This window comes from Anolis carolinensis, chromosome 4 (genome assembly GCF_035594765.1).
Source record: "Anolis carolinensis isolate JA03-04 chromosome 4, rAnoCar3.1.pri, whole genome shotgun sequence".
In the NCBI taxonomy this organism is placed as follows: domain Eukaryota; kingdom Metazoa; phylum Chordata; class Lepidosauria; order Squamata; family Dactyloidae; genus Anolis; species Anolis carolinensis.
The window spans coordinates 229,689,102-229,833,280 of NC_085844.1; the positions used below are offsets into that span (position 1 = coordinate 229,689,102).

Here is a 144,179-nt window from a genome sequence, read left to right on the forward strand (position 1 = left end):
ATGGTGGCTGAAGGCTTCCATATCAGATTTGAATACTCAGTTAACCTCGGACAGTTCCTTTAAAGTTGAACTACAACCCAAAGCAGATTCAGTTGCTGCTACTAACTTAGAAGTCATCACGTACCACTGTGGGATCTACTGGTAGGTTTTGCAATGATTTGCAGAATCTATGGATACAGAGGGGAAACTATTTTAAAGAACACGGAAAAATCCAGGAGTGAAAGGAATTGCAAAACTTGATTTGTGTACTGATTAAAATACAAATTCATAGACTGAGCATGTGTTCAGAGTCATCCTGTTCCTTACCAATTAGCATATATCTGTTCACCTGAGCCACTGTTTTGCACCCAATTTTAGCTGATTCGTCTCAGCAGGTCAAGCCCAAGGCATCTTGCTTTTTGAGGCAGGGCAGCAAATGAGTGGTTCCAAGACAAGTTGCATAATACTACTCAAATTACTTTGGCGAATGAGACAGAACATTCCAAAAGTACCTTTCCTGTCAGTAAAAATGTATTAAGTTTGGAAAAGGTAGACAGCCAAAGGTAGACTTCCTTATTCCCACATGGTCACAACATGAGGGATTCTGGATAAAGAGGTCCATCAATGCAAATTTACAATACAAAGTTGAGTATCCCTTACCTAGATATGTGAAATATTTTTTTAAAAAACATCCAAAATTTTGGGTGCCAATACATTTAATTATGGTATATACATATCATGATACTCCAAATCTGATTGCGAAGGCAGCTGCTCCATTGTGCCTAATGATAGTAGAAGCTTTTGGCTTCAGTGTTCAAAACAAAACTGTACATGGATCCCAAATGCCTGAGGTCTGTTCTCTCTTTCTTGAGTGCTTTCTTTCTTTTTTTTCTTTTTTGTGTTTCAGCTTCCTATGAGAAATCTAGTGATGTTACTTGAGGCATCCAGCTTTCTCTCCATGCTCTTGCTGTTGCAATGTTGAGGCGTCCTACTGGGAGGGTTTAAAACATCCTAACAAAAAGACAGGAGCCTCCTTCAGGACACCATCATGCTTAGTCTGGGAAATCAGACACATAGCAATGTAGGGCTCTATATTGGGATCATAACCAATGCTTGATGGCTTCTACCCTCCCACAGCTCTCAGGAATGCGACAGAGAGGAAAAACCCATCCAGCTAAGGTACAATATGCTGTTTCCATTCTGTCCGAAGAATGGCAGTTTTCTTCCCCCATAGTGTGATATCGATTTGTAGCTAATCCAGTAAAGACAGTCTCAACTTAACTGATCTCTCAAGGAAGATTAATTTAGCCAGCACTTCCTTCCAAGGAATAAATTACGACTTTCACAATGACTGTCACTTTCTTGTACAGCCATAACTATATGCAGCACACTTTATAAATAACATAAAAACACCTCCACACAGCTTACAATGTATATGTGAATAGAAGTTCATAGAGATCAGGAAGAAAAGATAGAGGTAAAGGAAATGGGAGAAAGGGGGAAAATAAGGTCACAACCAGCTATATGTATGGAAGCTTTGTTTCAGTTCAAATTTGAAGCAAGGGAATTTCAATGAAACTAGGGGCAACACCCTCAGGATATAAAGTGACAACAGAATAGACTGCCTCAAAAAGGAGAAGACCTTCCTTTGTCCCAAGGGACAGCAACAGCAGTGTTAACTCTTTGCCCCTTTCTAACACTTAGCTCATTTCTGTTCTTTGTCTTCTTTGCTGAGACAGGCAGCTTTGGCAATTACAATAATGCAACTGAATCTGCTTACTCTTTCAGTATCGATAACCAATTTGATTTAAGTGAAGATAGTAAATCTGCTCAACCCTTTTAAATGATCAAAAGATATTAAGCTTCGCTTATGACCCAGGGTCTACAATAATAGTTAGGAAATATGATTATTCAGATTATTCCATAGCCCCCTCCCCAACTGCCTGCTTTGGTAGGCACAGTCTCAGGCCCAATCTACACTGTCGCTTTAATGCAGTTTGAAGTGAGGTAGCTTCCAACTGTGGTGGCCAGGGAACAAACTCCGGCAAAAGCAAACAGAAGAAAAACTTTCATGTTAAACAGTGCTCAGTGGTTTGTGTAACCACTATTCGAGCCTCAAACTGGTTCCAGGATTTCCTATGTAATTATCTGCACATTGAAACAACTTTCTTCAATACTGGTTTGAAACCGCATTAAATGATCATTGTAGATGGAGCTCCAGCTAATCCTCTGTTCTTCTTTTTCTGCTTTTAAAAGGGTCTAGTTTCTCTTTTCTCCTCCCACATGTCTCTCACTTACTTCAGTTCCTGTAAACAGACTTAAAGTGTTAAAGTACTTTGCATTCAGTTAAAACAGCAGTGGGGAAAGGAGCAGAAGACAGTCAGTCGACTTGGGCAAATTTAAACTGCTGCTGCCTCTCTTGGCTTGTGTGTTCTTCCTTGCAAATAACTGTTGCCATCTTGACCACAGGCTGGTGTAGTTTGGCCAAAGCTGTGAAATGCTGGTGGTTGTGTTATTAACTATGCTGAGGAGAACTAATGAAAGTTGTTGGAGTGCCACACACTACCTCTCATTTGTATATTTTTGGCATACTGTATTACTCAAATTCTGGTGTGTGTTTTTATTTTAAAAATCTTTTAATAGGGTTCGTGGCATTCACATGTTCCAAGTAAACCTTTATCTTTGTAGCTGTGGTTGTTGAATTCCATGATGTCTACAGAAAAGGAATAAAAGATAGGGGGTCAGAATCAGACCTCACACTTTGGAAAATCTATCCTGGAATCATGGCTTGAACTAAACACACTTGCCTGCCTAGGATCTGGGTGGTTGTTTACTTTGGCAAATCAGCTAGGTTTTTCCAATTTGCCAGAGAGCTGAGAGCTAACATTCCTGCCTAATGAAGCCCTCTAGTTCAATTAATTCTAATTCAAACCCTTGGTTTACAGTGCTATATAGCTTCAGCTTTCCTACAAGAGTAAAATCTTAAAGTATATTGCAGATTTTCTCCATCAAACTGCCACAACTTGGCAACATCATGCAGGAAATCATCAATAAGTCAAAACATTCCACTAAAGGTTCATGTGAAGTCTGAACCCAAAAAAGGACTCACCTACCATTCAACATATTTATATATGATTCAAATTATGGAATGTTTTTTTTCCTTCAAAAAGGTTTAAACCAGTGTTATTTGGTTTCTGCATGGTGTTCCAGTCTGTGGTCTATCTGCTGCATTTGAGGATGGTGTGGAACCTGCCATTTCCACACCATTTTCAAGGGCATTCCCTTGTAGAGTACATTGCCTACATAAATCTTAACCAAAGCTAAAGGTTGCAGCACCTAAAAACCCCAAGGGCTTTTCTATGTTGGCTTAATAACCTGTATTCACTCTGTAATTTCTGGTGCTTATATATCACTTGGTTTAGCCCCACATTTAGCAAATTTGAGGGATGCTCCAGAGTTTGCCTGAAAGTCCAAAACAACCTATCATATTTGGTACAGTATAGACAGCAATACTAGATCTAATTCTGACCAATCAGGTGTCCACATAGGCCAGTGCTCCTGGACTGGACTCATGCCACTGCTGTTTCCATTGCCAGACAAGTGCAGAGCTTCCTGCTAGCTCCTGCCTGTCATGGGTGCCCTGTGCTGCCATCAACATAGAAGCCTTCAACAGCCAAGAGCTCTCATGAAGCTCCGTGGGCATCTGGCATCTGACATCTGGCATCTGGCAGTGGCAGAAGTAGATGGTCAGGTAGGCTATACCAGCTGGACTCTGCATGCCACTTCTGGAAGTTGGGACTCGCATGTGTGTCCCACCCCAGATTAAGTGGTCCATGTATGAGGGCTAAATCAGGAGTGGCTAACTTGTTTCAGGTGGTGGTCCTGCCGCTCTTGACTTTTCCATTAGCCAGATAGCAACAATGGGCCATACCATCCAATATCCTTGGCTTCTTGGAGCTTTGCTCCTCTCCCTACTTTCCCTCTACATCGAAAAGGCAGACATCATGGACATTGCCAACTCAGTCCCAATGTTGACCAACTCTCAAGATGTTGGCTAAGTGTGCTTCATTCCTCCCTTGCTTTCCCTGGCTAGAAAGTGAAGAGTGAAGCCATATCTCTAGCCACAGAGATAATAATGATAATCGTTGTCATCATCGTCGTCATCATCATCATCATCATCATCATCATCATCATCATCATCATCACCATCTTTATTTTGTAGACCGCCCTATATCCCCAAGGGAACTCAGGGCAATTTCCAACACATATGGCAAACACAACTCTAGAAGACATAATCACATCATATAAATTAACACAAATTAAAAATGCTTAAAACAACTGGACCCTTATTAACAGGTAGGATAGATTTCAACAACTAACAAGTCGGGATCTATTCCAGTAGGCAGGGTTTAATGTATCTAAACAATGATATATGTCAGGATGTATTAGTCTTCCTCCTCTCCATATGCCAGAGTGCATAAGTATGTTTTTAGCAACTTTTTAAAGGCGAGAAGAGAGGGGTCAGTTTTTAATTCTTTTGGGAGGGAGTTCCAGAGACGGGGAGCGATCACGGAGAAGGCCCCCTCTCTCGTTCCCACCAGCCATGCTTGAGATAGGGGTAGGACCGAGAGCAGGGCCCCCTCCGCAGATCGCCCATTTCCTGCTCTATTTCCCTCCCATCTTCTTTATGTGGTCGAAAGTTTCTAAGGAGGAGAACTGAGAAACCTTTGAGAGGCAGGTTGGAGACCCTGAATGCTTTTATCTGGTCTGGGGCTTGTGAGATCCCTACTCATCCCGGTGGTCTCTTGGCATTTTCGACAGCAGCAGCATCAACAAGTCCAGGTCTTCTCCTCCCAAACTAAGTGGGAATGAAGAAAAGGGTCTGTGGATCAGTCTTGGAGAACACTTATGGCCATATTCAAATCTGACACTGCCATGCGTACATGGATGAATGGTTTTGTTTTAGTAGGATTACTAATGAATAGATTTACATATGTTCCAACTATCCTGATTTAGCAGGAACAGTATTTGTTCCCTTTTGTCCCATTTTCTGAATTACTATTAAAATGTCCCAGTTTCCCCCTTTGTCTGAAACTTACTTCAATTGCTGCAAACTTATTCAAAGTGCAAAAGCAGTTTGCAGTCCATTAACTCAGAAGGAGGGCTGGAATTTTGTTCTTCCCAGGAAGCTCAGGCAAAAGCATACTGTTGCATCCTCTCCTATTTTGTATGTTTTCTCTCATTGATAACATTTGTCATTCTGACTATACTATGATGTCTGGATTTTTATCTATCAAATGTTGGAAGGTATGGGTTTAGTGAAAAAATATGGCTAGTATAGGGAATATTTATTTATTTATTTATTTATTTATTTATTTCCATAATTTCTATCCCGTCCTTTTCACCTGAAGGGACTCAGGGCGGCTTACAAAACTGGCGGAATTCGATGCCAATACACAACAATACAAAAGAATAAAACATAAGCAGTTAAAAATAATTAAATAAATTAGCAATATACAATATACAGATTTAAAACAATACAAAATACTTTAGCCATTCATCCACAAAATCTTGTACATAAACCTTAATCCAGACCGAGTCGAAGCCAACAAAACCTATTCTTTGAATGCTTGCTCGCACAGCCAGGTCTTCAATTTCTTTCTAAAACTCAAAAGGGATGGAGCCTGCTGGATGTCACTAGGGAGGGAGTTTCATGGCCAAGGAGACGCCACTGAGAAGGCCCTCTCTCTCGTTCCCATCAGCCGCACTTGTGAGGCAGGTGGGATCGAGAGCAGGGCCTCCCCAGATGATCTTAAGGTTCTCATAGGCTCATAGGAGGAGATACATTTGGACAGGTAAGTTGGACCAGAACCATTTAGGGCTTTGTAGGCCAAGACCAGTACTTTGAATTGGGCTCGGTAGCATATTGGCAGCCCGTGGAGCTGACGCAACAGAGGAGTGGTATGCTCCTTGTACCCTGCTGTGGTTATAAGCCTGGCTGCTGCTCGTTGTACTAATTGAAGCTTCTGGGCCGTCTTCAAAGGCAGCCCCATGTAGAGCGTGTTGCAGTAATCCAGGCGGGATGTAACCAGGGCGTGGACCACCGTGGCCAAGTCAGACTTCCCAAGGTACAGGCGTAGCTGGCGCAGAAGTCTTAGTTGTGCAAATGCTCCCCTGGCCACCGCCGAGACCTGTAGCTCCAGGCTCAACGAGGAGTCCAGGAGAACCCCCAGACTGCGAACCTGTGTCTTCAGGGGGAGTGCGACCCCGTCCAACACAGGCTGTAACCCTATACCCTGTTCGGCCCTACGACTGACCAGGAGGACCTCTGTCTTATCTGGATTTAATTTCAATTTGTTCACCCTCATCCAGTCTGACACAGCGGCCAGACACCAGTTCAGGACCTGAACAGCCTCCTTAGTAACAGGTTTTACTTAATAACAGTAAAATATGCTATGGCCATGTGCAAATAAGGAATTCAATTTCTTTATGGAGTAATGCTTAATTTTGCCTGGCATTGGTCATAACTGAAAGGGCAACATTCAGTTGGAAAAAAGGATCTTCTCATATGTGTTAATCAAGTTTGCATTAGCTATGTTGGAACAAGACAAAGATATATGGGAGAAAGTGTAGTAAAAACATCACCTGCTGTGGAAAGGTAATTCCATGCTGAGGGTCTTTATTTGGATAAATAAAATGAAGTTTCTGTTGGTCTGTTTGTCACCACATAAAACAAAAACACATGGATGGGTTTTCATCAAATGTGAAGGGTATGTTTGCAATGTTTTGATTTAAAATATGCACTACGTGGCATTCCCTTTCTGGAGGACTCCAGTTATTATTGTTATATCAATTCAAAGTAGTACAATATTTGAAAGATTCTGACACGCTGTGTTTTTTAAAAATATATATCTTTCTTGGAACTTTTTTGAACAATAAACATTAAGTTATAGAAATAACTTAATATAAGTTATAAAACTACATTAATCCAATTACGTTTCTATCTGTCTGGGTGCATCTACACTGTAGAATTAATGCAGTTTGACACTGTTTAACTGTCATGACTCAGTACACATCTACACTGACCACTTAAATCAGTTTCAAACCAATATTGAAGAAAATAGTTTCACTGTGCAGATGATTACATAGGAAATCCTGGAAACAGTTTAAGGTGTGGATGGTGATTACTGTTCTGCTCTTAAGTCACCTGTTGACATATGCTGACCTTGTGATTTTCATTGGGTTTTCCTGGGCACTTCCTTCCTCTGAAATACAGCCTACATACATACAACTTAGGATGGCTATTGTGACTGAGTCTCTCCATAAATAGCAAAGGCTGCATGCAATGTACTTTGTGAATACTTGCTCAAGAAAAAGCATCACTGAACATATAGAAAGGGTTTCTAAGTCCACATAGTGCTTGCAAGAATCTTCATATTTAAGGATGCCTGAATGACAATGAATGGGAGAACCCAAATGTGCCCATATTCTGATTTTCTGCACCCCAGTGTAAATTTCATTGAATTTTCTTTTGATACTATTATAGGTGCTACAGCTTTTGATTTTAAAGCAGTTAAAAGTCGAAGTATGGTTAAGCTAGAAGATCTTATAGGCACCTTTCTATTCCCTTATTAGGGTCTTACGTGTTTTATCATTGTCTGATGCATTGATCATGTTTTTTTTTTAATTTGCTAAATTCTGTAATACTTATTTATTATTTTGCCATTGTTTTCATCGTAGTCGGATTGTTTCTTCCTTCATTTGGTGGCTATTGTTATTTTAATGTAATGTTTTCAGAGTTTTCATTGTTTTGTAAAAACAAATTAGTGACAGCCTACATGCCAGTACTGAGCCCCCACTTCTCAAAATGGTTTGGGGGGGGGGCCTTCTCAAGGGCAACAGAGCCAATGTACCATCTGAAAAACATTTAAGCACCCAAAGAAATAGGCACTCATCATCCAAAGCAGTTGAAAGTGAATGGACATTAATGGCGGTTAATGAGTCTCCTGAGCAATGCTGGCTAGCGCAACTTGTCAAAAATAAATCAGACAGCATCTTAATGCTATTAAATGAAACACTGGCATTGTGTAGCTTGAAATTTCGTATGTAATTATTATCATTGTCACACAGCACAAAGAGGGTATTGTATAGCTCAAAAAGCACCAGAAAAGGAAGATTTAAAAAATTCAGGAGCAGAGAAAAATAGGATGGAATCCTTTATCACCTTTTATTTGTGGCAGCTTTACTTAGCTAAATTGCAGAAACATTGAGAAACTATTAGTAAATTGCAAAGATGAATCTCAGGATATCAGCAAGAATGCCCGGGTCCTTTGGGACTCTTCCACAATGATTATATTGCTGATTCTGCTAAGTACTATATATACTTCTGTATAAGTAAACCTCATATATAATTTGAGGCCTGGTTTGGGGGCTAAAATTATGGTGATGTGTAGGCTATATTGTAGAGCAGTGGTTCTCAATCTACAACTTCCAGAAATCCCAGCCAGTTTGCCAGCCGTTAGGATTTCTGGGAGTTGAAGACCAAAACATCTGGGGACCCACAGGTTGAGAACCACTGTTGTAGAGGAAGGAACTGGCAAAACCATCTCAGACTATTCCTTGTCTAAGAAAACCCTATGGAATTCATGAGGCCAGCATAAGTAGACAGGCCACTTGAAGGCACATCCACACAGCTGCATACAACAGCAGCTGTCTGCAAATATAATTTACTTTACAAAGACATGTCTTCCATACAGATTTTTTTAAAAAGCTGCTAAAGACAGCATGGAAGAAAGGTGTAAATTTATACATAGTTATGAAGAAAAGTTTTGAAGTTTTTCATTCCTTTCTCTTAAGGTTAGATTGTAAATGATTTCCAAGTGATTCACAGCATACAAAAGGAAATACTTCTTCACAAAGTGCATAGCTGGACTATGGAATTCATCGCCAGAAGGCATGGTTCTGGTCACTGGCTTATGTAGCCTTAAAATGGAATTAGGCAAATTCATGGAGGACAAGCCACAATGACTGTATGCTACTTCCAGGTTCAGAGGCAGTATGCCTCTAAGGTAGCTCCCAGTTACTTGACAGTAATCCTTATTAAACTCAGTGGGACTTATTTCTGAACAGACCCACATGAATGGGATTACATTATGAATTACCATTTGCCGGGGGAATAACAGCGAGAGAGGACTCCTGCCCTCCATGTCCTGTTTGTGGCCTTCCCAGCTACATCTGGTTGGCCACTGTGGGAAACAGGATCCTGGATTAGATGGGCCTTTGGTCTGATCCAGCAGGGCTCTGCTTCTCGTCTTAAGTCCCCATCGGACTGAGCTGGGAATGTGACCTCTTGCTCCTGATATCCCACACAAATCTCCACCGCAATTTACTTGGAACTGCCAGCGTCTGTTCCAAGGCCAGTTGTCCTGTTTAACAACTCTATTTAGAGCAGCCACCTTTGCTTGGAGAGGAGGGAGAGGAAGATGAAAGGAGCCACCAATTTTCATAGACTAATTCATATATATATATATAGATGCAAAATAAATAGAAGCAGTTTCTGGGTTCTAGGGAGGTGTAGTCTTTTCCATGTGTTGTGTTGAGGCACCAAAGGGTTGAATCCAAGTCTAAATTATGGAGTGAGAAGAAATTTGCAACTCTATAGATATTGGATTGCAGCTCCCAGCATCTCTCCCCACCACAAATGATTTTGGCTACTGCTGCTAGGTATTGCACTCCAACATCTGGATGATTGCATGACTCTCGTTCTTTTCTAACTGATCCCTGATCAACAGTTACCAGATTTCTCTTTAGTGATGCCCTCTATTCAAATCTTGTCTCCCACCATTGGATGATATTCAATGTTACTATTCTCAGCAAATTATGTGTTTCAAAGATTTTCACACTGTACCATTATTGCATGAGGATCAGGGTTACCAGTATGCTCCATCCTCAAATTGAGCATTGTTTTTTCATATTTTGAGCATTATTCAATTTCTCTAATTTGCATTCTTACTATGCAAAATTAAGTGCATTAACTGTTGCAATTTTCTCCCTCTACATTTCCAGTGTTATATAATTTATTTACAGTTGCAGCTGATCTCACAGGAGTACTGTAGAGTAATATATATATAGTGCTGGATTCAGAAGTGGGAAACTCAGTTTTAAATCTCTGCTCAGTCATGGAATTTAACATATGATTATGGGCCACCACTTCATCTCCATAAACCTACTTTACAGGGTTGTTGGGAGGATTGACATGGAGAGTGGATGTGTTCATCCCTAGTTCAGTACACATAAAAAAGCAATGATACCGCCTGCAAAATTGATGGCCATAAAAACATTTTTTAAAATGTCTGCTAGTTTTATAGGAATTTAGCATTCCTAATCCAAAAATGACCTCAGATTGACTCCAGCACCTAGTTCCCCCCTCCCTTCCTTTGACACTTTTATTTTGTTATATGTGTCTGAGAAATATTTTTGGTGAATAAAAAATAAGAAAAAGGTAAAAAAAATTCACTGACATGAAAGACAAAAATTGTGCAAAAACACTAGAAGATGTTGCATGGGAACATCTGCATCTGCACTTAATGCAATCAGGTAAAAAGTAGAATTACAGTATATAACACAATTTTTGTTCCTGGGTTATAAACATCATTTCCTAATTGGAAAAAGTTTATTAAACTGCAACAATTTTGTTTTTGCAGGACATCCTGCAGCACATTTTGCTAGTTTTTTTTAATGAATATCTCATAGAGTCTCAACCAATTCAACACAGTTTGTAGCAGCCACAAAAATGAAGTTTTGGGAGATAAGAACTACTTTCAAAATAAGTATCGCACAATTAAACAGGAAATAACACTTTCAAATCAGGAACGGATTTTTTTTTTCAAATTTTGTTATATAGTGTTATTGAAAGAACTGGGTGTGGCATGGCATTTTTATTGTGGTTTTTTTTCAAAAATACATTAAAATAGTTACAATACTGAAAAAAAATTCACTGCATACTTGTGTAATACCAACGTTTTGTGATGCAGCGACACTTGCAGTGGAGTTCTCTTCAGACCTGTAGGCTATATTTCTGAGGAAGGAACTGGTAAAGCTACCTCTGAGTATTCCTTAGCTTAAAAAAATGTGAAGTTCATGGGGTCAACAAGTCAGCAAACATCTTGGAGGCACTGGACATACGCATGCTTCTGGCCAGAAGTTGGCTACAGAGCAGAAAAGAAGATGAGCTCTGGAGCCACAATAACTGGGAAGGAAGGAGGCCAACTAAGTAAATACACAGACCCCTTGGAGAGTTTGCAAGTTGCTATAACCAGTCAATGGAGCCTTGCAGGCTGTAGCAAGATGCTGCTTTTCTAGCTGAATCATAGAGTTGGAAGAGACCTTGTGGGCCATCCAGTTCAACCCCCTGCCAAGAAGCAAGAAATTGCATTCAAAGCACCCCCAACAGATGACCATCCAGCGGTTGCTTAAAGCCTCCAAAGGAGCCTCTACCACACTCTGGGGCAGAGAGTTCCACTGCTTAGCAGCTTTCACAGTTAGGAAGCTCTTCCTAATGTTCAGGTGGAATCTCCTTTCCTTTAGTTTGAAGCCATTGTTCCTCGTCCTTGTTTCCAGGGCAGCAGAAAATAAGTTTGTTCCCTCCTCCCTATGATTTCCCCTCAGATATTTGCACATGGCTATCATGTCTCTTCTCAGCCTTCTTTTCTGCAGGCTAAACATGTCCAGCTTTTTAAGCTCTTCTCATAGAGCTCGTTCTCCAGGGCCTAGATCATTTTAGTCACCCTCCTCTGGACACATTCCAGCTTGTCAACATCTCTAGCTGAGCTAGAGATTGGCACAGTGCTTTCCTCTTGCCTGCAGCTGAACTCCCCAAAACTGGAGCATTACACCTTTGTCTCTTGCCATGAAAATCAGAGAATTCTGGCAACCCCACTGCTGACATCTTGCCCCTATGAAAATTAATGGAGGTTTTATCACTCACTTTTGTTGTGGGATGATTTCATATGTAACCCGCATCCGTGCCACTGCCCAGTCCTCTTTCCTTTACATCACCACAAACCAAGCTTTATTAGAAGGCAGAGGTTTCTGCAGTGGACTCCAAGCCGCATGGTTTCAATCAGCCAGCCTCTCATTGTACCCTCTTGTTTGCTTTCCAATTTATTTTTAATGGTCCTGACACCCTCGTTTATAATAATAAATAGCAAGCCCTGGGACACAGTGAAACCGTTTCAAGTTTTTTTTTCAATAACTTCACAGAAAAAAAAAGAACAAATCTTTCTAAATCTGGGGAAACTTGATGAAGACTATCTCCTGCTCCAGAGAAATATGATTTCGTCGTTGCTGCTGTGAAAACATGGTTCAAGATAGCTAGCATTTCATTGCCTTGACTCTTTGCCAACTCCTTCAGACAAGACTCCCCTTTGTATGGTGCCCAATTCTGATTTCCATGTGGAGGGTCTTTTTGTCTTCCAGACTTAACCTGACTGAAGACAAACAAAAAGCAAAGTGGTAGGTGGAAGACATAATATTATTGGTCTAACTAAGTGAAACACTTAAAGGAGGCTGCATGGGGGAAATGAACAGGAAGTGTTACAGGACTAATCTCATATGGATTGCAAAATGTGGCTACTAGAAAGGAGTCGGAAAGAGTCATGCTTTATAGATGGAAACTCTCTCATAGGTTGTTGTTTAATCAATGCTTCTGATGTGGGATAATGGCAATTTCCTTCCCAATGGGCCAAGGGATAGTACCATATTTGTGCCTACTGGCAGCAATTCTTCTTTTTCTCTTCTCTTCTCTTCTCTTCTCTTCTCTTCTCTTCTCTCCTTCCGACTTTATTACACTAGCCTGTTGTCTTGCAGCAATTGCGTTGAGCAAATCGAAACATATTGGTATGGAAACAAGCACTTTCAAACCTCATCTTTAAATAGAGGTATGGTTCCACTTTGTTAATGAAAGTTCCCGTAATCAGTCTTCCTCGCAGCTTCGCCTGATACTATACAACTTCCTCCCTGTGTGCTGTTTATTTCTTTTCTTTTTTCTCTTTATGCTGCAGTTGCACAATTACAGTTTCAACACTTCTTACCAATGGAGTGTGCTGATATAATTCCTACCTGCCACAGTAGTGCAATAATGCAATCACACACCCCAAAATGGAAAGAAAGAAAAAGATCAGGGAACAGCATAAAAGCAACATTGTTTCAGTATACCATGATGTCCTCTTTGTTCAGACACTGAAAGTGGAGCAACTTCATCCTGCTTGGAGATAGAAAGGGAGAGAAGCATTCCTTCGCATACCACATGACTGCCAGCATATTGGAATTGCAGCAGAATGAAATGATTACATGATCAATGAAAAGATGTGATCCAATAATGATGGAAATGCAATGTAACTACAAGAGAGTCACTGTGTTGTGTGATAAGGAAAGATCAAACTCAGAACTAAGCTGGTGCAATCATGCTACAACCCTATTGTGTGATAAACTCTCGAGCACCTTGATCCAATGGTCCAGCAGACCATTTTTCCATGTCACATTCTCAGCCAACCACCCTCTCTTTCCAATAGAAAGCTGCCTTAGAGAACTGCAACAAGGAGCTGAGATATAAACCAAGTTAATCCCAATGTGCTGCAGTAGTTAAGAGTTTGACTAGTGATTAAATCTCTGCTTTCTTGGGCCAGTTACTATCTTTCATCCTAATTCAGTGATGAACTCAGTGGGGCAAAACGCTGAATCACTCAACAAGGGGTAACCAGGGTGGAGCCAGCTATGTCTAGATTATTGCTGAACCTCTCCATTTCCAAGATTCGAGTCCATCCTGTTCTGCATTCCAATAGTTGGTGGTGTTTTGGAGGTTAGATGGGCATTTGTCCATCAGCCTACATTATATTATATTATATTATTATATTATTCCTTATGGCCAGAGCCATAATGAATCATATAATACAATATCATTTGTATGCCATGTTTTAAATACTTTTTTATCAGTTTATCTGATGATACTTTATAAGATGGTGTCCATATGACAGGAGTGGGAATGAAACACATGGTACTTCAGATGGGGCTGGACTCTCCTGGCATTTTTCACCATTGGCTTTAACTGGCTAGCCCTGCCTGGAAGATGCAGTTCAACCACATTTGGAGGATAAACTGTGCTTAACAGCTAGAAAACACAAGGGATTCCAGATTGGAAGGTCTGAAATCTGTGGCCCTCATTCTTCAGCTTCCTTCTGAAGCTAGTGAATTTCCTCTGCTATTGTGCCTCAGCATCTGGAAATGCCTGTGGGTTTCCCAATTTCACTAGAAGACAACACTAAGCTTAATAACAGCCAAGTGTAAGAAATATCCTCTCCTCCCAAGGAGTGCACATTGACTTCATAAAAAATTATCTTTGATTCAAGCCAGACCTTTATTCCTTGAACATTTAATAGCATTTCACAGGGAAAAGACCTGAAATAATTTTCTGAGCAGTTTTGAAAAGCTTTCCTTCACTGCAGGAGGGCTGCTCCAAGATGTTACGGGTGAGGAATCAACTCAAGGGAGATGTGGGATTCTAGTGCAAATGCTTAGGGAACAACGGGGCAGCATGAAGCTGAAACATTCCTTTATGAAACTGCAATCAATTAATGTGAATATTAACTGCAGGAGCATCAGAAACCGAATCTTGGCAAATGCAGTTGAGCCACATGCTGGTCCTGGTATGAACAGGGCGCAAAATGTTCTATATGATAAAAGGAGTCTTCTCTGAAAATGAGAACAACTTGGCAGCTGGCAATGGGTGGGTGAGAATCCTTTATATTCTTTCATCAGCTGATCCTGATATTCAGTACTATAGAGCAAGGACATCTGACTCAAACTCACCGGAAGTCTCGTTTGATATTTCTGTTCACTCATTGCTGTGCCAAATGTGGATCTCATTTTGATATTTTATTAATAAAGCCAGTTAGTTTCTTCCCATCTATACTTCTTTACTCATCTGTATTATTAAAGTTTTCTCTGAACCCTCAATTTGCCTTGTTTTTCCCTGTACAATCCAGGTGGTCTTCAACCTAGACACTTGTAGCATTGCAATTACAGCAGCCACGGTGGCACAATGGGTGTGTCAGCTGGACTGCTGACCTGAAGGGTTGGGTTGCTGTCCTGAAGGTTGCTGGTTTGAATCCGTGAGATGGGGTGAGCTCCTGTCTGTCAGCTCTAGCTTGCGGGGACATGAGAGAAGCCTCCCAGCAGGATGGTAACACATCCAGGAGTCCTCTGGGCAATATCTCTGTAGACAGCCAATTCTCTCACACCAGAAGAGATTTGCAGTCTGTTTTCAAGTAGCTACTGACACGATTTTTAAAAATTCACTTTTATGGCCACAGCTGCATCCTCTGGAATACTGGGATTTGTAGTTTGGTGAAGCACACATAACCACATATACTATTTTTTTTACCAGCTTCTTGGTGTTACAGGAAGGAATAGCTGAAGTTGCCTTGATCAGATCCAATTGTTTGCCCTTCAGGCCAATGATGGACTACTAGAAGGGCGCAGCTACTGGGGAGAGGCACAATGAGAGCAGCCCCTTTTCTAAAGAAGAATTCTGTCCACCCAGATGAAATTTTCTCAAATGCAATATTTTGAAAATTTGGTTGAAATACAGTATAGGCATTTAAAGAAAGAAAGAGGCAAATTTACCAAGCAAATATGCAAACAACAAATATAAGAAGTTTACAAATATTTACAAAGTCTTGCTCCAGCAACAAGTAAGTCATGTGTGAGGAATGAAGGAACATTTTTCAACTGATGGTTGATTATAAGCCAAGTTTTTCAGCCCCCTTTAAAGCTGAAAATGCCCCCCTCAGCTTATACTCGAGTGAGGGTCCTGGCCAGCTTATATTTGGGTCGACTTATATCCTATTAAAGTCTTCTTATTATTATTATTATCTAAAATTACAGTTTTATGTAAATATTCAAAAATATTTAACCTACTGATGCCTAAATTAATGTAATTTTATTGGTATCAATTTTTATTCTTATTTTCAAAATTTACCAGTAGCTGCTGCATTTACCACCCTTGTCTTATACTCAAGTGTTTTCCCAGTTTTTTTGTGGTAACATTAGGTGCCTCGGCTTATATTCAGATCAGCTTATACTTGGGTATATACGGTAGTTGCTCATAGTTTGTCATACAAATGTATACTACAGATGGAGCTAAAGAGAACATATTCTCATGTCTAGAAAGTGAGATAGAAATCTTATTGAAAGTAACTGTTCCCAAATCATAACCTACTTGCGTCTAGTCAGAAAGTGGATCCAGTGCAGAAGGTAAACTCAATGACTGGAAAGGAAGGAGGAAGGGTACATCTATACTGTAGTATTAATACTGCAGGACATCACTTTAACTGCCATGGCTTAATGCTATGGGATCATGGAACTTGTAGTTTTAAAAGTATTTATCCTTCTCTGCAAAAGAGTGTTGGTGCCTTGCCAAACTATAGGTCCTAAGATTCCATGGTAATGAACCATGGCAGTTAAAGTGTTGTCAAACATTCATTCTATAGCACTCTAAGTAAAGACCCCCTAGAGAATAATTGAAAGTTGCAGCAAGAAATCAATTAATTCTTGCCAACTGTAGGAAGGAGCTGGTGGATTAACTGAACTGGAGATTTGCACATAGGCCTTTTTTTCTAGCCCAGGAATGAGCTCACTAAAACCAGAGAATTTTGACCTTCATCTCCTGCTTGCAAATGATCCACAAAAACTGGAGATTGTAGGCCAGATTCTAGAATTTCACAACCCTACTTATGTCAGCCCCATAAAGTGAAGATAGCCTTTACTATTCGGCTATCTTCACAAGACACCAGGTATTGAAAGCTGCAAGGTGGGAGACGGTTCACTGCATTCCCTTGGCCTCTTGTTAACACATACAAGAGAATCCATATTTTTATTCCGCAGTCATTCCAGTACAAGTGTACTAATCCACAGACCCACAAATAATATAGGGACTGCATTTACTTTTATTGCAGTGCCACAACCATTAAAAGAAAGAGGGGAAAATAAAAAGAAAAAAGATAGAAAGATAATATTTATAAGGGCAAAAGATGAACACAGCAGAGAGCAAAATAAGCTAATGAAAGTCTAGCACACAAATATGATCCTTCCTGTATACAAAAGATTTAAGCAAAGCCTTCATTTACTTGCTCTTCAATTCATAAAGCATGGCTCCACTTTATAATCCCACAACAGACAGGAAGGAATTCTATATTACTTCATTTCAAAAAGATCACTAAAACACATATTTTTTTTCCAAATAGTGGTAGAGGGGGTGTTTTTTTTGGGGGGGGGGGGGGGGGCTGTAAACAGAGATCATTGTTTCAGAGTTGGCATTTCAACCGCCTCAACTACAAACCTATTGGAAATGTGTCCTGAGAATGTGCTTTTCTCAACACCACCCCCCTTTGTGCTTTCTTCCCCAGTATTTATGGTTTAACAGGAAATGTTCGCCCGTGTAAAAATGTCACAGGGCTATCAAACTGATGGATTCAATCTGCAGATCAAGCATAGACTATGTAAACAATGTAGGGGAAAAATCCCATGGCAACATGCAAAATTATATCCTATCCTCAAGAAGGGAATAATAAAAACGGAGACCACTTAATAGCAAAACTAATTGAAGGGATGCCTACCTGAAGGGAGCAGATTTCATTAATTAAAATCACCTTTCAGTACTCCACCACACACAGGGAGGGAGCAAGAGCAGCAATATTCCAATGGAGACTTTATAAAAAAGAAAGAGAACCAAAGAGTCACATTTTTCTCTTTGTAGATTGGTTGAGGTGATCCTTAGCATTCATCTGTAGAAGAATAAGGTAAGAATTCATACATGAGGAGGGTGCATTAAGTAAAGTTGTCAATCCTATAAAATTTTTATTGTTTGACAAAAATTGGGTGAAGCTACTGCTATGTTCCTCCAAGTCAACTCTAATTTATAACATTATTATGGAGTTTTCTTGGCAAGATTGATTCAGAGCAGATTTGCCATTGCCTTCCTCTAAGCTGAGAGAGTGTGACTTTCCTAAAGGCATCCAGTGGGTTTCCATTGCTTAGCAAGCATTCGGACTCTGGTCTCCCAGAGTCCAGTCAAATATTTAAGCCAGTATATTATGAATCCATTTTTTAAGATAAATGCAACACAGCAGGATGGAGATAACTACATAGATGCACACTTGAATTTCAAATGTAGGTCCAGTGTAGACAAACGTGTTCAACGGGCTGGGGAACCTTTGGCTGTTCAGATATTCGCGCCTATAACTTCTACCAGCACAATCCAACATTAGCTGTGAGAAAGGATTGTGGGGGATGTAGTCCAAAGACATCTCTAGAACTCAAGAAGGGACAATATTTCATTAAAGTTGTTTTCTGTGTAACATCCCAAGTCAACTGAAATAATTTTAGATTCCACAGTGTAAAGGAAACACTCTGATTTTTCCAACATGTAGCGCTTCCAGCAAGATGACTGCTTGGGGATGATGGAGTCTGTAGTAATTTTTTTGAGGTGGTGGATTGAGGAAGGTGGAACTAACCGTGCTTTTCTACTATGGAATTTAAAGGGAAAATCTTCAAACTAGAAACACATTCCTGGTGCCTCAATCTGGCTTCCCCTCGACAATATTGTTTGGTGGCCTCCCAGCATCTGTATCCCGCTCCCCTTTTTGTAGGTTCAAAAGCTACAGGAAGCAAGAATTTTAAATTAAGATATGCTGGGAGAAAATTTTGGACACACTCTTAGGCTTTTGTCATGCCCACCAGTAGGATATGTCCGACTCTTCTAAAACATCTCTGAAATTTAATTTAGCCAATTTACCCACCCTTGAGCTCGAACTGCAGAGGGGATGGGGGCCATTTTGTCTACCACACCCCTTGAGGAACTACATTATTGCATTTTGGCACACCAAGACTACATAGTATCTGATTTGGCCAAGACCATCTCATTGCTATACAGTCCCTGTTGTTCAGCTGCTTTTCAGATCATAGAATCATAAAGTTGAAAGATACCACAAGGGTCATTTAGTTCAACTCCCTGTCATACAGGAACATGCAATCAAAGCACCCTGACAGATGGTCATCCAGCCAATGCTTAAAAATCTCCTGAGGAGACTCCACCACACTCCCAGGCAGCAGCATATTCCATGGTCGAACAGCTCTTACCATCAGGAGTTTCTAATGTTCAGGTGGAAATTTTTCTCTAAAATTTGAATCCATTGCTCCAGAGCAGCAGACAGCAAACTTTGCCCGTCCTCAATGTGACATCTTTTCAAATATTTAAACATAGCTATCATGTCCCCGCTGTCTTCTTTACTTCAGGCTAAACATACCCAGCTTCCTAAGATGCTTCTCATGGGGCTCGGCTTTCAAACTTTTGATAATTTTGGTCGCCCTTCTCTGGACACATCCCAGTTTTCCTCTCATTTCCCCCTTGGTCCTAGCATCTTTCACTTGCAGCAAATTGAGTTCAAAGTGCCAAAGTAGTTTGCACTCAAATAATTCAGCAAGGCAGAGGAAAGGAGCTGAATCTTGCCTGGGAAAAGTAAAATGATGCAGCCTCTCCCAGCTTGTCTGTTTTTCCTCATTAAGAATATTTGCCATCTTGGCCATACTGTGATGTTATTTATCCCAGTTTTCATCTATTGGAGGGTATGAAATTTATGTCCAGTTACTTCCAACCAATTATAAATGCATTTATGGAAATCCTAAACTCAATAGACTTCAGAATACATGTTTCAGAGTATCAGACTAGAGGGTAGAAAGCTTTCCGTACAGAGTTAGTGTACTGGTTCATCTCAGCATCACTTACGGGGTTTTAGGTAAGATCTTCTTTGATTCCTGCCTGGAGAAGCCAACTGTTTAACTGCGGACCTTCTGCCTCACAAAACACACACTTGATCACTGAGCTACAGTGCTTTCTTGCATTCACTGCAGAATTCATATACCAGAGTTATGGTCTGTTCTTTTCAACCCGAGCTAGCAATGGCAAAGATTAAGCTTAGGACAATGCAGAACACAGCTACATTTGCTCACTCAGAATTTTAGTAGGACTTACTTGCAAGTAAATCTATTTATTATTAAGGTAGACTCAAAAATAGTTGCACATATACAAACACAACACATAATTTGTGCTATGGAAAATTATAGTAAAAGAGGTGTCTATGTCTGTATTTGCCTCTGCAAAGTGGGTGGACAATTTTTAAAACTTAATTATGTTGTGATACTTTGGAAAAGAAATAAGATTATTCTCCAATGCTGGCTTTTTGTTGTTGCTTGCTTTGCATCACAAACAACACCAACACAAGTCTGTGGCTTTATAGCATGGAAATATGAAGAGACACATAAAATCTTATAAAGTATGTTTGTGTGAGGGCAAAGATGAAAAGGGGGAAAAAAGAAGTGGAGAAAGCCACAAATCTATTTTGATTATTGTGTAAAACTGGCTTCACTTATTTGAAAAGAGCCTGAGAGTTTCTCTTTTGAAGACCCTTAGCACAATTTTGCAGTGGTTTGTGGGGAAGTGGATGGCCCTGCGACTGGTTTGCTGGGAAGCATGACGACATCTTTCAAACGAAGAGAGAGCTCTAAGCCTTCTGGCCTGAATTATCTGCTAACACAAATAATCAAATTCCAGGGACCACACGGCTCTGGCGCCACTAAACCAAGGGGGAGGCTTGGCCCCGGCATTACATTAGCAGGTGGCAGCTCAAGCTTGAACCGCACAAGATATTCAAGTGCAGTACACACAATTTCTGGATGAGTCTCTAAGGAAGCCGACAACCCACACAGTATCGTGGGAAGTTTTTAATGGCTTGCTTAAGGCTAGGCCTCTGCAATGTTTATATTAATACTTGCTTGCTGGATAGCCACTCATTTGGGTCTCAGCTGGAAATCTGTCCAGCAGCTGAGAAACATCTGGTCATTAACCTTAGACAACATCTAATCTGGTAGCCCGGGACTGGAGTTCTCTCCGGAGGGAATGACGTTTGGCAAGTTTTCCAATGAAGATCTCTGTTCCACCACTGTTGGTTCTAAAGCACCAATTGCCACTGTAAACATTTGTGTTTATTGCTCTGGAATATGGAGGATGCATCCTGTTTCTGTAACTAGGAATTAACATTTAAAACATACAGAGAGAATACAGAGAGGGAAAGCGGGGGGGGGGGGGGTAGTGTAAGACAGAAAAGTAGTGTAATGGACTCTTGTTATGCTTGGACATGGAAGACTGAAATTCATATCCCTTCTGAGCCTTGAAGCTGATAGGGTGACCTTGAACTAAGTTTTATCTCTCTACTTTGTCTACTTCACAAGGTGGTTGCTGTGATAAGATTTGGCCTTAAGGAAAGAATCACAAAGGCTAGACCTTGCATTACCTTAAGGAAAGTTTAAAGTTTAAAAATACTTAATGTATTTGGTATCATCCTATTTATTATATTAACAAATGTTGCCTAGCATTGACTCCTTCACGCTCCAGCCTCTGACATGGCTAAAGATTCCGAGTTCTTCTGTCTTGCTCAGCCAGTTTGCAATAGCACTTCCTGCACTGTTTAAAAAACAAACTAGGTATTCCTCCTCTTGGTTACTGGGATACTAGAAAAATAAAACATACCAGCAACCGCTCAAAAAGGACTTCAAAAGCAAATGAAATGGCCTTCTGTGTATTAGATGACATCTTCATGCTCACATATTACAAATTAAAATGAGCCAAGATGTAACTTCTAGAGGCCTGAGGATGGAGCTGAAATTTAATGACATCTCAAGTGTAGTCCTTCCAACTGTAGGGGTTCCCAGATGTTGTTGGATTACAACTGCCACTATGTCTGACCAGTGCTACAGACTGGCTAGAGATGAGGAAAACTGTAATCCAACACTGTCTTGGGATCCAGGTTTGGGAAAGACCTTGCTCCCCTGCTCCCTTACCCTGAATATTGTTGATCTCGAATTACCTTCAGCCAAGAGCAACACAGCTTGTGGTTAGGGATAATGGGAATCAGAATCATAGAATTGGAAGGAGTTACAAGAACCATCTAGCCCAAACACAATTAAAGCACTCCTGATAAATGCTAATCCTATCTCTGCTCAAACCTACTCCACTATTGCACACCTCTAACAGTAAAGATATCCTCCTAATGTTTAGTTGGAATTTTTTTCTAAGTTGTATTCAGTAGCTGAGAAATATATTGTTTTGCCTACATTTTATACTGTGTTGACAGTAACTCTAGTTTTGTACAATCACTTATTCTGTCTGAACAAAAGTAAGGCTTTTAGTTTTTAAACAGATATGTCCTTCTGCCCACGCTACATAGCATGCTACTTTCGAAACTTAGAAGCTTACACTATAACATGAGATATCCCTTCTCAAAAAGGTTATTCCAAAGAATCTAAGGCTCAATTATCTGAATTTCAATCAAGGCTATATGAACTAAATAAAAACTTGGTTGAAATTCTGCAGGTGTTCAGCTCAGACCCCCAGTAGGAGACATCTGTTCTTCCTCAGGTGCCTGGAGGGTGACGAATGAACACATGCAGGCAATAGATGAAATAGCAGAATTGAGAAAACACAAACTACCAATTCCCAGAATCTCCTAGCTGTGTTAGGAACTGTAGCATAAACAGTCATTTTAGACTACAATTCCCAGAATTCCACAGAGCACACAGGTACTGGAATGTTCTGCAAACTGTATTTCCAAGCTGTTGAAAGTAGCAACAAAAAGAAAGGGAGAGAAGGGGCAGAAAGCAAAGAAGTGTTTTCAGGTTTGGGGTGTGTGCATGCCTACCAAAAGCCATGAGACACCTTAAAGAGCTTGACCATTCTAATCTAGATATGCTTAAAGCAATTCTCTGGCACCATAAGAACTGTCAGTTGATTCAAGTTATTTCTCACAGAAAGCTCAAGGTGCAAATGGTGCCCACTATCCACTTCTAGGAGCACAATGTTTAAACTGGTATTTTAGTTTGTGATGCTGAAAATCCCACAATAGCCCTTTGTTAAAATAAAAATTATTATTATATATTCCTTAACTAGCAAGTCATTGCTCTTTCATGACATCCTAAATGTGTCACTCCACTTTTCATAATGGCATGGACAGCTCTGTTTAATACCTATATTAGGAATCCCTGGTGGCGCAGTGGGTTAAACCGTTCAGCTAATGAAATTGCTGACCGAAAGGTCAGCGGTTCGAATCTGGGGGGCAGGATGAGCTCCTGCTGTTAGCCCCAGCTTTTGCCAACCTAGCAGTTTGTAAACATGCAAATGTAAGTAGATCAATAGGTACCACTCTAGCAAGAAGGTAACAGCACTCCATGCAGTCATGCTAGCCACATGACCTTGGAGGTGTCTACGAGCAACGCCAACTCTTCAGCTTAGAAATGGAGATGAGCACCAACCCCCAGAGTCAGACACGAGTAGACTTAAGGGGAAAACCTTTACCTTTACCTAAGGAACATTTATATTATAAATCAGTAGCTTTGTCCCTCCAGATGTTTTTGTACTCCCAACACCCAGAATCCCTCACTTGAACAATGCCTGCTAGGCATTGACCTACCCAATTGACTGTTTTTAACCAATTGGCTTGATATTAAGCAACTGATCTTACATGTTACTGAAATGTCCAAACCGATAGCAAATTGGATCTTGACATTTCAGCTAAATATCTTACATAAAAGCTTACACGGTGAAGAACTTCATACACATGTGCACAGACTAGTAAAAACTCAATCAACAGATACCTTTCATACCCTTTAAGCCAATTACATTCAATATTAGCTTTTTAACATGGTAAAAATGACTCTGATAATAATCAAATCAAGGCTTTAGACTTCAGAAATAAATATTTCCACTGATTATGTGTTTTGAAAACCTGCAAATGGGATAAGTTTACACAATAGAAGGAAACAGAAAGGACAGACTCCTTCATACCTGCACATGCAAATCACAGATACCGTATTTTCTGTATCAGCAGGAAACCAAAATATCTTTGGAGGTAATTTCCAAATCATATTCTAAATCTGTTATTCACTTTGTTTAAATGGCTGATTTCAGATCTCCCGTCTCTTTTCCTGCCATCCACATTGGAAGCAATGCATTAAATAAAAGCAATGGTATTGTTTGTTGCTTTACTTAAAGCAACAATAGACAAGGCAATTACATAGTACAAGAACAAGGAAAATACTCAGGGTTACCCACAGAGTATTGTTTATTTATTATTAAGGATATTTTGTTGGGAGGGCTATATATTATTTAGGGTATTTTAGTGATTAATTGGTACAAAATGAGACTGTTACTCATAAATAATAAACTATTCTTGAAAAACAGTGAACAAAGGGATAGGAATCTTGTAGCAATTTTATAAGCATTTTACAAACAAGTCCCAGCAGTCCATAGATGGTTCCTCCCCCTCAGTTTGGGGGCTATATTGCAAAAAATGTGTTGTTATCTGCAAAGAGCCTGTATTGATGCAACAGTGACAGCAAAGTACGATCTCTTCATTATCATCAGAACAAGTACAGTTGTATATAGGACATGCTGTATTTAGATTTAGAACAATTCTTTCTCTACTTCCTACTGCATTATTTATAGCTCTTTTCAAAACAACACACATTAAAATCTAGTAACTGAAGAGAAGAGGTACTTAGAGAACAAGTCATCAGCAGCTATTCAATGGTTGATCTGGGCTTTCAGAGTCTGTATCCAGTTAAACCAGTCAGATTAAGACCCTGAAGACTATTTAGAATCTTTTCATATATCCAAGTCTTAAGGAGGATGGGCAGTTCAAGTCTTTGAGAGGAAATGAACTCTCCCTGACAAAGAAAGTGGTGATAGGCTCATCACCCACAAGGGCTACACCATACACTGATCATTATAAATCCAGTGGACCAGCCCATGGTTACAATGTGAACAGGAATCTCTAAGCTTCTCTGGGAAAAAAACAGCCTCTAGGCCAAAGGAAATTAATATTAGCGAGGGATGAGGCTAAGGCTATCAAGATCTCTCCCTTATCTACCATCAAGTCAACTATCAGGTGGGGTGGGAGGATAAAGTGAAGATCTAGTTCTAATAGTTGATCAGCATGGGTTTCCGAGTCTCAGTTGTTTGTTTAGCAAAAACAACAGCAAAATGTCTGGTCCTCACACTCGTAATCATTCTCATGAAATGAGTGTTTCGAATAATCAGGATTTAGTTTGGCTTTATCTGGCTCAAAACAAAAAACCAGGTTCTGAATCATTTTATTTTAGTTTAAAAGAAACGCCTGGTGCAAAATACAAAGTAGATCCCATAAGAGTGTCTGTTCCCTTTTTGATGGTGCACAAACTATATGTGTGGGGTGCAGCATGTGAACAGTCATGATCCTATCACTATCACACTACATAAGGGATACAGAGCTTTCCTGACACCTGGTGAGGATGAGAAAAAAAATATTTCATTTAAAATGAGTGAAATGTGGGAAAGTTTAATCTGAGTTTGAGTTTTTCTCCCTGCAAATTACAGTGGTATTTCTTCTGTCAGTCGACTAGCACCATCTGCTGGTGAAATCATATCTCTTTATTTATCCCTATTGTGTCCTGCCCTCCTCCAGTTTTATAGTAGTCAGTCATGGGCCCAAACTTTGACTCATTTAATTTGTATTTTTGTTTCATGTAGTTCATTCGGAATGCACAAAATGGTACAGCTCCTTCTGGAACGGAAATATCAGTGAAATGGAAAAAAAGTGGAAATGGTAGCCGTTTGGCTGATTTTTGGCAAGCTGAGTGCCTCTTACTTGTAAGCCCTGGCAAGCTCTGGCAGGGCCTACAGCAAATTACGGGCCTGGCTGGCAGGCCCTGGCTTGGAGTGCCTACAGCTGTGCGCTGGACACTCACTTATCATTTCTGTGGTAGATGACAAAAACTGTCATAATAAAGCTTGCTTTTTCATTCCTGGCATAAAGAGAATTTTAGTATATGTTAACCATTTACTACACCCTGGAAAGTATTAAGCTTTGGATTGTATAAGATATGCACTCAGATGAAATTGCATACCTTCTCTTATTTCAGATAACGTTGCAGAAGTTTTAAAGTATTAGTTTACTGATTCTCTACCTTTCATAAACAAAAACAAAACAAACACAAAGCCACCACTTGGAATTGTTTTCCTAAAATGACTGTGAGATTAAGGTATGTCCAACAATGCATGCAGGAATGCTAGCTGACAGAATTAGTCTATGCCACCCCTGGTTAACTGCAATGCCAAGACAGATCATGCAAAATATGCTCTCATGTTCAAGCTACAGGTCTATGACTCCACTAAACCTGCAAAAAAAAAAAGAGTGTTTATGTTTCATCTTTGTCTATCAGTTCCCATTTAAAGTCCATATGAATGTAATGCAAAAGGGGATATTTAAGTGCCAATAGCATTTCTGTGGCGCAGGCTGATTAGCAGTCAGCTGCAACAAATCACTCTGACCAAGAAGTCATGAGTTCGAGGCCCACCCGTGCCTGCGTCTGTCTCCGTCTCTGTTCTATGTAATGGCATTGAATGTTTGCCTTATATGTGCAATGTGATCCGCCCTGAGTCCCCTTTGGGGTGAAAAGGACGGAATATAAATACTGTAAATAAATAAATAAATAAATAAATAAATAAATAAATAAAATCACAGAATTGGAAGGGATCCTGAGGGCCATCCAGTTCAACCTCCTGCCATGCAGGAACACACAATCATATCTCTCCCACAAGATGGCCATCCTGCTTCTTATGCTTTGTACAGCTGAACTGGAAAAAATGCAAGTACAGTACAACCTCATAACCACAAGGAATGTGTTTGAAGACAAACTTGAACATCTGAAATTGGATAAACGTGAACCTTATATTTTAGTTATACAGTACTTGGGCCAGAAGCACACAGGAGGACCTAGAGAGGCCCAAAAATACTTCTGTGAGAGTGGAGGAAAGGGTTTTTTGGATTATTAAATCTATGGATAATAGAGACATACTATAGTACAGGAACATCTCTCCAAAAAGCATGATAGCATCCCAGATGATTACAGAAGCACAGAACAACAGGCATTTTGATTCTTAGAACAAAACAGCAGAAAATCAACCACCACAGACAGTATTTCAGAATATTTGCATCAAGACAGGGGCACACATTACATAAACATGGCAGAACAAAGGTGTTTCAGGAAGGAAATTGCTTATACATTATTCATTCAAGCTTAGAAATGTATCTAGAACTTTAACTCACTGTCATCATATTTGTGATTTAAAAAAACCCCCATCATATGAAATTATCCCAGATTCCAATTTCACAATTTTGCTGGGCAAATTTACTCCCTAATTAAGATTTTTATTTTTTTAAAACAAAACCTATTACAAGATAAGCATTGAATAGCAACTGGCACCAATCAAAGGGGAAATTCCCTGGGGAATTATAGCTCTGCTGATATCCCTGGAACTGCACACTCTGTTGAGTTCTATCACAAAATTCAAGCATTATGTCAATTCAATGCCCACAGGGGAACCTCAATAGGAATTCACACTATAAATACAATTGGAGCACAGTAATATTAATGCACACTTTTTATTATATTAAAATCAGGCAATGGTCTGATACAATAAAAAGGCTGCTTATGGAATACTGTTATGTTAAATTTTTAATTACAGAGGATGTTAAATCCTTACAACTAATATTCTCCTCAAAAGAGTTAATGGAAACATCAATTGTTCATTGACTTGATAGCTTCTGCTTTTAAATGTGACATTTGTCTTGTCTTTCTTTTATTTTTTACACAAACACTGAATTTTATTCATAAAACTGAAAAGGAGGACACTAGATTGTTTGCATTTAAGCTTGCATCCAAGGTTCAGCAGTCAGTGGTCCAAAACAAGAAGTCCGAAAAGGAAGTGATTTGCCAGGAAGCCTTGCCGACCACAGTCCCTAAGCCATTAAGCATGGCCTTGCTGTCCCATTCTTTAGGAAAGAGTCCTCCTCTCTGCAAAGCATCGGAACAAAATCTCCTCCCTCGTCTCTGGTGGCGGGCTCTTATAGAGCCAGAAGTACACACACTGATAACATGGTGCTCAAGCTGAGGTAGCGACCTTCAGCTCAGAGAGCTGGAGTGTTTGTTTCAAATGTCTATATAGGGAGTCTTTCCACAATGTTTGGCCATCCTGAACAGGGCTTAAGCAATCCTGGTAAATTACTGCTCTTTTCACCACATCAAAGCCTATCTAATAACATCAGCCATGGCCAGCTTGGAGGTGTGGAAGCAATGCTTGCGAGCAAAGACAGACAGACACTCTGTTTTTTCAGCCAGTGAAGACTAAATTTATAGTCCCCCCTCTTCCCCCCCAACAAAAAAAGGTGACAAGCATGAAGCAAAAATAATAACAATAATAATAATAACAACAACAACATCAGGAAGTTTGCCAGCCACTTACCTTTTTTTTTTTTTTTTGGCCAGGAGAAAAGGAAAGGATCATAGGAGGGGCAATAAAGAAAGCAGCATCCCAACTATGACAAAGAGAAGACAGGAAAAATTGAAAGACCCCCCCCCCCCCCCAGATCTGTTGTCCCAAAGCCTGCATTACTGGGGAAAGGGTGCCACAGAAATCCAATCTATGCCTTAGCCAAAGATTATTAGAAGAAAGACGAGCCTGCCCCAAATTAATGTGTTCTTTAGAAAAAAAACAAAACAAAAACAAATAAACCCCAGACACATTCAGCATTTTACTAGAGCTTGCACAAAGGGAGGGATGACTGAGGATATCAACACATCCCATTAGTAGTCCATATAGCCCAGCCGAGGACTAGGAATTGAATCCTTTGGGCACAACACATTTGGGATGTTATCTTGAGAAAGCCCTACTGGAATGAATGGGAACTATGCAAGAGCACAACTACGCTTTCACACAGCTGAGTTCTTTTCACAGCAGCCTCTGCAAGAGAACCTCCTCATAGATGAGTGCCCTTTGCATCTACTCTAATAAATAGCCCTGAGCATAAACTCTATTGCAATTAGGAGGGGAGGAGAAAGGGGAGAAATATAAACCCAGGCCAAACACACAGCATTGTGATTGTGTGATGTATGCTTTTTTATGCATTTTCACAGTTGAGTTCAATGTGCCACACTGGTCTTGACAGTAATAAATTTAAATAAACTTTTCTTGATACCAGAAGTTCAACTATGTGGACAGTGGTTACACATGACAGCATTATTTGTTATAGCACAACTTATTTTCAAATGAAAAAAAAATTAGTATCATTTACAGTATCTCAAGATAGACTTTCCTTTGCATGGGAACTTCCTTTCCAGTACTTGGGAGGTCTACAAGATGCATCTAGAAAATTTACTACTGTGGAAAATGAAGAGAGCTTAAGTTGAATGTAGGGGCATGATTTTTCTGTTTGTTTTTCATTAATTACTGTAACATTGTCCTTCGGGTGGTTGAGGGAGTTTCATATTTTCTTTAGACATCATTAGACGCCGAAGCTCTTGCAGAACAACTTTGATACTATAAGAATTCTGCCATTTTGCTAGGACTGATATGGCTCTTGGATCCACCTGGAAATAAATGAAAAAACACAACTATCAAAAAGTTTATTCTGCACCTAATCCCATTCAGTACTGAAAAAGACCACAGCCAATAAAGACCCAGGCTAGTATCCAAAGTAATACCGTATTTCTTCAGTTGTAAGACCTCACTAATTGAAAGATGCATCCTAGTTTCAGTACCAACAACAATAACAAAAATATGTAAGATGCACATGCGATTCTAAGACCCAGTCCATTTTTAGATGTTTATTTGGGGGGTGAGTCTTAGAATTGAAGAAATATAGTAGTTAACTATACAAGAGGGCTTTTGAGATTTATTTCTTGAATCCCTAAATACCCTCAAATGCTACATATTCCACCAATTTTGCAATTGAGAGAATATTGAAACCAATTTGTGATTTAGCATGAAATGGGGCAGATGAAAACATGAGCTGGGGTTTTTTTAAAATTTTTTGCCTAAGGTTGAACGTTTTACTTAGCAGATAAATTAGTAAGATCACAGATCAATCACTAAGGTCAAATTTAAAATACTGTAAAGGGATTTTTGTTAAGCTTTTAAAGAAAGTTCTAATTATCAAAGGGGTCAAGAAAAACAGGAGATATGTTTTTTCTTTCTACTTCCTTTATGAAATTGTAAGGCCTAAATCTAATTATTAGTCCCACTGGATGAATATAAGCTTGGCAAACCAATATTTATGTAACTTCTCATGATACAAAAGAAATAGGGTTTAACTCTAATAGGGTATAACAATTGGATTAAGACCTACATTTTCACACTTCTCTCAATGTTTGTAGCAAGACACTTCTATTTAGTTTTTTGTATTATGCACAATTCCTTAAATTGGAACAGTTCAAAAGTGAATTATAAAAAGATGAGGAAAAAAACTTATCAAGAGATGGCTGCAAAACAATTATACTTTTGTGTTTACAATAAATGAGATATTGCAAAGACATATTTATACAGGTGCATTTAACTATTTACTGCTGAAAACTGACAATGTCTGCTGTGAAACAAATAGTGAAATACTTACCACTCCATTAGAACTATTTATTCCATTCATATTAATTTTTGTTACAAATCTTACAAATGGAGGTGCTTCTGGATATTTAGGCCCACATTCTATTTTAAGGCTGTATATTCTGTTTTCATAAATTGTCTGGAGGAAAAAAAATCAATTTTAGACAATCCATTTAAAGAAGAATGAAGAAAGGCTACAGTTAGAGGAGTTTCAGGCTACCAAAATTGTATTTTCTCTCCTTCCCATTTCCATGATAATAAATATAACTTTCCTTGGACTGATTTCATGCTACAAGTTAAAACAAGTCTGGCAATATAACTGGACATGTACATCTTCTTGTTTCTTAAATTATAAATCACTTTGACTCCTTTTCTGGCCTATAATTAATTTCAGCATACAAATCCCCATTTGCTTCTGAATAAACTTTGATCATTTTGTGATGACCAGCTGTCAAACCATGAGAGAGAAGTTGCAGAAAAGGTACTTGTAGGTGGATATATAAGTTGATATTCTACTAAATGATTGGATTCAGTATTTGCTGCACCAACTGAAGGTATTTTTCCTATGAACATCTGAATGTCTGTATTATCAATGCCCACTCTCTGAGCCTTAGTCTCTCCCAAAAATAAAATACTTCCCTGGACAATCTTCTTGCCATTTAAGTCCAGTTTTATGGAAATGGTAAGAATTACTGAACCTCACAAAAACAGAAGTGTTAGCAGTTGGCTCAGTTGACCCTTACATCCAAGCCTAAATGTGATGAATTAGACCATATTCAGTGTCTAAGAGCCCTTCCACACAGGCATATAACTCATATATATCAAGGCAGAAAATCCCATAATATCTGCTTGAACTGGGTTATCTGAGTCCACACTACCATATATTCCAGTTCATAGTAGAAAATGTGGGATGTTATTCAGCTGGGGCCTGAGACACCCACAGAAGAAGGCAAGATACAAAGAACATGCATTTGATGAATCCTGAGCATTTTAAAGGGGAAAAAGAGCTATAACAGATATGTGTAATGCCACTTATTGAGAAAAACTGCCAATTATAAAAATTTTAAGCACAATACACTAAAACACGGTATTTTATGAAATTGTTATCTAGGAATTCACTTAGTCAAGCGTTGTGATGCCCAGTGGTTGTTTTCTTGAAATGGTACAAGGAACAAGGAATAGTGCATGGATTTTCAAACAGCAGTTCTAGCAAAACCGCAATGAAGATGTGACACAAGTGATCAAGACACAAGTGACTTGATTTCCAGAAGATAGATGTGCTAGTCTGCGGGAGGAGGGGAAATCAGTTTGACAAGTTTTACTTGGCATAGACTTTTGTAAATTGCAGCCCACTTGCATCTGAAGAGTGGGATGCAATCATGGACCCTTATGCCAAATCCAATTTGTTAAACCTCAAAGTACCGTAAGAAGGTGACATCCCTTCTATACTGTCATATAATCCAGATTATCAAAGCAGATAATCTACATTATCTGCTTTGAACTGGATTCTATGAGTCTACACTGCCATAGAATCCAGTTCAACGCAGATAATCTGAATTTTATATAGCAGTGAAGAACGGACCTTGGTTTACTGGAATCAAGCTTTCACTAAAAAGATGGTCTGAATTCCTGAAGATTTTGGCAATATTCATATACAGCACCAAAGCATAATTTAATATTTTCATGAGAGGAAAGCAGTCCACTGCTTCCCGCTCCTCTCTCCTCTTCATCTGAAAATAGGAAAAGGAAGTTTTTAGTCAATTCTTGGTTTATTGTTACCTATGAACAAGAGACTATGGTTTAAAATAAACTGTAGCTGGTTAATCAAATCAGGGTTTGTTATTAGCTTGCATGTGAGCTTGTCTTTTAAAAATGTTGTTAGCTTGCCTTAAAAATATATTTTTTTAGTTTATACCTAAGAAGTAGTCATGAATTTTCTAAAGAAAAACTGACATCTATCTTATTCAATCTCCCAATTGCATAGAAGAGGAAAAGGGAGGGTACAGCATGTTAACATAAGGCTATGCTTCAACAATTTTCTGCTTGTTCATAGCAGTTTAACATATGCTCCCAGGATATCAAAGAAGTAACACAAATAGTTTTAATTATCCTGGATTAATCTGATATATTGTTTAATAGGCTTATAGTTTTTTTTGGTTTCTTTAACTATTTTAAATGGTTCAAGTTGATTTCACTACTCTGAAATCTTTAGATAGAGCAAAACAGAAATATTTACATTTAAATACATACATAAATAATGCACTATGTAGCAATGAAATAAAGTTCTCATAGTGCCCCACAAGTATTCCAACTGCCAAGCTGTCTTTGATATTATCAGTAACACCTAGACCAAAAAATGATCTACTATAAACTGATGCACTGTTTACCACAGTGAGAGTAAAAAAGAGACTGAACACATTCCATAACTGATTTATTCCCAAGATCAAAAAGAAGTCTTCCCCAGAGCATTCTTAATGGCTGATGTTTATACAGCCTCAGAGCAATTCAAGTTCTGATATAGGCTTTCTGTAATACAAAATCCAAATTCAGAGAAGGGAACCAGTTCAGTCTATATGAGTGAAAATCAAAGAGTGGGAAAAGAGGAGAGAAAACTGTCCATGTATCCTAGGTGTTTTTATTCACACTGTGCATGGGTCAAAGGAACACAAGTACAGGCTTTCTTAATACTCTGTATCTGTTTTTCATATAATACAGTACCAGACGTGAAATTACAAGCATGCAATCAGAATGGTAAATTTGTACACAAAAGATGCATCTTAAAGGATTTACAGGATAAGTGAATTTCCTTTAGACTTTATTTAAACCACTGCTTACTCTGGGAGGTCCAATAATCATTCCTGTCCATCTCGTCAGTGTCATATCTTCATCATCTTCAAGACCCCAACTAACTGTTCCATCTCCTACACCTTTCTGACCTTCTTCCAGTTCTTCCAACAGTCGAAAATTACGGGGAACCTTTACTCCTAAAGACAAAGCAGAATGAAGACAAAATAAGACTGGATATCTTGCAAGATATTTCCAATTAGTATGCCAAACATTTTGTTAATTAACAAAATCCTATTGAGGTCAATGAATTGAAAAGTACAAATTAAAAACAGAAATTGACACATGTAAGATGAAAGGAAAGATACAATATTGATGTACACAGCAGGACACATTTATTTCACCTGATAAAGAAATGTAAGATACCAATATTTTAAATAGACAACAATTTGAAACAAAGGTTAATGTGTACAGAAAATGTCACAAGATCTAGAAAAAACCTGAAAAAGAAACTATGGTGATATGGCCCAAGACTCATTCATGCAACTGGGTCTGTATAAATGAGAAAGAAAAAGTTGCACTCTAAGGATATTTTAAGTACTCATTATTTCTGTTTCTTTCCTATTTCATTAGTGAGCTGAAACAGCACATTTATCATTTTGTCTGGTTTTCTCTCCGTCCCCATGGATTCAAAGACTGATTGTGTATCTCAAACCATGTTTCCATCTTCTGGCTTTCAGGTGCACGAACCATTTGCATCCCTACTGTGTGAATTACTACGAGAGTAAAAACCTAGAATCCCAGAATTATTGAGCTCAACAATAGGTTCCACAGTGGTGGAAACAGATAAAACTGACTTCTTCCAAAAAGATAGAGAAGGGAAAGCAAGGCAACAATAATGATGAAAGTGCATATTCGAGAATGAGTTAAACAAACAGGGAAAAAATCCCAGTTTTCATCCAAATAATATAGCAATGCAGTCTTTTTGCACTGTTGTTGTAACACTGACTTTGGCCTATAGCAATCCTATGAGCAATTTTTATTTTGTGTCGATAAATAAATAAACTGATATTTATTGCAAGCCATTCTGAGCAATGACTAAGCATTATAAGAAACTAAAACTAAAACACAAATGCCACAATTTAAAGTCCAGTCTTGTATACACACAAGGGGGGGGGGAGGATTCTGCTGAAAAATCATCAGTTGAAGTCCCTTATGAAATTTTGACTGATAGAAGAGTAAGAGGAGGAAGAATGTATCCCTTTACTGCAAAAACAGAGTAGATCATCATATCTTTATATTGCCAATTCTAAAACAATAAATTGAACAATTTTCTAAGAATCAATTATTTTAGCACATACTTCCTGGTGTCTAATTATAATGGTGGGATGAAATTAATTGATTTTATTCTTAGCACAGGGCTCAAAAATAACACACACGTTATAGCAGAAAGAATGCATTCATGATATGAGACCACTAAAACAGAGTTTCTCAAACTCTGCTCCTCCAGATGTTATGGACCTCAGCTTCCACAATTCCAAACAGCTGGTAAACTGGATGGGATTTCTGGGAGCTAAAGTCCAAAACACCTGGAGGAGAAAAGTTTGAGAAACATTGAATTAAAATGATCAGGAAAGGTTCTTCCCCTCATTTCTAGGTGCAGGGTAATAAGAGTTATACATTTCTGGTGGTAGTAGTACAATTGCAGCAGCTGTGGAATATATATTAAAAGAACTCTTGGCAAAGTTGTCCTTTTAGAAGGTAAATGAGTTTTTCAGGCTAGAGTTTATTTCTTATTGATTATACAATATATGATAAAAATATCAATTTCATTGGTATGTGTTTACTGGGTGTTCTTAGTTAGCTAGTTGAGGCAATTTAAGAAAATGTTTAGAAAACAATACTGCCAGCAAGAGACACCCACAACTCCTAGCCCTACGGCAAGTATTTAGGACAGCTGTCCTAAGTCAAGGCTATAAAGCACTAGATACAATCCCATGTTTCCTGAATGTACCCAGTTGTTTCTATACATTTTCCACTGAAACAGTGATATCTACAGTTGTGTTATTCTTGATTTTAAAAGGAAAACATTAGTGGCAGCTTGCACTGACTTTTAGATTGAGAGCCAGTCATTTTAGGGCTCACACGTTGTTGCTGAACAACTCACCTTATTGTCACTGAATGGCAGAGAATCCTATTCAAACTGTGCAACCAGCACAACCCCCACCCCCCCAAAATGTAGTGAGAAATAAACTCTAGTCTGAAAAATTCGTTTGCCTTCTACAGCAAAAGGACAACTTTACCAAGTGTTCTTCTAGACCAGTGGCTCTTAACCTGGGATCCCCAGATGTTTTTGGCCTTCAACTCCCAGAAATCCTAACAGCTGGTAAACTGGCTGGGATTTCTGGGAATCGTAGGCCAAAAGCATCTGGGGACCCCAGGTTGAGAACCACTGTTCTAGACAGTGCAAGAGCATCAACTGTAGAGGCTTCCTGAGGACTCTTGGAAATTTCTGCAGGAAAAGAGCTGGATGTATCCCCGCCCACACACCTGCTCTACAACATCAGGGAAATGGTAACTTAGGATAGAGGCTGTCCTACTTACAAAAGGGAGCTTTGGAGGCTAGCACCTGGAGATCTAATTTCAAGATACAGCTATGTGATACACATACTTTTTCCAACAGGTATTGTTTTTCAAAACTGTTTGGTTAAATTTCTATTTACTAAATTAATGGATAGAGTTCTGATTTCAAAGAGTCTGCTTAAAGGAGGACTTATCAAACCATTATTTAAAAAAATGAGCAGATAGAATAACTGAGTGATAATGGGTTTAAAGACCGATGGCCTTTGATATAAGGCCATTATGGAAACAATTATTAAATAGATTAATGTTTCTGCTGAACTCTTTAGTAAACTCATAAAAATCTCAATGTCTTAATGGCAATTCTAAAAATAACAGAATTATCACTGAAGCCTTATGTACTTAGGCAAGGACAATGTGGGTCCATATTTGCAACATATATTCTCAAATATCATTATATAACATATCTTGAGGTTTTTTTCACACACTTTGACTAAAATAATGTCAGAAACATTCACCATCTAATGAAAAAGGAACATTGTTGCTATTGTTCCATTTATTTAAAAAGACTGCTTGGAAAATGAGTTTTTGGATTACAATTGGTCCCTGTCCATACTGGTTGTGGATTCACAAGTGATGTAGTAAAAAAAACAATTTCTAACAAAATAATAAAAGGGTGCAGGATGTGGTAGCCTGTAGCAGGTAAAATTGCCCAGTAGCCTCCGAAACAGCTAAGAAACATGTAAAACTCTCATCTGAGACTTCCTGGTTCAGAAACTTGGCACAAATCCAGCCAGAATTTCATTTCAAACTCCCTTTGAACGGGAAATTGGCTTAATGTAATTTATTACTGATTGTTTTAATTGCTCTTAGAATAATTTATGATGGTAGTCTGGTTATTTACTATGTTTAGTACTGCCTGCTTATTTATTTAATTATGCATTACATATCTTTCTCTGATACAAAGCCCAATATTAAATGTTGATGTTTTGTTCTACAATGCTTAAATGTTTGCTTAGCATTAGTTGTTTTGGGTATATTTTTAGCTTGGAGAAGCGACATGCAAGGTAGTTATTTTAAAAATCCCTCTTGCTCAAGCAGCTTAAAGATTTTTAGAGCCTACATATACACCTGAAAAACCAACATCTGGGAGTTACTGGGGCTTTAAAAAATTCATTCACTATTTGACAATTTCATTCATTATATGACCATTTTAATCCTATTTTATTTGCACATGGGTGGGGTGCACAATTGTAGGTGCTATGAAATAAAAAGAAGACATGCAAATCAAATTCTGTTCTGGCATAGGTTTGGAGTGGGTTGAATAAAGAGATTGGCTGGATGGAGGCAGACCCAACTATGAAAATAACAGGTTCTGGGGAACTATCCGGCTAAGATACAAGTTCAATGGTTAAAGCTAAACTCTAAATGCTAAACTGGAAATCCAAACGTAGTTTAAGAAAATGACAATCAGCAGTGCAACTCCTAAACTTTCAAATTCTTAAGAAATACAGCTTGTTTTTCTCTTCCTGCAACAGATCAGGTCTACAACAAATTTATTCATCTTAAGGAAGTAGGTTTCATAATAAACAGGCACCCAAAAAGTCTGGAGCGACTGGGATGGAGAAGACTTAGAGATGTAGAAAATATTGTTGTTTTGGCTATGATCAATTGATGGACTGGCAACCTGGGATTAATTCCAAAAATCCCTTCCAAATGATTAAATTCTTGGCAAAACAATTTGTTTTACTTTGAACAGTCTACTAGGAGAACATATGAGTAGGAACATGATTCTCTGCATACCCGGCTTGTGAACTTGTTATAGGGATCTAACTGGCCACTTTAGGAAGAGTAGTTCAACAATGCTTCTTGTTGAATCCGGTATAGATTTAAATTATGCTTTTAATCTACAAAATTAACTTTATGTCATATAATTCATTGCATATTCACAGGTATGATCTAATTCTCATCCTAAAGTATAAAAAAACCTTTCAAACACCTGAAATCAAAATAAAATTTAACAGAAGAAGGTGCCAATTTTATGATTTTGTACTAAAATCTGTTGTTTGTAAAGATGAAATGTTTTTAAGCAGGTTTCCATGGATACTGAACAGTTTTCTAAAAATAACATTCTAGTGAGCATGTTTTAACTGGGTTTTTAAAAAATAAACCCACTCTGATTGTAATTAACTCATAGGAATGGTTTTTATTTTTTTAAATGGGACAAACAAGTAACATAACCACTTTTCCTCATCAGGAAGTTTAGAAGATAACATAGGTGACTTTTACTGAACATATATTTTAACAATTTAACAAAAAAGAGATGAAAATTTAATATATAATCACCCTCGTCCCCTACTTGTTTTCCATCCCTTTTCCACTATTTCCCCCCTCCCTCTGCCATTCATCCCCTCCCTCCAGAAACAATCATACATTTCCTTCATCATTCATTCTGATTTTTGGATGATAAGGATAGTCTGGTTTAATTTCTTATATTTTCTGTTGCCCTTAGCCCTGGCTATCAGTTTTCCCCATTTGCCTTCACACTTTCCCCTGGGCTATCCATTGGTATCTTTATTTTTCCTATCCATGGTGTAATCTTGAAGCATATAGTCTGCTAAATATTCGTACCATTTTTGTATATCCAATTTTTTTTACATTTTTTACATCCCAGGGCAACTGTGGTTTGGGCTGCAGTTAACATATATTTGACTGTAATTCACTTTGACTGTAATTCACTCGTAGGAATAGTTGATGTATTTCTATATACTTTGCCTCAGTCATTGCTTAAAATGGGAGACTGTTGTCAAGCATTTAGAAATATACCATATTTACAGAAATCTAAGGTGCCTCTTTTTTGGCTAAATGGCCATGGCAAGAATGGGGTTTGTATTACATTTGCGTAATACGATAAAGCTAGGAGAAGACTTGAACTGCAGGCGGGTAGTTGCATGCACAGGAGGCAGTAGGAGCATACACCAGCCTCTCTGCCTACCCCAAGTTGTTGTTGTTGCTGCCTCCTATTCCACTTTCTGGGCATGTCCCTTCACCTCTGCTCAGCAGGGCCTGCTGCCTTGCCAGTGCCAGGGTCGCCCCCACCGGCTTCATGCCACCTCTGCCCTCCTGGGATGGTGTGACTAGGGAGGGGATGATGCCCATCAGGAGCCAGTAGAGTCTGTGTGTAAGGAGGAGCATCACCAGTAGCAAAAGAAGGCGACCCGGCTCTGGTGAGGTGGTGCAAAGGGGGCTGGCCCTGGGAGTGGGGCATCTTGGGTAAGGGATATCAGCAATTTACCACTGCCTCTCATGTGAGCCTGCCCTTTTTAACCCTTCTTTCTGTTCTTTCCACCTCTCTATCCCTTTTTCTTTTCTCATGTTCTTTCTGTCTCCCTTCCACCCTTCCCTCTCTTCCTTTTCTTTCTTCCCTTCCTCCCTTTTATTCTGTCACCCATCTCTTCCTTTTTCCTTCCTATCTTTCCTATCCTCTTTCAATTCCTCCTTCTCTCTTCCTTTTCTCTTTTCCCTTACTGCCTTCTTTCCTTCTCATCCTTGTTTGTCTTCCTCTTTTCTTCCTTTATTTTCATTCCTTCCATCTTCCTTTTCTTTCTTCCCATCTTTTACTTCCTCTCTCCCTCTCTCTTCCCTTCCCTTTCTTCCTCTTTTCATACCTTCTATCCTCCATCCATCTTCTCCTTTCTTCCTCTTCATTATCCTTTTCTTCTTTTCCTTCCATCTTCCCCCCTTCCAATTTTCTCCTGTCTTCCTTTCCTTTCCATCAAGGATTACCTGATTCTCTGATGTTACTTTCCGTTGCTGGAAGATTCTGTGATCTAAAACTTATTTTTAAAGAAGGAATTCTAACCACACAGCAATTGTCATGCACACCTTTTTGGAACAAATTACAAAGTGTGCATATTTGCCGCTGCACTTTACATTCACCAACAAATGCTTTTTTTAAGGTTTTGAAAATTGAGGTTTGCATTAGATTCAATGGTGCACTAGATTTGAGTAAATACGGGTACTAAGACTTTGACAATCCTTAAGAGTAAAGATACATTATTAAATACTAAGTCAGTATCATTCAAACCACAGTATTTGCAAAGCCTAAGATGGGAAGGTAAGGACAACTAGGGATTTTGACAATCTCTCCTTCATAGGGTTGCCACAAGTCAAAGTTGACAGCAAATAACAATAGCATAAGTCACAATGACTAGATTTGCATAATGTTGATAAATTGATCTCATAATCTACCAGGTCCTATCCCATGACACTATGACATAAAATGGAATATGATATAAAATAGAAAAAACAAAGGAAATGTCATAGGCAAATGAATTTTTTTGAAAATGTCTAAAGATTTTGTGACCTCCTCAAGATTTTTATTAAGTTGAATTTAAATATCTAGAGAATCATAGAGTTGGAAGAGACCTTACGGGCCATCCAGTCCAACCCCCTGCCAAGAAGCAGGAAGATGACATTCAAAGCACTCCCGACAGATGGCCATCCAGTCTCTGCTTAAAAGCCTCCAAAGAAGGAGCCTCAACCACACGCTGGGGCAGAGAGTTCCACTGCCAAACAACTTTCACAGTGAGGAAGTTCTTCTGAATGTTCAGATGAAATCTCCTTTCCTGTAGTTTGAAGCCATTGTTCCGCGTCCTAAGTCTCCAGGGCAGCAAAAAACAAGCATTTTCCCTCCTCCCTATGACCTCGCCTCACATATTTATGTATGGCCATCATGTCTTCTCTCAGCCTTGCCTTCTGCAGGCTAAACACGACCCGTTCTTTAAGCCGCTCTTCATAGGGCTTGTTCTCCAGACCCTTGATCATTTTAGTGGCCCTCCTCTGGACACCTTTCCGCTTGTCAACATTCCCCTTCAACTGCAGTGCCCAGAAGTGGGCATAGTATTCCAGGTGTGGTCTGACCAAGGCAGAATACAGGGGTAGCATGACTTCCTTGGATATAGACACTAGACTTCTATTGATGCAGGCCAAAATCCCATTGGCTTTTTAAACCGCCACATGACATTGTTGACTCATGTTTAACTTGTTGTCCATGAGGACTTCAAAATCTTTTTCACAGAAACTGCTAAGTGGCTGAGGGGGAAAAGGAAGGTGTCTGAGGCTGTTAGGAATTGTGGGAGTTGAAGTCCATAACACCTGGAGGGCCCAAGTTTGCCATGCCTGCTCCAAGCCTTAGAGGGAGCTTGGTTATGTTTATCTTGGGGAAACCAAGGCCCAGGACATAATAGCCATGTTTAAATATCTGAAAGGGTGTCACACTGAGGAAGAGGCAAGCTTGTTTTCTGTTGCTCTGAAGCAATGGATTCAAACTACAGGGATCTCTGAGAGGAAAGGGCTTGCTGCTTCCCCTTCGGGCCAGAGGCATGGCTACCAAAGGTGGATCAACAGAACTCAATATTTTCCCTTTCCTAATTTCATCATTAACAAACATGGGTCAAGGGACATAATAAAAGCTTACTATGTCCCACAACAAGTACCCCAGTCCAAATAAATAATAGAGAGAGATGAAATACACATGTATTTTATAAGAAGTTATTAGATGCATTTTGTTAAATGAATCAGTGCTCATACCTAGTGTTACAAGAACATGACTATGTATTCCTTTACCACTTTGCCGTGACAGGACATACATACTATAAATCTAAATTAAACAAACACCCACCCCCAACACACTGTTTTCTGGAGGAGAGCAAGCAGGTATGACTGAAACTGAATTATCTTGGCATTATTACAGTTCAATCCTAGGCACATTTACTTCAAATTCAGCAGGGCTTATTCCCAGGTAAGCACATACTAATGCTGCAATTTTATAATGTAATTATCTAGCAATAATCCCTTACAAAACTCATTAGGATTTATTCCTGATCATGCCAGGAACTACACTATTGAGGACCAAAGTCATGTTGACTCTTCAAAAACTATACGTTTCGGATTAGTTGACCAAAATTAACATGAACTAGCACTGCATCACAGTCATCTTGACATCATATCAACTGCATAAGAAAAATTTGATGTGTCTTGTAAACTGCACTTTATAAAATCATACCCAACATTATACATTTTCTCTACATGGAGAGGATCCAAAAGGAAATCTTGAAACACATGTCTATTCTTTAAATTTATTTTTGGAAAAAATGCTACATTACTTGTCCAACATCATCTGAGCATCAGTTTCCAGGAAAACCTTTCAAAGGCACAAGGATGGAAGCTACAATAGGTAATGAAACACACAGTTCACTAAAACTGAAAGTATGTCTTCACTAATTGTTTTTGCCATGACATGTTCTAGGAGATAGCTGGAAACAGCTAGAGCAGCCTGTACTTCAACCTGGGTGTTTCCCGGATGTCAGTTCTACTTGTGGGTTTTGCTACAGGAAACTCAGTACCCGCATTAAACAGGCACTCACATAACATTATTAACCATATTTGAGGGGGGGGGGGGCTGAAGTGGATGGGGCATTATAATGCATATTGCTCATTCAGGTTTGAGCAGGGCTTGGAGAGTCTGCTGTATGAAGTGATTTGAGCCCTTCTGATTGAAAGTGTAAGTACAGTAGAGTCTCACTTATCCAACGTTCTGGATTATCCAACGCATTTTTGTAGTCAATGTTTCCAATATATCGTGATATTTTGGTGCTAAATTCATAAATACAGTAATTACTACATAACATTACTGCGCATTAAACTACTTTTTCTGCCAAATTTGTTGTCTAACATGATGTTTTGGTGCTTCATTTGTAAAATCATAACCTAATTTGATGTTTAATAGGCTTTTCCTTAATGCCTCCTTATTATCCAACATATTCGCTTATCCAACATTCTGCCGGCCCGTTTATGTTGGATAAGTGAGACTCTACTGTACTACTGGAAAATACTGATTTCGTCAAATTGAAAATATGTAGCAATACTCGCCTGTGTAGTTGCTTCTAAACAAGAATACAGCAAATATGTGGTCTCCCAGATTCAGATAAATTGCAACTCCCAACAATCCTCTCCACCAAGTAGAGCTATGGGACTTGCAAATGAACACACATTTTCTACCACTGGTCTAGAATGTGATGCCTTATGATGATTCTGTTCCCCGACTAGGATTGAAGAAAGAGTCGGGGGGGGGGGGGGGGGGGGAGAAGAGAGAGCGCAAAGAGATGACAAAAGTGACTGTCTTTAACTTACAGGTACTTCTGCTCTTATTGGAGCTGCACTGGTTTGAATGAGGAAGATTCTCAGTTTTATTCCTGGCATTTCCAACAAGAAAGATCTGAAAAGAAAGACAGGGAATGCCACTCCTCTGTTTATAATCCTGGAGAGCTGTGGCCAGTTCCGACAGATCCAGGTGAGGACTACCCATGGTTGGATGGGGATTCTGTGATCTGCAATCCAAAAGGTAACTTTTCCTAGCTCTTTCTATATATAATCTGCCATTGCTGGTAGAAGGGCACTTATTTGCATGCTGATACCAAGAGGATTCAAAAATAGACTGCATCCCTATTAAACCTTTCACCGTAATGATCTTTTTACAGTTTAATATAGAAACAGTATAATATATGAAAAGTCATTTTTTCTATATTATACATTAAGAGAAGTCCATTGATGTATGTCTTCATTACCAAAACTGGAAAACATTTGTCATTACAGGTATATTTCAGTTAACAAAATCAATGTACTTCTTCGCATTACTCCTTTAACAGAAAATTTGGAATCAGAGGCGGGAATGACATGGAAAAGCATGAATAAGGTTACAACAAAAAAGAACAGTTCATCCAAATCAGTAATATGTTCACATGACATGCAATAACTGGTAATATCTGCACACATAGACAAAAACATTTAAAATGTTCCAGAAATCGCTTGAGACTTTCTTGTAAATGCCCCCAGGAATAATTTTTACTTTCACCAAACTCCACTCTTCTTACAATTTCCATTTTGATGGCCAAACTTATAAATCTTTGATTTTTAACATGCTGGGGGCAACTGTTGAGACAGACCTGTCCTATCTCCTTTCCCCGTTTTCCTATTCATCCATACTCAGTGGGGGATTCTTGTGGCAGCTGTTATTTATCTTGCCAGCTACAGGCAAGTCCATACAGCTACAACAGGATCAATTGGACTAGAATTCTTGTGCAGCTCTTTATTTCATTCTTAACTGCAGATGTGATGCTGCAAAATATTGGTTTCTGTAATCTTCCTTCACTGCTTTCGCAATGCCAATGCAAATGCTGCTAAAAATGTCTAACTAGACAGAGGAGAGCTGGTGAAGTGGTTTGATCATTGAATTACGACTCTGGAGACTAAGGAAGGAATTCCCACTCAGTTATGAAAACCAAGTAAATAACTTCAGACAAGTTATACTCTCTCAACTTCAAAGGAAAGCAAAGGAAACTTTTTTTCCCAACAAACTTTGTCAAGAAAACTCTGTGATAGATTCAGCTTAGGGTTAACATAGAACAGACTTGAAGACAAGGCACACAAGAACAAAGAAAGAGTACAAGGAGAAAAGGCAAGCTGGATGGATATAAAAGACTCTGTAAATAGGTGTTTCAGTGTTAGAAACTATGCTAACTGAGGTATACCTGTACTTTTAACATTGTCAATTCAATCTTACACTTGGCACTACAGCGCTATCTCATCATCTGCCAAAAATCATCTGAATACACAATGGCTGACACATTCTGGCTTACCACTCAGCTATCTTCTTACCCCATGGAAGCCACTTACTCTGATAGTAACTATGTTTTTCTGTAAATGGTTTCTACAGCATCTCGTAGTGAATGCTCAAAAAGCTATCGAGGAAAAAAGGAGCAAGTTGCCTTGTTCTTCTTCCAACTAACTTTAAACTGCTAAGTCAGCAGCTGCAAAGGATTAAGGGACTGTAGACTTGATAGGATGAAATGACAAGAGGAGCCCAATGTCAGCATTACATTTTATACAAACAGTCCGATCGTGGGATTTCCTGTAACAGCAGATAAATATTTGAGAGAATGTACCCATCATGACTACAGAGCAATGACACAAAACATGGTGTTAAATTGGTGTGTCAAACATATTACATCAGGAGTACAAGCTGATATGCCACAAATGTTGAAAGCCACCGTATAAATTGTGTGGAAGCAAAAGAAGACACCTCTGTAAAATTCAATCTTAAAGCAAGATTGAATAATTAGCTGATATTTTACAAAATATTAACGCCTCCTCCATCTTGAACAGATATCTACAAACAAAGCTGGTACAACAGACAGTGAAAGGCCTAGTTTCATTTCCTTTTCCAATTATTTTCTACAATTTAATTTAGGTTTAAAATGTACTGGTGATAATGTTTCAAATTTGAAAGTAAAATATGCTAGAGAGCACAATGAAGCAAACTCCACTTGAAGATTTTGGCATATATGCATGCATCATGACTTATAGAGAATATAACTTTGTAACTGAGAACAGGCATCTGTTCAATGGGTTTAGTAGGCATATTTTGCTCAGCAGAACTGTTTGCTGTAAAGAGGAAGTGATAAGAAACCATGTACTATACTCATTAGAGGATCAGCCTAGAAACATATCTGAAGCTCCCTTGAGGATATTTAGCAAGTCACTGTCTCTGCCTAAGTGTTGTTGTGAATACATAATTAGTTAATCCTCATTTATACCAACTCAAACTTTAGAGAAAAGGAATGAGATACATCATGAGAAATAAATTATCATCCGATCTTGCAAACCAACTATTAAAAGTTTTACACCACTTTTAAAGCTTAAAAAATCTCATGTCTATTTACACCAATACAAACACTCACACTCAAAGAATTTAACAGAAGCAGCTGTTTAAAAATGCATTCCAATACGTGTTTTAAAAAGGGAAAGTAGCTAATGGCTAAATCCAGAAGATATAAAGTGGAATTATAAACATAAAACAAAAGTAGACCTACCTCTCTCAGAATAGTATAACATACAGCATATACATCTTACATTCAACATATTAGGCACACTTAGGACATAGATATCGTAGTCCAGTTTTTGTGCTTGTACCTGATCTCACTATACCTGATATCACTGAGGATTCTGGGCCTGGGCCTGTTAGGCAGCCTGATGATGACACTGGGGATTCTGGGCCTACAGACCAAAAGGAGAATCTGGGAATTTTAAGACCTGAGAATGAGAGCTCTCTGTTCGAGGGAGGCTACATTCCAGAAAGGCTGTTCCTTAGAGATGCAAGGACAGAGACAGTGTTGAGCTCAGAGGAGGAAAATGCAAGTCCAGGTGGCCAGGCTAATGAGTGGCAGTTAGATAGGAGATTGAAGTTCCGTCAATATAGAGATTCTCATGAGAAAGTACGAAGATCCGCTTATTAGCCAAGAAACCTTAACTGTTTTGAAGACTAATGGCAAGGTTTTCTGTCTATAGTAGAGACACCAGTAGATCATTCTCTCAGTCCAGGCAACGTTGGTGTTACAGCATAGAACTTCAGCCAAGTCAATAACAATAACAATAATAATAATAATCTCTTATTATATTCCACCCTATCTCCCCGGAGGGACTCAGGACGAATTGAAAACATAAAAGGCAAACAACAACAACAACAACAATACACCCATAATAACAAAAATTGACAACCCAACATATAAAAACAAATTATGACTTAACTAAAATTAAATTAAAAATGCAACCTGTTATACTGGACATTAAAACATCGAACAGAAGTCTTCCTGGTTCGTTGGGGGGCAAATAGATTGATCATTGCTGAAGATGTCTATTGAGTTAGTGGGGCAAACGGGCATGGATACGGATGGTAACTATTAATCCAAGGAATAATGGTAATATTACCATCTGTTCCTCCTCCTCCTTGTAAGCCAGTGAGCAAAGGTATGTCTTCAGTTGTTTCTTGAAGGCGGGGAGGGAAGGGGCCATCTTTAATTCCTTAGGTGGGGGGCAGCCACAGAGAAGGCCCTTTCTCTCGTTCCCACTAGTCACACTTGGGATAGAGATGGGACCGAGAGCAGGACCTTCTCCGATGACCTCAGTACCCTAGTTGGTCTATAGTGGGAGAGTCAAGTCTTTCAAGGGATTTCTAGTTCCAGGTTTCCTTGTGTTCATATTTCATGTTTCAAAAGGACTGTTGCATGCTTTTGGATGTATCCTGCTTTTATATTCCTGGTTTCTGATGCATATATCATGTACTTTGAACTCCAAGGATTATTCTTGTATTTTCATACTATTTTGTTGAATTGCTTTATATATATACACACACATATATATTTAAATAAACTGCTTTGCTATTTTACATTAGACTGGACTGTGTGTTAAATATAGAGGTGTACCACCAAAACCAAGATAAACTGTGTGCTGTAGTTAATTTCTGGATGAAATATGTAAATGAAGAAAACATGAAAAATAATGCTTTCTATTTACTGAGTTAAAGAATTTTACTATAGTCAGCCCTCCACTTCATGGCACAGCACCCCTGAAAAGTGGGAAACTGGGAATAACTCCACAAAATCAGCACCCACCCTGGCTTCCTTCAAAAAGCTGCTTAAAACCTGGCTCTTCCGCTGCGCCTTTGGATAACCGAGCCCATAGCTATAGTAGTTGCACAGGCCATCTCTTTGACTTGAAACATTGCACTATATTCCTCTGCCCCAAAGCATCTTAGAATATAACATTGTATTTTAGTTCTATTGGTCCCTCCAGGCCATCCTCTCCTCCATCCCAGTGGTCTTTTTAATTTTTTCTTTTCAGATTCATATGTTATTTGAGTGATTATATTCCTTCTGTTTATGTGATTGTTTTAGTCAATTGTTATGTTTTGTTTTTGTTTTTAATTCTTATAGCGTTTTTTAGTGTTTTCAGTGTTTTATTGTACAATGTTTTATGCTGATTTTATATTGGAAACCGCCCTGAGTCCCTTTCGGGAGAGAGGGCGGTATACAAATAAACTTTTACTTACTTACTTACTTACTTAATGCACACACAAAAGTACCTGTACTAGTGGGGTGGTTGGGTGCACTCACTTGCTCAAGCAGACAGGCAATGGATGGGACAGTGTGGCGTGGGAGACATGGACAGACAATAGGTTATGTCCAGGACTCTAGGGCAGATGGAGAGAATGCTGCCGCTGTGGGAACAATTGCTTCCATCCCATCTGACTGTCCTTGCCCTACTCCCTATACTGTCACCATACCATGCCCCAGAGACCAGAAGACTACCCACCCTCCTTCTTCACACTCCCTGTACCCCAAATACCACTTGAGCTGTGAGTGCATGATGGAAAACATATGTGCATCCTCTCTCTTCACACTGCCCCCCATCCCCTTAGCCTTCTGAGCAAGTTAATGAGTGCATGAGGTGTAGACTTTCTCTCGTCACCCTCCCCATCACATTGCCTTCCCAACCACACAGTGAGGAAACACATATGCATACTCTGCCCCAGTCCCCATGCTTACCTACCCTAGTCCCTTTCATTGAGAGAGGGAGGGAACCGACATGTGGTCAGCCAGCCCACTAGTTTAATTTCTTCTCAGTAATCAAAGATCTCATCGTTGATTAAGCCTAATATAATCAAACACTGCTCAAGATGGCCACTAAGGTTACCAAAACCCCTATAAAAATAACAAATCAGCAAAGGTTAAACCTGAGGATGTAGAAGAGCATCTATAGCTCCATCAAAGTGAGTATAATCAAAACTTTCACTGAACTAGATAGAAGATGCTGAAAGAATCCATTCTCTCATATTCCACTAACGGGGGAAGAAGGTGTTTCTCGACCCTCATGAGAGTTGGAAGAGCCTCTATTTGCATGATTGGGCTTCACACACTATTCTTTTCCATCTTTATATTAGAAAGATATTGCTAACCTGTCATATACCACATCTCAATCATAAATTGTTACCTATACTATGAGACGCAACAATTGATTTTTTCCTTTAAAACAGGGTAACAATTATAAGACCTTCCAGATGTTCTTGCACTTTTAACTCCCAGCAGCACTAGTTAGTAATCAATCACTATATTTTGCAATCTCACAACACCTGGAAGAACACACAATTCCCACTCTCCCAAAGGTGCTATACCAGACTCCTATTCTACGGTGCTTCTTTTCCTCCACTCACACATTCCAGGTAATTGGAGGAACTACAATTTAGTGTATACATGCACAATATACTAAAAGTTCCAGTTTCAATATCTAAAATCTCCAGCAAACAGGACTGATAAAAGATACAGAATAGACCTTTGTCTTGGACTCTGGTAATTATAATCAAGTTAAAGTGGACAATATTGGGCAAATGGATAAATATTATAATCTGTCTTATGCTAATGCTTTTTTTAATAAAGGAGAGCTGTCTTGTATTGTGTCATGCACAAGATAACCATCCAGTTTGTTCAGAAATTAAGCAATAATATACACATTTATCTATAAATCTCAGTAGGGTTTACTTCTGACTAGACATTCATGGGATTACAGAGTTAATGTCACTTGTTAAAATATCCAGGCCTCAGGATAAGGATGCTGAGATGTCACTGACTTTTTATTTCTACTGAGATTCATCCCAACATTATATCCACAAAAATATTGATATAAACACTAATTGTTGACCCACACAAGACAAAGAAATCCATTTGCTTCCAGTATAGATACTGTTCACCTACCAAGAAGCATACCTGCTTCTTTGACCACCAACCCCTATCTATTGCAAGCCTTTCAACATATCAAGTTACCCTAGGTTTCTTTTCGGGAAGCATAGTTTACTAACAGAAACCCCATGAGATTATCAAGGTCCACAATACTGTAGAATCACAGATTTGGAAGGGGCCTAAAGGATCATCCAATGCTCAGTAGAAGATCTCTAGCTAAAGCATCCTCAGTATGTAGCTGTTCAATCTTATTGAAAACATCCAAAGAAAGTGACCCAAATGCCTCTCTAGGAAAATAGTTCCATTGCCAAATTTCATCAAGAAGTTTGTTCTAATATTCCATCAAAATCTACCTGCCTGAATGATTGAAATCATTAGACCTGGTCCTATTCCCTGGGGCAGTAGAGAACAGGTCTGCCCCCACCTGTGTGTGACAACCCTTGAGGTATTTAAAGACCTTCTGATCTTCTAGAAGCACATTCAGAGCAATAATATGTGATGAGGAATCCTACACAGGGTGTTTTAAGTTACAACACAATACAAAGTTTCTTTACACAACTGAAAGAAAACTTGACATGTTTATCAAAATAAGCAATGAAAGCCATGCACATTTCATGCTCCAGGGAGGGGGAGCATTTTTACTCAGTTTACCTTTTACTCAAGTTTACTTTAAGATTTCTACTCAGCCTATCACTAAATACAAGAGCAGCCAAACCAAATATTCTCATGAAGCACACAAGTTAAGACATAAAGGAAATAGCCCTCTCTTCTTGTTGTTATTGCGAAGCAACACCGCCTTTGATTCTGGAGGTAATATATAGCCATCATGGGTAGCAGGCATTAGCAAACATCCTCCACAAATTTGATTATGATGTCCTTTCAAGCCAACTAAATTAGCCAACAATATATCTTCAGGCAACACATTTCAAAAACTGATCATGCACTATGTACAAGTGAGAAGGGGGAGGGAGCTTTGGCCCTCTAGGTAGTTTGGATATCAGCTGTCTTAATTCCTTACCTCTGACCTGCTGCGTATGTGTTAATCAAGCTGAAGCGGAAAATAAATGAAAGATCAATTTCTTCTACTCAGTGTAAAGGATTTATTTTAACTTTTATTATATCTCATAGTCTTATACATAGAGAAATCCTTCTCCCTACTGAACCTTCTTCCTATCCACATCTGATAAAAATTAATGGGATCTGGATCATTATTACTCTCATTTCACAGGGGGTACAAGAGGGTAGTTTTCTAAAATCCATAGGCCTAGTCTGCAACATACCAGGAACCCCACTTCATGTCTCCCAGATAAAATTATCTAATACTAAACTATTCCACTTTTCCTAGGACTTCATCCATTCCTTTATGAACCAGGACTCTAGAAAACTTCTTATACTATACTAAAATTCCGGCCATTTACCATATTTACAATTTACATACACAATAGCATATAAAACATTCATTTTCAAGCTGTGATAATTTATTGTTTCCAATATGTTAGGGGAAAGTACTACATCTATACCAACTGGCTACAACTGTTTCTTCTTTCCTAGAAACATCCCAGGATATTGGTACTGGATGGCTTGTGGACCAAACCTAGACCCTTGACCACCAGTCTGATTAGAACTTATCTAAAATAGATCAATAAATATTACTAATCACAGCCTAGTGAGGATAGCTCAGTACTACTCCCATGTTTCTGAGGGCAGGTACAACTTGTTTAATGTCTGTTAATGACCCAGTATCAGGAAGCCAGAGGTGGATCAGAGATATCTTGGCTCAAAGCTTTGTCTCTCAGCAACTGCTGCACTATGCTATCCATCATCAGAGCAGCATTCTGGAGGAAGAACAGTAATTGGAAAGGAACCACACCTAATTTTCTCCTACTTAGATATGTGTGTGTGTGTGCGTGTGCCTTCAAGTTACCTGATGACTTATGGGCAACCCCATGATTTTCATAGGGTTTTTTTAGACAAGGAAAGTTAGACGTGATGTTGTCAGTTCCTTTTACTGAAATATAGCACCTGGTATTATTGGTGGCATCCCATCGAGATCCCATCGGGCTGACCCTGATCATATGAGATTAGAATCTAGAAACCATAGCAAGTACTTATTTAAAATCCTTCTAACTTCTCTTTTCCCTAACAAAAGACATTTAAGGCACCTTCCAATATAGAAACATTTTTTAAAACCTGAAAGAGATGTAACATGGAACTCAATGCAGCTCACAAAAAATAAAGCAGATACTATGATACAGAGTACCAAATATAAGGCATCGTTTAAGGGCATATATTCATTACTAAAGCTTAAGCAGGTAGAAGTTGTCAAGTGTCAGGAAGGAAAGATCACTCAGTTTGAGAAAGTCAGACTGTAACTATATTAACTAACAGGCTATTGCCTACCATTTAAGTTCAACCATCCTCAAGTAAATCCTGCTCACTCATTCACAAGATCAGCTCTGCAGGATATGTCTAAAGCTTCATTTAATCCAAGAATGGGAAATTTTATTTCTCTAAATGTTTTGGTCAATAAACCGATAGCCAAACTCTGGTCTTTAGGTTTTAGAAATTTAGCTCCCAGAAATCTTTGCCACACGGAAGACGAGTTTGGGAACTATTGGATAAACTAGAACTGTGCTAGAGTCTCCTTCTCTGGAAAGTTTTTAACAGAGGCTAGAGGGCTATTTGTTGGGAGAGAGCCCTTTAGGATTCTATGATTATCCCTTAACATTAGCTAGGCCTGGCTGGGGTGGGATAAAGATCTGGAGAATCAAACATTCCCCACCTTTGTATCCTGCTTTCCAAAGCAGCTTGCTAAGTAATTGCAGACAATTTAGAAATGGTCCCGAAAATCCAATAACCACCTCCACCACACAGTGTGCACCTACACTGCAGAATTAATAAAATTTGAGACCATTTTTTCTTCTCCCATAGTTCAATGCTATGGAATCTTGGGAGCTGTAGTTTACTGAGGCGCCTGCACACAAGGCTAAAGGTCCTGTAAAATGACAAATCCCATAATTCCACAGTATTGAGCCCAGGCAGTTAAAGTGGTGTCAAATTGCATTAATTTTACAGAGTAGATACCTCCCTCCCCCGGTTTCTTCACCACTGACTGCTTGGTTGCACCTACAGTGTTGAATTAATGTGGTTCACCATGGTTAACTGCGATAGCTTGATGCTTTTGTCAATAAGGGTAGGAAACTCCGGTTTGAGGGCCTGTGATATCTAGTTTGGTCATAGAATCCATTGAGTTCCACTGGTGAAAGCTATGCAATCAGTTAAACCTGATACAAAGTGGACTTAGGGTGTAAAATGAATGCAGCTTAACACCATTTAAACTGCCATAGCTTACTGTTATACGAACGGTATCTTTACACGATCTTTAGCTTTCTCGTTGAAAGTGCTGGTGCCTTACCAAGCTACAACTCCCAGGATACCCTAGCATGGCAGCTCAGTGGTGTCAAATTGCATTAATTCTGCAGTGTACGTGTACTCCTGGTCTTCAAAGACAAACCTGTTTTTAAACATGGAGGTTCCACTGAGCTGCCTACCAACTCCATATGCATGTTGTTGTTTTTATTTTTTTTACCCACCTCTTCTCATGTCTCGAGGTGGGTTACTAAACAATTAAAATACATAAACACAACAAAACACTACAAATACACACACTAAAACATACCTCCATAAAACCTACATACCAAAATGTATCTTTATGAAATAAATATTACAGCAGACAAAACAGAGATCAAACAAAGGACATGCATTAAAATTCATGCTTATGTTTAGAGACTGTCCAGGTAGGCCTGTCAGAAGAGACAGGTCTTCACTTGTCTCTTAAACTACAACAGCTGATTTTGCTGTCGGAGTTCTTCTGGCAGGTCCTCCCACAGCTTTGGGGCAACCGATGAAAAGTTCCTCTGGTTGCCAGTCGGGTTCTGGCTGGTTGGGAGCAGATGCCCCCCAGAAGACCAAAGTGTGCGGGGCAGATTGTATGGGAAAAGGCAATCCTTTTAGTAACCTGGACCCAAACCATGTAGGGCTTTAAAGGTCAAACCCATCACTTTGTTCTTTACATGGAAACTAATTGGCAGCCAGTGGAGTGACTTTGGGCTAGGCGTAATATGCTCACTGCTAGATGTTCCTGTAACCAATCTGGCTGCCATATTTTGAAGCAGTTGGGAGTTTTCAAATTTGGTACAAGGGTAGCCCAATGTAAAGTACATATATATTTCAAACTATTTTCCATCAGTGATACATATCCAGAAGGCATGATCAACATGTTTGTAGACAACACCAAATTGAGAGGAATAGCTAATACTCCAGAAGACAAAAGCAGAATTCAAAACCATCTTAACAAATTAGAGAGATGGGCCAAAACTAACAAAATGAAGTTTAACAGGGACAAATGCAAAATACTGCAGTTAGGCAGAAAAAAATGAAATGTAAAGATACAGAATGGGGGACACCTGGCTCGACAGCAGTATGCGTGAAAAAAGAACTTGAGAGTCCTCGTGGACAAGTTAAACATGGGCCAACAATGTGATGCAGCAGCTAAAAAAGCCAATGGGATTTTTGGTCTGCATAAATAGGAGTATAGTGCCTAGATCCACGGAAGACAAGCTACCCCTTTATTTTGCATTAGTCGGACCACACCTGGAGTACTGTATCCAATTCTGGGCACCACAATTTAAGGGAGATGTTGACAAACTGGAATGTGTCCAAAAGAGAGGAATGTGTCCAAATGATCAAGAGTCTGGAGAACAAGTCCTATGAGGAATGGCTTAAAGAGCTGGGCAGAAGAGAAAGTTGAGAGGAGACATGATGGCCATGTATAAATATATGAGGGGAAGCCATAGGGAGGAGGGAGCAAGTTGTTTTCTGCTGCCATGGAGATTAGGATGTGGAACAACAACTTCAAACTACAGGAAAAGAGATTCCACCTGAACAGTAGGAAGAACTTCCTAATTGTGAGCGTTGTTCAGCAATGGAACTCTCTGCCCCATAGTGAGTGTGGTGGAGACCCCTTCTTTGGAGGCTTTTAAACAGAGGCTGGACGTCCATCTGTCGGGTGCTTTGAAATGCGATTTTCCTGCTTCTTGGCGGGGGTTAGAAAGGATAGCCCATGAGATCTTTTCTAACTCTATGATTCTATATCCTCAAGAGAGGACAAAAAAGGTGGGATGTAAAATTAGGAAACAAAACATTCCAATTCCTCTTCAGTCTATCGCCCCAGAGAGGAGGAAGAGAAGAGCAATCAAAATGATAAAAGGTTTGGCCTCTAAGCCAGGAATGGGCAAACTTCGACCCTCCAGGTGTTTTGGACTTCAATTCAAAGAATAATAGAATTGGAAGAGACCTTGTGGGCCATCCAGACCAGCCCCTGCCAAGAAGCAGGAAAATCGCATTCAAAGCACTCCCAATAAATGGCCATCCAGCCTCTGTTTAAAAGCCCCCAAGAAAGGAGCCTCCACCACACGCTGGGGCAGAGAGTTCCACTGCCAAACAGCTCTCAGGTAGGAAGTTCTTCCTAATGTTCAGATAAAATCTCCTTTCCTGTAGTTTGAAGCCATTGTTCCGCGTCCTAGTTGCCAGGGCAGCAGAAAACAAGCTTGCTCCCTCCTCCCTATGACTTTCCCTCACATATTTATGCATGGCCATCATGTCTCCTCTCAGACTTCTCTTCTGCAGGCTAAACACGACCAGTTCTTTAAGCCGCTCTTCATAGGGCTTGTTCTCCAGACCCTTGATCATTTTAGTGGCCTTCCAGCTTGTCAACACTTCCCTCCAATTGCAGTGCCCAGAAGTGGACATAGTATTCCGTGTGTGGTCTGACCAAGGCAGAATACAGGGGCAGCATGACTTCCTTGGATATAGACACTAGACTTCTATTGATGCAGGCCAAAATCCCATTGGCTTTTTAAACCGCCACATGACATTGTTGACTCATGTTTAACTTGTTGTCCACGAGGACTCCAAAATCTTTTTCACACATACTGTTAAGTGGCTGAGGGGAGAAAGGAAGGTGTCTGAGGCTGTTAGGAATTGTGGGAGTTGAAGTCCATAACACCTGGAGGGCCCAAGTTTGCCATGCCTGCTTCAAGCCTTATGAGGGAGCTGGTTATGTTTAACTTGGGGAAACCAAGGCCCAGGACATAATAGCCATGTTTGAATATCAGAAAGGGTGTCACACTGAGGAAGAGGCTAGCTTATTTTCTGTTGCTCTGAAGCAATGGAGTCAAACTACAGGGATCTCTGAGAGGAAAGGCCTACCCGCTTCCCCTTCCTCCCGGGCCAATGCCCCTCAGCTCTGCTTCCACGAAAGTCTCCAGTCAGGCACCCCACAAGGCCACCGCCCCTCAGGCCCCAAACACCTCCAGCCGGCAAAGCCTCGCTCCCCGGCGCCCCTCCCACGAGAAGAAGCAAGCCCCGGGCCCCGCGGACCCTTAACCCCTCTCCCTGGGGCTTCTCCTCTGCCTCGGCCGGCCTGGCCTCCTCTCACCCGGTCCCCGCTCACCCGAGCCCGTGGTGGCCGCCATCTTGCGCCGCTCTCGCTGCCAGCCCGGCCTCCTTGGCTCCGACGTCACTGCAACGCGGGAAGAAGCCCACACCGGAACGGGCGGGCGCAGGAGGAGTAGAAATTACACGGCAACGCGCGTGCGCAGAAGCGAGCCCGTGGTGCCCGTGCCTTCCCATAGGCATAGCAGCAGTGCCGATGCTTCTCCCTTTTTGTTTTTTCGGTGCACGTTTTCCGTAGGAGAAATACACACTCTCGGGAGGGCGGAACAAAAGGTTTCAGTGTTATAGGCAAGCCCGATTGAGGCTGTATCTATTGTGGAATTAATGGGAGTCCGCTTTAATTTAATTTAATCACGGGAATTGTAGTTGGTGAGGCACCAACACGAAGGCAAAAGGGCTTGCAAAACTACAGCTCCCATGATGCCATAGCATTTGAGCCACAAGTGGTGTCAAACTGCTTTCATTCTACAGTGTAGATGCACCCAAGTCTAGGCATGAAATTCATTTATATTCCATGTATACCTTAGACACACAGGCTGGATTTTATCCGCAACGAATGAAACAAAGTTTGTGCACATCGAACCATCAGGAAGCAAAAGGTGACACTGGGTTGCTGTGAGTTTTCAGGGCTGCACATGGCCATGTTCCAGTAGCATTCTCTCCTGATGTTTCGCCTGCATCTGAAGCAGGCATCCTCAGAAATTCTAAGCCTCAGCCACCCACGTGGGCAATGCTGGAATTCCGGATAAGGGATGCTCAGCCTGCTATTAAAGGCTCAAGAGATCGCCAACGCCGCCAGCTTAGTGGGCGGAGTCCTTCCTTATTCAGTTTTAATTTCGTTTCCTGCCTGCGCAAACTCGGCAGGAAGCACGTGCTTTCCCTGAAAACTATCATAAAGGAACAGAGATGCATTTATTGCGCTGTGATGTTGGCCCAAGAGTGAGACTTGTCTTGCTGCCAAGTTTTTAACAGTATTTTACTTATTTGTCTGTGAGTTTAACTGCTTTAGTTGAACAATTGTGTGTTTAATTCTATTTTAATAGTGTGCTTCTGTTTTGTGGATTTTAAGTTGCATTGTTTTTAAGGCTGTGAGCTGCTCTGGATCTCAATCAAGAGAGAAAAGGGGAGAAAAGAAAAATAACAACAATAACACCTTCGGGTGAGAAGGGCGGCATATAAATGATGGAAATAAATAAATGTAACAAAATTTGTAATTTTTCTGTTCCTGATTTGAGTGTGTTATTTCCTGTTTAATTGTGCTGTACTTACTTTGAAAGTACAAGTACAGTCTTGCTTATCCAACATAAACGGGCCGGCAGAACGTTGGGTAAGCGAAAATGTTGGATAATAAGGAGGGATTAAGGAAAAGCCTATTAAACATCAAATTATGTTATGATTTTATAAATTAAGCACCAAAACATCATGTTTTACAACAAATCAACAGAAAAAGCAGTTCAATACACAGTAATGTTATGTAGTAATTACTGTACAGTGTTCCCTCACTTATTGCTGGGGTTAGGTGCCAGGATCCCCCGCAATAAGTGAAAATCCGTGAAGTAGGGACGCTATATTTATATATTATTTTAGTAGTTATACACTATTTTAAGTCTTTATCAACCAATCGTGTGTTGATAAATTGCCTCCTTCTCCCGTTGCCGCTTGGGCTCCTTTTCTCTCCCTTTGGCTTCTCCTTCCTTCTTTAGGCTGTAAATTGCATTTTTTTTATAATTTATAATAGTCTTTTAGAGTTTATTGAAAAACCGCAAAACAGTGAATCCGCGAAAAGTGAACCACGAAGTAGTGAGGGAACACTGAATTTACTAATTTAGCACCAAAGTATCGCAATGTATTGAAAACATTGACTACAAAAACATTGACTACTAAAAGGCAGATTGCGTTGGATAATACAGAACGATATATGAGTGAAGATTGGATAATCGAGACTCCACTGTAGTTGTTATGCTCCAGAAACTTCGATTTTGTGGCTGCCACAGACTGTTGAATTGGTTGACTCTATGAGATAATTCATTGAAAAACTATAGCAAAATGTGCTGCAGGATGTCCCGCAAAAACAAAGTTTTCCATGTTTTTATGATAGAACCAATAGAGAAATGACATTTACAACCCAGGAACAAAAATTGTGTTACATGGTGTAATTCATAGGACTGTATCTTTCCTCTATTTAATACAGCTTAACGGTGTAATGTTAGAAAATCTTGACCATTTCTGCTACCTTGGCATCTACCTCCCCACAAAAGTCAACATTGTCATGCATATATGACAAAACCTTCAAGTGGAGTTTGCTTCATTGTGCTCTCTAGCATATTTTACTTTCAAATTTGAAACATTAGCACCAGTACATTTTAACCTACGTTAAATTTTAGGAAATAATTGGAAAAGAAAATGAAACATAGCCTTTCACTGTGTTGTACCAGCTTTGTAGATCTCGTCCAACTCTTGCATTAAAATCCCCTAGGAGGATGATTTTGCCCTCCTTAGGTATCTTCAATAGGATGGTGTCCAGCTGACAGTGAACATTTTCTTTGATGTCTTCATCAGCATTTAGTGTTGGTGTATAGGCACTTATGATGGTTGCCTGTTGGTTTTTGGCAAGGTTAATTCGGAGGGCTGAGAGTCGTTCATTAATGCCAATGGGTGCCTCAGTCAGGTGCTTCACTAGGTCATTTCTGATAGCAAAGCCAACTCTGTGTATTCTTTGTTCTTCAGGTAGTCCCTTCCAGAAGAAGGTGTAGCCTCCTTTTTCTTCCTTCAGCTGTCCCTCTCCTGCTCTCCGGGTCTCCTGAAGGGCTGCTATGTCCAACCTGTGGCTAGGGACAATAGGAAAAGATGAAGTTGGAAACAGCAACTTCTCATCCTGCTTCTCACCAAATGTGCTTTTCTGCCAGAAAAACAAGCTCAAAACATCATGGAAGAACTCCCAGTCAAAGCGTTGGCACCTCTTAGACTATGTAATTACACATGCCAGAGACCACTGCAACGTGCTTCTCATAAGAGCCATGACAGACGCTGACGACTGTGGGACAGACCACAGGCTAATCCGATCCTTGATGGCTATCAAGATCGCCCCCAAATGCAGACTCTAAGGAAGAAAGATGAAGCTCAAAATGAACACACAAGCCCTTCAGGAGCCCTCCAAACCAGCCCTACAAACAACACTCAAGGATCATCTACCCATAGAACACCCCGAAAATGTTGAGGAACACTGGAACAAACTGAAGATCTCCATCATCACAGTCTGCGAAGAAACCATTGGATGCCAAACTAAGAAACATCAAGATTGGTTTGTTGAAAATGACAAAGAGATCCAACAGTTAATTGATAAGAAAAGGAAAGCCTTCCAAATATGGCAGAGACACCAACTATTCCGACTATTGGTAATGAACACTATAGCTCATCATCCCTCCTCATTGGCTACTATGCATAGGTCTGAAGTAGTTCAACATTATCTTCTGGGGCCTGTTCACACCTCATCATTATAGCAGTATGATTCCACTTTAACTGCCATGGCTGTATCCTGTGTAATACCAGGATCTGCAGTTTAGGAAAAGTATGTAGACACCTTTGCCAGAGAGCTCTAGTGCCTACTAAACAGCAGTTTCCAGGATTCTATACGATGCAGTCATGGCAGTTAAAAAATCAGTGATTATAATTAAATTGCCAGATGCTGTTCAGGTTTATTGTAGGTTCTTTTCAGATCACAACTGACTCATTCAATAATGCCCAGAATTGAACTGGTGCCCAGTTGTAATATCTGGGTCACAGAATCCTTACAACCAACCCTGGAATCACAATTGAGCAAATGAAATGTAACCAAAGCTTGTGTCACAGTCACTATAACTCATATCTCAAGGAAAGGATACAGTTGACACCCAAGATTGGTCACAGCAGAAATCTGGTTGCCTTTTTTGTGTCTGAATTCAGGAATATAGTCACAAAGTGTGAATCTAGGTTTTCAAGAATGTCATGTTATCCAAACGAGGCTGGAGCCTTGTCTGTTGATCTGCTTTATGCCAGGAATATCTTAATCCAGCTGTGGGACTGTTTTGTTTTTGTTGTTTATGATGTTTTGGAGAAAACTTAGTTAAGACCCCTCCTACACTGCCATTTAAAATCCAGATTATCTTTGAACTGGATTATATGTCAGTGTGAACTCATATAATCCAGTTCAAAACAGATAATGTGGATTATCTGATTTGATAATCTGAATTATATGGCAGTGCAGATCCAGCCTAAGAGTCTCTCTTCTGTCCTAGTAGTAAAAAGTCAGGCCTTTGTGGGCTTTATTGGATTGCATATGGAAGTGCACACCCATGACATTGGGTCAAGCAAGGCAAATCTGCAAATTGACCCATGTCTAAGAGTTCTTCTGCATTACACAATTAGAAATTTGATCTCACTTTAATTGCCATAGCTCCATCTTGTCAGTTCCTGTGATGTGCAGTCTGGTGAGAGCTTAGAGTTAATGGAGAGCACTTGTCCACTCTTTTAAATTGCAGCACCAGAGCTTCCTGGCAGATAATACTAAACAAAACTACAAATCCCAGGATTCAGTAGGATAAGGTCATTACAGTTAAGTGGTATCCAACTACAATAATTATGTAGTGTAGACACACTCTGAATGTGTATTGGAGACCTGGAGAATCTGTGGTATTTTGCATGTAGAATCCCACAGCAGTCTGACCAATAGTGATACATTAAGGGCGTTGCAGCTTATCACCTGAACATTGAGCTTATGCATAGGTTCCCCCTGTGAATTAAAAGGTATGGCCAAACAAGGCAGAAACGGGAATGCCATTGATATGCCATTATGTCGTGCAATAAGCAACGTCCTCTTCAGTCCTTTGGCGTGGCTGTAGTACCTCAATCCATCTTGCCTTTATTTTTGTGTTCACAGTACCTGGTTGTGTCCAGCAGGAGTCCCCATTTACTTAAAGAATAAATGTATGGAGAGAGTCGCAACATTTAATCCTCAGACCAAAGTAAGAGGTGGTGTGGTGTAATTCCCATTCAACCGTGGAAACCCACTGGGTGACATTGAGCAAGTCACACTCTCAGCCTCAGAAGGAAGCAAAGGGAGGCAGTCTCTGAACAAATCTTGCAAAGGAAAAGCATTTGATATGGTCAGTGGTTCTCAACCTGTGAATCCCCTGGTGTTTTGACCTACAACTCCCAGAAATCCCAGCCAGTTTACCAGCTGTTAGGATTTGTGGGAGTCGAAGCCCAAAACTTCTGGGAACCCACAGGTTGAGAACCTCTGCTCTAGGTTCACCCTAAGTTGGAAATGATAGGAAAGCACTCAACCCCGCCCCCCAATTACACCTGTGCTGCCTATCTTCCTATTTTTCAAATGTTTTAAAAATTGCTAGTGCCAATTGCTGGATAGTAATGCAGCATTTATACCAATTGCATTGATCCAGGGTGTCAACCTCTTTTTACACCCTTCCCATCTATTACTAACTAGCCTATTCCATATAGAGAAATCAAAGATATTTCACTGGAATGGAAGATCCATCCTAGGACAAACTGCCTACCCACTAGTCCAATGTTATTTTCACACAATGCTGACTAGTTGCCTAGGGGAGATAGGGCGGAATACAAATAAAGTTTTATTACCGTTTTTTTAAATTAATATTATACTAAGAGAACAGAGAGCCAGTATGGAGGAGGAGTATAAATGTTGGATTAGGATACTGATACCAGGGTTGAATCCCCACTTAACTATGGAAACCAACTATAAAAGAGAGGGAAATGTATAGAGTATGTTTATATAACTGTAACTTTTTCTCAAATAATAATAACAATTAAACAATTTTTTAAAAAAAGAAACCCACTGGATGATCTTGGACAAGTCACCCCAGCCTCAGAGGAAGGCAAGGGCAAACTCCCACTGAACAAATCCTGGCAAGAAAACCCCATGATAGATTCACTTTAGGATTGGCATAAGCCAGAAATTACTTGAAAGTACACAACGACAATTAAGAGAACACAAGTAAAATTGCATTCTGTATTTCAGCTTCACCAGCAAATTGCATCTGATGTAGAAAGTGATATATAGCCACCTTGAGTAGAAGACATTGATGGTTCTTTCCTCCTTTGGTGGAAAGGCATCCAAGTTGGCAACCACCATCTATCCTCACATCCAGCAAATTCTATTCTGAACAGGAAGAACAGAAATTGCTCGTTGTCACACTGTCACTGGCCCTGATCCAATGTGGTGCTTCTCAAACCATATATGACTTGATTACAGGTTATCTGAAATATTGGTCTCTATTTATATAGCATGCACAAGGTTTAAAATCTATGGGTAAGCTTGATGAGGATGTAAGGAAAGACCTTCTTGCTGGCTGCTCCCAAGATTACAGATACAGGATATAAATAACAGCAGAGGAGATGCGTTCATAAATTTTACTTTTCCTGATCTTGCAGATTCTCATCATGAGTGACAGTCTTTTTCCAGCACCGGGAGGATCATATTAACTACCTCCAGTGCAATGCCAAATAGAGTAGAGCATTTAATCAGGTACTGATTTATCATATTCCATTTGATTCCATGGTGCAATTCTGAATTATTCAATAGTGGAATGGACTGCTGCCTTGGCAGATCTTGAGTTCCCCTTGTTGGAGCTTTCAAAATGAAGGTTAGATAGCATCAGTGGGGATGTAATTTTTGAATTGTGGTGCCCAGAAATAGACACAGTATTCCAGGTGAAATAATGACAATAGTGTTATCGCTAATACATTTAAAAGCTTTGGCATTTCAGACCTTGAAAGTCTTGGTTTTGCTACAATGCTGTTGACATAACAACGGTGATATGGAACATTAGTGTTCTCAGTTCAGTGATTTTTCTAAGGGTTGGCCATTTCGCCTTACTGAGCTTTATCTGCAAGTGTAATTTTGAGGTTACTTACAAGAGACCTCTTTGTGGTCCCAATTTAGTGTATCCAAACCTAAAGGTCTCAAGATTATATAGGTCTGCAAAACGGAGGGTCATAAAATCTTTTTTTTTAAAGTATGCTGTGATTTTATAGGATTTTGGCATTCTAAATCCAAAAATGACCTTAGATTTGTTCCATCACATATATATTTTTCCCAATTTGCTATGACGGTTTTATCTTGTAATGTCTTTGTGACGTAAAGAGTAAGCAGTAAGAAAAGTCCTTTAATAGAGTTTCAAAACACTTTTAATTCCGATATGTAGCACAAAAATCTGTTCAAAAGCACTAAAGGAAATTGCATTGGAACATAAGCATCGGCACTTAATCAAAACTGAGTAGTAGCAACTGATTTGATAAAAAATTCAAATTTGTGAAAGAACTGTGTGTGGTATGACATTTCTACATTACAAAAAGCTATAGTATTAAAAACGCAGGCCTGTGTTATATTAATCCTTTATATTAGGGGTAGGCAGCTATAGTGATCTTGTGACTTTGCTATACAATTTGCTAAACAACTTCTCACTTGGACTTTGTGGTGTTGGTCTTATCTGTACTGTGCTGAGCTTGGGAATTGGAAAGAGTTAAAGAACATGAAATAAAAATAGAACAAGTGACCAAAGCCAGGAAGGAAGTAGGGAGGAATGCTAGTTTATATGTGACAGCCACCACAGAAGCCAGTTAAGCGAGTGAATAAGTTTGAAGATAATAGAATTACCAATGTCACCATGGCTAGGTAGCCATCAAAAACATGTTGGCATCGTTCACGGCATCTTATGGAAGTTAAAAGATGGTATTCTTTATATGCTGTCCATGAGGAATCCCAGTTCCCTTTCCATCACAGGTCTGGTGAATCAACATAATGGTGGCACATTGACAGGCTGAAGTAATGACACCATAGTTTTGAAATATTTAACAGTATCTTTATTTTGAACTTGCCAGAATCTTTGGATCTTCTGACTACAGGGCCACCTAGTGCTGGGGATATAGCAGAGAGCCCTCTTCATAGTTGTAATCAGACTGGAATTCGCTTCCATGCAAGGCTTGGCTGGCCAACTGCCTGCTCTTCTTTCACTAGCAGACAAAAAACTTTCCCATTGAGACAGGCTTGCCAGGAGCAATTTTTCTGCATAGAGGAGTCTGTATTGAATTAAATGATTTCACGCTTTTAAAGATGTGATGTCAACTTAATATAGAATCATAGTTGGAAGAGATCCCAAGAGTCATCCAGTCCAACCCCTGACATGCAGGAAAACACAATCAAAGCAGTCATCCAGCCTGTTTTAAAACCTCCAGGGAGGAGGAAACCATCACACTCCAAGGCAGCATATTCTAACAAACATCTCAGGATTCTTCACTATGAGCTAGGCTGGCTGGCATTGCCAGACTTAGGAGGCCCTACTCTCTATCCAGACCTCTTCGCAAGTGCGACTGGTGGGGATGATAGACAGGGCCCTCTCAGTGGTGGCCCCTTGGCTATGGAACTCAATCCCTGGCGACATCAGGCAGGCCCCCCATCCCTCCTGGTTTTTAGAAAAAAACTTAAAACCTGGCTCTTCTTGCAGTTGTTTGGTGAATAGGAAACTACAGAATGAGACTTGAACAGCTTGAATAACGGACCATGGATTTGGAAAACGATTTGGTTACGAGATCATGACTCATCATTTATTTGGTTTTAATCTGTTCAATTGATTGATATGTGTTTTAATTGCTCATGTTTTAGATTGTTGATTTTGTTGAGATGCATTTTAATGTTTGTAAGCCGCTTTGAGTCCCCTTTGGGGTGGAGAAAAGTGGGATAGAAACGAAGTAAATAAATAAATAATATAGTGCTGTAACAATTGCTGGCATCCCTAATTTCCATCCCTACCTTTCAGGATGTTAGTATCAGTAATTCAACAGATCTCCCTACAACTGTTGTGGATTGTGGCAGTGCACAAAATGGTATATTATTAATCAACTATTTCAGAGCTTGAGAAAGTTGGCTTTCTGGAATTTTTTGGTACTGCCTAAAATAACAAGCTGTGGTTTCTCAATTTAACTTTATGTAAAGGACTAAATGTTCAACGGCTTGGTCTGTTCATTACAGCATGGCCCCAAACAGGCTGAAATAACTTCAAGAGCCTCTCTGAAAGGAAGGCAGAGGAGGTTTCCTCACCCAGATCCCCACAGCCCTGCACTGCGCACTGTTGTGTAGTGGAAGAATATAGTATAATGCTTTAGAGCCAATACAGAGACTGGAGTCAGTGGATTATTTTTGTTTAATAAGAAACATTTTAAAGTTCTTGTGTTCTTTTAGGTTTCCAGTAATCCTCTTACAAAGTTTAACATACACCACAGGATTCCGATCTTGTGCACCATAAAGCAAAACCAGTAAAGCTGTCCATTCCACTACTGTCAGATTTGTAAGGTTCGCTCAGCTTGGCACATTTTGTACAACCATTTTAAAGACAGAATTTAGTTCACTTAGAATCACCATTACCAAGGTTAATCTTATGAAAGATTTTTCAAAACACCAAATCTCACCTATTGTGCTTTCATTGTTATCCACTTGATACAACCATCCAGGTTCTATCTACCAGGGCCCTTCCACATTACACGATTATAGCACTATGATTCCACTTTAGCCACCATGGTTCTAGCCAGTGGAATCCTGGGATTTGCAAGATTAAATAGTATTTAGAATTCTCTGCCAGAGATACGTAGGGCCTCACCAAACTACGAAGCCCATGATTCTGCAAATTGCAGTCATGACAATTAAAAGTAGAACCATAGTGCTATAACTATGCAGTGTAAATATGCCTTTTGCAGTCTTGTGTTAGCTTCTATCTTCCGCCAAACTGAACACACCTTGCATTTCCAGTAACTAAGATGAAAGCTATGAGAAAGCAGGGGTTAGCATGTAACTAGGTAACAAATGCAGACATATTGATACAAGCTTCAGTGTTGTTCCAAAAAACAAAACCGGGAAGGAAAACCAAGTGAAAGTGGGATTACATGTATCCTATGTAGCTGGTAAGCACAACACATATTTATTGTTACCTTTTAAACAAAACAACAATGCTCAGGAAAATTACTTACCTGGCAATTCAATGTTTTTGTGCCCAGTGAAACTTGTATACAGCCTAACCCTGTTAAACAAACAAAAACATTTTGCTCCTAGATATATTTTTGCTGGCAACTCTGCTCACTGTAAGACCTACAGTCCAAACTGGAGTGATAATATTGTCTGAAACACATACAATTCTGTACTTCTCTTCATATGCAAGTACACACATTTTCACCATACGGTTTGCCTTCTGCCCTCCCTTAGGAGGTTTAAGGCTACAATTACAGTTGTGACAGAGTGTGGCTGGAGGAAGGCACACTAACTCCATGGTGACAAAAGCATTATACAGCGTGGCCTTAGTATCTGCTGGGATTTGGGACCAGGAGCTACCCATGGATACCAAAATATGTGGATGCTCATCTCTCATTATAAACAGTGGCACTGTAAAATGACATCTTTTATGTAAAATGGCAAAATTGTATTTTGCTTTGCAGGGGAAGTATTTCAAAGACATGGATGGTTGAATCTTTGGATACAAAGGGATGACTAAGTTTAAATGCAAAATCCTGGAATAAAATACATAAATATAGGACTGTTTCACTGAAACACACTAAGAGTCAAGAGAATGGTGTAATCTGGGATGGGCTGAAAATTTGAGAAAGAGACAGCCTGTGTTCTGATTGAAAGACCACTTGAATTGCTCTAGGATCAGGAGCTATGCCCCTGCTCTTTGGTCCATCAGTGAGTGTAGTACAACCAACAAGTGTTTGGAAACAAAGCCTCTTCTGTGGTGGCCCCACATCTACAGAACACTATATCCAACACTGTGCACTTGGGTCCCTCTTTACTGGCATACTATTTTGAAGATGTATTATACCAGTCTGCCTTCAAAACAACTGCTACTATTTTATTTTGGTTTAGACTCTCAACCAAAAAGTATATAAATATTTTAGACTAAAAGCCTCATCATCCCTGACCACTGGTTATGGCTCATGGGAATGATAGTCCAAATCAACCAGAGACTGCCAATCTGGGGAAATGATCATAATTTATGCACTAAGTATTGTTTTCATGGCCTGATTTTTTTCAATTCATCACATAATCCATCATTAAGGGGAAAGGGGGACTTTTACCTTGAAAAACAGCCTTGACAACTATTTTTTATTATTTCATCATCAGTAACACTGAATATGAAAATGGTCCTCTTTTTTGAATTTCCACCCACACTTAGAACATCAAGGCCAAAATCATCCATGCAAATTATAGTAGAACCAAGGTATAAATGTAGGGATTTTGTACTTGAAAACTGAAGAATCTTGTTCCTGAAAAATACAAGTGGGAGCAAGTGTTTTTGAAACAGGCAGGTGCAATGAAAGGCTGTTCATCGATGAGGCACAGAAGTGTGTCACAAAAAAGAGGGTTGTTTTTTTATACCATAGAATATTCCTCTAACGTTTTATATGGATCAAGAAATCCACCCTTGGCCCTGTGAGTTTGCTCAACATCTACTAAAAGTGCTCTACAGTTTGTAATTGCTCCTTAACAAAACTCTAGAGCTACACTTTAAACCTCAGACCACAAAAATAAAGTGAATTGCAATAAGACTTAACAAACACAATTAGTATAATTGAACTGCTTTGTTATAAATTATGTACATTCAGACCACATTAAAATATTATTCCATGTTACACCAAATAGATTAAGGCTTCATGATATTTACATGGATGAGCAAGCACCTTTAAAAGTACATACCATTAACCTAATCTTTCTAATATAAATTTCATGATGTGTCCAATTTTCTAGATCTACTTTAAACAATGATTATTGGAAGAGAGATCATACTGGAACAAATCCAATTATCATACTAAGTGACCTAATACAAGTGCTTTATATGTTTGACACTCGCACAGAACAGGATCTGCTTTTCCTCAGATTGCTACCATTAGTTACAGGCTTACATAGCAATGGTCTGCTCAAATATCAAGGAAGTAGAACACTTGTTTATTTTAAGAGACAGACAACAGCAAAGACCCTTCAATATACTCGCTGATTCCCCAGTGCTCTGCTGCACACACAACACGGACTAAGACTTGACATGATAGCAAGATGAAGCAACTGGAAAGTGTACGAAACACTGAATGCGTTGAAGAGATGACAATTTCATGATCTTCCTTTCTTCAGACTGATTCTCATGCAGTAGATTTGAATCTGCTCCTTAACCTATAGTGCTCCTTTGCTATTTTGGGTGCTATTCCACATTGTCTCGTACTACTTTTAAAGTGGTAAAATCATGTTGATACAACACATTTTTATGGTGCCGACGACCTATCTGACTAGAAATGGTAATGTCTTCTCTGACTAATGGCTTTTGAGACTCGAGGATGAAAACGTTCAACATCGGCAGGTGTGGCTAACAGAAGGTGCTCAGTACAAATGGAAACAAGCCATTTGCATTTTCAAGTATTATTTTGAAGAGTGAGTCCTTTAACTTGCAGTCTGTTAGCACTTCTTAAAAGCGTTGTGCTTTTAGTCCATTATTTCTTTTCAAGTCTTTAATTTGGCTGATGGCTTTTTTTCTTTTAAAAATATTGGCAACAAGTATAAGGACAGCAGAAGCCTGGCAAGGGTTATTTTATTTTTTGAGCCCATTTCATATCGTCTGCTCTAGGTTTTTCCCCCGTTAGTCTTTGAATGATATTTTCCAGGAACCTCCAAAATCCAATTTTCTCCAATGGGTAGTTCAGCCAGCCTGAAGGAGAAGAGAAGGAAAAGATGGGGTGAATTAAGAAATACAGTTGCAGACATTGGAGTTCACTAGTTTTCATCACTAGATATAAAATCACTTAGATTTCTTAAAAAGAAGAGAGATACAACACATCCCATGCAAGTTACATAAAAATTACTGAAGTCAGACCTACTGGTTGGAATACAATGGACTTCTATGGAGTATGCATGAGAAGTGCAACCTAAAGGTAACTACATAACTGAAGTTTTTCAGTTTTAAACTACACGTGGTCCCTACCAATCCAATTTTTAAATAGTGGATCTGATTGATCTTTCACAACCTTCTTTCAAACCAGCAGACGGACAGTTCAGTTTGCCCTAGTGCAGTGGTTCTCAACCTGTGGGTCTCCAGATGTTTTGGCCTTCAGCTCCCAGAAATCCTAATAGCTGGTAAACTGGCTGGAATTTTTGGGAGTTGTAAGCCAAAACACCTGGGGACATATAGGGTGAGAACCACTGCCCTAGTGCAGCTCTGTGGTTTCTTGACAATGATATTAAACTGCTTACACAAACTTCTTATGGGTATACAGCAAACATGTTTATGTGCTTTTCATGTGCTGTTGCAAACAGGACTGATAAGTTAGTTTAAAAGAGGTCATACAAATGAGGTACCGATTCCTACAAGAACTGGGAGGACTGAATCCAGATTTTAAATACATACAGCTAAGCTGGAAAAAGTAGATTTCCCTATTCCCAATTCCCAAAGAATGTTGCACAGAGGGCCAAGAGACCTTGTCACAGGAAGTGGGCAATGGGGGAAGGCAAAAATGATCCCCCAAATTTAGTTAGATTAGATCTTCCATAATACAAAAAACATCCTGGATCCAATTCAATATATAATGTACTAGCTATGGTAAGGGAAGAGAGACTCACTGCAAAGCTAACAAATATAGTCAAACTTAAGAAAAATAAGTAATGAGAGGTAGAAGTGAATTCCAAAGTTATGTGTGGTGTAGTTGTTTGAAGATGGACCACGACTTTGGAAGACAAGGTTCGAATTCCCACTCGGCCTTGGAAACCCACTGGGTGACCTTGGGGAAGTCATACTCTCAGTTTCAGAAAAAGGTCTTCAAAACAAATAATGGCAAGAAACCTTCATGAAAGGTTCATTTTAGGGTCATCATAATTTGGAAATGATTGGGAGGCACAAAACATAAACAGTATAATGAGCATCACCTATCAAAATATCAAGTGTCCTAAGCAATCAATGAATACTGAATTGCATGGCATGTCAGCTATTGAGTATCACATATTTGTTACCTAACTAATTCTACCATAAATCCAAAATTAGTAACAAGATCAGGTCCCAGAGACAGGGAAAAAATGACATTCAACACCAGGAAGACTTGGCAGAATGTTGGCTCTAGTTATAAGCTAGTTTTACAAGTTTTACAAGTTAAACATTACTATTAGATATGATACATTCACATTACAGGAAAAGCTGTTTCCAGAATTACATATTATAATGTATCTTTATGATTGAGATCCTAAAGGTTGGCGTTTTGTTCTCTTATCTGTTTTCTTCGGCTCCTCTTACTGTATGACTTTCAAGGTAATCCAGACTGAACCAAAGTTCCCCCCCAAACATATTCTGGAACTGGTTTTCAGAAGGAACACAATTATTGAAAGCACAAGTGTCCAACCTCTGCACCAATCTCCAACTGAGTGCTATATCCATTTATATCAAAGATTGCAAATGAAAAACAAAACCCAGTTTTTGCATTCTCTTAGGGGCAAAATGAGGGAATAGCCTTGCCAAATAAGAATTTTTTTTCCTGAAATAGTCTCTTTGGTTTCAAATTTCTAGTAGTCCAGAAAGTGAAACTTTGAAAAATCATTCATACCTAGAACTTTTATATTTGCTATGGTTGCACTGCTTTGGGAAGTTTATTTTCCATTTCTGTTGAATGTCTTAACCATATTTCTAAATGCTGCAATGCCAGACACTTGGGGTCTAAAAGAAAACTTCCTCTGAGAGGACAGAATTCTTCTCTGAAGATGGCAATGACCCCATTTTGTCCCCTTTCCACATAAGTTTATTTATTTATTTACAGTGTTCATATTCCGCCCTTCTCACCCCGAAGGGGACTCAGGGCGGATCACATTATGTACATATAGGGCAAACATCCAATGCCCATAAACACATCGAACCGAGACAGAGACAACAGACAGACGCAGAGGCAATTTAACCTTCTCCTGAGGGGATGTTCGATTCTGGCCACAGGGGGAGCAGCTGCTTCATCATCCACTCTGATGGCACTTCCTCACTTCCTCATTCCAACATTGTAAATTACTTAAACTTGCCTCTCCACTTTTATAAGTGGTACCTTATTTCCTACTTGATAGATGCAACTATCTTTCGGGTTGCTAGGTCAGCAATGAGCAGGGGCTATATTTTATTTTTAATTGACAGGTGCTCACCCTGCCACGGGCTGGCCTCGAACTCATGACCTCATGGTCAGAGTGATTTATTGCAGCAGCTGTTTACCAGCCTGCGCCACAGCTAAGTATAGCCAACTCCATGTTTTGTTGGTTTTTTTTTTTTTCTCGTGTCAGGAGCAACCGGAGTTGCTTCTGGAGTGAGAGAATTGACCGTCTGCAAGGACGTTGCCCAGGGGACGCCCGGATGTTTTGATGTTTTTACCATCCGTGTAGGAGGCTTCTCTCATGTCCCCGCATGGAGCTGGAGCTGATAGAGGGAGCTCATCCACACTCTCCCCAGGTGGGATTCGAACCTGGCAGCTTTCAGGTCAGCAACCCAACCTTCAAGTCACTTAGTCCACTACGCCATCTGGGGGCTCCATGTTTTGTTGGTACAGACCATCCATCAGGGTACACAGGGTAGTCTGTGCTGAAACCAGGTTTGAAATCGTAAGCATAGAATTAGAATGGATGCAAGTGAGAAGTAGCATCAACGTGCTCAAGCACCTTGCCAAAAAAACTCAACCCCACCTATAAGCAGAAACTGGTTGATAGACTTAGTATGTCTGGTATCAAGGAAGGGCTTCATTAGGAATTGCCTCAAAATCACTCCCTTTCCTCAAAAGACATTCACTATTTTCTGGACACAGCTTAATATTCAAAGCTGAGAGTATCTGCCATGTATAAAAGTGGAGAGTTTTGCTTTGGTCTACCTGTAGTAATACAGAAGTAAGTTTCATGAGGAGACACATGGTGGATCCTGTGATGTTTTCGTGGCAGGATAATGTGCCAGTCCTGTAAGAAGATGACCCAGTGAGGAAGACCAAAGTAGGTGTGAGACCACTTGTGAATCTGGTTTGTCAAGGTTGCAAATACAGCCAGGGCAAAAACGTAACACTCCCAAGGGCACGTTTGGTATAATGCTTCTGGAAAACACAAAAAAATAAATAAGGAGAGGTAGTATCTCTTTTACTCTTGTGGAAGCAGACCTAGAAAAATATCACAGCACTCTCTTACCATTTTGCCTCAGTACCAGAACGATTCCTATCAGTGGATGAAATTTAAGCAGTGTAAGCAGTGGTAATGAGCCAGCATAGTGTTGTGGCTTGAGTGTCAGTCTATGACTCTGGAGATAATGGTTCAAATCCCTTCTTAGCCATGAAGCCCACCTCAAGCAAATCACAAACTCTTAGATGAAAGCAATGGCAAGTCTCTTCTGAATGTATCTTGCCAAGAAAACTCTGAAAAGTTTGCCTTTGGGTCACCATAGGTCAGAAATTATTGGAAAGTCCATGACACTAACTTCTTTGTAACTTTGTAGCAACTAAGTGATTAATCCTTGGATATTCAGAAATGTGATCTGATGATTACTCCAGCAGCAGTACCAGATACTCAAATGTCCAGAGTTTAGCAAAGTATTTTTGATTACACTGTACAGAATCTACAGCCAACATGGTCAGAAGTTGTGTGCCACAAAAAAGTATCTTGGTGCTGGCCTGCCCATTAGTTCCCATCACCTCTGACAAGTGACCATGCTGGCTAGGGATTATGGGAATGACAATTCTAAAAAGTAACTTTGCCAAGCTCTACCATATGATGGCCATCTCTCTGCTGTGAGGAGAAAGGGAAGCAGGAGAATATTAGCCCCAAGCCTGTTCTTGCCACAATTGTCTCTTCCACATGTTAGGGCCATCTGGCCTACTGCCCAATGGGAAGGACCCAAAGAGAAGGGGATCAGCAGGTAGCCATGGCAATATTACTACCTTCTGCTCCAGACAACTTGTCCCGCTCTCTGTAGAGTGTTTACCTCCTTATTTCCTATGGGAAGATCCTGATCATCAGTTTGATGTTAAATACAGTTGAGTGTGGGTTTCTCAATGATCGTTGGTAATACTTATAAGCTGCTTTGGAAGGATTTGTATCCCAGGATAAACACCCTTTGCAAAGAGCATGCTAGCTTATTTGGATAGCTGCTTAATTAATGTTGGTAGAGTTAAAAATTCTGATTTGCTAAAAATTTCTGAACTTTAGTCCTCCATCAATTTTGAACTAACTCCCAGAAGCTCTGGTTGCCGTGGCCAATAATTGGGAATTATGGGAATTGAAGTCCAAAACATATAAAAGGCCAGAGTTAGGGAAACACTGCATTAAAGCAATTATATTCTGATAACCTTGGGCAGCTTCTTAGAATATACAGCTGGCCTTCTGCATCCACAGATTCTCCATCTATGGATTCAACCAAATTGGGCCCAAAATATTTTTTAAAAATATTTCAAAAAGCAAACTTTGATTTCTGCTATTTTATATATGGATTGCTACTTTGCTATACATCTGTGTTTAAAAGGACTTGAGTATCTATGGATTTTGGTATCTACAGGGGGTCTGGACTAAACCCCAGCAGATACTGAGGGCGTACTGTACTCAAAATGTCACAGAAGATGTGTCTATTCCTGCTCCATGATAGTCCCCCCCTCCATTTTTGAACTACAACTCCCACCAACTCCATCTAATGTGGCCAGTGGCAAGGAATCATAGATATTGAAGTCCCAAACAACTAGAGAGCAACAGTCAAAGCACTACACCATGCTGGCTCTTTTTGGTTGTCTAGAGAGACAGTCTAAATACTATACACCTTTTTTGTTGTTTTATTCTGTGAAATGTCACGTACATTGATCACACTATATAAATGGATGATGATGGCTGTGTGATAATTATGTCGATGATGACAGAGGTGTGCTAATAATGTTTATGATTCATGGATGATGGAGATCCAGTTCATGGACACATTTAAAGTCTCTCACCTGGTGGTAAAGACACCAATTTGTAGGCCATTTTTGCCAATGGAAGCACCGCCAACATGCAGTTATCGCCATTGGTTTCTATGAAGTCATGTCTAGTAATTGCTGTTGGGTCAATGTGATGCTCTCTGAAAGGTCTAATAAAAGCCTGGAAGTACAAACAATGCAGAAGTACAATTAGGTCAACCTTAACAGGCAAGTCCATGGAGCCTCCCAGTCCATTCACAAACAGGAAAAAATGTAATATAACAAATACAAAACCAAGAGTGAGGTGACTAGCTACTTACAAACAGTTTATCATCACTAATAAATTGGAGAACATAGGTTATAAATTGAGTTTGTACCTATACCTGTAAAAAGCCATTTTCTCTGGAATTTTCCACTGTTATAATGCCTTTATCTAATACTTTTTTTGGGGGGGGGAGGGGGGGGCGCTGCTTGTCAGACTATAACTTCCAGCAGCTAATGTAACCTAATAGCGAGGAATACTGGGAGTGTGGTCCAAGATCATCTGGAGGGCCACATGCTTCCCACATCTGTTCTAACCAATGTGCCCTGTCTATCCCTCACCAAATCGAAGTAGTAAGAAAGTTCAAAAATTAGGACACATATCATGGCAATGTTAATGGTAGCACACCATTTGGGGCTAAGGGAAGGTTTATAGTAAATTACACAAGGAATTATTTTTAAAAAGTAACTTTCCAAATTGTGCTTATTATTGCTTCAAATATAATTGAGATTAAGATGATACGGGTTGAGTATCCCTTATCCAACATGTTTGGAACCAGAAATGTACCTTATTATTTCATATTTTGAAATCTGAATTGCATATACATAATGAAATATATTGCAGATGGGACCCAAGTAGTAACAAGAAATTCATTTATGTTTTATAAGCATCTCATACACATAGTCAGAAGGTAACTTTATGCAGTACATTAAATAATTTGTACATGAAGTGAAGTACACTGAACCAGCAGAAAGCAAAGGAGTCACTAACCCATGCATGTGGACAATTTTTAATTATTTTGGATTTTAGAATTCAGAGCATAAGATGGTCAACCTGTATATGCAAAATGTGCAACTGTTAATTTTTTTTGGGGGGGGGGGGATTAAAACTCCCAGAATCTCCCTGATAGCATGGCCACCTTGAATTCCAGGACTGCCTTTTGCCATACTGATTGGATGATTCTGGGATGTATAGTCCCTCTAAAAAAGAATTTCTGCAAGATTTGGAGATATGGTGGTTCAAAGTTACCCTCTGTGTTCATTTTAAAAGTGAGGTCTGAATATCCGAATGTAGAGGTTAGATAAGAAGTATCACCACTGTTTGCATCTATATGAGAAGGATCTCGATGCAAGCAAATCCTCAGGAGTTGAATTGGTAGTGAAGTAGGAGTTCATCTAGTACCACCCCACATGCTATAACTGCAAAAGTCAGAAACAGGCCATGCCCCAAGGGATAGCCTTTCAGTATTTCCTGGCTTGTTCAATCTAGAACAAGATTAGCCTGGCACTACACGTCAGTTTTGCGCTAAGTACATCAAGCTTATTATAAGGGGATCAAGGGAGGGGGCATGGAAGGAGAGATCAAACACAGCCTGTAATCTGATCAGCACTAGCCAGCATTAAGATGCTGAACTGTAGTGGTGTGGTTAAGTTGTTTTAGCACCAATCAGTAGCTCCTGGGAAAAGGCGGAAGGTGTACATTGTGGACATCAATGGTAACAACTGCTTCTTTTATGGACACAGAAAAGGTCCAAAATAGTTCTCATATTCTCTTGTGGTCTTTTATTAATAATATACAAATAAGTTTAAAAAAAACTGATAGACTGCAACAATCTGGATTTTTGTTTCACTTTTTAAAAAGCAGACACTCGTACAGGTTAAGCATCCCCTACCTGGAATTCCAAAATCTGAAAAAGTGGTAAATTTGCTTTCCACTGGTTTAGTATACACAATTCTGGTCCATGCACAAAATTATTAGGATTGTATATGAAGAATGCATTTCATGTTTAGACTAGGGTCCCATCTCCAAAATATATCTCAATATGTACATACAGTAGAGTCTCACTTATCCAACATCTGCTTATCCAACGTTCTGGATTATCCAACGCAGTTTGCCTCCCGCCCCGATTCACAGCTGTTTCTCTGGACAGCAAGGATTGAACTTTTTATCAATTTAATTTCCAACTATGTTGCTACTGTAAGTTCATTTTATGCAATTATATCTTTATTTGTAGTCAAACTGTTAGTAGCCAATGTTTTTGTAGTCAATGTTGTCAATACATTGCGATGTTTTGGTGCTAAATTCATAAATATAGTAATTACTACATAACGTTACCTTGTTTATGACTGTTTTTTTCTGTCGATTTGTTGTAAAACATGATGTTATGGGTACTTAATTTGTAAAATCATAACGTAATTTGACGTTTAATAGGCTTTTCCTTAATCCCTCCTTATTATCCAACATTTTCGCTTATCCAACATTCTGCCGGCCCATTTATCCAAAATCCAAGACACTTCTGGCCCCAAGCATTTCAGATAAAGGATACTCAATCTCAAACATCAATCTCGTCTGGATGACATCCAGATGTTAACCAAACATCAAGAACATGTCCAAAACCTGTGTCAATAATCTCTAAAAAGATATATAAATAAGCTTCAAAATTTATAGAGGAAATGTTAAAAGCCTCAGCTTAAAAAACATGTCTTATAATAGCAATAAAAATGCTTTATAAAGTCAAACCTTTCCAACAATTGGCAGGTCTACAGATCCCCATGTGTCCGCTCCCCAGTGCACCAGGCCAGAGAAGAAGTCAGCTGTAATGACTCCTGCAACTTTGAGAGATAAAAGAAGAGAAGAGAAAAAAGTTATTATTACTTTAAAAACCTCTGCAATGCATAAGTGTTCTTTGGAGTAAAATCCCTATATGTATAGTCTAGGAATTTGAGTTAAAATCAGTCCAAAACACCGGAATAAGTAGGAAATAGAGAATAACTTTGTTAAGGAATTGGAACTATCTCTGAATTTTGTGGGAAGAAGGAAAAAGGGAAACGTTCTCTATAATTTGCTCCATAATTTGGTCTTTGTCAGAATTTCTGACTGGAATTTTTATGTGATGACTCTTGTGTTGGAGGGAAGAATTGGATGTTTTACTGGGAAGGAGGAACAGGGTTGTCTTCGACCCAAATGATGGGAGGTAACTGCAATGGGATGGGTGGGAGGAGGGAATAGTATAGTGGGAAATAATTGCTGTAGGCACTGTCCAGAAGTGTATGTGTTTATGTACATGTGTAGATTTTGGGGGAGAGGGAGAGAGTGGAAGTAATCATACCAATGTATTGCATTTGATCCTGATCCAAAATGTAATCTCTGCAAATACAATTTGCAAAAATAAACTTTTGAATTCCCAAAAACTGAGTGGATCTATCCAAGGGTCAGTGTGACTACTCTACCTTAACTCTAACAAAAAAAAGGAATAATCCCCTTAGAATAATAGAATAATAGAGTTAGAAGAGACCACATGGGCCAATCCATCCAACCCCCTGCCAGGAAGCAGGAAATCGCATTCAAAGCACCCCCAACAGATGGCCATCCAGCCTCTGCTTAAAAGCCTCCAAAGAAAAAGCCTCCACTCCGGGGCAGAGAGTTCCACTGCCGAACAGCTCTTGAGTAAAGTAGTGAAACCTAGTCTGTCCCAAGAAAATCTAAGAGGAGCATCAACCTTCTTTACTCTCTAGACAAGGCTGCTGTTTCTGGCCTTTTGGAATGAATGCCTGGGCAGGGAAATAGTAAAAGAAGCCCATGAGCTAGCATCGGTGCTTTCCTTCTCCATGGAATGACTTATCTGCGGGTCACATCTTACAGCATGGGAAGACCATTTTTTGGACTACAAATCCCAGCAGCCATGCTTATGGGTTCTGTGTCTTGAAACAGACTCTTCCCAAACTCTGGGGTTATATTCAAAACCTGATATTCAACACCTAGGAAACTAGTACAAATGTTATTGAGCAAACTTATACGCTTATTTGTTCTTTCATAGGTATTTCAAAACCATATGTTGCCTCTTTTTTAACACAGGCCCCATCTGCACTGCCATATAATGCAATTTCATAATGCGATTTAACTGCATTGAACTGTATTATATAACAGTTTAGACTCATATAATACTGTTCAATGCTGTTAAACTGCATTATGAAACAGCATTATATGGCAGTGTAGATGGGGCTAAGTACTCGTATCTCCTTCCAAAGGTTCAGAGTATATCCCCGTACATAGCCTTCTCACAGAATACTGTTTTCCTCCCATATTACACAAAAAGGGCTAAAGAGTGAAGGTGGTGGGCTAAGGCCACCAAGTACCGTATATACTCGAGTATAAGTCGGCCCCAATATAAGCCGAGGCACCCAATTTTACCACAAAAAAAGCTGGGAAAACATTGACTCTAGTATCAGCCAAGAGCGGTAAATATCAGAAATAAAAATAGATACCAATAAAATTACATTAATTGAGGCATCAGTGGTTTAAATGCTTTTGAATATTTACATAAAGCACAAATTTAAGATAAGACTGACCAATTCTGATCAAATCATTATTCTCATCTTCTTCAATGTTAATGTACTTATGTATCCTTTTTAATAATAACAGAGTAAAATTATAAATGCAATAATAATAAGATGAGTGAAATAATAAATGTATTAATAATAATAAAAAAATAAAGTAAAATAAATGTAATAGTAGCAATAATAATAGAGAAAAATAATAAATGTAATAACAATAATAATAGAGAAAAATAATAAATGTACCATATATTCTTGAGTATAAGCTGACCCAAATATAAGCCAACCAGGACCCTCACCCGAGTATAAGCCGAGGGGGCCTTTTTCAGTCTTAAAAAAAGGGGGCTGAAAAACTAGGCTTATACTCGAGTACAGTAGAGTCTCACTTATCCAAGCCTCACTTATCCAAACCTCTGGATAATCCAAGCCATTTTTGTAGTCAATGTTTTCAATATATCATGATATTTTGGTGCTAAATTCGTAAATACAGTAATTACAACTTAACATTGGTGCGTATTGAACTACTTTTTCTGTCAAATTTGTTGTATAACATGATGTTTTGGTGCTTAATTTGTAAAATTATAACCTAATTTGATGTTTAATAGGCTTTTCCTTAATCCCTCCTTATTATCCAAGATATTCGCTTATCCAAGCTTCTGCCGACCCGTTTAGCTTGGATAAGTGAGACTCTACTGTATATACAGTAACCTAAATCAGAAAGCAGACTTGAAGTGGAAATGTGGAACCATCACAGTTCAGAATTTTTAGCAAACAATATAACAACAACAACAACAACAACAACTTTATTCTTATAACCCACCACCATCTCTCTAGAGGGACTCGGGGCAGCTTACAAGAAAACAAAGCCCAACATAAAACAAGGAATTTGAAATTACATAATTAAAAACGTAACAGATAAACAGTTAAAACAGAAAATAAAATATGAGCTTTTGCTGCCTTGCAGCACCAGAATAACATAAACCTTCAACTGCATTTCTAAGCAGGTCATTCTTCTAAAGATCTAAGGGTGGAGAACAGCAGATGGAGACACCTAGGTTCAGGAATATACCTGTTCCAAACAAGGCAACCTGGTAGTAGCTGTAAATGTGTATTGTTTGTTTTGGGTACACTCAAGAACCAGAAAACCATTTGAAGGCTGAACAATCTTTTCCCCCTAATTATGGCAGCCTGGTTTTGGCGTTGCTGGGTGTGACAGACTGCAACCAAGGGGACAAGGAATAACAAGAGCTCCATTCAATCAGATAATGAATACGGAATTTAGATTTGACTAATAGGTGCGGTCAGCTGTACAACTCACTTTGCTGTCCAGGAAACAGTAGTGTGTCATTCTCCTTGAAGATACTTAAGAGTATTTGGATCTAAATATTTCCTGCCTCATCCTGAAAGCTAAGCAGGTTAAAGTCTGGTTAGTATTGGGAAGAAACATTGCCTCGGAATATCAGATGATAGAAGCTATATTCACAGGAAGACAATGGCAAACCCTGCTGCATCAGTCTTCCCAGGAAAACCCTATGTTAGGGTTGCCATAAACAAAACTGGCTTGAAGGAACATAAAAACAGCAACAACAATTACAAAATCATAGAACTGAAAGCGATCATAAAGGCTATCCAGTCCAACCCCGTGGAATGCATAAAAACACAATGAAAACACAAACACAATTAATTGATCAAATAAAAAGCCTAACAACTTTATAAAAGGTGAATTTGGGCACCTGGAACCCTCAACATACCACTAAAGTATCTTTTCCAAGCTCATTTTACTTATACACAGAAATTTCCAAAGCAAACTCACAAGGAAAGGCAAGAACAAAGCAACACAGTATCTTTGAATTCTTTGAGGAATCACTTTTTGTTGTGCAAGCCTTCAAGTCATTTCCAATTCATAACAGTTCTAATGCAAAAGACCTATCACAGGACTTTTTTTGCAAGGTTTGTTTAGAGTGAGTTTGTCTTCTGCTGAGACTGCAAATGTATGACTTGCCCAAGGTCACCCAGTGAGTTTCCGAGGCTGAGCAAGGATTCAAACCTTGATCTTTAGAATCATAGTCCAACCCTATAATCATTACACCACGTTGTTCATCTCTAAACTCATGGAGGATTCAGTGCACAGATTGTTAAAAACTATCATGCACATAAAAAACACCTCTCAGACCTATATCTAACTAAATTTTACTGTATCCCATAGTTCTTATTGTTGTTGTAAACACAAGAATAATAGAAATTTCAATAGTCATTCTGTGATATCCCATATTCCTGTGTTTGTGTTCCATCCATGAATCTCTCCCATCTGCTACAACACAGATGTTTGCTTCTGAGATACCTTGCTGAGTATTCATTCATTTAGAGCAGGGGTCCCCAAACTAAGGCCCGGGGGCCGGATGCGGCCCTCCAAGGTCATTTACCTGGCCCCCGCCCTCAGTTTTATAATATAATATTTTTAAATCATTTTAAATAATATATTGTATATACATATAATATTGATAATAATCTTATAATGTTATACAATATATTAATAATAATACCATATAATAATATTAATTATATGTTATATATTACATATAATATTACAGTATAGTGATATAGTTCAATATAGTAATATATAATGCTAATATTGTGCTATGCTAATAATATAATATATTGTATGTACATACAGCTGCTCTGAGTCCCCTTCACGGTGAGAAGAGCGGGATAAAAATGTAATAAATAAATGTAGTAAATGAATAAATAAATAATTTTAGACTTAGGCTTGGCCAAAGTCTGAAATGACTTGAAGGCACACAACAACAACAATCCTAATTCACTTGACTATCTCATTGATAAGAAGCAGGCCCACACTTCCCATTGAAATCCTGATAGGTTTATGCTGGTTACAGTTGTTTTCATTTTTAAGTATTGTATTGTTCTTTCATTGTTGTTGTTGTTTTGCACTACAAATAAGACATGTGCAGTGTGCATAGGAATTTGTTCATTTTTTTTCCCAAATGATAAGTCGGCCCCCTCATCAGTCTGAAGGATTGCGGACTGGCTCTCTGCTTTAAAAGTTTGAGGACCCCTGATTTAGAGTGTCTATATTCTTCCCTTGAGCCAAGAAGACTCCCACAAGGGCTTAAAAGCTGTCAAAGTGACGGCTCCCTGCCCTCAGGCTTAGAATTTAAGTCATGAATACACAAGGAAAAGAGAACAACAGAGGGAAAAGGAATTTAGTCCAGTAACTGCTATCTACTGTTCTCTCCCTCGGAGGCCAGGGAGTTGGCACTTGGTATGGAGGGAGCATCTTTCAGCAGCTGCTGGACAAGTTTTGCTGGGAGAATAATAGCCAGAACAATCAATGGGTCAAAGGAAAAGTCTGATCTCAAGATAGGAAGGTCTCAGGATCCCTCCACAAAGGTGATGCAATGCAAAGGTTAAGCAAACACATTGGAAAGGTAGATACACCAAGACTGTGGAGTTGTAGTCAGAAGCGATTTTGGGTTGAGCCTAAGTTGTTTGAAACGTGCTGACTCTGACTCTAGCTCCAAAACAAAAACAAAAAAAATATAATATTACAGTGGGCTTGTTTAATATGCGAAGTCATTGGACATAGTTTCATTTATATGCAAATAGTTTATGAATATCATAGAATCACCCTGGGAGATATAACAATGCCCAGAAAACTATTCTTTCTAGGTTCCTAGCATGATTCTGTGGTCAACTTCCACAGAGCTTCCAATTGAAGTTGACCATAGAATTGCCTGGGAGGTTTGGGGAGAACACTTTTCTCTAGGCATTTTCAAGGTACTCCAAAATGAGTCTATGCTATGCTTTGGTCAGAAACCCAAACCTTCATTCATTTCAGGTAAGAAAATCAATGATGTTCCAATAATAGAGTCCCAGAATGATTACCTCATGTAGTCAAGCCTACTATATAATATATGCATTGCATACCATTGGTATTAATTTAATATATATTTAGATTTAAGGTATACATTATGCTTATTAAAATCTTCTATTTATTGAATGCATATTTTGTTATGTGCATTTAATATGCATGCTTTGTTGCATGTTTACTTACATAGTTTTCTTGTTCATAGGTTTTCATCAAATACCGTATATAGTCGAGTATAAGCCGACCCGAATATAAGCCAAGGCACCTAATTTTACCACAAAAAACTGGGAAAACTTATTGACTCAAGTATAAGCCGAGGGTGGGAAATGCAGCAGCTACTGGTAAATTTGAAAATAAAAATAGATACCAATAAAATTACATTAACTGAGGCATAAGTGGGGTAAATGTTTTTTGAATATTTACCGTATTTCAAAGAAAAACAGTAAGCTAACTCTGTAGGTGCATAAGTAGGGTCAACAAAAACAATATGTTATCAACAATAACTTTATAATAATCATCATCACTATCATCATCATCAACAATAACAACTTCCTTTGTATCCTGCTCTATCTATCTCCCCATGGGGACTCAGGCCAGCTTCCAACATAGTAACAGGCAAACATTCAATGCCTATATAATCAATGCAGAGCTAGATATAGCTCTATAATTATATATACTAATTTCACATTTGCATTTCCCCCCGAAAGGTTTGCAAATCCTCTGTGCATTTCCCTCCTGCAATATTTGCAAGTCCCATTTATCTGTGTTTACATCTATCTAGACATCTGTGTGTGTGTGTGTGTGTGCATATTTAAAAGGCCTATATCTATATTAATATCTATCTATCAAGACATTGCTCTATATATAATTATATCTTTATAGGACTTGCAGAGGCTTGCAAACATATGAGGGGAAAATTTATATATTAAATTAATGTATTTGTAGGGGGAAATCTATATATTATTTACAAGCTTTGGGGCATGCATTTGCCCAAGGAAGAAATGCAAGCAAAGCCCTCCTAAAAACAACTTTGGCCTCTTTTCTCCTCCCCTTTCCCACCTCTTTTATTTATCCCTTTCAAACTCTAAAAGTAGCCAGAAAAGGCTTTTTAAAACTTCCCTTCCTCTCCCAAAAAACCCACCCCATTTTTGTTTCCTTAGGAATAAAAAGAAATACACACCTTCTGTTGCTCTTCTTTCCCTCCTTCCCTCCCTATTGACTCAAATGTTCTTGCAATAATAGTAATAATAATAATAAATCCTGCAAATTTGCAAGAGTCTCTCTTTTTCTTCCCCTTACAGCCATGCAATTTTTTTTTCTTCCTGGCTTGCAGGAGGCTCTCACTCACTCTCCTTTCACTTTTGAAAACATTCCCTTGTCTCCCTCTCTCTTAAAAAATAAGATAATTCCAGCCTGGGAGGAGAAGCGGAGAAGGGAGGTTTTGGAAAAGAAAACATACAGTGGCCTTCCGGCTCCGCTGCCTGGTTTGATCTTGACCCGATTATAAACCGAGGGAGGCTTTTTCAGCTCATAAATAAGGGCTGAAAAACTCGGCTTATCTTTGAGTATATACGGTAACTGTATTTCCTAAAGCGTGATGTTTTGTGCAGTGATGATGGAATTCCTGGTGCCACAGTACATGTATTACCCCAATTAACTAGCATTTGTCATTTGTAAAGAAGTTAAGAGTTGGAGAGTAAAAAAATTCAAAGCCAGAGATTTGGCATACTGACTCCATAGCCCTGGTTATAAAACATTACACACAATGCAAATAGACACTAAAGAGCACCCCTCCATAAGAAGCTGCTAACCTGTGCCATATGTGTGAAAGGCTAACCTGCTGATCACCACTCTCTGGGGTGAGGAAAAAGGCGGGTTTTCATTAGTACAACTATACTCCATTATCAAGTCTGAAGAAGCAGAAGGAAAGTCATAAAGGAACATGCTAAAATGTTCCTGGATCACCTTACTGCTAAGAGAGGAGTGCTCTTTCTTTCTCACTTGCAGACACATTTCCTCTGCCACATCCTGTCTAGGGCATCCTGCAGCAGCTATGGGCCTTTCTGAAAATCATGTATGTCAGTAGTCTTCATTGAATTAGCACCACTTTTAGTTCAGTCCATTATCACTGGACAAAGAAGCAGTTCTGGTAAATCAGGGTTTGCTCTCAACCACAAGCAAATCCAGACATGTGGCTCGCATAGGTCCAAACTGACACATTAACTTCCCCTTCTGAACAAACCACTTAGATCAGCTCTCTTAGATCCCAGTTAACAGGATTTTAGTCAGAATTAGCAAGATTGCAAACAGCAGATAAGAGCAGCAGTTCAGAAGACAGTGGGCTACTTTTAGCACTGTGCTGCATTTCCTTTGCCTATTTACAGAAAGGCATTAAACGGATCAGGGTATTTTTTCACAACACAAGCTCATGTGTCCCCAGTGTAACTGGAATATGACATCTAAAGCTGTCTTTAACTCATCAAAAGCTACCAGCCTTTTCTCCTGCATCCAGAGAGAAACATACACTTGAGATTTCAATGAAGCAAAAAGAAAACTCTGGAATCCTAGAAGTTGGAAAATCTACTGTTCTTTTGGGACTATGCTTTACAAGGGCCCAAAGAAGTAACTTTCCCACATGCCCATTCACTTGATGCAGTTACACCACTACATTCCATTTTAACTGTAATGCCCACATTCCATTGAATCCTGGGATTGGAAGTCAAGGGAGGGACATTGAGAGTTCTCAGCCAGAGAGCAACAGCTCCTCATCAAAATACAACCTCCGGGATTCCACAGAATGTTGTCATGGCAGTTAAAGTGAAATAACAGCACTACAATAGTCTGAGTGGGTTCCATATTCAGTAATATGCACTGACAGACATTCTACTCTTCATCCCACACAAGCCAATATTATCTGTGAGGAAGTTCAGTGCTTAACTATTATAATGTTGTTTGAATACACAGTATTTCAAATATCAAACATGCTTTTATGACAATTAAAATGCCACGTAATACATTTTGTAAAGAAGTTTTGTCAATTTTTCCAAAAGAGAAAAAAGGAAGACCACCACCACCACCACAGGAGGCCTCAACATTTCCAGAAACTTTACATCTCTAGCTGTGATCTAGGAGAGCTACTTGAAAATGGAGATTTCAGTTAAACAAGGAAGAGTCAGATTTAAATAGAAATCATAAACAAAGGAAGAAATGCTGTAAGGATACCTGCCTAACACAAAGTCCTTTTGGAACATCTAATTATAGCAGGCGTTTCCCCAATTTGGAGTGTGCCATTTTAACTACCGCTTTTATTGCAGCTAGGCTGTTTTTATTGGTTTAGCTTTGAGAAACACCCCACTCTGGCTTGCTTCAGCAGAGAAAGGCACAGCCTTGAAGACCATACAGCTGAAGAGATGCCGAGAACAGATATTACAGCCACTATGGTTTAAGCATAAACAGTGTGGTCATGGGTTGGATTAAGACACTGGGAAATTAGGGTTCTTATTCCTGCTTGGCCATGGAAGCACACTGAATGTCCTCAGGAAAGTCTCATCCTCAAGAGGGAGGCAAAGGTAATCCCCTCTGAACAAACCCTATCAGGAAAACTCAATGATAAGTTCGCTTTAGGGTTGTCATAAGTGAGAAATCACCAAAAAAATTAAGAAACAGAAACATGCATAAAATTTTGGAGTGTCAGTTTATTATGTCCTCTTTACACTTTGCAATGAGCTATCTTATTCATTGTAAAATATAGCAGTATGGGTTTACCCAGGATAGGTAAAGGTAAAGGTTTTCCCTAACGTTACGTCCAGTCATATCTGACTCTGAGGGTTGGCGCTCATCTCCATTTCTAAGCCAAAGAGCCAGCATTGTCCATAGACACCTCCTAGGTCATGTTTTTTGGGCTTGGCTCCATGTTAGCCTCCCCAAGTCCCTTCAGGGAGATGGAGGCAGGATAGAAAAATAAAGTATTATTTATTATATTATTATGTGGCCAGCATGACTGCGTGGAGTGTCATTACCTTCTCACCAGATCTACTTGCATTTGCATGTTTATGAACTGCTGGGTTGGCAGAAGCTGGGGCTAAAAGCAGGAGCTCACCCTGCTCCCTGGATTCAAACCATCAACCTTTTGGTCAGGAACTTCAACAGCTCAGTGGTTTAACCCGCTGGGCCACCAGGGGCTCCAGATTACAAGGTTTCAAAGTCCCATTAATTTCAATTGAAATAATGCTTATCCCTAATATTTACTCCATCAAAACTATTCTTGCTAGTACACGCACCAGTGTTTGCTATTAAAAAGAAGTATGCAACTCTCCTAACCTAGAAATGGATCAGATGCTACTTTATGGAGGGCGAACTGTTCTTAAAAGGGCAAGAGTAGGCGGGTTGTAATTTTCTAAAAGTAGGCAGTCCAAGTCTTCTAACTATTGCTAAGGATGTGTGTGGGACCAGGGACCTTCACAGCTGGAGGGCCACAGCTTCCCATCCTATAATCAACATTTCTGGAAGGTCAGGAAATGTGTAGCTTGTACAAGACAGAATAATGTAGCTTGTAACACCCTATAAAAAAGATTGCTGGATGGGAGAAACAAAAGGCACTCATAACTGAATTGGGTACTTATTCTTCAGTACAGCCATGAGTACCAAGAATACTTGGTGATTCATGTGTCAGGTATGAGGTAAACTGATGCATTTGAGTAGCTGTTCTTTGTGTACAAGACTGGCTCTGAATGGAATGCGTTTGCAGTGCGCTGAAACTATTACAGACAGTGATTCAACAGGTTTCCTCCTATTCTCAGTTGGCTCCATGCAGGTGGCCTCCACTCTGCTGTTCATTTGAGTTCGGTGTGCAAAACGCTATAAAGAGTAAGAGAGCTAAACACTTATCACACATAGAAGCTTGATAAGTGCCCTGCTCAAAAAGAAAAATATGCATGGATCACCTACTACAAGGCTCTGGGTCATCAACTATACAAATACATAAAATAGTCAAAAACATCTTCCCGTGAGTACTTTTTAAAAGATTGAACAAGGGTTGACATGAAACCAGCTTGCTGTATTCCATCCTTCACTTGCTCCATGAACAATCTGAATTAATCTATACAACTATGGCAGAGCTAGGAAAGGTTTTTGCTGGACTGAAACTTCCAGACATTCCCACAACATGGCCTTTTTGACAAGGGTGAACTTGAAATACTACACAATGAAGATATCATATTAGCATATACAGGTAGATATGCAAATGTGCAAACACAGGTTTCTGTTTAGATGCTCTGCTAAACATTAAATAAATAAATAAATAATAAAATTTTATTAGTACCCCGCCACCATCTCCCTGCGGGGACTCAGGGCGGCTTACATGGGGCAAAAGCCCGAACAACATTCAAGCGTAGCCCTACCCAGCATGTCCAAGCATAGTGCACTACAAATGCCATCATTCCAAGCCATCAAGCCAAACAGACCTGTTTGTTAGGATTATGGGTTAGATCCAACCATCACTTTTTCCAGCTCCTCTATGTGATGTCTCATGGGCCTTGTAGTCCCGTTCCTAGTACTATTGTGGCAGACGAGGAGGAAAACATGGGATTTCCACCGGTTCAGCCAGAATCGGAGCCTCTGCACCTGGAGGATGTTTGCCCTCAAGAAGTTAGCCAAACAAGCCTTGGGCAGAATTCTCCCCCGTTTTCCCGAAAGGACAATTATAATAGAGATAGAGGAGTCAGGGAGGCTAATCGCCGGAGCCTCAGAATCGCAGCCAAACAACTAGCAGATTAGGTCTGCTTCCCTTGGGAAATTCTAAGGAGTCATGCATCTGGACAGAGTTGGGTTTCACTTCTTGTTCTCCAGGGAAAGTGTTCTGTTGGCGGGAAAACAAGAACCTATATAGGGGTTTTGCCGCAAGAGGAACCTTGCGGAGTCAATTTGATCAGCTTGTGAGAGAGATCGTGTGTGGACTTCGTATTCCTTGTTCCCTGCTTCCCGGATCTAGTTTCAAGTCTTGCCTTGACTCACGTTTTGCCACGGACCTTGCTTCATGCTTCATGTTGCCACGTTTCAAGTCTTTGATCCAGCCAAGAATCAAGCTCATGTTCTAGCTTTGTTGTCAAGCTTCAATGGACTATAAGACCTTGTCATCTCCCCACACTATTGCTTGGCAAAGTGTGTGTTTCGGTTAATGGATTATAACTTTGGACTCTAATATCTTATATTGGACAATATTTTCCTGGACTATATTTGACCTTTCCTGAAGGGTCTACTTCTGAACTATATTCTTCACTTGTTTTTATTGACTTTATATATTTCTTTAATAAAGATATTAGATAGAATCTGGTTTCTGCGCATGGTTATTGGTGCTCTGCAGCCTGGGTCCTGACACTCTACATGATGTAACCTGCAGTCCATTATGGCACCAAGCTGATACAAGCTGTTTGATTGTTCCTGCTTGCAGCAGGGCTGGTTAATAGTTTATTTATTGTGGTCAGCAAACCACATAAAAGTCTCCCTTAACGATTCTGAAAAATAATCCAGAGTTTGCTTTAGGGTTAACTTTCTAGCTTGTCAGAAGGAAATCAAGCAGAAGAACTTGTTTCCTGTTTAGATCACATGCCAAAAAGAACAAGCTGCTTAATTTTTTTTGTTTGCTTAGATGCTTCATTTGTAAACAGGAGTGACTGGGAAGTATGAACCGATCATATGCCAAGACTTTCTAGTTTACCACAAAACACCTCTCTTCTAGGCCCCTACATTCACAGGAAGTCTGAAGGAATGGCTATTAAATCAGTCTGATCATTTCAGAGATAAGCAACCCACACTAAGAATGCAATGTTCCCACAAAAGTTTCCACAGAACTCATGCTGTACCCTTTGTGAGTGGAGAAGTCTTTGTAAGCAGACAAAATATTCTTTGTCAGGACACTCATACCCAGCCTCAACACACAGCAATAGGACCACTGTTGCTCACAAACAATGGCACATTCTCTGTTGGACTTTCCAATGTCAACTCGCAAGAAAAAAATTCAACAGAAATAGCACAATACAAAGTAGAAAACATTTCCACTTGTGTTCTAATTTACCAGTATACAATGTGTTGTCAAAGGCTTTCATGTCCGGAATCACAGGGTTGTTGTGTGTTTTTCGGGCTGTATGGCCATGTTCCAGAAGGATTCTCTCCTGGCGTTTCGCCCACATCTATGGCAGGCATCCTCAGAGGTCATATACCTCACAACCACTGAGGATGCCTGCCATAGATGTGGGCGAAACATCAGGAAAGAATCCTTCTGGAACATGGCCATACAGCCCGAAAAACACACAACAACCCTACCAGTATGCAGTATACTTCAGATTTCCCAAATCCACATATTCAAGTCCCTAGACTCATGTAACGACAATATTATCTTCTTATGATGGTTCTTTATCCTCTCTCACCAAAACTTTTCTTTCATTCTGAGACACATTCTTCCCCTTCTCTTTCTTTTTGTTTCTCTTTACATATTGCTGTTGGGTGCCTTCACACCATTTCAAAGTATGGCAAAGTAGGTTATCTTGGCAAGATTTGTTGAGAGTGGGCTGTTCTGTCCTCTCAAGCTGAGACAGTGTGATTTGCCCAAGGTCACCCAGTGGACTTCCATGGCCAAACAGGGATTTGAACCCTAGTCTCCAGAACACACTAGTCCAACACTCAAGCCACTGTACCATGCTGGCTAGTGTTGACTTCAACACAATGTAACATAACTAAGGACAGGATAACCTGGTAGCTTTCCTAAATTTTGGATTACAAGTACAGTAGAGTCTCGCTTATCCAACCTTCACTTATTCAACGTTCTGTATTATCCAACGCAGTCTGCCTTTTAGTAGTCAATGCTGTCAACACATTGCAATGCTTTGGTGCTAAATTCATAAATACAGTAAATTATTACATAATATTACTGTGTATTGATCTGCTTTTCCTGTCAATTTGTTGAAAAACATATTTTGGTGCTTAATTTGTAAAATCGTAATGTAATTTGATGTTTAATAGGCTTTTCCTTAATCTCTCCTTATTATCAAACATTTTCGCTTATCCAACGTTCTGCCGGCCAGTTTATGTTGGATAAGCAAGACTCTACTGTACTTCCTTCAGCAGTCCTTTTTCATAGTTCTATTCTGGAGAGAGCCATAGCAAATGGCCAAAGTATATATAGGCAGTCCCCAAATTATGAACAAGATAGGTTCTGTAGGTTTGTTCTTAAGTTAAATTTGTATTTAAGTCAGAACAGATACATTTTGTAACTGTAACTCGACACACATACACACAAGCTTTGGATAGCATAGAGAAGGGTGGAGTTTGTTTTGCTGTCTGTGCCCCAGCCTTCTGAGGGGTAGATTTCTCTCACTTCCTGTTGTTTCACCCCTGTTCTTAACGATGAATCGTTTATAAGTCGGATGTTTGAAACCCTGGGACTGACTGTACAATAGCTAAGTGTATTATAAACAGTGGTGAGAAACCTATGGCCTTCTAGACCAATGTTGCACAACCTGACACTCCCCAAATGTGGTTGGAATGCAGCTTCCATAATCTTTCACTACTATGTTGGCTAGATCTGAACAGAACTACAGTCCAACAACATCTTGAAGGTTACAGGTTGCTCACTGTTGCTCTGATAGTTGGAACTTCCAGTTGCTATCAGCCTTGGCCAACACAAACAGTGGTCAGAGGTGAAACTGAAATATCCAACAATTTCAGGCATTCCCCAACCTGAAACATCGAAAATAAACTGTGATAGATACGAGGAACCCTTCACCTAATGCACATTATTTTGAGCAGGTGGAAGAGAAGAAATCTTCTCATTCTGGTCCAAGATATGCTAGGCAGCGATCATGTGGCAGATGTATCAGATAATCCTGTTCTCAAATGTTTGTTAAAGGATACACAAGGGAAACACTTGTAAATATTTACCATATTATCTCTAGTTTTGGAAGTTAAATAGAGTTGAAATGTTAGTATTTGGATGAAATGGGCTTGAGGAAAATCTTGAGAGAATTTGGGGTGGGGCTTTCCTGAAGGTCTCAAAACCTGTAATGAATACTGAGATAAATGGAATTAAGGTCTGATTCAAATACAAAAACAGATATCTCTGTTCATATTAAGATATTGTCAGGGATAATAGGGATAATACATTAAAAGGCCAGGTGCTTTAAAGTAGTACTGATTCAGTCCCCATGTTGCTAAGATAGACTCCTAGTTTATGGATCTGCTATGGGGAAAGAACGCAAGGGTGGATTTCTACAAAGCAGGGATGATCACCAAAATAAGAACGCAAATGAATTCAAGTTGACACATTATATACCTATTATGATTAGTGGCATATTACCTCTAAACAGTCACAAGATCTTAGCTGGACAAAACTTAACTGGGGATTCAAATCTCAACTTGAATTATGAGAAAACACTGTTTTTTTTTTAATTTGCAAAGGGAAAAAAATCCCCTGACTGATTAAAGTACGGGTTTAGCCTAATCTACTTCACCCAGGATATTCAATGACAGGGAACAATGGAAACTATGGTCCAAAAATTCTGGTTTACTGGCTCTTATTGAAGACATCTGTAGGTGGGCAGAATGGCCTCAAGGATCACTTTCTTTAGCATCCCACTCACATCAACCATGACTTTCTGTTAACTTGCCTTGCAACTAAGTCCACTATTGTTCAGATGTCACCTAAAACTACCAGCTATTTTCAATGATCCATAGTTTAGAATATTTTGAGGAATGGGGGGGGGCCTTCAGGGGCCACATGTTGTTCACCCCTGGTTTAAGAGCTACTAGTTACTTTACAAAGCCTCTTTTGGGGGCATTTTAGATGTGTTTTGATAGCAACTTCCCAAGTTTATTAACCCAAAAATAACCACACACATTTAATGGGTGAGTAAACAACACTTAGGTTGTTGGGAAATAAAGATGAGAAGTAACAGATGAGTTGCAATACATAACTAGTACAGGTTTTGAGGTACCATATTGTAAAGGAGTTTCCCCTAACATCACACTTGCTAGATGTGCTGGATTAAAAATGCCATTATAATCAGACTGTGGTGCTTATACACAATTGGAAAGTTGGAAAACAGAAAATCACTTATAAAAGAACCCCCAAAAGTTACAGTGGGCGTTGTTGTTTTAATTATTTACTATTATTTAAATGAAGTCATCAGCAAGTTATCAGCTGTTATCCACTACCAGCTGCACTGATGAAATCTGATAATTTCACAGTGGAAGACAAAATGCACATAACTCAAGAGTGGATGGATCTTCTACTGATATTTTTGCAAGCAAGACTTAACCAAGACAAATCGCTATACACTTCCTCTCAAAGCAGCACTAGTTTAGCAGTGTGGTATCCTCCATCATCACCATCACTACCACTCCTGTGAAATGCAAATGGCAATTCTAAAGAGGCAATTCCAGTTGATGCCAGCCATTTTTTTATTCATGTATTTAACATGATACCTAGTTTGGCTCTGTGACAGTTCAGTAAAGCTATGTTTTAGGAGACAATTCTGATAAATCTTCACTGGGCAAGTTCTAAGGATAAAACATTCAACCTAGACTATGTTCGGTCTTGAAACTGGAGCAGCTGCTGGCAGGAAAGTCGAACAGAACAAGCTGTTGTCCTCAGTGAGTTGCTTAAAACTAAAAAGTCTGCACCTGTAAATGCTCATTGTGTAAAGATCCTAATACAACATTTGCATCACAGGTTCCAAGGCAACATTTACACCGATATTGAAATGGAAGAACTGACCTCCAGAGAAAAGAACAATGTCAAAGCATACCTCTTTTATATGTAGAAGAGGAGGTGGCCTGTCTATCCTTCAGACTCGGGGACAAAATGTTCAAGCATAACATTTCTACAAGGAACAAGATCTTTCTACACTGAAGTTATTACAAAAAAGCTCCCCTGAACTGTCATCCACAACTGAAAAAGTGGCATTTTATATTAATCTATTAAAATCACTCACAAAATTAAAAACTATGCCAGATTGCAAGATGCCTTTTACTAAGTGTATTTTGTAGGACATGTGAAGCCAAGAATTTATAGTAATAATGACTGGTAATAAAAAAAAACCAATATAAAACCTCCACACCTGAGAAGCTTCCATCCCTGAATATCTTGTACATAACAGGATGTTCATCTGCAAGCTTCATCTTCTAAAAATACTTTACAGGCCAAGACCTCATGTAATTAAATTTATCATACACAAAGTGCCATAGTAACATAGGCTGAACAGCATGGAGTTGGTCCCCACCCCCCAGAAGAGAATGCAATATAATTGTACAGTCAAATAAAATATTAAATGTTGTGCAGTGTTTATATGACAAATATAATTAAAGGACAAGCTTATAATTAACATAGTAGAGACTGCAAGCAAAGCTGTAAGACCTGGCTGAGGTCCAGATCCTACCCAAATTATATTCTGTATTTTCCACCCCATTTGGTATCAGCTCTGGTTCATGTATTAGGGCCAACTCAATGATAAATGAATGTGATTTTGGAATTAAGTCAATGGTTGCAGGTTTCATACCCCAATCCAAAGATGACATTTCAGTAAATGAATTGTATTTTGGATGCTTATAGATTTCTGGGAAAGGTAATAGGCCAAATGCCATAGTTTCTTTCTGTTTCAGTGCTGAGGTAAGACAGTTTCATGAGATGTCAGAGTATACAATTCAAGGACTGTGTAGAAGACAACAGTTTTTAGGAGAGATCCAATTTCTAGCTTCTCTTTATAGCTAGAATGACAGCGAGCCAGCCAGAAAAGAAACTGGCAGAGTGTGCATTTCAAGAGCTCTAGCAATTATAGCAAAAACAAAACAGCAACCAAAATGTGGGGTTTCCACTGAAATAAGGCTCATGCTCTTCAAAATCCTTATGCTCAAGTACAATCCCAGAAACCGAATCCCACAAGGAATCAGGCCCCCTTATTCAGGTGCTTATTTGTTCCCAGAATCCGGGTGGATACATAAAACTGCGCATAATAGTCAACCCTTTTGAAATGAAGGATTGCAGGCCCAAAAATAACAGTCATGCTGGAGGACCTGGAAAATGCTTAAAGACGACATATTTATTGGACATGGATAAATGAAGCTATAGATGCCAGTTCTGTGGAGATGGAGGGCATAATGTACATGGCTTGCTTTTAAAAAAGAAAAACAGTGAGGTGTGGTAGGATTTCTGTCACAGTAAGAGCAAATATGGTACCCCCCCTCCAAGTCCACATACAGAAAGGAGGGATTAAAAGCAAATAAGACACACAAAACTATAGTGATATTCCTGGCTTATGTTGTGGATCAGTGGCATCACTCATCAGAACTTTGATCTAGTTTACAACTGAAAATTGGTACTCCTTCTCATCTCTATACTGATGCCTGAAAACTGAAAAAAATATTGACTCTAATTCTCCAACATCAGTATCAAAAGGAAGACATGGTTGCTCCCACCAGTAAAGGTATATTAAACACATGATTTGATAAATGGTGACACAGACTAAATCCAAGGACCAATATGCAATGATGGGTAGGGTGCTTATGTGCTGTATAAAGCATCCCTGGGAATGCTACTGAGAGGAGAGGATAAAACACTGCTCAAACTAATTTTTTAAATTAACTTTTCATTTTCAGAGTACACTTGATCATCACTATTTAAATTCTATACTACTTCCCCCATGATTTCTTATTAGGTTAATGCATCGTTCCACTTGAATACAGTTTATATTTTAAGAAGGTGGGACAATTTGGGAGAGACAAAATTCAAGTTAATGGACCTTGTGTTGCCTCCAAATTCTACTTGTAGACATATTTTTCAAATTAGGGCAAAGGCATTCTTAACACAGCCACAATGCCATTATATTTCTAACATATTCCTCAGAAAATATTACTTTGCAGGACTGAAACCAGAGTATACTTACGTATCGCAACAATAATTGAGAAGGCATGTTCCAGTCTCAAGCAGAAGAGGAGCTTGTAGAAGTTGAAAGACATCAGAGAGAAGCACAAGATGACACTAATCCATTCTTGAAGTCTTTTCCCTGTTTAACAAAACAGAACAATTTTTTTTACTTTTAGACTTTTTAATAGTCAGAGAAGTTTATTTTCTAAACATTACTTTAAATGACATGGCTTAATGCTTTGGAATCTTGGGATTTACAGTTAGATGAGGCACCAGCATTCTTTGGCAGAGAACTTCTATGATTCCAAAGCAGTGAGCCATGGCAATTAAAGTGGTTTGGAGCTGCATTAATTCTGCACTATAGCTACACTATAGATTATTCAAACCTCACATCTGAATTCTTCATTAAATGGTAGCAGCATTGCCTTTACATAGAGAGCTGGGCAATACTTACAATGTCTGTATTTCAAATTTGCAAAATTTAAGTTGCATTGACTGTTATGCCTAAGAAATTGATTGACCTGTTGACATTTTTCTGTGTTCAATGAACTACAGAAATACAACTTTAAGTGAAAATATATATATATATATATATATATATACACACACACACACACATACACGTAAATCAAAGTTGTTTAAAATCTAGGTTTTTCAGAAGCACAGCAAGGCAGATTAGGAAAACAACAAGAGCATGCTTTCAGAAAAGTATATGGCAACAATTTTGACATTGTTCCAAATCTGTACCTCTGGCATTCAAATAAGATACCACCCACATTTTCTACTGAAGCAAATAGATTCTGAACTACAGAACTAAATGGCCAGGTCCGCAAGGAACAATTAAAATGTGGGAAACATCAGGGCACTTTGCCTCTCCCAAGGACAAGTGTTTTCAATTTGTTTGCGAACACAACTCTATTCTTTCAAGGAAAGAGCTAAAGATTTTTCTAAAATTAATGGACTGAGCACTCATCTCTTATCCACACAGCCAAACGAAAATCCAATAAGGTCCAGAAGGACAAGAATCAACTTAACCTCAGTATTAGATTAAGACTGGTAACAGGTGACTAGGCACTATTGATCCTTCAGTGAGAAACAAGGCAACACTGGGAAACGTTTGTCTTTGCAAAAGCAGAATCTTTTAAAAAAGAGATATTTGCCATCTGCAGGAACTTTGCACTTATGACGCTATAAACCAGGGGTAGGAAAAATGGCCTGTGAGTCCAAAGCCACCTAAGGCCAGCAGTACCATTATTTCTTTTAACTGTTTAATTAAAAAGTGCACCCATTTAGGGAAAGTGGGAGACAATTCTGGCTTGTTTTTTGCCTCCCCTGGTAAGGTCATATATAGCTGCAAGCCCATTAACCAATATTAACATACAGTAACAACGAAAGCAGCAAAGCTCCCAATTCAAGGACAATGCTTTCCATAAATAACAAACGTCTTCTGACACAGGACAAATTTTAAAGGACATTTAACTATCTTTCAAATAAACAGACCCTGAAATAACCAAGTATGACACATTGACAGCTGCTCACTACTTTACTAACGTCATAAACACAGAGTATAAGAAGCTGAGGAACTGAAACTCTCTAATAATCCATACATCTTTTACTTATTAAAAAACCCAGCCTGCTAAAGTGTTTAAACTCAACAGCCATTTACATTCTTTTTGTTGAGGGCAGCAGTAACCCTTACAGCCACAAAAGCTCCAACATATTTCCTTTCCTTGAACAAGTATTACGTTGAAATGTGGGGAATGTCTGCTGGCCATATGTCAAAGATACCCATAACTAATCTGTGATGAAAGACAGAATGTTGTTTATTATTACATGAAATTAAAAGATATTGTACCTGCTGTTTCTATGGCATGAAATGTCAAAAACACATACACTGAGGTCTGAAAAAATATTTAAGACATTTTCAACATCCTAGTTAATAATATAAAATCAAGCATGTAAACCAAGGCTCCAATTGGAGACAAACAGCCAGATTTAGTTACACCGTGACAAGACCCATTGGAATTAGCAGAGTTTGAGCTAGCTGTTTTGAGTCTCCTTTGGAAGAGGACATAAATATGTATTTATTTATTTACAGCACTTTTTCCTCGCCTTTCTCCCCCGAGGGGACTCTAGGTGGCTTACAATAAATAGGCAAAAATTCAATGCCTAAATACTATTGCTATGACTACTACTACTACTAATAATAATAATAATACATTCCATTGATTTCAGAAAGACAAATAAATAAATAAAAAACCATTCCCTAATAGCTAAAGTCAACATACCTATTAATTACAAATCAAATATGGAGATTCAACAAATGAACTGATTTCCCCCCATTCTATAATTTAAAATGGACATAATCACAATTGGGAAAATGAGTGTGAGCTTATTATGCTTAGGACTAACATGCCGACTGTTAACCTATATTGAGCTAAATTCATTCAATGTCACACCACCTGCCATTTTTATACCAAGGCAACTGCCATTAAGTAGAGAAGAAAGGTAAAATACAGAGTGCAAAATAGTATGATACAAAATACAAAATAGTATGACCATGACTCAGATATATTATTAAACTGTTGTAAGGGACTAATGGAAGAGGCAGTAGCCCCTAATATGTAGTTTAAAGTCCTAGCACAGCTCAGTGAACATGTCAGCCCAGTGTGCATTCGCTGTGAAAAAGGCAAAATCTATACTGGGACCATTGGGGGGGGGGGGAGAGAAACACCTGCCAATATCATAATGTGTTTATATAAATCCATGGATGACCAAACCTGAAATAAAGCATAGAGCCCAAAGCACATCAAAAAAAGATAATTTACAGCTAGATAAGAAGCAGAGAAGACCAACATAAAACAAGGCACTAGCAACCCTTTAATTGAAGATACCAACAGCTGGGGGTCTTCAGCTAAAATAGAAATGTGAGAAGAGAAAATATAGAAATGCATAAAGTCATGTAATACAGAGTGGAGAAAAGATATTAACTAAGGCTTCTCTCCCATTAGACTGGAGCTCAAGGTCATCCAATGAAGCTCAAAAGAAAGGCACTTCAGCATAGAGTTTATTGTCAGGAATTTGCTAACACAAAATATAAATGTGCTTGTAAAGCTGATTAGATGAAATCATGCACTACAAGGCTACCAAGAAGAGACAGAATGGGGTAGTGGCCTGAACACTGGGCTACAACCACGGAGACTAGGATTTGAATCTCGGCTCAATCATGGAAACCCATTTGGGCATGTTTCTCTCTCTCAGCCTCAAGAAGCAAATGCCTCTGAACAAATCTTGCCAATAAACTCCCACAATAGCTTGGGTCACAAGTATAGAAAAAACTTTAAGGCATATAACAACAACAAAAGGATATAGCTATCAATGGCCACCCATCTTGGTGGCTCAACAGGATCAGCCCTCACCATTTTGCCACAGGCCACATTCTGCCAGAACCAACCAGGAACAGAAGACACCTCATTCAAGGTTCTCTACATGTCGTAGTTCCACATCAACATGAAGTGCACATTCCTGATGTGTCTGGCTTAAGTCTGTAAATTCAGGTCCTTTTGTTGTTACAGTTCACTTTGCTTTATTTATATGCGGTTTCTCCCAGAAGCAAGACTGAATTAATAATAATAATAACAACAACAACAACAACAACAATACATTGTATTTATTACCCGCCTCTCCTGATGGCTCGAGGCAGGGAACAATAAATTAAGAAATGAACATAAAAATACAATAAATTACACAGATAAACACACACACACACACACATGAAAAATAAGCATTTGAAGTAGAGGCTGGCTCTCATCTCCAGTCATGAAAGTAGATAGAAGTAGAAATCACATCCACCATTGTGACTTTAAGCTGTGTATATCTGTCCCATCCTATCCTACACACACTTGCACTACTGCATCACATGCAGTAATTTAGCCTGGTAGTTCAGCTACAAGACAGCCATTAGAAAACTTGTTCCAGTTTCTTCTGCTCTGAATTAAGCTACAAAAAAGGTTTGGTCTAACGAAGCATTTTTCAAACTTTTGAACCTTTATCGCCAATATGCTACCTTTTGTCATCCCTACCAGGACCAATCCTGAATTACTGTTCAGTGACCAGTACAGCCACCATTTATTTGATTCACAGGCCAACTATTTGCCCCAAAAGGGCCTCATGGAGACTCAGTGTAAACCTGAGGTTTCAAGACCTTAATTTCAAAAACCATCTGAGGCTTAAAACATGTACCCCCAAGGGAAGGGAAAGGGAGTGCCGTCCATGCTAGGAATAATAGTACAGCCAGGAACACTGTCATCAGTAAGCCAGAGTACATTATAACCGCAAAAACATGACACAATCTATGAAATGGAAAATATAATAATAATAATAATAATAATAATAATAAGAAGAAGAAGAAGAAGAAGAAGAAGTTGTTGTTTATTTATATCCCGCCTCCATCTCCCCCGAAGGGGACTCGGGCGGCTTACAGCAAAATCAAAATACAGGCGATGATAAAATATGAAACATCAAAGGACAACAACAAAAACCAATAATAAAATATACACAATAGGTAAAAAAACACAACACAGAATTAAAACATCAAATTAAAAACAATGAGGTTGCAATAGTGGATAAGCAAGGTGCACATTATGAGTAACAAATTCGTAAATAAAGTGCATTAGAATAATTTAAGGTCACATTAGGTAGGGAGGAGTCCTGAATAATATCAAGCAATCAGAAATCAGGGGAAGAGCGACCAGTACAAAAGGTCGAGGAGCATAATAATTGTGATGGAGAAAGGCGATCTTAACCAAAGGCCTGGGTGAAAAGCCAAGTTTTCAGGCTCTTCCGAAATGCCATCAAGGTGGGGGCTTGCCTGATCTCCCCAGGCAGCGAATTCCATAACCGGGGGGCCACTACAAAGAAGGCCCTCTCTCTCGTCCCCACCAACCGCACTTGTGATGCTGGCGGAAGCGAGAGGAGGGCCTCCCCCGATGACCGAAGAGACCGTACAGGTTCATAGAGGGAGAGACAATTCTGAATGTAGATGGGCCCCAAACCATTCCGAGCTTTATAGGTAATCACCAGCACTTTGAATTGGGTCCGGAAAATGAATGGCAGCCAGTGGAGCTCCTTAAATAGGAGGGTTGACCGCTCCCTGTATTGTATCTCCAGAATTACAAATACATTGACAATTTTTATGTATACATAATGAGCAATGTAGCATTTAATATGCAAATACCTTAAGAACTCTTTTTGTATTCTAGTATTATGTAATAGTCTGTGGCAAAATGATGTGAGTGTTGGACGAGGACATAGGAAGACCAGGGTTCAAATCACTGCTCAGATAAGAAAATGCACTATGTGACACTGGGCAAGTCACACTGTTTCAATCTCAAAGGAAGGCAAAGATCAATCTCGTCTGAACAAATCTTGCTAAGAAACTCCATGGCATGTTTGTCTTATAGTTGCCATAACTTGCAAATGACTCAAAGGCACAAAACAATAACATGATGCACACGCACTGCTCCAATTACAATTTCTTAAATGTACTGTCCAATGTTAAGCTGCTCAAATCATTGTTCTTGTATTTGGCAGTTTTGTGAGACAAGTTTCATCCTAGTTTGAGGTGAGATCTTAGGCCAGGGGTCCCCAAACTAAGGCCTGTGGGCTGGGTGTGGCCCTCCAAGGTAATTTACCAGCACCCCACTCTAAACTTTAGACTTAGGGTCACCCTAAGTCTGAAACAACTTGAAGGCATACAACAACAATCCTAATTAACTTGGCTAACTCATCAGCCAAAAGCAGGCCCACACTACCCATTGAAATACTGGTAAGTTTATGTTGGTTAAAACTGTTCTACATTGTAAATATTGTACTGTTCTTTCATAGTTATTTGTATTACAAATAAGATATGTGCAAGTGTGCATCGAAATTTGTTCATGTTTTGTTCAAACTACAGTCCGGCCTCTAACAGTTTGGGGGACCGTGAATCGGTGCTCTGCTTTAAAAGTTTAAGGACCCCTGTCTTAGGCAAAGGTGCCAAAATGTATTTTACCACAACTGGTGAGAAGAGAACCAGCTACACCAGACATTAGCAAACTTCAGCTCTCCATGTGTTTTGGACTTCACCTCCTAGAAATCCCAGCCAGATTGCCAGCTGTTAGGAATTGTGGGAGTTGAAGTAAAAAACACCTGGAGGGCCGAAGTTTGTCCATACCTGGGCTACACCCTCTCAAGATGACTTGATCTGGCCTAGGAAGCTGCTGTTTAAGCCTTTCACGAACTTTCCAAGCTCTGATTAAAGAAGCAAACATCTCCAGCATGGAAATCAAAAGGTCTCTAAACCATGCTTCTGTGATGAGTCATGGGCCATGTAGTCCCGTTCCTGGCACTGTGGTGCTAGATGAAGAGGAAAACTTGGGTTTTTCACCGTTTCAGTCAGAATTGGAACTTTCCCAGCCAGATTTGGAAACCTTGCACCTGCAAGAGATTTGTCTTCCAGAAGTCTGTCAAACAAGCCCTGAACCTAAATCTCCTACGTTTTCTCGCCATGAGTTTTGTAAACAACAGAGGGGAGTTCAAGCGGCCTCTCGCAGGAGTGCGAGGATAGCTGCTAAGCATTCAGCTGATTAAGTCTGCTTTCCATGGGAAACTTTAAGGAGTCACACATCTGGACTCAGAGAATAGCTTTCGTTTCTGGTTCTCCAGAGAACTGCTCTTTGGCGGGAAAAACGGGACCCTATTTAGGTGTTTTACCCACAAAGGGATCTTGCGGAGTCAATTCGTCAGCTACCGGAGTAGCGTGTGTGGACAGCTACTCCGTTTCCAAGCCTCGTTCCTGTTTCAAGCCTTGTTCCCGATTTCAAGCCTTCGTTTCCAGCCTTGTTTTACTCTCCGGATCTTGCCTTGTTTTCCGGACCACGCCAAGTAATTCCACGGATCCTATTCTTGCTCCTCGTTTCCTTGTTGCCTTGAATCAAGCCTTGTGTTCCAAGAATCAAGTTATTTCCTAGCCTTGCTCAAGTTCATGGACTAAAGGACCTTGTCATCTCCCCTCACTTGCTTGGCAAGTGAGTGTTTCGGTTATTGGATTACAACTTTGGACCTTAATATTTCATATTGGACATTGTTTCTTTGGACTAATTTTGACCTTTCCTGAAAGGTCTACTCCTGGACTAATTCATACGCTTGCTTTTATTAACTTTATATATTTCCTTAATAAAGATATTAGATAGATTCTGGCCTCTGCGTATGGTTATTGGTGCTCTGCTGCCTGGGTCGTGACAGCTTCTGACCTTGAATAAAGCTTATTGCCCTATTTTTGCCTAACTGAAACATTTAGAATAGTATCATTTCATTTACACATGCTCAGTTTGCAATAGGTTCAAAGCAAACAGAAGCAAGCCTTAATTATTGCTTAAAATCCCAATTGTGCATGAAAGTCATTACTGTTTTCGGAATTATTTTGAAGCCAGCTAAATGCTAGAGAGACACTTGAATTAAAAGATGTTTGCTCTAAAGCAGACTTACCAAAAGTCATTCACTTATGGCAAGTGTACTCATTGCCTGGTGACCAGCTAAGAAAGCTCTTGCAAATTTCACAAGCTGGCTCTTGTGGCAAACCGACGGTTTAAGGGATTGTAAATTACTTGCCCGCTGGGTGCAAGGGAGCCCAACACAGTGTGTCAGCAATTTAAGAATATAATTATATTTGAGCAATTTTATATATCTTAAATATGGAAACTTCAATAAAATCTTTGTTTCTTCTTTCCTGAAGAGGTGCCAGCTCTGGCTGCCAGCAGCAAGACGACAACATGGCAAACAGAATTAAAGAACGCAGATCAGTTTGCACTGTAACTGCACTAAGGGATATTTGGCATCTGCAGGCCCGATTCTCTGGAGCCTTGCATGGGTGGGGTTTTGTCTTTCAGTGAGCCAGAAACTGACCTAAAAAGTGCATTTGCAAGCATTCATAACATGGGGCCGCAGGAAAGTTCCTGAGGGAAGTTTGTGCTACTTCCTGAATCAAGAGGGACTTAGATTCTTAAAGTGCTAAGACTGGCAAAGCTGAAGGTGAAACAAAAAGACTCTTAAGTTTCTAAATGCTCATACTGCTTTTTAAAAAGTATGACTTTTTAAGACACCAGTCCAACACAGTCCTAACAATTACCAGACACCAACAGCATCCACATGGCAATTCAAATGCCAAAAAACTTGAGTGCTTTCCCCATTAATTCCTTCATTGCTGCTATCTGTTAAAACGGTCTGTGAGAACAAAAATGAGACCAAACTCACCTAAGTCTTCTAGCATTTTTCTAGTAATCTGTTCTAACAATGTGTCAGCACTGCAGAACTAATGGAAGTTTACACCACTTTAACTGCCATGTCTTAACACTATGGCATCCTGGATATTGTAGTTTTACAAGGTCTTTAGTTTTCTCTGCCAAAGAGCACTGATCCCTCACCAAACTATAACTTTCAGGGTTACATAGCACTGAGCCATGGTAATGAAAGTGGTGTCAAAGTACATCAGTTCTACAGTGTAGATGCATCTTAAGCAACATCCCACACTTATCTTTTATTCCTCTTCAAATCTACAATGTACAGGAAACGAGCCTTTGAATGGTCCAGAGAGCCAGGATTTTATGCAAAAGTATGTCACAAATACTTTTGATAATACTTATAATCATTGTGAGAATCAATTGGCTTGAGTTTTCAACCAGGACTTTGGAAAACTAGGGTTCAAGTCCCTGCTCAGTCTCACAAACCCAAAGGGGTGACCTTGAATGATAAAAGCAGTATATTATCATTATTATCATCATAAAAAAACAACAGAAGCAGCTTATGCTCCCAGCCTAAGAGGAAGGCAAGGGCAAATCTCCTCTGAAGAAACCTTGCCAAGAAAACCCCATGACAGTGTCATTGTAAATCAGAAATGACTTGAAGGCACATGACAGCAAAAATAATCCTAGTTGCTCATAAGGCTGGACGAAGAGCACAGACTTTTTACAGGAGTGTCCAAGTATACCTGGTTTCCACTCTCATACTTATCTTCAGGTTTTTGGAGTGCTTTTTTCAGCTCAACAACCCCTTCAAAACCACTCCTAAAACTTGCTTACTGTGGCATTTTTAAGGATTAAAATTTTCTTTCTCAACTAATTTTAATGTATCAATAAAGGTACGCACAACCTAAAAACAAACAAACTTTGAACTGATAAGCTGTGAGAAGTCTGGATTCCCCATCATAAATACTTAAAAGTATTTGTATTCCCTAATTCCCTTTTTATGACCCCATGCTAGAATCACAAGACTGAACTTCTAAACCTTTACTCTTACCTACATTTTAACATAGAGCTTTACAAACATTTCATGTTGGTGACACACTTTTTAGACAGGCATCATTACACGATATAATAATTCAGTTTTACTAGCAAACTGGAGGTTAAACCAGTCCTTCTAAGACAGGCATGAGCAAACTTCAGCCCTCCAGGTGTTTTGTATTTCAACTCCCACAATTCCTAACAGCTGGTAAGCTGGCTGGGATTTCTTAGAGTTGAAGCCCAGAACACCTGAAGGGCCAAAATATGCCCATGCCTGTTCTAAGAGACACAGACACACACATACATTGTAATAATGAAATGTATGGGGACACAACGTAACTCATGAAAATCTTATATTTACATTTTTTAAAATATATGATTGGTTTGTTTTACATAATCAGATGTTTCTTACGCGACACACCTACATACTAATATGTCATGACACACAGTTTGGAAAGCTCTGCCTTAACAGTAGATTACAAGAAAACCTACCAATAATGTATCACTCAAATTTGCTCACATGATACAATGAAATACTTTCAACATTAGAGCTACAAAGTTTTATCACAGTTCTTAGACCCACATACACTGCTAAGGATGCCAAAAGCAAAAGATTGATATCCTGATTTCGAAGAAATTGTGCCTTTTGATGTTTAATAGTGCATTGCAGGCCAGAATTCATTTAAAAGGTGAATTGCCTTGCTTGCAGAATTAATAAAGGATAAAGGGAGGCCTGAGGAATCTGGAGAAACTAATGCCTGGAAAAATCGTCTTGGAGGCCACATACTTACCTCTGTTGTATCAATATGACAATTCACTGAGACTTGCAACCCCAACCTAACCAGAGGGCTCGGGGTGGGTAACAATATATATGCACTTCTACCCTAGGGTGCATCTACACTGTAGAATTATGCATTTTGACACTACTTTTAACTGCCATGGTCCAATGTTATAGGATAATGTGAGTTGTGTTTAATGAAGTTTTTAGCCTTCTTCACCAGAGTGCTGGTACCTCACCAAACTACAAACTCCCAAGATTCCATATTACTGAGCCAGGTGGTGCAATGGGCTAAACCCTTGTGCCAGCTGGACTGCTGACCTGAAGTTTGGGTTTCTGATCTGAAGGTTGCCGGTTCAAATCCTCAAGACGGGGTGAGCTCCCGTCTGTCAGCTCTAGCTTGCGGGGACATGAGAGAAGCCCCCCAGCGGCATCCCCTGGGCAACGTCTCTGTAGACAGCCAGTTCTCTCACACCAGAAGCAACTTGCCATATGTTCACAAGTTGTTTCTGACACATTAAAAAATAGTACTGAGCCATGGCAGTTAAAAATGGTATCAAAATACATTAATTCTATTGTGTAGAAACCAGCCCGAGCCACCAATAGCCAGTTGGAATAAATCAGTGGTTCCCAACCTTTTTTTGACCAGGGGCCCCTTTGACTAGGGAAACTTGACCAGGGACCACTCTCCAACATTAGTATCAAAAAGGTTATGAATCAGTTTGGTTATTTGGGGTGCTGATTCAGAAAACTGCATTGGATAGACCACATCAGCTCTAGTTTCTGACACAGAATATATGTCATCCAGTAGTTGCCATCTGCTCACCCACAGAAAACTATATTTAATAATAGAGCTGCGGACCTTATTTTAGGTCCTGTGGCCCAATAGTAGGCCATGGCCCACAGGTTGAGAACCATGGAATAAATAATCCAAACATTGCCTCTATATAATGCATGAGGAAGTTCTGGCAAATCTCCAGGGGAAACAATTTGCCAAGTTAAAGCAGATAAGGAAGTTCTTTGACAAGATAACGAACTCATAATAAACAGTCTTGAATGGCAGGACATGGTTACTTCTGTTTAACTACTGGAGAATTGTTGGATTTGGCGGCAGGAACGGCCACAACACGCTCGGCTCCATGTTTTAAGAAAACCATTTGGGATTACATAATTCCCCATAATGAGCACCCTAATTGTCGTAACACCTTCTGCTGCCTTCTCAAGGCATACAGCCACACCTCACATATTGACTGCGAAATTACAGTTATTGCCATCCAGCTGCAGTCATCTTATTACGGGAATTAAATTAGCATGTTCAGTTCAAAAAAGCACATGATTTCTAGATTATGCGGACACATATTACCATAAACCTCACCCTCTTTCAACGGAAGTCCTGTACCAATACCTAAGAGACAACGTGATATAATGGTTACAGAGGTCGACGTGACCTTTGGAGAATCCAAATTTAAGTAACCAATAGGGGTGCATCTACACTCAGGCCTGTAGGGAGGGGGGGGGGGGTTAGGGGTTCAACCTGGTTTACTCATGAATTTTAACTAGTTAACCAAATTCCCATGCTAAATCTATGAGACACAAAACATTAAGAGTCCCTCAAGCACTATCTCAAGCAGATATTGACAGGTTTGTAGCGGGGGTGGGGGGTGCTAGGGGTTCAACCCCCTCCCCCCAAAAAATTTTCTGGCTACGGCCCTATCTACACTATAGAAATAATGCAGTTTGATCTCACTTTAACTATGGCACAATGCTATGGAATCCTGAGAGTTGTAGTTTTACAAGGCATTTAGACTTCTCTGCTGGTGCCTCACCAAACTACAGCTCCCAGGATTCCATAGCATTGAGCCATGGCAGTTAAAGTGGTGTCATGAAACTCACCAGGATAGCCTTTAATCAACCAGTTTCACACTTGGCCTACTTTGCAAAGTTGTTGAGAAGATGAAGAGGGCAGGAAGACAACTAAATGTGACACCATGGGATCATGGGACAACACACATCATAATGCAATAAGAACTGTCAGCCTTCAATATACATGGATTCAGCATCCAAGGCTTCAACTATCTACAGCTTAAATATATATATTTAAATCCCCCAAAAAGTAAACCTTAAAATCACAGAGTTGGAAGAGAAACAAGAGCCATCCAGTTCAGTCCCCTGCCATGCAGAAACACACAATCAAACCACCCCTGGCAGATGGCCATCCAGCCTCTGCTTAAAAACCTCCCAAAAAGGAGGCTCTACCACACTCCAAGGCAGTTCATTCCATGGACTTTGCCCTTTTACATAAGGGATATCATTCTACCATGCTGCTAGTCATAACGGGGATGAGCTTTCTTTCCCAAAGAGTGCTGGAACCTCACCAAACCACCAAACCCATAATTCCATAACATTGTTGAGCCACGGCAGTTAAACTGATGTCAAACTGCATTCATTCTATAGCAAGCAAAGGAGAAAAATGAGAATACCCTGTATGTGAAGGAGTCCTGGGTGTCCCAGCCAAAGGTATGGGAATTTTACACGACCTGTAGACTTCTCTTGGATAGTACAGGGAAGGGTTAACATCTCTGTCATGTTTGCTTTGCTGTCTGTGCCCCTGCTCTGAAGATTTCCCATAACTTTCTGTCCCTGTGATTATTGGATTTTGAAAAATGTGGCTTGTTGTGGAAACAAGGATTGGTGAGAAAGCTTCAGTGGAGACACCTTTCTGTCATGATAACTCTTCCAGGAGTGAATTTCCCTTCCGAGGGGAAGACTTCTCTCACTTCCTATTGTCTCACCCCCATTCTTAACTGTGATTCATTTGTAAATTGGATGTTTGTAACTTAGCAATTGCCTGTATACATACACACACACATATCCATGTGCAAAGGACTAATAGAGGCAAATCCCATCTGGGCCAAGAAAGGGTCAAGGGGGGAAAATGTCTGGGTTGTTGTGAGTTTTCCAGGCTGTATGGCCATGTTCCAGAAGCATTCTCTCCTGACGTTTCACCCACATCTATAGCCTGCATCCTCGGGTTGTGAGGTATACTGGAAACTAGACAAGAGAGGTTTATATATCTGTGGAAGGTCCAGGGTGGGAGAAAGAACAACCATTCTAACAACCACTATGTCAGACTACACAGAGAAGCCATTGAAATCCACAAGTATGTGGACAATTCCAACAGAAAGGAGGAAACTATGAAGATGAACAAAATCTGGCTACCAGTATTTAAAAACTCTAAAATCAAGTCAGTAAATAAAGAACAACACTATGAAAACAGTGGGATTCCAGGACCAGCTAATACCTCCCAACGAAGGATTCATCCAGGCAGGAATTAGCCAGGCTTTGCGCAGCATGGCCATTAAATGCTAATCAAGGTGATTAATTACAACATTCACACTTGCCTCCAACAGATAAGAATTCTTTCTCCCACCCTGGACCTTCCACAGTTATATAAACTTCACTAGCCTAGTTTCCAACAACCTCTGAGGATTTTTTTTTCCGTGTCAGGAGCAACTTGAGTTGCTTCTGGAGTGAGAGAATTGGCCGTCTGCAAGGACGTTGCCCAGGGGACGCCCGGATGTTTTGATGTTTTTACCATCCTTGTGGGAGGCTTCTCTCATGTCCCCGCATGGAGCTGATAGAGGGAGCTCATCCGCACTCTCCCCGGGTGGGCTTCGTACCTGGCAACCTTTCAGGTCAGCAACCCAACCTTCAAGTCACGAGGCTTTAGTCCACTACGCCACCTCTGAGGATGCCTGCCATAGATGTGGACGAAACGTCAGGAGAGAATGCTTCTGGGACATGGCCATACAGCCCGGAAAACTCACAGCAACGCATTTACATTTTTTTAAAGTTGACATCTTCTTAAGAAAGGGCTTTTTCATATGTGAGGGAAGAACATGAAATGTACTCTATATACCAGGCCTGGGCAAACTTGGGTCCTCCAGGTGTTTTGGACATCAACTCCCACAATTCCTAACAGCCTACCGGCTGTTAGGAATTGTGGGAGTTGAAGTCCAAAACACCTGGAGGGCCGAAGTTTGCCCAGGCCTGGTATATACACACATAGGAAAAGGGGATCTTGGCCAACGTGTGAAGAAGTCCTGGGTGCGAATCCATTCTAGCAAAGAAATGTCATATATACACATATATAAATAGATTTTTAGTATGTACAGGATGTATACATAGGAAATACTGATCACGCCCCACGTGCGAAGGAGCCCTTGGAGCAAATGCTGCTCATCCAGAGGCAACCGCCCACCAAACGCGCTCCTTCTTTCCTTCCTTTCTTACCAGGGGAGTAGAGCTCGGCCAGTTCCCGGGCTCCTGCGTGCTGGGAGCCCCACCGGGGAGCGGCGCCCTCGGCTGCTTCCTGGGCGGCTGACGCAGCCTCGGAGCTCTCGCTGCCCGCTCCTCCGGCCATGTCCCCGGCGCGGCCTCGCGGCTGCCTCTCCTCGCCCTCCTCCTCCGCGTCCTCCTCCTCTTCCTCCTCGGCGCCTCCTCGGCCGCGCTGCTCGCGGGGCTGGGCCTGTCCCTGGCCCAGGAGGATCTCGGGCCCCGCCGCTCGGGCTTCGGGGGCGCCGCGGGGCTCCAACAGCGGCAGCGGCGGGAGTAACATCGCGGGCCACTCGCGGCTCCGGCGGCGTCCGGCCCAAAGGAGCGTCAGGCGGGAGAGACCACGCCCACCCGGGGGAGGAGCTCGCCAATCGCCGGGCGCCCCGCCTCGGCCAATGGCGAGCGAGAGAGCAGAGAGCGTCGGGGACGCGCTTCCAAGCCCCGCCCACCTCTTGGGCGCGGCCGCGGGCTTCCTTCCTTTCTTCTTTCTGTACTGTAGAATCAATGCAGGCAACCAGATCTAAAGGCCTGCTGAACCTGATTCCATAGCATTGGGACAGTCAATTAAAGGAGCTCATCATATTATCGCAGGCCTGGGCAAACCTCGGCCCTCCAGGTGTTTTGGACTTCAACTCTCACAATTCCGGCTGTTAGGAATTGTGGGAGTTGAAGTCCAAAACACTGTAGAATCAATGCAGGCAACCAGATCTAAAGGCCTGCTGAAACTGCAACTGCTATGATTCCATAGCATTGGGGCAAGCAGTTAAAGGACCTCATCACACTACAGCAGGCCTGGGCAAACCTCGGCCCTCCAGGTGTTTTGGACTTCAACTCCCACAATTCCTAACAGCCTGCCAGCTGTTAGGAATTGTGGGAGTTGAAGTCCAAAACACTAGAATCAATGCAGGCAACCAGATCTAAAGGCCTGCTGAAATTGCAACTGCCATGATTCCATAGCATTGGGAGAGGTAATTAAAGGACCTGATCATATTACAGCAGGCCTGGGCAAACCTTGGCCCTCCAGGTGTTTTGGACTTCAACTCCCACAATTCCTAACAGCCGGTAGGCTGTTAGGAATTGTGGGAGTTGAAGTCCAAAACACCTGGAGGGCCAAGGTTTGCCCAGGCCTGTTATAAATGCACCTCCAAAGCCTTTCTTTTTCACTGAGCTCCTTGTTTATCATGGTCTTACATAATTTGTAATGGTAGGTAGATTAGTCAATACATTGATCTAGTTAAAGCCAATATATTTTATTATATTAGGAGCCCCAGTGGCGAAGTGCGTTAAAGCGCTGAGCTGCTGAACTTGCAGACCAAAAGGTCCCAGGTTCAAATCCCGGGAGCAGCTTGAGCACCCGCTGTTAGCTCCAGCTCCTGCCAACCTAGCAGTTCGAAAACATGCCAATGTGAGTAGATCAATAGGTACCGCTCTGGCGGGAAGGTAACGGCGCTCCATGCAGTCATGCTAGACACATGACCTTGGAGGTGTCTACGGACAACGCCGGCTCTTCGGCTTAGAAATGGAGATGAGCACCAACCCCCAGAGTCAGACATGACTGGACTTAACGTCAGGGGAAACCTTTACCTATTTTATTATATTACGATACTTATGATAATGATAACAATAACAACAATCATACTTTTTTGTCACCCGCCTCTTCTCAAGGCTCGAGGCAGGGTACAACATGGTTAAAAGGCATCAACATAATATACAATAAAATACTTTTATTAAAACATGTTTCTATGAAATATACATATTAAAATACATGGTACAACGATTAAAATTACAGAGAATATAAATTCATGGTTTAAAACAGGCTGTGCAGGCCTGCCGGAAGAGATGAGTCTTCAATTGCATCGTAAACTAATAGGCAGTGGAGTGACTGTGTAATATGGTCACTCTTGAATGTTCCTGTGACCAATCTGCTGCCATATTTTGAACTAGCGGGACTTTCCAAACTTGGTACAAAGGTAGCCGTGCATCACTGAAGTCCAATCTTGAGTTTACGAGCACATGCACTACCATCTTCACAGCACCATCCAAGAGAGCCAGGGAACATCAACAGCAAGGAGCTTTAAGGAAGAGACAGCTTTTGTTTGCTGTAGGCTGCCTTTGATCTCATCTCTTGGTAACTGGCCCCTTGCAGACTCAGGCCCTGACTGCCTGGCTGAAGCAAGGTCCAACAGACGCAGACATTTCTCACTCCCTTCCTTCTCAGGCCTAACCTGGCTTCTTGGGAAAATTCCCCATCAGCCGAATGCCATTTCTCAAGGGATCTGGAATTTTCATTTTCCCTGGTTGCCTGGCAATGAGCACAGGAATCCAAAACATCAACCTCATCTGCCTGCAATTGTCTCCTAACACTGACACACTCCTCACTTTGAAACCCATCGAACCCCTTGTCCTCTAAACTGTCAGAAAAACCCTCTGCCACTTGCTGAGTTACAACACCAGGATTCTCTGTTTAGCAGCAGGCGAGGCCTGGGGGGTGGGGAGGTGGCGTTTCAGTGATCTATCATGATTCCACCCCCCTGACCATGTTCCCCATCCCACAGTCAACAACGTTCGACTGTATTTACCTAAAGCTGGGTAGCCAGGACAGAATAGGGATTCTGTTGGTGTACCAGCCACCCTGCTACTCAACAATCTCCCTTCCTGAGCTAGCTGGGGTGGCGTTGGAGTCTCAGTGGCTAATACTTCTGAGAGACTTCAACATCCATGCCAAGACTGCTATGTCGGGAGTTGGTCAGGACTTCATGGTATCTATGACAACCATAGGTCTGTCCCAAGTGGTGTCTTGCTCATGTTGCTGGACACACTTTGAGCCTTGTTTTTTGTGCTGGATGGGATGATAGTGATGGTGGTGTGGAGGAACTGGTCACAGTTCTATTGTCAGGAACCGATCACTACCTGATCAGGATTAGACTTGTTGGGACTCCAAACCTCCACAGGGGTGGGGGACTGATTAAGATGATCCACCCCAGGAGGCTTATGGATCCGGATGGATTCCTGACAGTTAAGGATTTTCCTGTCACATCGGCAGGCAATTCTGTCAAAGCTCTGGCTGACCTCTGGAATGGGGAAATGGCCAGGTCGCTCCTGAACATCCCCTCTCACAGAGCAGAGCTAAACCAGCCCTTGGCTTTCCAAGGAGTTGGCGGCGATGAGGCAAGTGAGATGGAGACTTAGAGCGACATTGGCGGAGAACTCAAAGCAAATCTGACCAAGCACGGGTTAGAGCATATTTCAAAGCCTAGTCCGTGGCAGTGGAGGAAGCAGAGGAATACAGTAGAGTCTCACTTATCCAAGACTCGCTTATCCAAGGTTCTAGATTATCCAATGCATTTTTGTAGTCAATGTTTTCAAACTATCGTGATATTTTGGTGCTAAATTCATAAATACAGTAATTACAATATAACATTACTGCGTATTGAACTACTTTTTCTGTCAAATGTGTTGTATAACATGATGTTTTGGTGCTTAGTTTGTAAAATCATAACCTAATTTGATGTTTAATAGGCTTTTCCTTAATCCCTCCTTATTATCCAAGATATTCACTTATTCAAGGTTCTGCCGGCCCGTTTAGCTTGGATAAGTGAGATTCTACTGTATTGACAAAAAGGGTTTTTAAAAAATAGCAGGCCTATGATGGTGACAATATTGATGTCAAAATAATAATAATAATAATAATAATAATAATAATAATAATAATAATAATAATAATTTATATTTCACCATTTTCTCAATTCAGGACTTAAAGCACCTTACCACAGCTAAAAACAGACATATATTCTATGACACACTTTCCCCAGATGTTACCATAGAGTCATATTGCAAGACCGTTCAAATCTCTAGAGATTATTCATTTCTATGAATCTCTAGGTCTTCCAGAGCAACGCAATGGTATGTTGGGACCAGACATCAGGCAATTTAATGGCATTCAGTTGAATCTGTGGTTTCTGATCCCTGCAGTTAAGACAAGTTGGGTGCCAAATTATACTCTTAGGTCATATCCTCTGTATTTTTCTTTCTTCAAATATAGGGTTAAACAATTTGGTCAGTAAAAATGTATTAAAATGCCACAACATTAAATGAGCAGGGTTTCATTATTTTATGCTGCATCCATCATTTTGGGTTCAATCAGTCCTACTGTGGATTAGCAGCATCTAATCTTAAACTAAAATAGTTTACTACAGTAAAAACAAATAATCTTATATGGCATCGTATTTATTTTGTATGCAAATGACCTATAATCTAAGCCAGGGGTCCTCAAACTTTTAAAGCAGAGGGCCGATCCACAATCCTTCAGACTGTGGAGGGGCCAAATTATAATTTGGAAAAAAAAAGAACAAATTCCTATGCACACTGCACATGTCTTATTTGTAGTGGAAAAGAACAACAATGAAAGAACAATACAATATTTAAACATGAAAACAATTGTAACCAACATAAACCTATCAGAAGTGTGGGCCTGCTTCTGGCCAATGAGATAGTCAAGTTAATTAGGATTGTTGTTGTGTGCCTTCAAGTCATTTCAGACTTTGGGTGAGCCTAAGTCTAAAATTATTTATTTATTCATTTACTACATTTATTTATTACATTTATATCCCTCCCTTCTCACCCCGAAGGGGACTCAGAGCAGCTGTATGTACATACAATATATTATATTATTAGCATAGCACAATATTAGCATTATATATTACTATATTGAACTATACCACTATACTGTAATATTATATGTAATATATAACATATAATTAATATTATTATATGGTATTATTATTAGTATTATATTGTATAACATTATAATATTATTATAAATATTATATGTATATACAATATATTATATTATTAAAATGATATAAAATATATTATAAAACTGAGGGCGGGGGCCAGGTAAATGACCTTGGAGGGCCGCATCCGGCCCCCGGGCCTTAGTTTGGGGACCCCTGATCTAAGCATTAATAATCTACTACTATATGGTATCTCAAGGAGTAATAGAATATTTTGGACATGACATTCTATAGACTTGAGCCCAGCTCTGTTAGAGATTATCTCCTACCATAAACCTGCCCGATCTCTCCGTTCATCAGGGGAAGCTCTCCTGTCGCCACTGCCTATATCTCAGGCCTGCCTTGTGGGAACAAGGGAGAGGGCCTTTTCTGCTGTGGCCCCCCCGTTTGTGGAACTCACTGCCCATTGAAATTAGGCAAGCCCCCACCCTTTTAGCTTTTAGGAAAGATTTAAAAACATGGCTATTCCGATGTGCCTTCGGAGAGTAACTGTTCTTTTGTTACTCCCCTCAACATTTATCCTCTAGACTGTTTCACTATCTGATGTCCCTGTCCCCCAAGGTTCTTATTTTGATCCCTTTCTCACCCCGAGTTTTTAAACTTAGTATTCATGCGGCTCACCCCTGTTAGATTGCTTTCTTGATTTTGTGTTGTACTGTATATTTTATCAATTGTATTGGTTAATTGTATTATGATTTGCTGTTTTTTATATTTTGTTATATTGTATTGTCCTGGGCAAGGCCCCATGTAAGCCGCCCCGAGTCCCCGTTGGGGAGATGGTGGCAGGGTATAAATAAAGTTTTATTATTATTATTATTATTATTATTATTATTATTATTATTATTATTATTCTCTCGGTTCAAATAAACATTCCAGGATGTGATCTTGATTTTTTTTATCTCCATTCATTTGTTAAATGACATTAAGACTGGCTCATCTGATATTGACATAGCAAAGTTCTCTGGCACAATACCAGTCTAGATTTTTGCAGGGAAGTTGACAAAGGGAGGAATGCTTAGCCCCAAGGCACTTTGAATCATAATTCATGAAGCCTGCAACAAAACGGAGACCTTGTATCTCTTGGCACTTCATAGTCCGCCCAGTTTATACATAAGATGTTACAAAACACTGTTGTTTCTATAGTTAAGCAATCCTTTGTGATTTGGAAAGGAAATTGTGATTATGTGTGTGTATGTTTACATACGTGTGTATTAAGGCAGATATAAAAACCAAAGCATGTTGCTGCATATATAAGCAAAATTCCAGTGCTTGAAGTTAAGAACATGAGATCAATTTAAATGATTTTTCCTAAGGAAGTACACAATTAATTGTCTCCTAGTAAATACCAAACTTCTTGCTCTCTGACTTTTATCTACCCCATGAATTTTATCTGGCTTTTTCAGGAATTACCTACATTCTTGAATTAATGCCATTTGACGCCACTTAAAGTGCCATGGCTCAATGTTATGAAATCATGGGGATTGTCGTTTTAAAAGGTCATTCCCCTTTGTTAACTACCCCAGCAAACCATGCCCTAATTGTAAAATACTTTGGAATAATTCTAGTGTAGATCCGAAAATTGGTACAAACAGCTCCCCACAAGAAGATTGCACGGCTGCAGAAGTACATAGGCAATAGTATGTTATATTGCCTATGTACTCTGTCATATAGATATCTGTGCTCTAAGTATATAGCGGCAGAAGTGAAAAATGGCAAAATCCAAGGAGTTATCTTGTGAGAAGTCACGCTTCATTAGGCCGCTAATGAAGAGATCTTTGGGCTGAACAACTGTGCAATATAATGCAGCTTGAAACTGCATTATATGCCCAGTGTAGAGACTGATATAATGCCTTTGTTTCCCATTTCATCATGGCAACTACTCTGTCTAAAACAAATGTTTTGCAAGAATGAACAGGGAGAACCCCCAAATTGCCGTCTTAGGTGAATAAAAAGATGGTAGCCCTTGCCATAGTCTGCATGCTGAAGCTGCAATAACTACTGGATCTTATTTCAGCACCGGCAATGAAATAACGTCCATTGATCACACTCAAGGTAAATTGTGTGTCATATTTAGGGTTTATCTGCACTGTAGAATGAACACAGTTTGACACCATGTTAACTGCCATGGCTTAATGCTATAGAATCCTGGGAGTTGTAGTTAGGTGAGGCACCAGCACTCTTTGGCAGAGAAGACTGAAAACTTCACAAAACTTCAACTCCAAAGATTGTGTAGCATTGAGTAATGACAGTTAAAAGTTGTTTCAAACTTCAGCTGCCATGGCATTAATTTTAAAGTGTAGCTGAGGCAGAGTTCATGTGGAACAGCTTAGTTATTAGTTTCACGTTGTTGCCCAGAATCTGCAGTTGTTTCACTCTTCCCAAAGAAAGGGCGGGGGCCAAAAATCTTGTCTAACCAGCCCAAATATTGTTTGACCGGCATTCTTCCAGTGTTAAAAAAAACAGGTTCATTGCACCAGGCACTAGAAATTATATGGCTGCCAATCTTTCCCATGCTTATTCAGAAAGTAAATCTTCTAAGGTCCTGCTGGATGTTTTCTAGCTAAATGCACTCTGGATTGTAAATTAGGTCAGAGAGGAAAAGTTACTAGCCATGAACATAAAATGGTTATTAAGGCCTTCCAGAGTTAGTATCTATACCAGCTAAACAATATAGTCGAAAAATACACTACACTGCCATATGAAATCCAGATTATTTGCTTTGAACTGGCAGTGTAGACTCATATAATCCAGTTCAAAGCAGATAATGTGGATCATCTCCTTTTATAGTCTGGATTATATGGCAGTGTAGAAGGGGCTTAGCTGTCCCATGCTTTGAATAAGATACAAGAAACTTTTGGATACAAATATTGGAAATAGAAACTACAAGGTTGGTTTGTGGTTTCCATGGTCACTTGAGGTCCATTTGGAAGCAGTTCATTTCCTACTCTAGGAAACAACACACTAGATTAATCCTCATCTGATTTCTAGTGATCTTTCTATTCTTTTATGTGCTTTTTAAATCCCAGGCTTTGTGCTTAGAAAGACTGGGTTGCTTCACTCTTACTCTAAGCATGCATAAGACTAAAACCTTAATGCCTCTGTCTGTCACCATTATGGCACATCTTGTGATGCAACTCACATGGCATAATAGCATCAGCTCACAATGCTGTGCCTTTGGCATATCAAGAATCAGTTTGGTTAGCAACACTGGCACAGTATTACTACCTGACCCTGTGCCCAGTTCTGTCTGTGCATTTGATTGATTCAAAGATCCAGAACTCATTCATACTTTCACAAAATGCTTGGAAGAAATGCCATGCAATTCACTGGGATGAGTTGGAGCTCAGAACTTTAAGAAGTCAAAGGTTTTGTTGGGATATGTCTGTGGGCCTTTCCACGCTGCCATATAACCCAGAATATCAAGGCAGAAAAACCCACAATATCTGCTTTGAACTGGGTTAACTGAGTCCACGCAGTTCAAAGCAGAAAATGTGGGATTTTATTCAGCTGTGTGGAAGGGGCCTAAATCGAAGGTTTTTGTGACCATCTGAGAAATGATTGCTTGGGCTGAGATCTGACAGAGTGATAAAACTTCTTCCACTAGTAAAACTGGGAGTAGCAGAGAGCAAAAATATCATGTTGTACCAGTGGCCAGGCAGTAGCACAAAGTTCAGTTTGAACAACAGGTGGGAAATTTTTTGAAGCTAAGTCCAAATTTAAAGTGGTGGAGATAATAATGCCCAGACAGTTGAGCTTAAAGCCATTATTGACAGCAACTAAGCCTTATGAGAGGAAGTCCAAGTTTCTGAGGATGCCTGCCACAGATGTGGGTGAAATGTCAGGAGAGAATGCTTCTGGAACATAGCCATACAGCCCAGAAAACTCACAGCAACCCAGAAGTTCAAGCTTTTAGAATATGGCCAAAACATAGAAAGGTCAGTAAACCAGTAAACAGTGCTGTCCTATTGGATGGAATATGGCCATGTAAAGAACTTCAAACATCAGGACAGGAGCTCCAGACAATTTGGATTTAGTTCTGGGATTTCAGATTCAGCTCTGGCATCCTCCATTTGAGGCCTTGGATGGTAAACATGTCCCTGCCTAGGATGAAAAGGCAGCAGAGAACAAAAGAACATTTTAAGCTATTTCTCTGACAGGCCATCTATCTTGGAGCCTAGTAAGCTTATTGCTTTGTTTTCTTCCAGGCACGGAACAGTGCATTTGAAGCAGCTGCTCGGCCTGGATGCATTATTAAAGAGAGAAGGCAAAAGACATTTGAAGTAATTTCTATGCCTTTGTATATTAAGAAAATGGGCATGAATGAAAGGGCATAACTCGAGCAGTCCCTCCATACAATATCAGGCTCCAGCAAGAGAAAAGTCCTGAAAAGGTGGTGGCCTTTCAGGACTTTTCTCTTGCTGGAGTTGTCCAGGGAGGCAACTGCTTCAAGTGGCAGATGTTGGGTAGCAGCAGCAGTTCCCCTGAGCATTAAGTGTGTTATATAGACTGTCCCATTTGCAGTGTTGACATAGAGTTCAGGGGGCAGACCAGCTTGCACGGTGGTGGTCTGTTACCTGTCCCAGCTATGGATGGGCAAAACCAGTAAATGTGTGTGGTGTACACCAGATCATACTCAAGATGATTTATGCTACCACCTTCCTGGCTGCTGCAGAGACAGAAGGCAGTCCTGACCATCCAGATGGCCACCCTTACCTTCCCCTCCCATTCTCTTCATTGTGGTAGCCACCATGGGTTCTGCCAGTCACTCATCACCAAGAGTGATGTTGACTGGTGTGCCAGAATGACAAGAGAGAGTCAGAGGAGGAATCGCCTCCTCCCCTCTCCCCTCCCTTCTCAAATTGCCTTATTGCTCCAGCCAGTGTCACTCTAGGCCAGTGGTTCTCAATCTGGGGTCCCCAGATGTTTTTGGGCCATCAACTTCCAGAAATCCCAACATCTGGTAAACTGGCTGGGATTTCTGGGAGTTGTAGGCCAAAACATCTGGAGACCCCAGATTGAGAACCACTGCTCTAGGCAATGCAATCAGCAGGACCCACAGCATGCCTGCTGGCCACCTCAACAAGGAGAATGGGAGGGACAGTGAGTGCCATCCTGTGTCCTCAGGTTGCCTGAGCCCAAGGAACATGGGATGGTCATGGAAACAGTTGGGTGGGTTCTGTCTTGGAACCAGCTCAACAGTTTACCTGAGTCCAAAGTCGTAGTTTGCTTCAGATTTTGGGAAAGTATATGGAGCATCCCAGGACTTTGTTCTAAGGTGGTTCTAGGCCGTAACAAGCAGCTTTGGCCTGCCTTAACCTGGTTTATCTCCATGTGCATTTAATCACCATGGAGCTTATTTGGCCATCTTTCACATAAGCGGCCAGTCAGTATAGATGTTCTGTGTGCTACATCTCCCACTACATCTAAAGCATTCAGTAATGGCAAAGGCTGCTTTTCCTCTGCCAGTACTGATGTACAATTCAACTATTAGTCCAGCTGTTTTTTATGAATGGTATGGGAAGAGGGTGCTGCCTTGTCCTTTACTTCATGTAGTTTGCTTTTGTCAAAAGAAGAAAGGATGGTGACTGTGCATACTCGAATATATGCTGACCTGAATGTAAGCTGAGGCACCTAATTTTACCACAAAAAAACAGGAAAACTTATTGACTTGAGTATAAGACAAGGGTGGGAAATGCAGCAGCTACTGGTAAATTTCAAAAATAAAAATAAAAATAGATACCAATAAAATTACATTAATTGAGGCATCAGTAAGTTAAATGTTTACATAAAACTGTAATTTAAGATAATAATAAGATTTTAATAAGACTGTCCAACTCTGATTACCTATGTACTCGAGCATAAGACAACCTGAATATAAGCTGGCCAGGACCCTCACAAAAGTATAAGCTGAGGGGAGCTTTTTCAGTCCTAAAAAAGGGCTGAAAAACTCAGCTTATACTCAAGTATACAGTGTTCCCTCACTTATCACTGGAGTTATGTTCCAGGACCACCTGTGAAAAGTGAAAATCCGCTAAGTAGGGACGCTATATTTGTGTTGTTTGCAAGTAGCTTCTCTGTCCCCTCCTCGCCTTTCAAGCACACGCATGTGCACGTCAGCTGCTGCCGCTGCCTTGTGAGGCGAAAACAAAGCTGCTTCAGCCTCCTTTTCTCTCCCTTCCTTAGGCTTCTCCTTAGGAAGGAAGTAGAAAAAGGGATTTATAATATTATTTTATGATTTATACTATTATTTTAGTGTTTCTTAAAAACCCGCGAAACAGCGAGAGCACGAAAAGTGAACAACAGGGATATAGCTATCTGAATATTCACCCCAAATAAGAATTCTAACCTGTCCCTGAAATTTTCCTTAATTTTCCAAGTTTCAGTCTTTAGTGAGACACTGAAAATCTTTCACTCCCAGAACTAGTATATTTTCTGTGTTTGCATTTTCTTACTAACATTGCCTGACCCTTTTCCTTTGATGGCTTTTGCCTACACTGTATATTTCTAAATGCTCATCTTTGCTTTTAAAATTCTGCAGTGTTATCTAGGAACTAAAATGAAATATCATATCGGGAGATTTTATTTGGGATAACAATGCCCTCATCCCCCCCCCCCCCCACCACTCCCCAGTAGTAGCTGTTAAGGAGAAATAGTTGGCTCTTTATTCTCTGTTTTCAGAACCCTTCTACACTGCCATATAACCCAGAATATCAAGGCAGATAATCTACATTATCTGCATTAAACTGTTTTATCTGAGTCTACACTGACAGATAATCCAGATCAAAGCAGATAATCTGGATTTTATACAGCTGTGTAGAAGGGGCCTCATTCTGTGAGGCTGTATAGGCTGGACAAAGGCATTTTAATTAAGCATGGCAGCAAGTACAGAAGAAAGAGCTGCTGTCAGATAGCTTTGACAGTCTCTCTATGGCTCCTTTCACACAGCCGTATAAAATCCACATTGAACTGGAATATATGGCAGTGTGGACACAGACAACCCAGTTCAAAGCAGATATTGTGGATTATCTGTGTTGATATTCTGGGTTATATGGCTGTGTAGAAACCATTTGTTGAACCAGATCAGGACTTTTAGAATGTCCTTGATTGAGTGTCTATCCCAGGTGCTACAACAGATGGTTTATGGTGTTACATTGGGAAGGATCAACAGAACAATAAAATCAGCCTGTTTTGAGTATCTGAGGCCTCTTCTACAGATCCTTCCACACAGCCATATAACCCAGAATATCAAGGCAGATAATCCACAATATCTGCTTTGAACTGGGTTATCTGAGACCACACTATCATACAATCCAGTTCAATGAGGAATTTATACAGCTGTGTGGAAGGGGATAATCTGGGATCAGATCCTGGTATATAGGGCACTGTACAGGGGGCCTTAGGGCACTTCCATGCAGGCCCGAAACCCTGTGATGTGTCACAGGTTTACCTGAGGCATCCAAACAACGCCTGAGGTTAACACGGATTAATCTGGTGTACAGTGATGCCTTGAGTTTAGAGTTTAATTAGTTCAGTGACAGAGCTCTTAACTCAAATCACTCTTATCTCAAAGTGAATTTTCCCATTGAAATGCACTGAAATCTGCCCCAACTCCCCAATTATTTTAGATATGTGTTGTTAAATAAGAAAATGTACTTTATAAATAACAAATAATGTATAAATGTACATTCATATGGGACAATAAAAAAGAAAGATCAACTTTAAAATGGTATAAGCACAAAGTTGTGGCAAGGAAGCACAAAGGGAAGAGGCAGGAGCATCATTTTCTTCATACTGTACTCATTCCAGCCTCCCGCCTTCTCTTGGCCCCCCCCCTCTTATCATGAAACCAGGAATAAAAACCACACAAAATCAACTAACTCAAAGTTCCTCAAAATGGACAAGAGCAAACTCCCAAAGCGAACAAAAGCATGAGGCGCAGAGGCTGCTCCCTTGAAGCCCAAAAGCCCTGTACTCCCGTGCTAGTGCTCCCTCTGGCACTAGAACCCCTCTGGTGCTAGCTCTTAACTCAAAATGCTGCTTGTATGTCAAAGCAAAACCTGGGCTGAGTGACGGCTCTTAACTTGGGATGCTCTTAAGTTGGGGTTCCACTGTAAACTAGGATCTCTCTGTTTACTCTGGATTAATAAAACATTTCAACAGATCTGGACCTCACTGAAAGGTCTGGATCTGTTACAGTGCTGGGCCTGTGTGGATTGACTCCCGGGAGTGTGTCCTGGGATCTCAGGGATCAATCCCCACAGTGATCCTGGTTCTTCAGGCCCCTGGAGCCCAAAAGAATGGGATGGTCCTGCCCCAGCTCCCCCCCCCCCCCTCCGCCAATTCACCTCCTAAACCTGCCTGAGGGGCCTGGCTTCATGCTCAAGCCCTTTCATTGAAAGTTTCTGCCAGGTCAAAATGATGCATCAGGAAGTGGGGGGGGGGGGGGGGGGAGGGAATCAGAAGAAAGGGAGAGGATTAGATGCAATCTTCCACTACCCAGTCAGCTCAGGTAAATGCAACCTGCTGCAGCCTCCCCTAACTTGTGTGTTCCTTCTTGTTAAAAACATTTGCCATTTTGACTGCACTGATGTTGCTTAGCCACATGTGTTCCAGTTTTCAACTGTGAAATTATGCAGGATGTGTCAACACAGCCAACCCGTCTCCTTTTTTCTACATTCTTAGCAAGATTACCTAAGGTCCAACTGGAACAAATTGTGCCCCAGCTGTTTAAAATCCCATAATATCTGCTTTGAACTGGGTTATATGGCAGTGTGGATTCAGGTAACCTAGTTCAAAGCAGACATTGTGGATTATCTGCCTTGATATTCTGGGTTGAATTGTTAAGTGAAAGAGCCCTTAGTGCTGAAAGCAGCCACTTGTGTCTGTTCTCCATCTCTACCCCAGAATATCAAGGCAGAAAATCCCACATTATCTGATTGTGGACTCAGATAACCCAGTTCAAAGCAGATATTGCTGGATTTTCTGCCTTGATATTCTGGGATATCTGGCTGTGTGGATGGGCCCCAAGTCTCTTAATGTTTCTGGTACCATCCACATCCACCCACTTTTCAAGCATCAAGTTCTGTAGAAGAAATCAAGAAGTTGTAGAATTGCTCCCTCTAGTGGTCACCATGATTTACTTAGGTTTGCAATTCCAAACTGCACACCCTTTGATAGAAGAATGTCCAAGGGTGCATCATCGCCAGTGCTTCTCAACCTGTGGGTCCCCAGATATTTTGGCCTTCAACTCCCAGAAATCCTAACATCTGGTAAACTGGCTGGGGTTTCTGGGAGTTGTAGGCCAAAACCCCTGGGGACCCACAGGTTGAGAACCACTGATCTACGCTGTAAAATTAATGCAGTCTGATACCACTTTAACTGCCATGGTCCAATGTTATGTAGGATCATGGGAGTTGTAGTTTGATGAGACACCAGAATTCTTTGGCAGGGAATGCTAAAGACCTACAACTCCCATGATTCCATAGAATTGAGCCATGGCAGTTAATGTGGTGCAAAACTGTATTACTTCTACAGTGCAGGTGCACCCCTAGTTGATCAATGTTACATCTGGTCTTCTTGGCTCACTTTGCTTTGGCCTCACCTACTCTGTCTTTGAATCCATGCTGTATCTTAGAATCACAGAATCATAGAGTTGGAAGAGATCCCAAGGGCCATTCAGTCCAACGCCCTGCCAACACACAGAATTGGGTAGTATAAGCTTTTATACTACTTCATCTGATACATGGAGTAGACGAAAGTCTACTTCATCTGATACATGGAGTAGACGAAAGTCCAGCAATGCTTATACTACCAATGTCGTTTTCCTCAGTCTCAAGGGTGCTACAAATCCCTTTGCATACTGATCCACACTAACATAGCTATGCCTTTGATTTTTATCACCTTGTAAAGCTGAAATAATATTTTTGAAAACCAGGCAATGGCAGAATATACAGATCAGATCAATGTTATACAATCCCTTCAATTTCTATTAATAAGAAACAAGAACACAATTAAAAAACAACCTGATTCAATGCCGTTATACATTCAATGCCGTTATACAATTAACAAGGACAGACAACACATAAACAGAGGTTAAAGCTTTTCTTTATGGGCACCTTTTATCACCTCCCTGCTTAAAGCACTACTCACATTTCTATTTTCGATCTGCTAGGTGGACAGGGAGCTGGGGCTGATGGGCCCTTTTAATCAAAGAAGAAAAAAATCTGAAAAGACATTTTAGCTGGCATATGCCTTTGTGGACCACAACCCACATCATCAGAGGCACAATTTTTTGTCTTGGTTGGCACATTATTTGCACACTCATGTGCTTTTGTGGATTGAAAACATAATTTATGATGTAAATTTGGCAGAAGGTTTGAGCAGATAAACAAGGTTGGATTTTAGGGGTTTACTAAGAACTCTGTCCCTTTCTACACTGCCATATCATCGAGATTATCAAAAGCAGATAATCCACATTATTTGCTTTGACCTGGATTATATGAATCTACACTGCCATATAATCCAGTTCAGATCAGATAATCTGGATTTTATATGGCAGTGTAGAAGGGGCCTCTGTTTTGAAATACACTTTGCTTCGTTTGGGAGGCCTTTCAAAACACGGGGTGAATTTGCTCGCTTTTTGTGCAAACTTTGGCATAGGTTAGAAGGAGATTCCAAGTTTCAGGAGTTTTAGGCCTCTTGTTCCCTGCCATTAAAATGCAGATTATCCACTTTGAAGTGGATTATATGGCAGTGTAGACTTATATAATCTAGTTCAAAGCAGACAGTGTGGATGGTCTACTTTGATAATCTGGATTATACGGCAGTGTAGAAGGGGCCCTAGTGAATAAAGCAGAATCAGGAAACACTACAAAAGGAGAAAGAACTTTAGAGTGGATATGAACAAACAGGCCACTAGATGGCAGCACAAGCCCACTTTCATTTCAAAATTTGTTAAACCTTTTCCCCCTTGCCTCATAGCAAAGACAATGAAACAAACATATTAAAAGTAAGAATTTAAAACTATTATAAAGAGTTGTTGAAGTGATCAAAATCCAATATACCTCAATAAAAAAAACCCTTCTGCATGAGACAGACGTGTCTCTCCTCCAAGTCTTTCATATAGACTGGACCTTCATCATATAGGGCTTAATTGGTCATAACCAGCACTGTGAATTGTGCCAGGAAATGAACTGATAGAGTTGTTGTATATTTTCTGGGCTGTATGACCATACAGCCTGGAAAACATACAACAACCCTGTGATCCCGGCCATGAAAGCCTTCGAACAACACAATGAACTGATAGCCTGTTTCAAAAGCAGAGTTGTATGTTTCTTAGAACTAGACCTACATCATTTTAGATTTTAGATTTGATGAGGTTTCTGAATAGTGTGCAAAGGCATCCCAATGCAGAGTGTGTTATGGTAACCAGGATGAAATCAAGGCATGTAGATGTTGGAAATCACACAAGAGAAGAAACATGACTGTCTCGAGATTACGGATCTGACTGGAAAGCACACAACAACACCAGCGACAATATGGTGGGTTTTTGTTTTGTTTTTTTGTTTTTTTTAAAAAGAAAAATCATAATGTTTTAATTAATTTACATTATCCTAATATGTATTGTGAGATTAATCAGGTTCTATTGGAGAGAAAGCAGAATATAAGACAAAAGAAAACATAGATTTGGCATGTACAACAAATATTGATTTTTGCACTCTGTCCCATACTAGACATACTGGAGGGGGGGGGGCATTTCCCTCGGGAGTCAGAGCTGTACCTTATTGTGATACGTGTCCCTCATTTGAGGGTTCAGAATACACACACATATACCATGCACATCTATGACAGGCATCCTCAGAGGTTGTGAGATATATTGGAAAACTATGCAAGGGAGGTTTATATATCTGTGGAAGAAAGAACTCTTGTCTGTTGGAGGCCAGTGTGAATGTTGTAATTAATCACCTTGGTTAGCATTAATGGCCTTGCAAGCTTCATTCCTGGATGATGAACTCCAATAGTGCAGTGGGTTAAACCACTGAGCTGCTGACCAAAAGTTCGGTGGTTCGAATCCAGGGAGTGGGGTAGGCTCCCGCTGTTAGCCCCAACTTCTGCCACCCCAGCTTGTTTTTATTCCAAACTTGTACTGTTTTTATACTTTATTTTATTATGCTATTGTTGCTATGTTTTGCTTTTCTTTGCTATTGTATGGACACTTATTAGATGCTGTTGTGTGTCTTGTTTGTATTTAATGCTGTTTCATTGTAATTGTTTGGGCTTGGGCCCATGTTAGCCGCTCAGAGTCCCTTCGGGGAGATGAAGGCGGGATACAAAAATAAAGTTATTATTACCAAGCAGCTCTAAAACATGCAGATGTGAGTAGATCAATAGGTATCACTCCGGCAGGAAGGTAACGACGCTCCATGCAGTCATGCCGGCCACATGACCTTGGAGGGGTCTATGGACAATGCTGGCTCATAGAACACAAAAATGTTAAAACCTGCTTCCTAATTGTCATCTGTGCCTGTCATGAATTTTGATGGTCCTTTATTGTAAATTTGAAAACCTGGAATGGGTTCACCATTTCCACTTACAAAAGGTCTGCCATTGAACGGTTCACACATTCGTTGAGTCCTTCTGCCCGACTGAACTGAAGTCTTTGTAGAAGTACCTGCAATCAGCCCTCAATCTTACGTTTCATCCCTACCTTTATTTCAGTTGTGTTGCCTTCTATTGTCAAAAAGCTCTGTGGGACGAGAGAGTATGATGATGATGATGATTTTTTTCCTCCTTCATTGTTTACTTCAGCAAAAATGATACACAAAAATACACAACCAAATTATTATTTTTTAAAAGATTATACCCCAAATGCCCCACACTATGGTCCCCATACTGGACAGACCAGTACTTCTGGTTTCACCTACCCGCATCCAACAAAATATGTATTCTCTAGGAATTTTTCTGGATCCTTCAGGTAATTTTTTATAGTATGCTTCTGCAGTCACACAGGAGAAGCCAGCATTGTCCGTAGACACCTCCAAGGTCATGTGGCTGGCATGACTGCATGGAGCACCGTTACCTTCCCGCCAGAGTGGTACCTATTGATCTACTTACATTGGTATGTTTTCAAACTGCTAGGTTGGCAGAAGCTGGAGCTAACAGCGGGTGCTCACTCCGCTCCCAGGATTTGAACCTGGGACCTTTCGATCTGCAAGTTCAGCAGCTCAGTGCTTTAACACACTTCGCCACTGGGACTCTAAACAGGATACCTCTCTACAATTCTTTAGGTCCTCTATGGTAACTTAGAGGAGCCCCTGGTGGCACAGTGTGTTATAGTGCAGAGCTGCTGAACTTGCAGACCGAAAGGTCTCAGGTTCGAATTCGGAGAGCGGAGTGAGCACCTGCTGTTAGCTCCAGCTTCTGCCAACCTAGCAGTTCAAAAACATGCAAATCAATAGGTACCGCGCTGGCGGGAAGGTAATGGCGCTCCATGCAGTCATGCCGGCCACATGACCTTGGAGGTGTCTACGGACAATGCTGGCTCTTTGGCTTAGAAATGGAGATGAGCACCAACCCTCATAGTTGGACACGAGTCGACTTAACGCCAGGGGAAAACCTTTACCTTTATGGTAACTTAGGGCCAACATTTTTAATTTCAATAGGGTTTCCTGTTTTCACAATACATTCAGGAACATGCCCCCATGGATGCTGCAACTGAATTTCCAGCCGGCTAGAATATATTTTCTTTTTTTATTTGTCATTGAATAATTCTGAATCTTCTATTTCCAAAATGTAAAGTATTAATCAAGATACCAGCATGGTGTAGTAGTTTGAGTGTAAGACTATTCTTTATTCCAGTACGGATTTACTTCTGAGTAATCATGTCTAGGATTGGAGTAGTAGACAGGGATTTCAAAATGATTCAATAAGTGGTGAATATATTTTCATACATGTTATATTCATTTTCACTCTCCTATAATAAATCCAAAAGTGCTCTATTGTTTTTTCAATCAATGGAGTGGGCAATGAATGAATGAAATATGTCCAACATTTGTAGACAATAATAACAATGCACTACGGATTAGATTCAGACTTATCCATACTTAAAATATACCAGCTGAAATGATTGACTAGTCCGATCGAGAAGAGGTTGCCTCTAAAGTACGATTAAATCTGGATCCAACAGGATATCTTTAACATATCTAGATATCCTGTTGGAGCCAGATTGAATCGTACTTGTGAGGCAGGATATCTTTACTGTATCTAGAATGGAGCTCCCAATGGTGCAGTGGATTAAACTCTTGTGCCGGCAGGACTGATGACTTGAAGGTTGGGTTGCTGATCTGAAGGTTACCAGTTTGAATCCAACTCGAGGAGAGCGTGGATGAGCTCCCTCTGTCAGCTCCAGCTCCATGCGGGGACATGAGAGAAGCCTTCCAACACCAACATATCCGGGTGCCCCCTGGGCAACATCCCTGCAGACAGCCAATTCTCTCACACCAGAAGCAACTTGCAGTTTCTCAAGTCGCTCCTGACATGGAAAAAAAACATATTTAGAGAAAGGGTAGAGATAATTTTGGGGAAGGTATTACTCTTCAAATGTGATTGAACTGCAGCTGCTATCACTTTTAGGCATCATATCCCATCATAAGCGATGATGGGACATGGAGTACACCAAGACTCTGCAGACCAGAGTAGAGTTAAGATCATATAAGGCTGTTGATCTAAGCATACTTACTTGGGAGTAACCTCTATTGAACTTGCAGGGCATGGATGGGTTTGGGATGCTGCATTGCCCAGAGCATAGGGAATCCTACATATACAGTAGTATGTGGTATGCCTCATACCTCTGTATTCATGTGTGTGTTTGCTTCATATGTGTCAGCGTTCAGGCTGTCAGTTCAGATTTGTATGGAAGCCCAAATCTGGGGCCTAGTGGTGCTTCCTGATCAGTAAATGTTATGCATTAAATACTAATCATAGTTGCTCACAGCTTGTCATTCAATCACATATTATGCTGTTTGGAAATGGAGAGAGAAATTCTTCGCTAAATGGGTGGTTCTACTAGTTAGCTGGTAAATTGGACCCAACACTTTACACTGGACCCCAGATAAATAGTGAATGTAGACCTTGATCTTTTGCTTGGAGGAGATTCATGAAAACTGGAGACTCCGGCCCTGAGATATGGCAACACTAGTCTACGCATATTTTTGCATCTATGATATGATCCCATGTTTAATTGCTTGATAAAGATTCTGGGAGCTGTATTCCAAAGAAGTAATTTCTCCAAGCTCTGGGTGAATGATCTAAAAATTCCATTCCGTGCCTATAGAGAAAACACGCAGGAAGCATGAGTTAGACTGGCCGACAGTTCCTCCTCCTCCACCACCACCACCACCAAAGCTGACATGCAACTCCTTCTTTGACCTTTCTGCTGCACTGGATTTCTTTTTCTTTTTGTACAGGCGGAAAGCATTTTGGTCATGTTGTCCCCCAGAGGCAATAGACTGGAGCTGCCTATTGGCCAGATGACGTCTCTCCTGCACTTTTGGAGGGCAAAGAGCATCCTCTGGCCAGATAAGGCCCAGCTTGCGCAACCTGACCAAGGGGGAGGGGGGCAGATCAGAGGAGAACCTAATGCAGGACGGATTTAAAGAACAGACAAGCACCATCCAGGCTGCGGAAAGAAAGGGGAGAGGAATACTAACATCTCCTTTTGAAGAAACCCCATTCATTTTTACTCTTACAGTGTGCTGTCAATATTTGAAGTAGGACTGCAGAAAATGTGAGAAGAGGAGGGCATTGCCACCTCATTAGAGTTCTTCCTCCCTCATAAAGCTTTCATTCAATCCTCAAATGTCTAGCACTGAAGTTCAGAATTCATAAACAGAGTTTAGGTATCCAAAGAAAAGGACAACAAAACCTCAACACTACCAACTTCACTGAAAGTGCATCTACACTGTAGAATGAATGCAGTTTGATGCCACTTTAAATGCCATGGCTCAATACTATGAAATTCTGGGATTTGTAATTTTATATGGTCTTTAGCCTTCTCTGCCTCAGCAAACTAGAGAATCTATGATTCTATAGCATTGGGACTTGACATTTAGAGTAGTGCCAAACTGATTTAATTCTACAGTGTAGATGCACTCTCTGTTATGAATCTGTAACTGCAATTAAAAATGTCTACAAAATATCTCTCTTGCTATTTATATATGTATTATCATACATATGTATGCATCTACATACCTATCATCTAATATATATATATATATATACACACACACACACACATACACATACACACACACACACACACACACACACATCTGTCAATGTCTATTCACTTCCCTCTTCAAAACTGAACAACTTCTATTCAAGCAGTGAAGGCCAGTGGCCCCCATGCCAGCAGGATTGCAAATCTGCTAGGTGCTAAACCCTATTTCCCTCAAAAGATCCAGTACCCTTGAGGACTTTATCTGAAATTTATGCTCAAACCGAGAGCAAGTTCACCATTCTGATTCCTCGTGCCACTTGCTCATTCAACCTATTAAATTAAACAAACTGTTAAATCAATGCTAGAGTTAAGGCAGGACCCGAGAGCCAGGACCTCAGAGCCCAAGGACCACTAAAAAAAAACTTTTAAAAGTATACCTACAGCACTATGTTACCCGTTCCCATTCTTTAAGGAGACCATCTCAAATTGTGTGAACACCCAAGCATTGGGACTTTGCAGAGCTCTCCTTCAATCAGAACGATATCAAAGTGAACCTGTAAGAAGTCTTAAGGGCATCTTAAATTCCTAGAAGATTACTAGAAAGAAAATCTTAATCAAATCCACAAATAATAAAATTTGTAAAACTGACATCTGCAAATGTGCATGGCTGTTTGTGTTGAGAGTACATTTCATGAAGGTAAGATCTTTGCTATATTTTATTCATTTTAGTGTATAAACTGTCTGAAATTTTGGTTTTGGGGAACAAAACATAAGATGAAGAGAATTATTATCATCACCACCACCACCAACATCAAAATTGGCAACTGCCAGTCTAATCAACTTCAGTGGGTGAAAAGGGGAGTGGCACCATCCTGTCCTTTGCCTGAGGCAGCAAGAGGTTGCTGGGCAATATCTGCTCATGTCCAAAGCAACAAGGATGACATATCTCTAGCCTGTAAGGTAAACCTGCGCATCTGCTAAACCAATGAGATAACTTTAATTTTCTCTCAGGGGCTCTGGAGGTTTTTCTAACGTTTTGGTCCAGTGAATAGAAAGAAAGCAAGACACCAGTAGATAGGAATGGGAGAAAGTTGACTGTCCTTTTCTCATTGATTTTCCCTGTTCCCCTTCATTATTCTCATTCTGTCTTTGCTTCACATTGGATAGAGATACCCTTTCCCTCTCTGGATAAAGGGCTGTGCATTTTTATTCATGCATGCCTTTTAAAAGCATATCTGTAGTACGAAGGAGCCCTGGTGGCAAAGTGCATTAAAACACTGAGCTGCAGACCGAAAGGTCCCAGGTTCAAGCCCCGGAAGCGGCGTGAGTGGCCGCTGTTAGCTCCAGCTCCTGCCAACCTAGCAGTTCGAAAACATGCCAATGTGAGTAGATCAATGGGTACCGCTCCGGCGGGAAGGTAACGGGGCTCCATGCAGTCATGCCGGCCACATGACCTTGGAGGTGTCTACGGACAATGCTGGCTCTTCGGCTTAGAAATTGAGATGAGCACCACACCCCAGAGTCAGACATGACTGGACTTAACATCAGGGGAAACCTTTAAAAAATGTGTAGTACATTTTACCCATATTCATGCTAATCAAATTTGTGTGTAATTTTGAACTGTACACATTTTAGTCACATACATTTTACAAGTGTATGCATGATTCAATGCATTTTATTCTCCTTCCACTCACTCACAGCCTTGGAAATGCATAGATTCTGTTGGTAGCCTTGGGACATGTGATTTTTTCTCTCTCGGTCAAAATATGAACCATATTAAATCAATAAAAGTCAGCTCATGAGAGTAGACTTAAATAATAAGATTTCGAACCACCCTGAATGAGGAAGCTTTATTTCCAATTAAACATGTTGCTGTTAATTTTTGTATTTATGTATTTTTCTGTGTTCTGACTTGACAAGTAGAAGACAAACCTACAAAATGAGTTGTGTGAATTTACTGCTGTATTTACAAATGAAGCGTTTCTATCCGCAGCCAGGTTTCCCCAGCACATACAACATCCATAATAAGAATGTGGTGTGTTTGTTTATTTTGCATGATTATTCCAATCACAAAAATTAAAAAATTAAAAATGGAAGACAGAGGGATTTTTTAAACAAACGTAAACATTTCTGGAGCTTGATGCTACTTAATATAAAACTCAGCAATTGGCTGGATGAAGGGGGTGGGATGACCCATTAATCCAGGGACATCAGGGTGCGAGTATGGGGAGCAAAATGAAGGCATTGAGGACAATAACAATTCTGCTCTCCAATGAGCAATTCAATTATCCTTCCACTCCAAGTTTCCAGCCTTCACAAGACTGAGACACTGAAAATTATTTGCACTCAGAATTCTATTATTTTCAATCTTACCACCAAAAGGAAAAAATAAAACAAGGTTTGACTGTATCAGAGCTGCTGCGCAAGCTGTGCAGCTATGTAAATACTATGAATAAATACAATTAATAAAACGAATGTTCCTTAGAAGGAAAGTGGATGAAACTGACATGATCCTAATATGGACACTGGAAAATGCATGCCAGATTTACAGCTTGAACACTCTACAAGCTTTTTAAACCTTTTACAAATGGAGCATGAAGTACTTTCAAGTGCTTTCTCTCTCTGTGAAAGTATTAGTCATAAGGACTAGAATCATTTTTAAAAGAGAATGTGTATGACTGTTTGTATAGAGGAATCTATGCCACAAAATCCTATGCTAACAACCCCAGGTAGATTTCTAGGCCTTGTGGCACAATTATACTTCCAACAAAGAAAATGGGTCTGACACGTGAAGGACTGCAAGGCTGCAAAGCCAATTTTTGAATTCTTCCTCTTTTTAAAGCTCTGAGGTTTGAGCCTTCATAACAGTTGACTGTTTGAATCGCATAATGCAATACCTGTTCCTCTGGCTTAACGTTACACTGTTTCTCACACCGCAGGATTGCTTCACATTATTCTGAGATGTAAAACCATTTTTCTCTTTCTTTCCCCCAGTGCTGGGTTGTCTTTTGCTCAGGCATGGGACACTCCCACTGCTTTTAATGATATGCTTTGCTTCAAATTGGTGTCCTTTATGCTGGGACTGAGTCACCTTCTTGTAAACAGGTAAATGTGGGAGTCAAGGAGGGGAAAATATACGCTTGCCTCTCCAAGGTGGGTGTCTTTAATTAGATGGGACATTAGGGTTCATTACTTCAAGTAATGGCACTCCCTCTTCACAAGTCCCAATGGCGGAGAGCTCAAAAGTTCACCAGGACGGCACTAAGTCTTTGAAGGTCACTGCCCTCTCCAACCAATTGACATTTAAAACAGGCTACAAGCCATTGTAGTACAGTGGTTTGAGCACTGGACTATGACTTCAGAGGCCAGAGTTCAAATCCCTACTTGGCCATGACATCCACTGGGCAAGTCACACACCCTTGCCCTAAAAGGAAGGCAATGGCAACACTTTTCTGAAGAGATCTTGCCAAGAAAACCTTGTGGCAAGTTCACCCAAAGGATATCTTAAAACAGTCTTGAAGGCATGCAATAGCTTAGTGCAAACAATCATGACTGTAAAGCAAAGAAGTGACTGCTTTGATACGTAATATGTCTGCTTTCATTTGATTCCAGAAGTGAAGCAAGATCAGCTCTGCTTCATGCTTGGAACGTCAGATTACTAGGAGATATCAGGAATGTACAAAAAAAGATGTCCTCCTCGAAGCCCTAAAGAGCCATGCCTATCAGTCAGAGTTAATACTACTGGGCTGGATAGACTAAGGGAATGATTCAACATAAGGGTAGTGTTTCTTATGTTCAGCACCTAATTTTCTTTCCGAGCCTAAGCAGGGAATCCACCAAAGCCAACCAGAGATCTTAAGAAAACAGTAGGAAAATGTCCTGCCTGAAACCTTGGGGAGTCATCACGGCCTATCAGAGTACATAAAATTGGAGTAGATTGACTCAGTGCAAACCACTTTCTTGTGCTGAAAAGCGGAAAGCTCTTTGCCGGAGCCTGCATGCTGTGTTTAGAGCCTATCGGTAGCTTTTTAGTGTCTAATTCCAAGCCTTTCCAAAGGCAAAGGGGAAATAAATTGGCCTCACTAATAGAAATTGGAAGTTCTTGTGCTCCTCTTTGGGGCAACCCAAGTGCTTTGCAGAACCAGCGCCAGAACCGGTTTTCATTGCTAAAGCACAGTCGAGAAATGCATGAAGCAATCTCAGAAGAATGATGTTTCTCTGAATGGATCCACGTTGCTCTCTCTATCTCCTTATCATCTCACGCCCCAATTTAGGATTAAGAAAAAGGTCTTTCTAATTAGACATGTCCAGACATGTCTTGCCTCAATATCTCTCTATCTCATTAAACAATAGAACATAAAATTAAGTGCTGATAATTTCTAATCAATTCCAGAGTCTCACTTTTTTAAAAAAATCTTTGTTATATTTTGTTTTGAATTCAGGTGCTAGTATGGCTTCTTTACCCAAATCTTCTTCCTTTTCCTTTATGGTGGGTATCTACAAGTGCATGAGAAACCATACATGAATGCAGAGTTCGGAAGTGGAAAAGGCTTCTATTTTCTGTGGCCAGTTAAAAACTAAAACTTTTAATTTTTACTCTTGGACCCTTCTCTGTTTGTTACTGTTCTTGACCCCTCATTATTGGAGAGTTTCCATTCATACTCCTTGAAAGCACACTCTATGCATGCTTATTCCAAAATGAGTTCAATTACATTCAATGGATCTTAGTTCCTTTCCAGTTTGGTGCCCTGTGGGACTAACAATTCCATCATTGCCATTCACCACGGCCATGTTTATTTGGCGTAATGGGAGTAGGTGGTGTAATGGTCTGGGTGTTGTGCTTCAGACTAGGGTTTGAACCTTTGCTTTATCTAGAAGCTCACTAAGTTTCTTGGGCAAGTCACACTCTCTCAGCCTCAGAGGAAAGAAAAAGCAAACCCTCTCTGGACAAATCTTGCCAAAAAAAACCAATGAAGCTGAAAATGACTTGAAAGCACAAAACAATAGCAACAAAGTTGGTGGAAGGCTGCAAGCAAGCATGTTTTGCACTGTGGCCTGAAATAGATAAGGAAAACTATGACAAATGTGGTGAACGAGATCCATTTGCTTGTGGACTCAGAACAGTATTTAGCAAGAAGGGCAGAGTCCTCAGGCCAGGTCTTGCATTTCTCCCCTTCTTCCAAATTCCTGGCATCTCCACTCTCCAGGAAAAGAAAGCTGGGTGTGCCAGTTTCCAATGGGACTTTATCAGAGATTGGCCAAGTTACTTTTTGAGCTACAGCTCCCAGAATCCTGCAGAAGGTGGGAGCTAACCTTCCAGAAAGTAACTTTGCCAAGACCTCTACATATTGCAACCCAGTGGCACAGTGGTCTTAGGTGTATATCATGGAGTCATAAAGTTGGAAGAGGCCACAAGGGCCATCCAGTCCAACCCATTCTGCTATGTAGGAACACACAATCAAAGTACCCCTGACAGATGGCCATCCAGCCTCTGCTTAAAAACCTGCAGAGAATGAGACTCCACCACACTCTGAGGAGGCAGCATATCCCATTGCCCATCACTTCCACAGACACACAAATAGATTCCCATTGAGCTTGGTAGGACAACTCAGCCACACCAGCAATACTGAAGACAATTGTTATTTTTTCCTTTCTTTCTCAAAAAGTAAAATGATGCCAAACTGACGGTGCCTGTCCCAATTTGTCCTGCAAATGGATTGTCTGTCCAAAGGAGCTTGCAAAGATCTCTCCCAGATCTGAGATAACAGGCTCCCAAATGGAGAAGGACACTCTAAGTTGCAACGTCTTCCTCCTTGAATCTTGCGCCTGAGGAATGACCTCCCCCCACTCCCTGTCATTGAACTATGTCTTGTTTTTCTATCAGTGGCCCTCAGTATCTGCTGGGGTTTGGTTCCCATTATATACAAGTCCCATTATAAACAGGGCGGCCAAGATCTACAAAGGGGGTTACATATTTGTTTTTAATTTATCATACCATAGCATCATTCGTGTGTGTGTGTGTGTGTGTGTGTATACACACACACACACACGGAAAAAATGCATAACATGATGTGTAACATCTTTTTAAAAGGTTTTCAGATATCTTTGTGACTTTTGGCCCACCCTATGCAATGACATAAGTGTCCATTATAATGCAAAAACAAGGTTGGTCACGATGATCTGATCCATGGACACAGAACCTGTGGATACAGGGGGTGGGTGGACAAGCTTAACTGAGGGTAGTAAAATAGTGTCTAAATGATAGACAAATGCAAAATTCAAGGTTGGAATAAAATGAATATATACATTCCAAACTTGATTTGATATTTAATAAGCTTTTCCTTAATGCCTCCTTATTATCCAACATATTCGCTTATCCAACATTCTGCCGGCCCGTTTATGTTGGATAAGTGAGACTCTACTGTATATCGGAAACACAGAGAAGCCATTGAAATCCACAAGCATGTGGACAATTTCAACAGAAATGAGGAAACCATGAAAATGAACCAAATCTGGCTAGCACTATTAAAAGAACTCTAGAAGCAGGACAGTAAATAAAGAACAACACTCTCAAAACATTCTAGACAGGAAACAATCTGGGCCAGCTAACACCGCCCAACAAAGGATTTTAGGAACTGAAATTTAAGGGAGATGTTGACAAGCTGGAGGGCCCAAGTTTGCCATATAGAATGGAACAGCGGCAAGCCGTGGAGAACTGCAGAGGTCCGGGCGGACAACGTCGCCAAGACCCGGGGAGCCTCCAGCTCATCCCGGCCATCCCTCTGCGCAGGCGCCGGTCTCTTTGCTCGGCCCTCCTCCGGCGAAGGAAGGAAGGAAGCAAAGCAGGAGGGAGGCCCGTTGTCGTGACGTGCCCGTTGCCATGGGACGCGCCACCCAGCCCTTATAAATAGCCGAGCGCGAAGGCACTTTCCCAACAAAGTCCAGAGAGGAAAAGAGAGAGAGAACCGAGCCGGGGATCCAGGTGACTCCAGAGGACAACGAGGCCTCAGAGGAGGAAAGGAAAGGAAAGCGAAGGACGAAGGGAGGGAAGGAAGGAAGGGGAAGAGGACCGCGGGGGCTGGAGAGGCCCGGACCCGGCGCCCCCCTTGTGCCCTCTTTGCTTTCATGAAACGCCTGGTGGCCTGGGACCAGGCATGCCTCCCGCTCCCGCCCTCGGCCTTTAAATCCATGGAAGTGGCCAACCTCTACTACGAGACGGACTGCCTGAGCAAGCTGCACGCGCGGGGGCCCGTGGGCGGACCGCGGCCCATGTCCGAGCTGAGCCTGGGCGAGCACGAGCGGGCCATCGACTTCAGCCCTTACCTGGACCCGCTGGCTTCCCAGCAGCAGCAGCAGCAGCACCACCAGCAGCCTCCTCCACCCGCGGCGACGGCAGGGGGCAACTACGAGCCGCTTCCCTCCGGCAACAGCAACCCCGACTTCCTCTCCGACCTCTTCTCCGAGCAGGACTACAAAGCCGGGAAGCAGCAGCAGAAGCAGCAGCAGCACCAAGACTACACCTACATCAGCCTGGCCAAGCATAGCCACCACCCGCACCTCCACCAGGGCCAGAAGGCGTCTCTCTTGGGCTGCTTCTCGCCGCACATGGTGGAGACCAAAGTGGAGCCCGTCTTCGAGCATTTGGACTCGTGCAAAGCCGGGCCGCGCAAGGAGGACGCTGGAGTCGGAGGAGGAGGAGCGGCGTCCCTAGGGGGCATGGCTTCCCCTTATGGCAGCGCCGTCCGCTCCTACTTGGGCTACCAATCCGTTCCCAGCGGGAGCAGCGGCAACCTCTCCACGGCCTCCTCCTCCAGCCCGCCCGGGACACCCAACCCTTCGGATTCCTCCAAGTCGGGAGGCAACCACAGCGGCGTCTACGCGGCGTCCGGAGGAGGCGGAGGAGGCAAGAGCAAGTCCAAGAAGTCCCTGGACAAGCACAGCGAGGAGTACAAGATCCGCCGGGAGCGCAACAACATCGCCGTCCGCAAGAGCCGCGACAAGGCCAAGATGCGCAACCTGGAGACGCAGCACAAGGTGCTGGAGCTGACGGCGGAGAACGAGAGGCTCCAGAAGAAGGTCGAGCAGCTCTCCCGGGAGCTCGGCACCCTCCGGAACTTGTTCAAGCAGCTGCCCGAGCCCCTCCTGGCCAACGCCGGGCACTGCTAGCCCCCCGGGGGAGGGGACGGACTCTTCTTCGCTTGTGGACTCCTCTTGGGAAAGGAAAGGCCTTCCCCGTGGCTTGGGTCTGGATGCCCAAAGAGATCGGCAAAAGGGCTGAGTGGAATGGAGGAAGGGGGAGACTGAAAGGGTTTGGGGTTTGGGGAGGTGGGGCTTGTGATGCCTTTCTCCCTGCCCTGCGCTGCCCGCCAGGGATTAGTTTCTCAAACTCTTCCAGGTGTGTTGGACTTCAGCGCCCAAAGTCCACACTCATTCTCCTGGGAGCCGAAGTCCGAAGCACATGGCAGAGGAAAATTTGGGAGTTGCAGGTTCTACATCAGGTATGGGCAAATTTCAGCCCTCTGGGTGTTTTAGACTTCAACTCCCACCATTCCTAACAGCCTCAGGCCCCTTCTTTTTCACCCTCAGCCGCTTAAGCCTGAGGCTGTTAGGAATGGTGGGAGTTGAAGTCCAAAACACCTGGAGGGCCAAAGTTTGCCCACACCTAGAATCATAGAATAGTAGAGTTGGAAGAGACCTCATGGGCCATCCAGTCCAACCCCCGCCAAGTAGCAGGAGATCGCATTCAACCTGTTCTACACTGTATAATTAACTCAGTTTAGTGGGTTGCTGTGAGTTTTCCGGGTTGTATGGCAACAATCCAGAAGCATTCTCTCCTGACATTATCTCAGAGGTTGTGAGGTATGTTGGAAACTAAGCAAGGGAGGTTTATCTATCTGTGGAAGGTCTAGGGTGGGAGAACTATTTTTTTTTTTTAGAAAAGTGAATGTTGCAATTAATCACCTTGATTAGCATTGAATGGCCTTCCTGCCTGGGGGAAATCATAGAATCATAGAGTTGGAAGAGACCTCGTGGATCATCCAGTCCAACTCCCTGCCAAGAAGCAGGAAAATTGCATTCAAAGCACCCCTGACAAATGGCCATCCAGCCTCTGCTTAAAAGCCCCCAGAGAAGGAGTCTCTGCCATACTCTGGGGCAGAGAGTTCCACTGCTGAGCAGCTCTCACAGTTAGGAAGTTCTTCCTAATGTTCAAGTGGAATCTCTGTTGCTGTAGTTTGTAGTTTGTTCCATGTCCTAGTCTCCAGGGCAGCAGAAAACAAGCTTGCTCCCTCCTCCCTATGACTTCCCTTTACATATTTGCACATGGCTATCATGTCTCCTCTCAGCCTTCTCTTCTGTAGGCTAAACATGCCCAGCTCTTTAAGCCGCTCCTCATAGGGCTTGTTCTCCAGACCCTTGATCATTTTAGTCGCCCTCCTCTGGACGCTTTCCAGCTTGTCAACATCTCCCTTAAATTGCAGTTCCTAAAATCCTTTGTTGGAAGGTGTTAGCTGGCCCAGATTGTTTCCTGTCTAGAATGTTTTTGAGAGTGTTGTTCTTTATTTACTGTCCTGATTCTAGAGTTCTTTTAATAGTGGTAGCCAGATTTGCTTCATTTTCATGGTTTCCTCATTTCTGTTGAAGTTGTTCACATGCTTGTGGATTTCAATGGCTTCTCTGTGTTTACAATATACCTCACAACCTCTGAGCATGCCTGTCATAGATGCAGGCGAAACATCAGGAGAGAATGCTTCTGGAATATGGCCATACAGACCAGAAAACTCACAGCAACCCGGGGATTCCAGCCATGAAAACCTCCAACAACACATCATTCAGTTCGGTTTGATACCACTTTTAACTGCCATGGCTCAATGCTGCTGAAACCTGGGAGATGCAGTTTCCTAAGATCTGCCAAAGAGATGCCTTGCAGAGCTGGGATAGCACCTTGGGGGACTTGAGGGTGTATCAGGCAAACTTGGGCCTCCATGTATTTTGGACTTCAACTCCCACAATTCTTAACAACCTCAGGCCTTTTCCTTTTCCTTAAGCGGCTGAGGGGGGAAAAGAAGGGGCCTGAGGCTGTTAGGAATTGTGGGAGTTGAATTCCAAAACACCTGGAGGGCCCAAGTTTGCCCATGCCTGATCTACACACTGTAGAACTAATAATAATAATAACAATAGCAATAATAACTTGTTACCTGTCTCTCACAGCTTGAGGCAAGTTAAAATAGTGGAGCCACCTTCTCTGGAGGTTTCCATGGCTATCTATTGGTGCTTTGATTCATGGAAGGGGTTTGAAAGGCATAGCTTTTGTGCTTTCTTCCGCTTCGGTGATTCTGTGAAAATACATGGACCATAATAATAATATAGGGCCATATAATAATAATTTGCTCAAGCAACCAGAAATTACACTTATCCGGCATCTGCCAATCCCTCTGGGTGCCAATGCAGAGAATCTACTGTTTATTAAAAAAACATAAAGATTAAAAGCGCCTATATTGATCAAATGTCATTTTGACACCACTTTAACTGCCACGTCTGGATACTGTGGAATTATGGGGTTTATAGTTTTGTAAGTACACCAGACCCCTTTTGGTGAAGAAGGTGAAAGTTTGCAAATACACCTCTCAGGATCCCATGGCAGGGAAAGAGATGCCAAACTGCATGAATTCTACAGTGTACTTGGACCCCAAGTTGGGAAAGCTGGGGGTGGGGGAAATGGGAATTGTTATAATATATATATATTGGGGGGAGGGGAGAGAAAACCCAGAGGGTTTACATATATATTATATTATGGTTTTTTTGTGTGCCTTTAATTGACACACTGACGTTGGGAGAAGCCTTTCTGGCTGCAACTGTGCTTTAAAACTCCTTTGGCTGGCGCGGGGAGTCTCCTGGCCATTTCCATTTACCTCTACCCACCCTCTAAACTTAAAGGCATCCTTATTTTCCTCCTCCACAACTTTACTAATAGGTTTTTTTTCTGAGAAAAAGAAAAGATGATGCCAAATCGAACACAAGCCATGGTAGTTCAGATCAGATATATTTTCAGGGTTGTTTTCCCCCCCCTTTCCTATTTTTTGTTGGTTGAATGTTAGTGTTATTTAAGGAATAAAGAAAGAGAGAGATAATAGTATAAAAGCAGGGAGAAAGGGAGTCTGGAATGATGCAATCTTTAAACCATGGCTGGGAAGCTCACTGCACATGATGCAACTTTGTGTAACTGTCAGTCATGGATTGAGTAATCTGTTAAAGATGTTCTTACAGGTTTTTTTTTATTATGATAAAGAATCATCTATTTCTATATATATGTATATATAAAGGACATATGTATATTTTGGGATCTTGCTATGAAGCATTAATGAACAATTTTAATAAAACTTTATTGCTAGGATGGACAATGAGAGCTTGTTTTTTAAAGTCATTCACAGCAACGAATGCTTGAATTCATGGGCGAGAGGAGACGGTGGGAGGGACGGTGCGTGGTTAACCCTGGCATTGCTTCTGTCCAGTTCTGGATTTCTCTCACCATCTAGCTAAGCATTTGCTGCTCATTCTTTCAAACTCAAGAGAATTAGAAGATAACCGACACAGTAAGTCCCTGTGTTCCCTCCTTACTTTCAAAAACCATTTATTTATACTGATTTATGATGATATGAGTGGGTTGTTGAGTGTTCTTTTTTTTCACGTCAGGAGTGACTTGAGAAACTGCAAGTCGCTTCTGGTGTGAGAGAATTGGCCGCCTGCAAGGACATTGCCCAGGGGATGCCTAGATGTTTTGATCTTTTAACCTTCCTTGTCAGAGGCTTCTCTCATGTCCCCACATGGGGAGCTGGAGCTGACAGAGGGAGCTCACCCGCTCTCCTCAGATTCAAACAGCCAACCTGTTGGCCACCAGTTCTGCCGGCACAAGGGTTTAACCCATTGTGCCACCAGGGGCTCTGAGGATGTTGGGGTGGGATAAGGCAACATTGAAAAAGGAAAGTAATGTCTGTGCCTGTGAAAATTTTAATGCAAATGCTCCTTTTATATCTGCTTGGTTTGATCAGAGCCAGTGAGTACACCTGCATCATAGAATTAATGCAATTTTCCCATGGCAAAACTCTGGAATTATGAGATTTGTAGTTTGCTGAGGCACTAACACACTTTGACAGAAAAAGTTAAAAGCCTTGTAAAACTACAATCCCCTGATTCCCTAGCATTGAACCATGGCAATTATAATGGTTTTAAAGTGCATTATTTCTACAGTGTAGATTCACCCACTATTTCAGATGGGTTTAGCTAATTGATAGGAAGTTTTAAAGTTTTGAACTTTATGTTTAGGCAGTCAGATTTGAGTTAGTGCAGGGAGATTTCTCTCACTTTTGCATTTAAGTGGGAAAGCTGTTCCAAGTAACTTTTGTTTGAGAAGTTTAACCAAAGTTTCTAGAGAGGAGTGCGTAACTTCTAGAATGTGGTTGGGGAGGCTCCTGTTACATCCTGAGAATCCTATATCATAGTTTGGTATTGAAACAAGTTTCTAATTCTCAATGAGGTAAAATTGAACATACCAGGTTAAGATATGCCAATGTGTCCAAGCACAGGTGTTAAATTTGATATTCAGGTTCATTGCATTTTTTCTGATTTTTAAAAAATTCACAGATTCTAAACTTTTAGGGGTAAAATTAAGAGTTAGAGGCTTGCCAAACAGTCTTAAGCAATGGGGCTGTCCTGGAAAGCTTTGACACCAGCAGAAAGACAGAATGGCACAATAAGTGCAATCCTTGTCTCCCAGCTTAGCATCTGCCATATTAAAGTAAATTAGATGCAAATTGTCTTAATTGCAGCAAGCAAAAATAAGGCAATTAGCTCCAGCCTCTGGCTCCTTGTGGATTTCCAAGTGCTGACTTCAGGCGCAGAACTCCTGCCCTTTTTCTAACCCATCAGCCTTACGCTGTCATTCATTTCTTGTAATTATATTGCTGTTAAAGGGAAAAGAATGGGTTATCTTCATACTGACTGCAGACAGAGCTAAAGTGGTTGCGTGTCTATGGACACAAGCAAGTGACAAAGGCCATAAGGGCAGGATGGGGTAATGGTTCTGTCCCACTGCTGGGCTTCCCAGAAACATCTGGCTGGCCACTGTCTAAACAGAATGACGGACTTTATGTTCTTAAAAAGTGGTGCCAAATATGATGATAGTGGTGATAGCATGAAATATTTTTCAAAGCCTGGGAGCTGAACTTTCTTGGCCTTGTTGCTCTTGTCTCTGTGTTGCTTGTAAAATGTGAACAGTGCCTGGAGTTCACTGTGTGCATGCTCATG

At 40.4% G+C, this 144,179-nt stretch overlaps 2 protein-coding genes across 5 annotated transcripts; one reads left to right on the plus strand and one right to left on the minus strand.

The window, feature by feature from the left end:
* Positions 1-27,550: 27,550 nt before the first annotated feature.
* On the minus strand, positions 27,551-110,303 carry LOC100566872 (ubiquitin-conjugating enzyme E2 variant 1). Of its 4 annotated transcripts, XM_062978934.1 has the most exons (8): positions 109,827-110,303; positions 95,458-95,577; positions 76,826-76,917; positions 74,080-74,224; positions 71,992-72,204; positions 33,395-33,543; positions 30,573-30,698; positions 27,551-29,550 (listed from the first exon to the last, which is right to left on the minus strand). In XM_062978934.1, the coding sequence occupies exons 1-8, from the start codon at positions 110,149-110,151 to the stop codon at positions 29,404-29,406; spliced, it is 1,317 nt and encodes a 438-aa protein (XP_062835004.1). In that variant the 5' UTR covers positions 110,152-110,303; the 3' UTR covers positions 27,551-29,403. The 4 variants fall into 4 exon arrangements, with proteins under 4 accessions (XP_062835004.1, XP_008108338.1, XP_062835003.1 ...); XM_008110133.3 differs by lacking the exons at positions 27,551-29,550; positions 30,573-30,698; positions 33,395-33,543 and adding an exon at positions 65,268-68,822 and having other exon boundaries at positions 109,827-110,211; XM_008110131.3 differs by lacking the exons at positions 71,992-72,204; positions 74,080-74,224; positions 76,826-76,917; positions 95,458-95,577; positions 109,827-110,303 and adding an exon at positions 56,069-56,214.
* Positions 110,304-137,757: 27,454 nt separating this feature from the next.
* cebpb (CCAAT enhancer binding protein beta) lies at positions 137,758-142,276 on the plus strand. Its single transcript, XM_003220624.4, has one exon. It carries the CDS (start codon positions 138,003-138,005, stop codon positions 139,041-139,043), a length of 1,041 nt encoding a protein of 346 aa, XP_003220672.1. The 5' UTR covers positions 137,758-138,002; the 3' UTR covers positions 139,044-142,276.
* Positions 142,277-144,179: the final 1,903 nt, after the last annotated feature.

Coding starts and splice junctions, on each gene's coding strand:
- cebpb (XM_003220624.4), top strand. CDS start 138,003: ATGAAACGCCTGGTGGCCTGGGACCAGGCATGCCTCCCGCTCCCGCCC.
- LOC100566872 (XM_062978934.1), bottom strand. CDS start 110,151: ATGTTACTCCCGCCGCTGCCGCTGTTGGAGCCCCGCGGCGCCCCCGAA. Junction 72,205..74,079: donor ATTGGTGTCTTTACCACCAG/GTGAGAGACTTT, acceptor TGTGTTTTCCAG/AAGCATTATACCAAACGTGC. Junction 30,699..33,394: donor TGATTATTGGACCTCCCAGA/GTAAGCAGTGGT, acceptor TTTTTCCTCCAG/ACAATTTATGAAAACAGAAT.